The sequence below is a fragment of the Oncorhynchus keta genome, chromosome 36, assembly GCF_023373465.1.
Source record: "Oncorhynchus keta strain PuntledgeMale-10-30-2019 chromosome 36, Oket_V2, whole genome shotgun sequence".
Classification (NCBI taxonomy): domain Eukaryota; kingdom Metazoa; phylum Chordata; class Actinopteri; order Salmoniformes; family Salmonidae; genus Oncorhynchus; species Oncorhynchus keta.
The window spans coordinates 28,946,537-29,090,715 of record NC_068456.1 but is presented as its reverse complement, the minus strand read 5'-3'; the positions used below and the strand labels follow the sequence as shown (position 1 = coordinate 29,090,715).

Below are 144,179 nucleotides of genomic sequence, written 5' to 3'. Positions count from 1 at the left end.
TTAGAAAAAAGTGCTATATAAAACCCATGTATTGTTACTACTACTCTAACTTTATTCATGCTACTTCTCCTGTCTTTGAAGATACAGTGTCCTCTGAAAGTATTCATACTCCCTCCATACTTATTCCACATTTAGTTGTGTTACAACCTGAACTCAAAATTGATTAAATATATGTTTTTCTCTCACCGATCTACACAGAATTCCCCATAATGACAAAGTGAAAACATGTTTTTAGATTTTTTTTGCTAATTTATTAAAAATGAAATACATAAATATCTCATTTACATGAGCATTCACACCCCTGAGTCAATACATGTTAGAATCAACTTTGGCAGCGATTACAGCTGATTAGTATTTCTGGGTAAGTCTCTAAGAGCTTTGCTCACCTGTATTGTATAATATTTGCACAAGCTCAAGTTGTTTGTCCCTCAACTCTTGACATGGATTTTCAAGCCGATATAATTAAGTCAAAACTGTAACTCTGCCATGAACAGTGGTGTGTTGTGTTGGATTTCCCCCAAACATGACACTTTATAATCAGGACATAAAGTTTATTACTTTGACCAATTTGTTTGCAGTTTTACTTTAGCACCTTATTGCAAAAAGGATGCATGTACAGGCTTCCTTATTTTCCCAATATGTTAGTATTGTGGAGAAACTACAATGTTGTGGATCCATCCTCAGTTTTCTCCTATCACGGCCATTAAACTCTGTAACTGTTTTAAAATCACCATTGGCCTCATGGTGAAATCCCTGAGCGGTTTCCTTCCTCTCCGGCAACTGAGTTAGGAAGGACACCTGTGTCTTTGTGGTGACTGGGTGTATTGATACACCACCCAAAGTGTAATTTATAACTTCACCAGGCTCAAAGGGGTATTCAACGTCTGCTGTTTTTAATGTTTACCCATCTACCAATAGGTGCTCTTCTTTGGCGAAGCATTGGAAAACCTCCCTGGTCTTTGTGGTTAAATCCGTGTTTCAAATTCACTGCTCGATGGACCTTACAGATGATTGTATTGTGGGGTACAGAGATGAGGTAGTCATTCAATAATCATATTAAACACTAAGACATTTCAGCTTTTCATTTAAAAAAAACAGAATTCCAGTTTGACATTATGGTGTATTGAGTGCAGGCCAGTAACACAAAATCTCTATTGAATTCATTTTAAATTGAGTCCGTAACACAACAAAATGTGGAAAAAGTCAAGGAGTGTGAATACTTTCTGAAGGTACTATATTTAGGGTGCACATATCCCTCTTTCTCTAATATGATTGTACAGATGTTAATTAGCTAGCAAGTGAATATTATGAACACTTGTATGAACACACATATTGAGCAGGTGGGTTAGAAAACAGAACTACTGTTCACTACACCTCTGACTCTGTAATGGTATGTGTTTAAATGTGTTTAACGGTTCTCCTTCCCAGAACCCCAGTCTGCCTGTATAATCAGTGTGTTACAGGCTCTACCCCTCGTTTACCGAGAGAGAGAGAGAGAGAGAGAGAGAGAGAGAGAGAGAGAGAGAGAGAGAGAGAGAGAGAGAGAGAGAGAGAGAGAGAGAGAGAGAGAGAGACAGAGAGAGAGAGAGAGAGAGAGAGGGGAGAGAGAGAGAGAGAGAGAGAGAGAGAGAGAGAGAGAGCGAGAGACAGAGAGAGAGAGAGAGAGAGAGAGAGAGGAGAGAGAGAGACAGAGAGAGGGAGAGAGAGACAGAGAGAGAGAGAGAGAGAGAGAGAGAGAGAGAGAGAGAGAGAGAGAGAGAGAGGGAGAGAGAGAGAGAGAGAGAGAGAGAGAGAGAGAGAGAGAGAGAGAGAGAGAGAGAGAGAGAGAGAGAGAGAGAGAGAGAGAGAGGGGAGAGAGAGAGAGAGAGAGAGAGAGAGAGAGAGAGAGAGAGAGAGAGAGAGAGAGAGAGAGAGAGAGAGAGAGGCTAATTAGAGGGACCCACCCCTGTTGCTAAACGACAACAACCTTCCTGCTGTTTCTTTTTTTCATCACCGTCACACTCCCTTGCTTTCCTTACCACTTTAGCACTTTCTCTCCCCCTTCACCTCTCCCTCTCCCTCTCCAGCATCTTCCTCCCTTACCCTGCAGTGCCAGAAGAAGTACCCCATGCAATGTTTGAACCCCGGATATGAATAGCAACTACTTTCAACACCAAATGTCTTTGTCAGGATAGTGATTGCTGGGAACCATCGATCTTAGATCCACAGTTTTGAGTTGTCCAGATGAAGTTGCATAGTCTGTGTCCTCCTATCATGGATGATCCTCTTTCTATGGGCTCAGAGATGATAGCCTGTGAGCTCCTCCTTGGCTATGGACGATCTCTTATGCAAGTACAGTACATGCAATAAAACACGTCAGTCAAAACACAACTGAATGAATTACAGCTTGGGCTGACAACCACAGTTAAACGCCAAAACCACATAAAGCACAGCCGCCCGCCATACATAGGCCTACATTTATTTTACCTTTATTTAACTAGGCAAGTCAGTTAAGAACAAATTCTTATTTTCAATGACAGCCTAGGAACAGTGGGTAAACTGCCTGTTCAGGGGCAGAACGACAGATTTGTACCTTGTCAACCTTCCGGTTACTAGTCCAACGCTCTAACCACTAGGCTACCCTGCCGCCCCATAAATCAAAAGAAGCTATATAAATTAGAGACAAGCTCACATTAGATCCCTCAGGTTTCTCAGATCTGAGACACCAACCGAGACCGAATCGGTTACAAAAAATGTCACTCTAAGGAAAATGATACACCCCCATCTGGGCTGAAGCGCAATTAATCAATTGTAGGACCTCTAATCTCCACGGTGACAGAGAGAGACAGACAGTTGCTGACACAGTGGGGCCACAGCTGGGCCCAAGCTATAATTGGAGACAGTAGAAAACCCTGGGTAGTCTGAGTGGCTCAGTTCCACACACACACACACACACACACACACACACACACACACACACACACACACACACACACACACACACACACACACACACACACACACACACACACACACACACACACACACACACACACACACACACACACACACACACACACACACACACACACACACACACACACACACACACACGATGCATGCATACACACACACGCACTTACAGCCATTAACAGACAGACACACATACACACACACACACACAGCTATAATTGGGGTGTTTTTTTCTCTGGCGGCAAGCAGGGCAGAAACCTGAAGAGCCTCAGTACTAGCCAACCTACAATTACAACATCTCCAGGGTCTCATCCAGACCAGTAGACACGGACAAGAGCCAGGAGGGGACAGGAGCCATATGCTCTGGTCTCGTTTGAGCTTTCTAAGAATGGACCAGAGACTGTCTGAACAAGCTACTGTAGGTCAATTCATGCCAGGTCATGCCAGTCCTAATTGGGTTCTACTGGGTTAGGACTACAGTAACTTTCATTTTCTGTGAAATAAATGATATTTTCATTTTGGGTTCTTGGACGAATGTGATAATTATCAAAGTTACAGACTGCACCTTTAAGCCATGTTAAAATCAATCAATCATCAGTAAGTCAATCACTCATTCTATTTTAGAATGTGGAATATTGGGATACACATAAAAACTGTAGTGTCTTAAATTATCAACCAACCAGGACTAAAATACTAATAAAATCCATGAGAACAAAACTATAAAATAGCAAAACTGGCCTTAATAAACTATACAGACTTTAAACATGTCTGTCTAATCTGAGGTATAAAAAAACAATCTTGCCTTTCTGGGTCATATCAGAGTGATGTGGTGCCAGGGATAAAGCTTTCACTAGCTGGACCAGCAGGCACACAAACACTGGGGTACAGTTCAGTAGGCACGCAATCAAAGAAAACGCTTTGAAACAGATGGAATTTAGCCAATGAGAAAGTCCCTTTTTGTTGTGCGTTTCCAGATGTGTTCTCTCGTTTGTCCCTTCGGAACACAACACCAGGTCAACCCTAGGACACAGAGACCCAACTGAATGAAAATAGATAGCAACCACTGCCGTCCCAAATGCCTTGTTATTTACTCAACTGAGAATAAAACATACTGACAGAAAAACAAACTGGCGGTTTGAACTCTGAAAAGATAATGGCCAAATATCTGTACTTGCGTTCTAAAAAGTAGGCATTTTGGGTTTTCAAAAATATAATGTTTTATAGTATTTGATATTTAGAAAATGTTGTATGATTTAAGTGTCTTGATGTCATACTTATTTAGGCTTTTCATGTAGTAGAATTATCTGAACACTATTGAGGAAGAGTCGTCTCAGATCCATGTGGGATCCAGCCTATAATTAGCTGAGGTGACAAGCTGTACCCAAATGAACGAGCAGTAAAGAAGGGGTGAAAGGTCGCAAGGCACTTAAGCCTAATTGCTCCTGATAGTCTCTCTGAATAAGAGCGTCAACTAAATGACTATAATGTAAATGTCCCGTACAATAATAAGTACACAGTATGCAGTTTTAGTAAGTAGCCTATAGGTAAGACAGATTTCGGACACGGCCATTGGACCACATGCACTTGTCAAAACAAACAGACAAATACTCCTGAATATATCCACTCTCAGTCTATTGATTTATTCCCTACTTTATTTTTCTTCTTCTTCTGTTGACATCTTTTTTCCTTTCTTTCATTCCTCCTTCTTTGAACATTGTTTCTGTGACCTCACAGGTTTAAAAACAAGAGGCCAACAGAATTCAACTGCCTATGAATTCTTCTGAAGTCCTTCAGACTACACCAACCTTGTCCTGTTTCTCTCTCGTCTCCCTTACAATTCCAGTATACTGGCTATGAGCCTAGGTAGGGCCTCTGTCTTCCACGGTGCCATTATGGAGCTAAATATCTCATTGGAATTAATCACCTCTGAAAATGTACCAATCCAGTCTTGAAACTCCCCTCACTTGAATGTAACATGACAGGGAAATGTCTAGTGAGGAAATGAACCGGCTAAAACAGTAGCTCTCTCTTTAAACCGATACAGGAATCAGAACAGATGTTATGGTCAGTTCAGTCACACGCACGCACGCATGCACGCACGCACGCACACACACACAGTAGCTACAGTAGCTGCAGCCTATATTTTTTTATTTTTTTTATTTTTTTTTTAACCTTTATTTAACCAGGCAAGTCAGTTAAGAACATATTCTTATTTTCAATGACGGCCTGGGAACAGTGGGTTAACTGCCTGTTCAGGGGCAGAACGACAGATTTGTACCTTGTCAGCTCGGGGGTTTGAACTCGCAACCTTCTGGTTACTTATATGGAGAATGAATGTCTCCACTTTGAGTCACACAGGACAAAACCATTAGGAAATAATTACAGTAGGATGTCCATGACAGTCTGGACAGAGGACTCATTCATGATGGGACAGAAATAGTCGTGCTAATGCTTGGTTCTCCCTCGGTTCTAAGCTAAACCGTCCTAATACCACTGATTTCCACAGGGTCAGAGGAAGTACAGTTAGGTCTGTGAGTGAGTGAGTCAGTGAGTGAGTGAGTGAGTGAGTGAGTGAGTGAGTGAGTGAGTGAGTGAGTGAGTGAGTGAGTGAGTGTGTCAGTGTGTCAGTATGTCAGTGTGTCAGTGAGTCAGTGTGTCAGTGAGTCAGTGTGTCAGTGAGTCAGTGAGTGAGTGTGTGAGTGAGTGAGTGAGTGAGTGAGTGAGTGAGTGAGTGAGTGAGTGAGTGAGTGAGTGAGTGAGTGAGTGAGTGTGTCAGTATGTCAGTGTATCAGTGAGTCAGTGTCCTAATACCACCGATTTCCACAGGGTCAGAGGAAGTACAGTTAGGTCCGTGAGTGAGTGAGTCAGTGAGTGAGTGAGTGAGTCAGTGTGTTATTGAGTGAGTGAGTGAGTGAGTGAGTGAGTGAGTGAGTGAGTGAGTGAGTGAGTGAGTGAGTGAGTGAGTGAGTGTGTCAGTGAGTCAGTGAGTGAGTGTGTTAGTGTGTCAGTGAGTCAGTGTGTCAGTGAGTCAGTGAGTCAGTGTGTTAGTGTGTCAGTGTGTTAGTGTGTCAGTGTGTCAGTGAGTCAGTGTGTCAATGTGTCAGTGTGTCAGTGTGTTAGTGTGTCAGTGAGTGAGTGTGTTAGTGTGTCAGTGAGTCAGTGAGTCAGTGTGTTAGTGTGTCAGTGTGTCAGTGAGTCGGTGAGTCAGTGTGTCAATGTGTCAATGTGTCAATGAGTAAGTAAGTGAGTCTGACAACTGAGGACGTTTTGTCTGAGAACTGAGAGACTTCCTAATATGAATACCATAAACATGAGGACATGTACATCCAGACAAAACCTCAGCCCTGTCCGAAAACCACCCCCTACACCTTCCAACTATTTGCTATGGTCATTCTCCCCACTCCCTCAACAGTCTTTACTCTGCTTCCACCCCAATGGACATTTATTTATTCATCACTGCTACAGTTGTTATGATGTATATAGTGCTATTTCTATTTATATTGGGGGGGTTTATTACCATTTCCATTATTTTGGGGTGGCAGGGAGCCTAGTGGTTAGAACAGGGAGCCTAGTGGTTAGAGCGGGGAGCCTAGTGGTTAGAGCAGGGAGCCTAGTGGTTAGAGTGGGGAGCCTAGTGGTTTGAGTAGGGAGCCTAGTGGTTAGAGCAGGGAGCCTAGTGGTTAGAGCAGGGAGCCTAGTGGTTAGAGCTGGGAGCCTAGTGGTTAGAGCAGGGAGCCTAGTGGTTAGAGCAGGGAGCCTAGTGGTTAGAGCAGGGAGCCTAGTGGTTAGAGCAGGGAGCCTAGTGGTTAGAGCGGGGAGCCTAGTGGTTAGAGCGGGAGCCTAGTGGTTAGAGCGGGGAGCCTAGTGGTTAGAGCAGGGAGCCTAGTGGCTAGAGCAGGGAGCCTAGTGGTTAGAGCAGGGAGCCTAGTGGTTAGAGCAGGGAGCCTCGTGGTTAGAGCAGGGAGCCTAGTGGATAGAGCAGGGAGCCTAGTGGTTAGAGCAGGGAGCCTAGCGGTTAGAGCAGGGAGCCTAGCGGTTAGAGCAGGGAGCCTAGCGGTTAGAGCAGGGAGCCTAGTGGTTAGAGCAGGGAGTCTAGTGGTTAGAGAGTTGGGCCAGTAACTGAAAGGTTGCTAGATCGAATCCCCGAGCTGACAAGGTAAAAATCTGTCGTTCTGCCCCTGAACAGGCAGTTAACCCACTGTTCCTATGCTGTTATTGTAAATAAGAATGTGTTCTTAACTGACTTACCTAGTTTAAATAAAGGTTTTAAAAAATACATATATATATGTATGTATATATATATACATACATACATTTCCCTTAATCCTAGATATTGTAGCTGAATGGAGTGGGTTATTTACTTGTATGTTCTTTCGTTGTGTAGTTCTGCCTCAGGGAACCCCAGCATTCCACACACCACTCTGCTGCTGTTGAGGTTCCAGCCCAGGTCACACACCTGCCTCCATCTCCCAGCATGCTTCACTTCCACCACGCCCTCAGTGATCAGGGCCCGCTTCTTAGTGTGCATCAGGATGGGCCGCAGACGCACCTCCTGGATACGCACCTTGCTGGAATACTGAGGGGGAGGGGATTTCTTAAAACTTTGCTGTAAAAAAGTTTGATCAAGGACACTTTCAAATTCAAATGACTTAAGTGAATAATTTCCAACTGGGACAGTAAATATATAGATTGATTGGTTAATTGATTGGCAGTATCGGTGGTTGATCAGCAAATAACAGACATTAGCAAGTACCAGAGTTATAGAGTTGGTGGTGCCCACTGTAGCTGTTTACTAGGTTGTATAGATGTTGTCTCAGGTTATGTCTACTTTACTACTAGCAGTAGCAGGGATAGAGAGTATAAGGTGCAATGCTACCTACCGGGTTGTAGTGGTGCTGTCTCTGGCTGGGCCTCTCTGGAGGGTGTCCGTTCCCATGATGGGCCTGTCGGGAGTTACTGCGGCTGGCCAGGATGCTTTGCCACTGGGGCGAGACGCTGACATCCGGATGCAGGGCCACTGACTGACCATTACGTGACCCCGTGACCTGGTCCAGTCGTCGCTCCGGACTGCAGACCACGCCAAGGTCCTCAGAGTGCTTGCAATCATTGACACCCCAGCCGTTATGTTTACAGTCTTTCACAGTCTTCTCTGTGCCGTCACAACGCACGTTGTCCATCCAGATAGGACCTGGGGACGGTGGAAACAGGGTTATTATCGGATATGGACATCAACTTGTCATTGATGTCTGGTTGGACGGATTCAAGTATCTACTGATTGATTGACTGGTTGAATCATCCATCCCTTTATGAATTCCTTCATTCCTTCACTGATATAATAATTGATAGCCACATTTGATAAAAATGTGCCGTAAATATGCCATATACAGTAATAAGATGCAACTGTGGGACTGTGAGCCTGTCTCCCCAGCTTCTGTAGGCCTCCAACACCCAACTGTGGGACTGGGAGCCTGTCTCCCCAGCTTCTGTAGGCCTCCAACACCCAACTGTGGGACTGGGAGCCTGTCTCCCCAGCTTCTGTTGTCCTCCAACACCCAACTGTGGGACTGTGAGTCTGTCTCCCCAGCTTCTGTAGGCCTCCAACACCCAACTGTGGGACTGGGAGCCTGTCTCCCCAGCTTCTGTAGGCCTCCAACACCCAACTGTGGGACTGGGAGCCTGTCTCCCCAGCTTCTGTAGGCCTCCAACACCCAACTGTGGGACTGGGAGCCTGTCTCCCCAGCTTCTGTAGGCCTCCAACACCCAACTGTGGGACTGGGAGCCTGTCTCCCCAGCTTCTGTAGGCCTCCAACACCCAACTGTGGGACTGGGAGCCTGTCTCCCCAGCTTCTGTAGGCCTCCAACACCCAACTGTGGGACTGTGAGCCTGTCTCCCCAGCTTCTGTAGGCCTCCAACACCCAACTGTGGGACTGGGAGCCTGTCTCCCCAGCTTCTGTAGGCCTCCAACACCCAACTGTGGGACTGGGAGCCTGTCTCCCAGCTTCTGTTGTCCTCCAACACCCAACTGTGGGACTGTGAGTCTGTCTCCCCAGCTTCTGTAGGCCTCCAACACCCAACTGTGGGACTGGGAGCCTGTCTCCCCAGCTTCTGTTGTCCTCCAACACCCAACTGTGGGACTGGGAGCCTGTCTCCCCAGCTTCTGTAGGCCTCCAACACCCAACTGTGGGACTGGGAGCCTGTCTCCCCAGCTTCTGTTGTCCTCCAACACCCAACTGTGGGACTGGGAGCCTGTCTCCCAGCTTCTGTAGGCCTCCAACACCCAACTGTGGGACTGTGAGCCTGTCTCCCCAGCTTCTGTTGGCCTCCAACACCCAACTGTGGGACTGGGAGCCTGTCTCCCCAGCTTCTGTAGGCCTCCAACACCCAACTGTGGGACTGGGAGCCTGTCTCCCCAGCTTCTGTAGGCCTCCAACACCCAACTGTGGGACTGTGAGCCTGTCTCCCCAGCTTCTGTTGTCCTCCAACACCCAACTGTGGGACTGGGAGCCTGTCTCCCCAGCTTCTGTAGGCCTCCAACACCCAACTGTGGGACTGGGAGCCTGTCTCCCCAGCTTCTGTAGGCCTCCAACACCCAACTGTGGGACTGGGAGCCTGTCTCCCCAGCTTCTGTAGGCCTCCAACACCCAACTGTGGGACTGTGAGCCTGTCTCCCCAGCTTCTGTAGGCCTCCAACACCCAACTGTGGGACTGGGAGCCTGTCTCCCCAGCTTCTGTTGTCCTCCAACACCCAACTGTGGGACTGGGAGCCTGTCTCCCCAGCTTCTGTAGGCCTCCAACAACCAAGTTTACATCACCAATTACATCACCAAAATAACCCTGCAGTGAATGAGCTGAGCCTGCCACCATCATAAAGACACAAAGAAAACTTATGGGACTTCACTGCACTCCTTATTACAGTCACTGCCTGGCAGGCTGGCGTGGCAATATACGGCCTTGAGAGGAACATTTGTTTTAGAGTAATGACAGCCTTGCCCTGCCAGCGATGTGCTACACATGCCTTGTTTTATAGACATGCTTTATTTCCAACTTTAAATTACAATTAAAGGGAAGGGTGAGTGAACCGACAAGGCAGTAGCGAGGCTAGCTGTCTAGCACTGCAATCCTATCCTGGGATAGGCTACTGCTGTTGTGAAATATCTAGAGTGCCTTGCGAAAGTATTTGGCCCCCTTGAACTTTGCGACCTTTTGCCACATTTCAGGCTTCAAACATAAAGATATAAAACTGTATTTTTTTTGTGAAGAATCAACAACAAGTGGGACACAATCATGAAGTGGAACGACATTTATTGGATATTTCAAACTTTTTTAACAAATCAGAAACAGAATAATTGGGCGTGCAAAATTATTCAGCCCCCTTAAGTTAATACTTTGTAGCGCCACCTTTTGCTGCGATTACAGCAGTAAGTCGCTTGGGGTATGTCTCTATCAGTTTTGCACATCGAGAGACTGAAATTTTTTCCCATTCCTCCTTGCAAAACAGCTCGAGCTCAGTGAGGTTGGATGGAGAGCATTTGTGAACAGCAGTTTTCAGTTCTTTCCACAGATTCTCGATTGGATTCAGGTCTGGACTTTGACTTGGCCATTCTAACACCTGGATATGTTTATTTTTGAACCATTCCATTGTAGATTTTGCTTTATGTTTTGGATCATTGTCTTGTTGGAAGACAAATCTCCGTCCCAGTCTCAGGTCTTTTGCAGACTCCATCAGGTTTTCTTCCAGAATGGTCCTGTATTTGGCTCCATCCATCTTCCCATCAATTTTAACCATCTTCCCTGTCCCTGCTGAAGAAAAGCAGGCCCAAACCATGATGCTGCCACCACCATGTTTGACAGTGGGGATGGTATGTTCAGGGTGATGAGCTGTGTTGCTTTTACGCCAAACATAACGTTTTGCATTGTTGCCAAAAAGTTCAATTTTGGTTTCATCTGACCAGAGCACCTTCTTCCACATGTTTGGTGTGTCTCCCAGGTGGCTTGTGGCAAACTTTAAACAACACTTTTTATGGATATCTTTAAGAAATGGCTTTCTTCTTGCCACTCTTCCACAAAGGCTAGATTTGTGCAATATACGACTGATTGTTGTCCTATGGACAGAGTCTCCCACCTCAGCTGTAGATCTCTGCAGTTCATCCAGAGTGATCATGGGCCTCTTGGCTGCATCTCTGATCAGTCTTCTCCTTGTATGAGCTGAAAGTTTAGAAGGACGGCCAGTTCTTGGTAGATTTGCAGTGGTCTGATACTCCTTCCATTTCAATATTATCGCTTGCACAGTGCTCCTTGGGATGTTTAAAGCTTGGGAAATCTTTTTGCATCCAAATCCGGCTTTAAACTTCTTCACAACAGTATCTCAGACCTGCCTGGTGTGTTCCTTGTTCTTCATGATGCTCTCTGCGCTTTTAACGGACCTCTGAGACTATCACAGTGCAGGTGCATTTATACGGAGACTTGATTACACACAGGTGGATTGTATTTATCGTCATTAGTCATTTAGGTCAACATTGGATCATTCAGAGATCCTCACTGAACTTCTTTTGAGAGTTTGCTGCACTGAAAGTAAAGGGGCTGAATAATTTTGCACGCCCAATTTTTCAGTTTTTGATTTGTTAAAAAAGTTTGAAATTTCCAATAAATGTCGTTCCACTTCATGATTGTGTCCCACTTGTTTTTGATTCTTCACAAAAAATACAGTTTTATATCTTTATGTTTGAAGGCTGAAATGTGGCAAAAGGTCGCAAAGTTCAAGGGGGCCGAATACTTTCACAAGGCACTGTATTTACTAATCATGCCTGCCAGTAAAAGTCAAGTGCTTTAGAAACTGAAAGGTTTAGGAACTGAATTTTAGTTAGAATGCAGGCGCCCTCTTCACAGAATTGGAAAGATGGGCCTATGGATTAAAGTTCACCCAAATTACTCAATTATATATTGGCTTCCTTACCATGTAAGCAGTCTATGGATGAGGAATGACAGCAATCCATGCTTTGGTTTAGTTTAGTTTCCCTGTTTCCACATAACGTTTTAGAATTTGTGGCACAAATCCCACAGATTGATATGAGCTTTTTCTGCACATCATGTTCATATTATCTATAACTGACTTTGTTAAGCTTCACAATAAATGTTTGATACTTTCAGATGATTCGGACACGATGTGTGAAAAATGCTAATATCGGTCCAATGACTTGAATGGGATTAGTGCAACAAATGCTAAAACGTTAGCACGTGGAAACAGTGACAGGGAAATTAAAGCATGTATTCCTGTCATATATTGTTCATAGACTGCTTACAGGATAATTTTGTAATTTGTGTAATTTTGGTGAACTATCCCTTTAACATGTGACAGCCATATAAAATAATGGAAGCTGACTGTCTTCTTTTAATGTACCTTTCGATTTTAAAGAGTATATTATCTGTATTACATTACAGAAATAAAGATGCGTTTTGATCATTGCGAAAATGCAGCAACTGCTCTGGAACCCTTACCATCACCCTCTCCATATTTGGCACTGTGCGCCCACGTGATGCCGGTCTGAAAGCCCAGCTCGCGGCAGACGACTTTGGCTAGTTTGATATCCACTTCGTCGTCACACACCGTCCCCCACGTGCTGTTGTGAAGCACTTCCACGCGACCCTCGTTCAGTCCCTGGGCGAAGTTTCCCGCCAGGCGCACCTTGGAAACCGGAGCGCGCGCGGTCCTGCTGCGTGGTGAGGATGACGACCATCGGCGGGGTTCCGAACGCGCGGAGGAGGAGAGGAAGAGGAGGAGGAGCAGAGAACTCAAGCAGATGAGGAAGATGCGATGCATCATGTCTGTGTATGGAGTGTCGTCTAGGAGATAGAGAGAAAGGGATTGGGTTAGTAGAGTCATCAACATAATTGACTGAAGGTAATCAGTTGTTTATTAATTGAGTAGATTTGATAATGTGATCAATAGTATTTTATTGAGAGATGATTCATCCCAATTCAATAGTTTGCTACCATAAAAGAAGAGGCATTATTTTAGCTCATAACCAGCAGTGGAATTGTAAGGGAGTAAGAGAGTGAGAGAGAGATGGCTATCTTCAAACAGGCCAATACTGACATCATCTGGACAGAGTTGGTCTATTCTGTCCTATTCAGAGCTGGAAGACAGGTAGGCTACAGGTAAGTGGACAGGTTAGTCTCTCTCTCGCTCTGAAAATACATTTGAACAACATAAAAATAAGCTTAATCCAAAGTTTACAGATACAACGAAGAGGACCTGATAGAAACCAGTCTGATATGAGCAGGATATGTTGAAACTTTTTGTCGATCCAGACATTAAAATCTGAAGTTCAACCACAGAACCATGGTTGCATTTCACATAGACATATAATTAGTCTAGAAATATTTCAGTTCTTAAGTTCTTTCAGCCCCAGATATGTACAAGTATCACCCTGGAGCTATTGAAACGTATTTCACCCCTTCACAGACACAGCGAGACAGGCAGACAGGCAGGCAGGCAGACAGACAGACAGACAGACAGACAGACAGACAGACACAGACAGACAGACAGACAGACAGACAGACAGACAGACGGACGGGCGGACGGGCGGACGGACGGACGGACGGACGGACGGGCGGACGGGCGGGCGGGCGGGCGGGCGGACGGGCGGGCGGGCGGGCGGGCGGACGGACGGACGGACGGACGGACGGACGGACGGACGGACAGACAGACAGGCAGGCAGACAGGCAGACAGACAGGCAGGCAGACAGACAGATGGACGGACAGCATTGCATAATATTATAAATCGACTAAATAACTCCACAAATGTTTGAGACATTCACTGTATCCTCAGAAACACATGAGAATACACTAGATCACATTGAGTTGCACAGAAGCCATAACTTGCTTTGTGTAATTACATATCAGAATACAGAATAGAGCTATTATCATAAATGATGATAATTACATTTGGAACAGAATTCCGCATTTGAATGAAACGTAATCTTAAAATATGGATGAGCTTGATGTTCATCAAATCATGTTTATTCTTTAATCAACTAATCCAGAAAGAAGCAACCACTCATGTTTAACTACCTGATCATCCCTGTATGAGAAGACACAACCAGATAACAGCCAACATGTCAACTTAACATAAATTACCCAGACTAATATATTTCTCTGAAAATGTATTTGTATTTCTCTGAAAGTGTATTTGAATTATACATCAAAAGCATTGCAAGGTCAATAAAAAGGGAATAAAATGAGAATAAAAGAGCAGGATAAGGTACAAATCTGTCGTTCTGCCCCTGAACAGGCAGTTAACCCACTGTTCCCAGGCCGTCATTGAAAATAAGAATTTGTTCTTAACTGACTTGCCTGGTTAAATAAAGGTTAAATAAATAAAAAAAAATAGAAAGCTACAGACACAGCTGTCCTACACGTCCCAGACCGGGAGAGGAGAGAGTGACTGAGTAAGGAGGATGGACTCACCTGATAGAAAGCTACAGACACAGCTGTCCTACACGTCCCAGACCGGGAGAGGAGAGAGTGACTGAGTAAGGAGGATGGACTCACCTGATAGAAAGCTACAGACACAGCTGTCCTACACGTCCCAGACCGGGAGAGGAGAGAGTGACTGAGTAAGGAGGATGGACTCACCTGATAGAAAGCTACAGACACAGCTGTCCTACACGTCCCAGACCGGGAGAGGAGAGAGTGACTGAGTAAGGAGGATGGACTCACCTGATAGAAAGCTACAGACACAGCTGTCCTACACGTCCCAGACCGGGAGAGGAGAGAGTGACTGAGTAAGGAAGTGTGCCTGCTAGATGAGGTCTCTGGTCAATCTTTCTCTTTCTTCTCCTGCCTCCCTCATTCCCTCCCACATTTCTTCTCTCTCTCTTTTTAAGAATTTTCCTGCTCACTCAGAAATGCTGACACACACACACACACAATTGTTTAATTGCATTTTGATTTAACTATAAACATAGTTTGGGGTGTGTGTGCGTTTTAAATGGTGCTGTTGGGAAATAAAGATCTGTTTTCAGATACTGTCTGTGTATAATTTCACTGTTGTACATAATCCCACACATCTCTTGTACCAATAGAGATCAAATGTAGTCACATGTAAGGAATAAAGTCTCTTCTCACAGTCCACTGCATCTCCTATAAACTCACAGGTAGACAAATGTCACTTGATAGACGGTAAAGTGATGAAACAGTTCAGTTTGTATCCTTGATTTTTCACGATCACATGAATAACAATCTGCAGTACGGGAGGAGAGTCAACAGTGGATCTGAGTCATCTTTCAAACAAAAACATCCAGGTTGAATGACTGTAAATCATGTCTTACGCCTTCTTAATGGGTTCAACTAATGCAAAAGTATTCCATCCTCCATGTTCTGTATTGACAGCATGGTGCTGTTGTCTCTACGGGGAGGAGAGATAGGATTCTATCTTAATAATGGCAGAAACAATCCAAACGTTTTAGCACAGAAACATAATGAAATACTGGGGTAATACCTTTGACATGAAAGAAGAATCCGTGTCTGTCCTTTGAATTTATTAATCAATTTAATCATTCAAATAATTAAACATGAGAGTGTATATGTCCTGTACATTCAAGACTGATTATGTGTCATGAATGAATGAATTAATAAATGAGTGAATGAACCTAATCATCAAATCATTCACATTTAGAGTCACATGTTTCTGCTAGTGACACCATCAAATTCTCTTCTCTGATAGGCTGACGGTTGCCTTTACACAACCTCGGTCCAGAATGTTTTACACAACAAGTCTTCGAGGAGGCCAACATGATGTAAGTGTGTGTGTGTGTTGTGTAAATGCTACCAACAGGAAGTTGCTATGTCAGGAATAGTTCCAAAATGTCAAGTTCCAAGTATCCCAAAGAAGCTGCGTAAACCACAGGGTATATATTTCCTTGTTGAGCCCAACCGCAAACCAGCGTTTTAAAATAGGCCCAGCCTCCTTGTCTCTCCCTCTCTGCTAGTGTAAGGGTGGTAGTCAGAGATGGGACTATTGATGAGGGTATAGAACCAGTGAGGAACGTGTGATACGTGAGAGGTGGATTTCTAAGGTCACTTGCCCTCACTTCACTGTTTACCTAAGTGTGGCCGCAATTTCCTGATAAAGCAGGAAGAATAAAAAGCTGTTGTTTGACTCTTTGACTTCATATTGCAAGGTTTTGATAGACAATTGGAATCACAGCTGTTGTCTTTTATACAGTGTAGTAGGCTTATATCTTCTGTATCTAAGACTATGCATGTCGTTTCCAAGGGAGACATCTCCAGGGGATTGTTCAGTCAATCATCATGTGTCTTTATACGTTAGGGATTATTCTGTTCTTCCCCCATGAATGATACATTTTCTAGAACTAATTTGTATATTAGCTTTCACCCTTACACTGTATGACATACAGCATGTCTTTATGGCTTCTATATGTAATACAGCAAGTTAGTCTGTTCTGGGATCAGTTCAGTGTTCAGTAGATCACGGTTGTGTTCATTAGGCCATGCAATGGAAAATGTTTAAAACGTTTTTCAATGGAAACAAACGTTTTTTGTGTTTCCTATTGGGCATTTCCGATAAGAAGTCCCACAGCCCCTACCTGTTTCAGTAAATGTTCTTCTATTTGGTCCCTACTCCAGGTGTCCAGGTTTGTTTGTCTGCTTGTTGGAAAGGTGTTTATTTGATTTCTTACAGAATTAGCCACCTGGAATATTCTGCCCCTGACTGCTGTGTTGATAAATGTATTTCAGTGCAAGCACAAACCTCAGAGCTCCATTTTGAGAAGGACAGGGTGTATTCATAGGATTCATATTCTCATCGGCGATGACCGTAAATTCACAGGTAGACACAGATGGCAAGGCTCTACAGATTTCTACAATTTTTATAAAACAGATATGTTTTCATATAAATTTCACACAAAAAACATGTTTCCATTGTAAAACATTTTCCATTGCATGCCCTAATGAACACAACCGTGATCTACTGAACACTGAACAAAATATAAATGCAAAATGTAAATTGATGGTACCATGTTTCATGAGCTGAAATAAAAGATCCCAGAAGGTTTCTGTATGCCAAAAAGATTATTTCTCTCAAATTTTGTGCACAAATGTTTACATCCCTATTAGCATTTCTCCCTTGCCAAGATAACCCATCCACCTGACAGGTGTGGAATATAAAGAAGCTGATTAAACAGCATGATCATTACACAGGTACACCTTGTGCTGGGGCAATAAAAGGCCACTAAAATGTGCAGTTTTGTCACACAATGCCACAGATGTCTCATGTTTTGAGAGAGTGTGCAATTGGCATGCTGACTGCAGGAATGTCCACCAGAGCTGTTGCCAGAGAATTTAATATGAATTTCTCTACCATATGCCACCTCCAATGTAATTCTAGAGAATTTGGCAGTACGTCCAACCGGCCTCACAACCACATGTATGACTTTGTGTGAGTGAGCAGTTTGCTGATGTCAACATTGTGAACAGAGTGCCCCATGGTGGCTGTAGGGTTATGGTATGGGCTACGGACAATGAACACAATTGCATTTTATAGATGGCAATTTCATTGCACAAAAATACTGTGACAAGATCCTGAGGCCCATTTTTTTTTAAAGGTATCTGTGACCAACAGATGCATATCTGTATTCTAGTCATTTGAAATCCATATGTTAGGGCCTAATGAATGTATTTCAACTGACTGATTTCCTCATATGAACTGTAACTCAGTAAAAATCGATGAAATTGTTGCATGTTGAGTTTATATATTTTTTCAGTATATTTTTGATTCCATTTTAGTTGATGTGTCTGTGTGTCAAAGATAAAAAGTCAGTGGTTAGGATGTGTGGTGAAGGATGGATGCAGCAGGGAGAATGTGTAACCACTAACCAGGGGGAGAAAGATAAACGTAGATTACAGTAATATTGAATGCGTGGGAAAAAAATCAACTGCAAGACCACATGCCGCCTAGGGTAGGGTGTGTGTGTGCACGTGCCTGCCTGCATGCATGTCCCTGTGACTGTGTGAATCTAGAACCAGCAATCTAGTTGTTTGTGCCAGCCAGGCAGGCCGGGACAGGGTGTGTGAGACTGGATGCTTGAGTGGCGGTCCCTCCCTGCATGGCCGGTAAACCAACACCGGAATAACCTAACGTAGCAGCAGTGGTGGAAAAAGTACTACATTGTCATACTTGAGTAAAAGTAAAGATATCTTAATAGAATAAGACTCAAGTAAAAGTCACTCAGTAAAATACTACTTGAGTAAATGTCTAAAAGTATTTGATTTAAAAATACTTAGGTATCAAAAGTCAATGGGATTGCTAAAATGTACTTAATTAAAACTTCAGTTTTCACCTGAAATGACATACCCAAATCTAACTGCCTCTCGCTCAGGATCTGGAGCAAGGATCTGCATATTATTGATACCATTTGAAAGGAAACACTTTCAACTTTGTGTAAATGTGAAATGAATGTAGGAGAATATAACACATTAGATCTGGTAAAGATAATACACAGAAAAAAACATGTGTTTTTTTTATATATCAGAGATCACACTGGAGGAACAAGCCCTTATCAGAGAGATCACACTGGAAGAACAGGCCCCTATCAGAGAGATCACACTGGAAGAACAGGCCCTTATCAGAGAGATCACACTGGAAGAACAGGCCCTTATCAGAGAGATCACACTGGAAGAACAGGCCCCTATCAGAGAGATCACATGGATGAACAGGCCCCTATCAGAGAGATCACATGGAAGAACAGGCCCCTATCAGAGAGATCACACTGGAGGAACAGGCCCCTATCAGAGAGATAGGAAAATAGGGATAGGGAAAGCAGCCAAATATACATGTCCGGGACACCCAACGCAAGGCTACGAGAGATCACACTGGACGACACAGAGCAACGGGGACTCAGGGCAGTTCGTATTATTCTGTATGTTAATCTGCTACACTCCCTTTCGTATTATATATTACGTTACGTTAGGTTACATTATGAATGGAAAAGCGGTCGTAAAATGTCATACGATTTATAGGATGTATAGTTTCATACGTCTTACCTAGTCAATAGCTTACAAATTGGATTAATAACTCATGATACATTTTGAAGGACGTATAGTATTATACATCTTTCTCTGATACCAGGTTGCTTGTTGTGCTATGAAAACAAAGGAAAATGACAGGAAGAATTTATGTTAGCAGTTAAGGGAACCAACAACAATGGTAATGATAATTTACAGTTAAGGTTAGAACTACAATGACAAAGGTTAGGTCATTTAGGTAGCAAGTTAGGTGAATTGGGTTAAGTTTGGAATAAGGGTTGGGGAAAGGTTAGCTAAAATGCTACTGTTGTCACCGACATGCAATCTTTGATTGCTAGACGGTCACAGATTACGCCCACTCATCTTCCCCAACCAACCTCCCTACTTTCGTCTCTGTCTAAAGTAACTAGACCATTAGTAGGTATCATACATATTGGAGGTGCTCAGAAATACGTAGAGAGAGAGATAAAGAGAGAGAAACATCTGTGAAGACAAAGAGGAACTGACTGTGTGAGCAGTGTATGGGTAGCTAATGTGCCTGACCTAAAGATTGGAAGAGGAGGTTGCAGAGTGTGTGTGTGTGTGTGAGAGAGAGTGAGAAAGAGAGAGTGAGAGACACACACAGTCTTTAAGAGTATAGTTGCTGTGACTGAGCTCTCTCGCCATCTCCACCTCTCTAATTACGCAGCCCGGCCCTGCTCTGCCCTTAGCCACAATCAGCCAAGGCAGGCCAGAAATACATGCTCTCTCTCGCTCTTTCAGATACACAAAAGCATGCACACGCACACCTTTGTTTAAAAAAAATGGAATTAGGGTATGCAGTTGATTTCCCCCATGCTTTTAACAATACTGTAATCTGTATGTCTATCCTTCTCCACCTGGTTAGTGGTTACATACTCTCTACTGCATCCACCTCACATACTAACCACAATAAACTTGTATCTGTGACAAACACACACACACACACACACACACACACACACACAATCCATCCTCCATCACGCATACTAACCACCATACGCTTTTATCTTGCTGACATACACATTCCTCCATTGTTTCCACTCAGCTTCCTTCTGTGTGTGATGATATGGTCACCATATAGCACATCTGATCATCAGCAGCTCTGAATTCGAATAGTGAGTGTCACAGGAGTGACTTAAACCAAAATGTCAATGTCTTTTCTGGAAAACTAAATATACAAGGTATATATAAACGCTCACTCTCCCTTCAGTTTGTGTGGAGTTTAGTATTAGATTATACTACGCCCCCTGGTGTTAAGCAAGCTAAACCACACTCTGCGAACATAAAATAAACTCAGCAAAAAAAGAAAGGTCCTAGCACTGTCAACTGCATTTATTTTCAGCAAACTTAAAGTGTAAATATTTGTATGAACATAACAAGATTCAATAACTGAGACATAAACTGAACAAGTTCCACAGATATGGGACTAACATAAATGGAATAATGTGTCCCTGAACAAAGGGGGGGGGGGTCAAAATCAGAAGTAACAGTCAGTATCTGGTGTGGCCACCAGCTGCTTGAAGTACTGCAGTGCATCTCCTCCTCATGGACTGCTCCAGATTTTCCAGTTCTTGCTGTGAGATGTTACCCCACTCTTCCACCAAGGCACCTCCATGTTCCCGGACATTTCTTGGGGGAATGGCCCAAGCCCTCACCCTCCGATCCAACAAGTCCCAACTGTGCTCAATGGGATTAAGATCCGGGCTCTTCGCTGGCCATAGCAGAACACTGACATTCCTGTTGTGCAGGAAATCATGCACAGAATGAGCAATATGGCTGGTGGCAGTCATGCTGGAGGGTCATGTCAGGATGAGCCTGCAGGAAGGGTACCACATGAGGGAGGAGTCATCCCTGTAACGCACAGTGTTGAGATTGCCTGCAATGACAACAAGCTTAGTCCGATGATGCTGTGACATACCGCCCCTGACCATGACGGACCCTCCACCTCCAAATCGATCCTGCTCCAGAGTACAGGCCTCGGTATAACGCTCATTCCTCCAACCATCACCCTGGTGAGAGAAAAACCGCAACTTGGCAGTGAAGAGCACTTTTTGCCAGTCCTGTCTGGTCCAGCGACAGCTAACGTTGTTAGCGGTGATGTCTGGTGAGGACCTGCCTTACCACAGGCCTAAAAGCCCTCAGTCCAGCCACTCTTGCGGACAGTCTGAGCACTGATGGAGGGATTGTGCGTTCCTGGTGTAACTCGGGCAGTTGTTGTTGCCATCCTGTACCTGTCTCGCAGGTGTGATGTTCGGATGTACCGATCCTGTACATGTGTTGTTACATGTGGTCTGCCACTGTGGGGACGATCAGCTGTCCGTCCCGTCTCCCTGTAGTGCTGTCTTAGGAGTAAACACAGGATGGACATTACAATTTATTGCCCTGGCCACATCTGCAGCACATCTGCATCATGTCTCTGTCGTGTCTTTGGCTATGCCGGATTAAGTGAGAGGACATGCTATTCTATAAAATGATTTTTTCTGTAATTAATATTACCTGATTGAGCTAATCATGTAAATGTAATTAACTAGAGAGTAGTGGCACCACAAAAAATAATATTTATAGAGCTGTTATCTTCCGAATAAACTCTTAAAGACCTAGTAATATTTTACATCAATAGCAGTCAATATTAATCCTCACCTTAATTCAGTCTCATCTGAAAGTTGTAAATTCTTGGTTATCTGCATGAACCCTGTCTAACAAGTTGAATCAGCAATACCAAATTAGGTTTAATGATTTATTTACTAAATACCTAACTAATCACACAGAATTACACATACACATAATTAAGTCATAACTTGATTACAAATTACGTCATAAAGGAAACGTCCCTAGCGGGCGGAACGGATATGACAGCTGGTTACGCAAAAGAAAAGGGCTGGGTTTGAGTGAAAGAGCGGGAAGACTGAGGAACAAAAGGCGAAGCTGTGCTATCGTAAATACAGAATCTTATGAATTCTAAATTATCGCTCATTTGGAAAAGGAAAATGCAACAAATATTTACTCTGAGCTGCGCTTCGGTAGGTTGGTGGTAGATGGAAGCCGTGTTGCCCAACCAAGTCCTTTGAAGAATGTCTCTGCTGGTAAATTAGATACATTGTAGTAACATTGTTGTGTGGTAAACGGGATACTCTGTCTGTTCCTTCCTAACCTGCGTTTGCAGCTGCTGTTGCTAACTCAACGGCTAGGAGGTATCACTTCTGTCGTGAATAAGAGTTCAAAGTTCATACCATTCGCAACCAAAGCTCACGCTGATGTTGGCTTCGTTCTGTAGTTATTATCTGAACCATTCTGAAATCGGACCGTCGTCTTCACATCCTTGGAACAGAAGGTTATATTGTCGTCAAGGCTTTATATAGGAAGGGAGAGAAGGGCGTGTTTGAAAAGTTGTATAGCCCATGCCACTTCACAGGGACGGGCCACTGATTGAGCAGATAACCCAAATCTCACATTTTAGAAGCTAAAATCACATTTCATCCCATCACAAATAATTTCATATTCAAACATTTAATTTGAACAACAATTCCATGTGAATCCGATAACTCTGATGTGTAGACTTTCCACTGTAGAGTTTGTCATCTTATCAATTGATGAGAATGTCTCAGATGACAACTGAACTGACATCATATTCATAAAGTACCACTGCATATGTTCAATTGGTCGGATTACCAGAATATAGTTAATTTCCCCCCACCTTCTGATGTTCCCAGAATCTATGTTAACCAAGGGTTTGGCAAATGTAACATCAGTAGGGTAGAGAGAGGAAAAAGGGGGGAAGAGGTATTTATGACTGTCATAAACCTACCCCCAGGCCAACGTCATGACACCTCCTTGCAGCATGCCTTAGGCATGTTCACACAGATGAGCAGGCACCCTGGGCATCTTTCTTTTTGTGTTTTTCAGTCAGTAGAAAGGGCTCTTTAGTGTCCTAAGTTTTCATAACTGTGACCTTAATTGCCCACCGTCTGTAAGCTGTTAGTATCTTAACGACCGCTCCACAAGTGCATGTTCATTAATTGTTTACGGTTCATTGAACAAGCATGGGAAATAGTGTTTAAACCCTTTACAATGAAGATCTGTGAAGCTATTTTTTTGTGTGTGTGTTTTGTTGAATTTTTTATCCCTTTTTCGTGGTATCCAATTGTTTTTAGTAGCTACTATCTTGTCTCATCGCTACAACTCCCTTACGGGCTCGAGAGAGACGAAGGTTGAAAGTCATGCGTCCTCCGATATACAACCCAACCAAGCCGCACTGCTTCTTAACAGAGCTCCATTCAACCCGGAAGCCAGCCGCACCAATGTGTCGCGCCACAGGAGTCGCTGGTGCACGATGAGACAAGGATTTCCCTACCGGCCAAACCCTCGCCCCACGGACTTCCCGGTCGCGGCCGGTTATGACAGAGCCTGGGCGCGAAACCTAGAGTCTCTGGTGGCACAGCTGGCTCTGTGTTATTTGGATTTTTACAAATTATCTTTGAAAGACAAGGTCCTGAAAAAGAAACATTTCTTTTTTTGCTGATTTTACTTCCTTACCCACTATCATCAGTCATCTGTGTGTTTACCATAAACTGTAAGACTTTGCAGTTGAAGATATCGTTGACAGCCTCCTCACAGTCTTTGTCCAGCTTCAGCACCTGTGCATGGCTTTCTCCGCCTCACTGTACCTCTCCACACAAACAAGCACACTTACCTTCAGTGGTCTGCATAACCATATTTTATAGTTGATAAATAACCACAAGTGCAGAATATGTACCAGCATAGTTGTGTGGTGCCATGAATACAGTGAATAGAATAGGGTGTGTACTTGAGGAGGATGACTCCACTGGTTAACATACAGTGCATCTGGATAGTGTTCAGACCGCTAGAATATTCCCATTTTTTGTTACGTTACAGCCTTATTCTAAAATTGATTTTTTTTTAAATCCCCCTCATCAATCTACACACAATACCCCATAATGACAAAGCAAAAACTGGTTTAGACATTTTTGCTCATTTATTTTTGAAAAATACAAAACTGAAATATCACCTTTACATAAATATTGAGACCTTTTACTCAGTACTTTGTTGAAGCACCTTTGTCAGCGATTACAGCCTCGAGTCCTCTTGGGTATGACGCTACAAGCTTGGCACACCTGTGTTTGAGGAGTTTCTCCCAATCTTCTCTGCAGATCCTTCAAGCTCGGTCAGGTTTGATGGGGAGCAACGCTGCACAAGTCCGGACTCTGGCTGGGCCACTCAAGGACATTCAGAGACTTGTCCTGGGATGTCTGTACTTTGCTCCGTTCATCTTTTCCTGGATCTGGACTAGTCTCCCAGTCCCTGCCGCTGAAAAACATCCCCACAGCATGATTCTGACACCACCATGATTCACCATAGGGATGGTGCCAGGTTTCCTCCAGACGTGACGCTTGGCATTCAGGCCAAATAATTCAATCTTGGTCTCATCAGACCTGAGAATCTTGTTAATCAAGGTTTGAGAGTCCTTTAGGAGACTTTTGGCAAACTCCAAGCGGGCTGTCATGTGCCTTTTACTGAGGAGTGGCTTCCGTCTGGCCACTCCCCCATAAAGGCCTGATTGGTGGAGTGCTGCAGAGTTGGTTGTCCTTCTGGAAGTTTCTCACATCTCCACAGAGGAACTCTGGAGCTCTGTCAGAGTGACCATCACGTTTTTGGTCACCTCCCTGATCAAGGCCTTTCTCCCCCAATTGCTCAGTTTGGTCAGGCAGCCAAATGTAGGAAATCTTCTTCCATTTATTAATGGAGGCCACTGTGTTCTTGGGGACCTTCAATGCTGAAGAAATGTTTTGGTACCTTTCCCCAGATTTGTGCCTCGATGGACAATTCCTTCAACCTCATGGCTTGGTTTTTGCTCTGACATGCACTGTCAACTGTGGGATTTGTATATAGACATGTGTGTGCCTTTCCAAATCCTGTTCAATCAACTGAATTTACCACAGGTGGACTCCAATCAAGTTGTAGAAACATCAAGGATGATCAATGAAAACAGGATGCCCCTGAGCTCAATTTAGTCTCATAGCAAATACTTATGTAAATAAGGTATGTCTTTTTTTGTGTTATAAATCAGCTAAACATTCTAAAAACCTGTTTTTGCTTCATCATTGTAGGGTATTGTGTGTAGATTTATGAATATTTTCTTTAAAAAAAAAAATTTTTTTAGAATAAGGCTGTAACGTAACAAAACTAAGAAATATTCAAGGGTTCTTAATGCACTGTATACCATAACGGCAGGAAGAAAACAGAAAAATTGACTGAGAGGCTGAAATTATTTGAATGAATATATTATGTACAAAAGGACTCTTTGGCAGACTTTCACACGTATAAAATATTTTGTCAATTTGGAATGAACAGAGATTACATTGCTTGAGTTAAAAGTTTTGGGGAGTACATAGTCATTAAAAAACACTTTCTCCTGAAATTGGGACTAGAGAGAAATGGACTCATACTAAAACTGGGCTTCGCACATAAATACTTTATTATTAATTTCTATCAAACTCATAAAACATGCATTTGCCCAAATTAGTGAATACTGTGTACTTGGGATCACTGAACTAAGAAAACACACTGTGAGTCTTTTAAAGATAATTGCATAGTGCTTTCTCATGTGACTTTATCCTAATATGAAGTTCTGATTTCTTTGACCAATCTCTACGAGGCCGAAAACCAAGCAACCACAAAAAAAGCAGAAACTCCCACCACATTTAATAACAATTCTTTCTCTCAACAGTTACTAAACAGATCGGCTGATTTCCCAGACTAAGCTTAGTCCTGGACTAAAAATCACTTCAATGGAGAATATCCATTGTACTACTACAAAACGTCCCGGAAAGTTCTAGCGTCATCATTTGAATCATATACCAACCAACCACTATGGTCTCACAGGTAAAGCAAATATACATATAAATACGCAAATAAATAGCCTGCACTCATCTGTACACACAGTTTGAGATATAGAGTAGTGTGGACTAAGAAAAATAACTTTTCCATTTCTAGTGGCAGCTACAGCTCCTCACCACGAGAGGCTTGTTTTGATTCACTGGGTCTCGGAGAAGTTATCCATTTGCATTTGAAGGCTTGAGTGACAGAATAAAGAAACAGCGTACACGTATTGCCAGTGCAGACAGCCTTTGGTTGTCTACAAGCATTCTTTGGTTCAGACTAAATACTGAATGGAAGCCTTGGGTCTCCAGAATGGTGAAAATCTGAAGAGGAACACAAAAATGGGAAAGTAGGTGTAGTTCCGTGTCCAAAGCCTCTCCCCTACTGAGTTGAGTGTCACCCTCACTCGGACAGCTCTTGACAGCTTAAAAATGACACAGGGACAGAATGACAGCCTAACGCTGCAGGGACAAACGATAGTGTGAGAAGAGCTTTACTGCAAAGTGGTGAACCCATTCCTGAAAAGCAACCTCCTACTGTACCATTAGTAAAATCAGACAGCTATAAACCAAAGACGCAGCTAGCTTGGTCTTACATAGCTTCCGCTAGCAACTTTAGACTGCTGAGATGTACCCTCAAGCTTCGGTCTTGCCTACCGACATTCAGTGACACTTTCCTTTAATGGGACACATTGAGAAGGTGCAAGGTCTAGAGAGGGTAGATTGAAACAGAGAGCAAAAAACATATTTGGTTCATTTTACAAACAAGATGCTTATTTTCCAGATATTTTAAGGGCTGGCGAACTAAACTTTAAACAAACCCTAACATAGAAAAAAGTTGGTGTCAGTTCTCAGTGTCAAAATCACCCAACAGATTTAGAGGGTGCGTTTAAGCTGTTTGCCATCAGGTACAGTGGTAAAATGAAACATGGGTTAATACATTGAAAAACAAGGTTCTCTGTTAAATTGGTTGTACATCTATCTCTCTGCTCCACTCACACATTGCAATGGCCCATTTAGCTAAAGCCAATAGCACAGAGCCCATAGCCCACTGTATTGCAAGCCCTGGGCCATGTTCATTAGGGCATGACAAGGAAAACGTTTGAAAATGTGTGGAAAAGGAAAATTTGTGTTTCATATTGGAGAAATACATGTCGTCGCTCTCTGTTTCAGTCCATTTCCATTTGGTGCCTAACTAACATGCCCATTTTAGGAGGCATGTTACTTAGCCCCAAGGCAGAGTGGAAGGGAGGAACCTCTTTCTTAGGGATGAACTGAAACATCAGGTTGAATCTGCTGCAGGCTGGATGGCTGCTGGTTCTTTGGTGTGGTGGTCTGGGTGGTTATTGGTTGTCCTTTGGTGTGGAGAGCATGGCCGGGCCTGGTCCATTCTGGTCTGGTGGTATTGGCATGGGAAGAGAGAGACATGGATGGGAGATGAGGATGAGGTGGAGAGCCCAGTTCTCTATGCCACAAACCCCAGACAGCAATAGTACTGATGTTAGCCATAGGGATAACTGATGCCAGCCGTAGGGCTAGCTGTAGGGCGAGCTGTAAGGCGAGCTGTAAGGCTAGCTGTAAGGCTAGCAAGGTTTTAAGGCTTCAAGGTGTTGAGGTTCGTTGCCATGCAAAACCTAAAGGACCAGCTGTGGTCAAGGGGGACTGCTGATGTCTTCTGGTCCATTATTACAGCCCTAAGGCTCTCCTATTATAGCACTCCTTATGCTGTCCTCCATTTTTATTAGTCTGAACATTCTACTCCATCACAACAACAGTCCTACACTGTCCATTTAATATTGAGTCCATCGTCATAACGGGGTCCCAATTTTATAGAAGGTCAGAATTGAGGAGAAAACATTTCAGGGTAAAGTCTACACCAGTTGTATTGGGTTCATGTGACAAATAAAAATGTATTCGATTTGAAACGGTGCTCAGGGCTGCCAGGGCTTCCTGTCTTTGCCACTCTGTTCGGCAATGTGTTTGTAGCGACACTTGTCCCCAAAATGGCAGCCGGTGGTCCTCCAGAAGTAACACTCGTCTCCGTTCACTGGGCCACAACGTCTGGGACTGGAGAAGGGGCAAGAAGGTTACGAAAATTTGATTTTGGGATGAAATTATACCAAATGTTAAAGTGGGCGACTTGGCTCATTGTCAACAGATTTCCTCTTGCTTTATTTTAAAAGGGATACTTCATGATTTTGGCAATGAAGCCATTTCTCTACTTCCCCAGAGTCAGATGAAGCCCTTTATCTACTTCCCGAGAGTCAGATGAGGGCTTTTCATATGGATTTTTTAACAAGATGATGCTGTTGAGTATGGCTGTTTGGGAGGCCCAAAGGGGGGCAGTGCCGAGATTGTGTTTTTGAACACCTGTAATCTAGGGCAAAAAAATATTTTTAACATAGTGGCGCAGACAGTCAGCAAGGTGGCACTAGAGGGCACTCTTACATTCTTTGGGTTGAACCCTAAGATTAATTTGTGGAATATATTTTCATGTCTCTGTGTGCAATTGCTAACTAGCATTAGCACAATGACTGGAAGTCTATAGTAACTGCTAGCATACTAGTAGATACCATAGACTTCCAGTCATTGCACTAAGGCTGGTTAGCATTGGCTCGCAAAACTACCTCCAACTTTTTTCATACTGGATCCAGACATAAAAAGGGTATCAATGAGTTCATCTGACTCTGGAGAAGTAAGGGATAACTATTCCACCTTTTGAAGTTTTAGGTCAAGCGCCTGTGTGCGTGTGTGTGGGGAGGAGGCGGAGCGCCATTTCACCTTTCACTGATCTCAGCTTTAAAGGGGTGTTTTCTTACCCAGCAGCTGTCTGTTGCAATGCAAGGGGGCTGGTCTTGAGGGGGATGGGCAGAAGCCTCTGGCTGCGATGGTCTGGGTAGCGAACCACCAACCTTGTGTTTTCTATACTGTAGCCCTGTGGGAGAAACACATACTAATACATTAAGGTCAATAGAATATAAAGAGTTTTAAAACATATAGACATACAAAATAAAAAAACAAAAATGCCACAGCATCTTATGAAGGTCACTGACGTTGAGTTTCTCCATGGCCCGCGATGCCATGTTGGCATTCTTGAAGTTGACGAAGGCACAGAACCGCTCGTGGAGAACTCGTATGCTGTCTATCTCCCCGTAAGTTTTAAAGAGGTCCAACAGGTGTTTCTCAGTCAGCTCAGCGGTCACGTTCCCCACCCAGAGAGACACACACGGGGCCCTGGAGGAGGAAGAGAGGCAGAACAGGGAAGAGACATCACTTATGTCCACAGGCATCAAGTTACACATACTTGTCCACACCAAATAAGGAAATCAAAAATGTATGTTTTTCTACTTGGGGCCATGACCCCTGACCCTTATTGGGTCAACAAGATTGGCTAATATCCACCTACCCTGGCAAGCCCAATGAGGAATCCTGGCTCACCACTGAGGAAAGAGTGAAGACAACTGAATTAGACACACAAAAAATGTATGTATGACCTTCTACATTTCAGCAATAGCTCAGAAATGTGTTCCCTTTCCTTCGCATGTCATTTAAATTAAACTACTTCCTGACATTACTGCCCTCTAGGCTTAAGAAGAGACATTGCATGTTTTTCCATACCACTGGCACAGCCTGAACAGTGGTGTGTGTCCTCACCCCTAGAAGCCTCAGGTGAGGTCAGCACAGCCTGTAGAGTGGTGAATCGCTCCAGCAGAGACATGCTCTGCCCCTCCTCAAAACCCAGATCCTAAAGATGGAGACGAGAGTGAGAGAGTGAGAGGGAGCACTTCAACCTAAAAGGAAGCAATTCCCAAACCTTCCATAACAAAGCCATCACCAAAAGAGAGATTAACCTGGAGAAGAGTCCCTTTAGCAAGCTGGTCCTGGGGCTCTGTTCACAAACACAAACAGACGCCACAGGACAGCAACACAATTAGACCCAACCAAAGCATCTCGCCCGCCCGCGCATGCTCTCTCTCTCTCTCTCGCCCGCCCGCGCATGCTCTCTCTCGCCCGCTGTGTCGTGCTCGCTCTCTCTCGCCCGCTGTGTCGAGCGCGCTCGCTCTCACTCTCCCGCTGTGTCGCTCTCTCTCTCTCTCTCGCCCGCTGTGTCGCCCGCTCTCTCTCTCTCTCGCTGTGTCGCGCGCCCGCGCTCTCTCTCTCGCCCGCTGTGTCGCGCGCGCTCTCGCTCTCTCTCGCCCGCTGTGTCACTCGCCCGCTGTGTCACACTCTCTCTCTCTCTCTCTCTCTCTCTCTCTCTCTCTCTCTCTCTCTCTCTCTCTCTCTCTCTCTCTCTCTCTCTCTCTCTCTCTCTCTCTCTCTCTCTCTCTCTCTCTCTCTCTCTCTCTCTCTCTCTCTCTCTCTCTCTCTCTCTCTCTCTCTCTCTCTCGCCCGCTCTCTCTCTCGCTCTCTCTCTCTCTCGCCCGCTGTGTCGCGCACCCGCGCTCTCTCGCCCGCTGTGTCGCGCGCCCGCTCTCTCTCTCTCTCTCTCTCTCTCTCTCTCTCGCCCGCTGTGTCGCGCGCCCGCTCTCTCTCTCTCTGTCTCTCTCTCTCGCCCGCTGTGTCGCGCGCCCGCTCTCTCTCTCTCGCCCGCTGTGTCGCGCGCCCGCTCTCTCTCTCGCCCGCTGTGTCGCGCGCCCGCGCTCTCTCTCGCCCGCTGTGTCGCGCGCCCGCGCTCTCTCTCGCCCGCTGTGTCGCGCGCCCGCGCTCTCTCTCTCGCCCGCTGTGTCGCGCGCGCGCATCGTGAGCACATTGGTAGCACATAGCCACGTCTGTGTGCAGGCTTGAACATGTGCATGTGTATTCAAAAATGTGTGTGTTCACCATAAGCTGTAAGACTTTGCAGTTGAAGAGATCATTGACAGCCTCCTCACAGTCTTTATCCAGCTTCAGCACCTGTTCCATGGCTTTCTCCGCCTCACAGTACCGCTACACACACACACAGGAGGTCAAGACACATCAAGCCTGCATAAGCATATATTATATCATTTGTGAATAATCACTATACGGAGAATGTGCTTCCTTTAGAATACAATAGAACAGGAGAGGACAGTTATGCAGTCTGTGGTCCACCTTCATCCCAATGAGTGCACTGCCCTTGCGGAAGTGTCCTTTAGGCCAGTCAGGTGCCAGCTGGATGGACCTCTCAGCATCAGACAGGGCCTGGGGGTACTGCTCCAAACAGCTATAACAGTACGACCGGTTCCCAAAGAACCTGGATGGACGGACAGACAGATAAACACACACACAGAGAGACACACACAGAGACAGACACACACAGAGAGACACACACGGAGACAGACACACATGGAGACAGACACACATGGAGACACACACACACGGAGACAGACACACACGGAGACAGACACACATGGAGACAGACACACATGGAGACAGACACACATGGAGACAGACACACATGGAGACAGACACACATGGAGACAGACACACATGGAGACAGACACACATGGAGACAGACACACATGGAGACAGACACACATGGAGACAGACACACATGGAGACAGACACACACGGAGACAGACACACATGGAGACAGACACACACGGAGACAGACACACATGGAGACAGACACACATGGAGACAGACACACATGGAGACAGACACACATGGAGACAGACACACATGGAGACAGACACACATGGAGACAGACACACATGGAGACAGACACACATGGAGACAGACACACATGGAGACAGACACACATGGAGACAGACACACATGGAGACAGACACACACGGAGACAGACACACATGGAGACAGACACACACGGAGACACACAGAGGGTAAATTGTGGTTTATTGTCTATGCCGTACTGTACCAATGTATTGATGTCGGCTAGATACAGTCAGCCTCCAGTATTTATGCTGCAGTAGTTTTTGTGTCGGGTGCTAGGGTCAGTCTGTTATATGTGGTGTAATTCTCCTGTCTTATCTGGTGTCCTGTGTGAATTTAAGTATGGTCCCTCTAATTCTCTCTCTCTCCCCCTCCCGGAGGACCTGCGGTCTCCAACTCTCAATGCTCGGCTATGAAAAGCCAACTGACCTGTTACACCCTCGACAACCACTGTGATTGTTATTATTTGACCCTGCTGGTCATCTATGAACGTTTGAACATATTGGCCATGTACTGTTATAATCTCCACCCGGAACAGCCAGAAGAGGACTGGCCACCCCTCAGAGCCTGGTTCCTCTCTAGGTTTCTTCCTAGGTTCTGGCCTTTCTAGGGAGTTTTTCCTAGCCACCATGCTTCTACATCTGCATTGCTTTCTGTTTGGGGTTTTAGGATGGGTTTCTGTATAGCACTTTGACATCTACTGATGTAAAATGGGCTTTATATCTATATTTGATTGATTGGACAGCGACACATGCTTTGTTGTTTAGGCTTTGAAATTATACAGTAGGAGGTTAAATTGTAGACTGTCAGTCATATCGGGTGAACCGTTCAGAAATATAAAGTTGAGTATTTGGTTCCATATTCCTAAAACACAATGACTACCTCAAGCTTGTGACTCTGCAAACTTGTTGGATGCATTTGCTGTTTGTTTTGGTTGTGTTTCAGATTATTTTGTGCCCAATAGAAATGAATGGTAATTAATGCAGTGTCATCTTGGAGTCACTTTTATTGTAAATAATAATAGAATGTTTCTCAACACTTCTACATGAATGTGGATGCTACCATGGTTACAGATAATCCTTAATGAATCGTGAATAAGTGAGTGAGAAAGTTAGAGGCATAAATATAATACCCCCCAAAAACGCTAAACTCCCCTGTCACAACAAAAAAGGTGTCACTGTCCCAATACTTTTGGAGCTCACTGTAACTAGTGTATTGAGGTCAGAGGTCATGTGGTAGTAAGTGATATAATGCAGACATATAATGGTGTGACATTACCTGTAATCCTTTGGGTCGTATTTGATGGCTTCTGTAAACATAACGACGGCCTGAGAATACTGGCCCTCCTGCACCAGCATGATCCCTTTTTCTACAGGGCACATACACAGCCAGAGGCTCAAATGTACAAACAACATCTGAGCATGTTTGCACAGCAAGGTGTGTGTGTGTGCACCCGTATGTGTTTGAGGGTGTGTACAGAAAGTAGTATAAATGCACACACTCACCTGTCAACGAGGCGCTTCTCTTAGTCACAGCATCTGTTCCATTCACCTGAAGAAACCAGAACATGTTCCCAAAAAAGTAAGGCAAATACATTCATTTGTTCACATATTAGCTCCCTAGAGTTTGTCCTACCTAGGAAGATGTTTACTGTCACTGTAACCTGCAGCTCTAGGCCTGGGTTGTTGTTATAACATGCTAATTAGCACTTTGTGGAAAAGTGTTTGATAAAAAGCACGTAGGCCTAGGATATATATATATATATATAGAATTTCCTAGAAAGTCAGTCACATCTTACTGATGTATCCTAGACCTATGTATATATACATACATACACATAAATAAAACTGTTGGTAACCTCTGACCCAGTGACACGACTGACCGTGCTCTAGCCTGTGCACTGAGGCAGTGTATGTGTATCTATGTATGTGTGTGTGAGACTATGCGAGGTCAAACACAAACGTTCCAATAACTGTTTACCATTCCAGATGCAGAGTTCACCTCATCTTAGGGAGGGCATTGAACCTGCCACGGCCTACAGATATCAACACGATGGGAGACCAGATAAAAGCCTTTTGCTTATTCATGAAAAGATTGTTGGAGTTAGATTAATAATATTTTTTATACAAACATACAGTACCAGTCAAAAGTTTACACTTACTCATTACAGGGGTTCTTTATTTTACTATTTTCTACATCGTAGAATAATATTGAAGACATCAAAACTATTGAATAACACATATAGTAAGATGGTGCCGAAGAGGATGGCTGACGTTTTAATGCTCCTAACCAATTGTGCTATTTTGTTCGTTTTCTAGCTTATTTGTTCACTTATTTTGTACATAATGTTGCTGGTACCGTCTCTTATGACCAAAAATAACTTCTGGACATCAGAACTGGGATTACTCATCACGAACTGGAAGAAGCTTTTTCCTTTAATGAGTCTGACGAGAAAGATATACTGCTCTCCCGGGAACAGGCCCAGATCCACGTCATTTGCGTGAAGAAAACACGGAGGAAAAGAGGATGCAGATCACGCTGCCTTCTGAGAATCCGTAGGCGATCAGAGTAAACTCCCACTGCCATCAATTCTACTTGCTAACATGTAATAAATAAAATTGATCATCTTCCTACCAACAGGACATTAAGAACTGTAATATCTTATGTTGTTTCACTGAGTCGTTGCTGAACGACGACACGGATAATATAGAGCTGGAGGGATTTTCAATGCACAAGCAGAACAGAGAAGCTACGTCTGGTAAGACGAGGGGTGGGGGTGTGTTGTCTTTTTGTCAATAACAGCTGGTGCGCAATGTCTAGTATTAAAGAAGTCTCAAGGTATTGCTCTCCTGAGGTAGAGTACCTTATGATAAGATGTAGACCACACTACCTACCGAGAGAGTTCTCAACTAAACTATTTGTAGCTGTCTATTTACCACCACAGACCGATGCTGGCACTAAGACTGCGCTCAACCAACTCTTAAGGCCACAATCAAACAAGAAAATGCTTACCCAGAAGCAGCGCTCCTAGTGGCCAGGGACTTTAATGCAGGCAAACAAATCAGTTTTACCAAATTTTTACCAGCATGTCACACATGCAACCAGAGGGGGAGAAAAAAAACAAAGAAAACCTACAGACCACCTTTACTCCACACACAGAGATGCATACAAAGCACTCTCCCACCCTCCATTTGGCAAATCTGACCATAATTCTATTTTCCTGATTCCTGCTTACAAGCAAAAACTAAAGCAGGAAGTACCAGTGACTCGCTCAACACGGAAGTAGTCAGATGACGCGGATGCTACGCTACAGGACTGTTTTGCTAGCACAGACTGGATGAATCCCGGGAACACATTCCAATGGCTTTATCAATAAGTGCATTGACGACGTCATCCCCACAGAGACAGTACCTACTAGAGGTCGACCAATTATGATTTTTCAACGCAGATACCGATTATTGGAGGACCAAATAAAGCCGATACCAATTAATCTGACAAAAAATGTTTTTTTGTAATAAATGACAATTACAACACTGAATGAACACTTATTTTAACTTAATATAATACATCAATAAAATCAATTTAGTCTCAAATAAATAATGAAACATGTTCAATTTGGTTTAAATAATACAAAAACAAAGTGTTGGGAGAAGAAAGAAAGAAAAGTGCAATATGTGCCATGTAAAAAAGCTAACGTTTAAGTTCCTTGCTCAGAACATGAGAACATATGAAAGCTGGTGGTTCCTTTTAACATGATACTTCAATATTCATTGTAGTTAATATAGTATTTATAGGACTATTTATCTCTATACCATTTGTATTTCATATACCTTTGACTATTGGATGTTCTTTTGGACACTTTAGTATTGCCAGTGTAACAGTATAGCTTCCGTCCCTCTCCTCGCCGCTACCTGGGTTCGAACCAGGAACACATCGACAACAGCCACCCTCGAAGCACCGTTACCCATCGCTCCACAAAAGCTGCGACCCTTGCAGAGCAAAGGCAACAACTACTCCAAGTCTCAGAGCGAGTGACGTCACCGATTGAACCGTTATTAGCGCGCACCCTGCTAACTAGCTAGCCATTTCACATAGGTTAAACCAACCTAATCTCGGGAGTTGATAGGCTTGAAGTCATAAACAGCGCAATGCTTGAAGCACAGGGAAGTGCTGCTGGTAAACGCAGTAAAGTGCTGTTTGAATGAATGCTTACGAGCCTGCTGCTGCCTACCATCACTGAGTCAGAATGCTCTATCAAATCATAGACTTAATTGTAACATAATGACACACAGAAATATGAGCCTTTGGTCATTAATATGGTCGAATCCGGAAACTATAATTTCAAAAACAAAACTTTTATTCTTTCAGTGAAATACTGAAACCGAAACTCCTTCAGACTGTTGGAAAAGCATTCCAGGTAAAGCTTGTGGAGAGAATGCCAAGTGTGCAAAGCTGTCATCAAGGCAAAGGGTGGCTACTTTGAAAAATCTCAAATATGAAATATTTTTTTGGTTACTTCATGATTCCATGTGTGTTATTTTATAGTTTTGATGTCTTCACTATTATTCTACAATGTAGAAAATGGTAAAAATAAACTAAAAGCCTTGAATGAGTAGGTGTGTCCAAACTTTTGACTGGTACTGTATGTCTCAGCTACCATTACACAACAACTGCGTTTCTTGGACATACCAGTCGTTTACAATTCAACCGAGAGTGGCGGAAGTGAAATGTTACAATTGAACATAACAGGCTGCAGGGCAGTGTTAATTTTGTCAACAATAACTATGAAGAAAAATATTAGTCAACTACCTGTTTTTCCCTGATGAAAACTAATGACAAAAACTAAATTGTTGCGTTTATATTTTTGTTCAGCATATTTTCGTCAACTATACCAACCAAAATACCTTTTCTTACTGGAAAATGATACATCATCAGACACATGGAATGTTCCACAGGACAATCCAAAAAAGAGAAGTGGCAATTTAGAATGATAGTAAAAGGTGCAAACACAGATTTTCTTTCAATCATCACATCAATTAGTTCCTATTTTAACCATTTTGAGATGTAAAAAATGCTCCTGAGCACAATTTAACACAGCACTCTAGACTAAGGTGTCCAATTTACCCCTGGTCTCCCCTATTACAGTAGACAGTTAGCCATCAACACTCCTACTACTGACAGCAACCTATTGCCAACACTCCTACCACAGTAAATAGTTACTGTACCTCACTATCCTTAGCCCCCACACTCCTACCACAGTAAATAGTTACTGTACCTCACTATCCTTAGCCCCCACACTCCTACCACAGTAAATAGTTACTGTACCTCGCTATCTTTAGCCCCCACACTCCTACCACAGTAAACAGTTACTGTACCTAGCTATCCTTAGCCCCCACACTCCTACCACAGTAAATAGTTACTGTACCTCACTATCCTTAGCCCCCACACTCCTACCACAGTAAATAGTTACTGTACCTCACTATCCTTAGCCCCCACACTCCTACCACAGTAAATAGTTACTGTACCTCACTATCCTTAGCCCCCACACTCCTACCACAGTAAATAGTTACTGTACCTCGCTATCTTTAGCCCCCATACTCCTACCACAGTAAACAGTTACTGTATCTAGCTATCCTTAGCCCCCCACACTCCTACCACAGTAAATAGCTACCACAGTAAACAGCTACTGTACAGCTACTGTACCTAGCTATCCTTAGCCCCCACACTCCTACCACAGTAAATAGTTACTGTACCTCGCTATCTTTAGCCCCCACACTCCTACCACAGTAAACAGTTACTGTATCAAGCTATCCTTAGCCCCTTCACTCCTACCACAGTAAACAGCTACTGTACCTAGCTATCCTTAGCCCCCACACTCCTACCACAGTAAATAGTTACTGTACCTCGCTATCTTTAGCCCCCATACTCCTACCACAGTAAACAGTTACTGTATCTAGCTATCCTTAGCCCCCACACTCCTACCACAGTAAACAGCTACTGTACCTAGCTATCCTTAGCCCCCACACTCCTACCACAGTAAATAGTTACTGTACCTCGCTATTCTTAGCCCCCACACTCCTACCACAGTAAATAGTTACTGTACCTCGCTATCCTTAGCCCCAACACTCCTACCACAGTTAATAGTTACTGTACCACACTATCCTTAGCCCTGACACTACCACCAGAGCAGACAGTTAGCCATCAACACTCTTAGTGCAGATAGCAAGTAATCACCAACACTGCTATAACAGCTATCAAACAGCAAGCTTTCACCAACTAGCTAGCTACCTAGCTATCCTTAGCCCCAACAACACTTCTATAACAAAGTGACATCTAGATGGCAAGATATCCTAAGTCTCACAGCAGACAGCTAGCTAGCTATCATCAACACTCCTACCACAGAAACATCTTTAACCCCAACAACTTCTAAGTAGCTAGCTAGCTATCGTTGCCACAACAACTCTTACAGACAGACATCAACAAAACACCCATCTAGCTAGATATCCTGGCTAGCACCACTCTTACCATAGCAACTAGCCAGCAAGGTAGATATCCCAAAGCTCACGGTCCACTTACCTCTCTGGTTCTGCCCTCATTCTCCTTGGACTTGCGCCCAGGTTTGGTCCAGCCTTTTGGCCTGATGTGGCTAGCAGCGTTGGCAAAGAATGCACTGCTCACATCCCACTCCGGTTCCTACAGTAGAGAGACAAAAATAAAGACATATGTGTGAGAGAGAGAGTAGTTTACTAAAAGGTACCCATCAGTGTGTATTAAGACTCCTCAAGTAGAGACGGCTCCCCTAAACTAGCCTGGGTAGCTTCCCAGACTGTTTCTTGACTCAACAACACTACATAATTGGCCTGGTTCCACCTTAGTTCTTTACAATTCCTATAGTCATTGTCACAGACAGCATAAACAGACCTGGGACCAGGCTCTTAAGCCATTGCCAAGACGGAGTCAATCTATCCCTACCTCTTCAGAGTGTCGTGCAGTGGTCTTCTGGGGTCCTTTAGTCCCCGAGGGGGCTGGGGATGGGGCGGGAGGCTCCTTGGAGCAAGGAATGGCTGCTCTATCCTCTTTTTCTTCTTCTTGCTCCTCCTCCTCAAGCTCAGAATCGCTCTCCTCTGCTTCCTCCTCCTCAGATTCACCACCATCATCATACTCATCTTCAGCGTCCTGGTAAACACACACAGTTAGAGAGAGCATATTATAACCTAGCTGGAATGCCAACTGTCCATTCCTTTTTATAACAACCATTCATTTCTATACCAACCATTCCTTTTTTCGATTACTGCAAATTAGGGTGCTAATCGTCATATGATTCAGATTAATTTAGAAGACATGTAATATTGGTTTGTAGTTTACCTGCTCGGTGCTCTCAGGCATCTTCACCTGCTCCAGCTTCTTGCGCTCCCGTTGACGCTGAGAGAAACATAGAAACAGCATCACGCATCAGGAATACACATGACTATGTTGTTCACTATGGCTCAGGAGGAGTAGGTGTGTGTGTGCGCGTGTTGCTCACCTTCCTCTTGGCTCTGCGTCGCTCCACTCTGCGTTTGGCCTTCTCCTCCTCACTCAGACTGTCCTCCCCACTGATGTCCTGTTCCTTAAAGACATTATTTGGTACTACTGTATACTTTCTACTGAAAGTAGTGCTCACGAACCGTAAGGGGTCCTCGAAAATTGCCTACTATGTCACATTTGTGCAGATATGTGTACCACATCATTGCTCTCCCTCTACTGTGTGTGCGCAACACTTGTTGGCTGTCACTCAAATGCTGAGGGACTGAAGCTCATTGGCTTAGAAGTCAAATTGCTAGGAGGCTGGTAGCCGTGGGGGAAAATGTAGGGGAAAATGGTGCAGCACAGCTCCCAGAAAAAGCGTTGCTTTGAAACTAGGGAATTCGTGGCTAATTGAGGTAAGACAGTAATTCCTCTCATAGATTATGCATGTATGAACTACACATTGGCACATCCAGCACAAAGCGGAAGGTTAAAGTCACCGCCTAAGTTCCAGAGCATGCCATTTAACTTTAAGACCACAATGCTCCGAACACTGTCAAACATACATTGTCCTTCAGTGTAACATGTCCTTACCTCTGATTGATAGTGTCACATTTTCAGGAAAATCATTCGTATGGAGATTCCTGCCAAAAATATGATTTGAAGATGATTACCTTACCTGAGAAAGTGTGACGTCATCGGTGGGGTCAGGGGTCACTGCGCCACACTCCATCTCCTCCTGGCCCTGGGCACTGGGGGCTTCTGGGCAAAAAACAAAAACATACGAGTGTACAAAACATTAGGAACAACCTAATATTGAGTTGAACCCCCATTTGCCCTCAGAACAGCCTCAATTAATCAGGGCATGGACTACAAAGAGTTGAAAGCATTCTACAGGGATGCTGGCACATGTTGACTCCAATGCTTCCTTTCCTCAGTTGTTTCAAGTTGGCTGGATGTCCTTTGGGTGGTGGACCATTGTTGATACACACGGGAAACTGTTCAGCGTGAAAAACTCAGCAGCGTTGCAGTTGTTGACACACTCAAACCTGTGCGCCTAGCACCTGCTACCATAGCCCATTCAAATGCACATCAATATTTTGTCTTGCCCATTCCCTCTGAATGGAACACATAGATAATCCATGTCTCAATTGTCTCAAGGCTTAAAAGTCCTTCTTTAACCCGTCTCCTCCCCTTTATCTACACTGATTGAAGTGGATTTAACAAGTGACAAAGGATCATAGCTTTCACCTGGATTCAGGTGGTCAGTCTATGTCACAGAAAGAGTAGGTGTTCCTAATGTGTACATCAGGGTTCTATTCATACGTTGCATACTCAAAGAGGTAAGCCAATCAATGTCTGTAATAGAGAATTGGTTGAAACCTAGCTAACATTAACAGAACTGTGTGGTCCGATACAGGCTTGAACCAGGTCACGGCTTCGCTGACATCGGATTCAAGTCAGTCTGTCACGCACATAAGTCTAACGACTGAACAGAATATATTTTTTTTAAATATTGTTTATGGTCAAAGCCTTAAAACAGGGGTGTCAATTTCATTCCATGGAGGGCCTAGTGTCTGCTGGTTTTTGTTTTTTATCCTGTCAATTAAGACCGAGACAATTAGATGAGGGAAGTTCCTTACTAACCAGTGACCATAATTATCAATCAAGTCCAAGGGAGGAGCGAATAAACTCTGCCCTCTGTGGAATGAGTTTGACATGTGTCTTACACTGACAGGATTCAATCTTCTGTGTTTTACATTTCAAGCTCTGAATTCTGATGGACCAAAACGAGGATTTTTTTTAAAATAAAGAAGTGAAACAGCTGTCAAGAGGTGTACATGTGACTTCTCTAGAAATACAGCACATTCGGAAAGTATTCAGACCGTGACTTTTTCCACAGCCTTTTTCTAAAAATGATTCAATTGTTTTTTCCCCCATCAATCTACACACAATACTCCATCATTTGGCAAATGTATAAAAAAAATACTAAACTGAAATATACATAAATATTCAGACCCTTTACTCAGTACTTTGTTAAAGGACCTTTGGAAGCGATTACAGCCTCAAGTCTTCTTGGGTATGCCGCTACAAGCTTGACACTCCTGTATTTGGGGAATTTCTAACATTCTTCTCTGCATATCCCTTTCAAGCTCTGTCAAGTTGGATGGGGAGCGTCGCAGCACAGCTATTTTCAGGTATCTCCTGAAAATAGGATGTTCGATCGGGTTCAATTCCGGGGGTCTTGCTCGGCCACTCAAGGACATTCAGAAACTTGTTCCGAAGCCACTCATGCGTCGTCTCTGCTGTGTGCTTAGGGTCATTGTCCTGTTTGACGGTGAACATTCACCCCCAGTCTGAGGTCCTGAGCACACTAGAGCAGGTTTTCATCCAGGAACTCTCTGTACTTTGCTCTGTTCATCCTGACACCCAGTCCCTGCCGCTGAAAACAAATCCCCACAGCATGATGCTGCCACCACCATGATGCACTGTAGGGATGGAGCCAGGTTCACTCCAGACGTGACGCTTGGCATTCAGGCCAAATAATTCAATCTTTCATCAGAACAGAGAATCTTGTTTCTCATAGTCAGAGTCCTTTTGGTTAGGGCTAACCAATCACATTCAGAATCACACACCAAGTTTATTGGCCTCGACCTGTGTTAAATTGTATTGATTCACGTGATTTCAGGATTCATTCAGCAGTTCCTGTAGGTTCTGTTACAAGGTGGGTGGATTGCTATTACAAGGTGGGTGGACGCTTACAGTAAGCAACCAAGCTATTCCATTTATTGATTTTCAAAAGAATACATAAAAAAATGTCACTTGTGCGGTAGGATGTGTAGATCAAAGGGTGTTAAGTACACTGCTCAAAAAAATAAAGGGAACACTAAAATAACACATCCTAGATCTGAATGAAATGTTCTTATTAAATACTTTTTTCTTTACATAGTTGAATGTGCTGACAACAAAATCACACAAAAATTAATCAATGGAAATCAAATGTATCAACCCATGGAGGTCTGGATTTGGAGTCACACTCAAAATTAAAGTGGAAAACCACACAACAGGCTGATCCAACTTTGATGTAATGTCCTTAAAACAAGTCAAAATGAGGCTCGGTAGTGTGTGTGGCCTCCATGTGCCTGTATGACCTCCCTACAACGCCTGGGCATGCTCCTAATGAGGTGGCGGATGGTCTCGTGATGGATCTCCTCCCAGAACTGGACTAAAGCATCCGCCAACTCCTGGACAGTCTGTGGTGCAACGTGGCGTTGGTGGATGGAGCGAGACATGATGTCCCAGATGTGCTCAATTGGATTCAGCTCTGGGGAACGGGCGGGCCAGTCCATAGCATCAATGCCTTCCTCTTGCAGGAACTGCTGACACACTCCAGCCACATGAGGTCTAGCATTGTCTTGCATTAGGAGGAACCCAGGGCCAACCGCACCAGCATATGGTCTCACAAGGTGTCTGAGGATCTCATCTCGGTACCTAATGGCAGTCAGGCTACCTCTGGCGAGCACATGGAGGGCTGTGCGGCCCCCAAAGAAATGCCACCCCACACCATGACTGACCCACCGCCAAACCGGTCATGCTGGAGGATGTTGCAGGCAGCATAACGTTCTCCATGGCGTCTCCAGACTCTGTCACGTCTTTCACGTGCTCAGTGTGAACCTGCTTTCATCTGTGAAGAGCACAGGGCACCAGTGGCGAATTTGCCAATCTTGGTGTTCTCTGGCAAATACCAAAACGTCCTGCACGGTGTTGGGCTGTAAGCACAACCCCCGCCTGTGGACGTCGGGCCCTCATACCACCCTCATGGAGTCTGTTTCTGACCGTTTGAGCAGACACATGCACATTTGTGGCCTGCTGGAGGTCATCTGGCAGTGCTCCTCCTGCTCCTCCTTGCACAAAGGCAGAGGTAGCGGTCCTGCTGCTGGGTTGTTGCCCTCCTACGGCCTCCTCCACATCTCCTGATGTACTGGCCTGTCTCCTGGTAGCGCCTCCATGCTCTGGACACTACGCTGACAGACACAGCAAACCTTCTGGCCACAGATCGCATTGATGTTCCATCCTGGATGAGCTGCACTACCTGAGCCACTTGTGTGGGTTGTAGACTCCGTCTCATGCTACCACTAGAGTGAAAGCACCTCCAGCATTCAAAAGTGACCAAAACATCAGCCAGGAAGCATAGGAACTGAGAAGTGGTCTGTGATCACCCCCTGCAGAACCACTCCTTTATTGGGGGTGTCTTGCTAATTGCCTATAATTTCCACCTGTTTTCTATTCCATTTGCACAACAGCATGTGAAATGTATTGTCAATCAGTGTTGCTTCCTAAGTGGACAGTTTGATTTCACAGAAGTGTGATTGACTTGGAGTTACATTGTGTTGTTTAAGTGTTCCCTTTATTTTTTGGAGCAGTGTATTTTGTATTTTAATTCCAGGCTATAAGGCAACAAAAGGTGAACATTTTGAAAGGGAGTGTAGACTTTCTATAGGAACTGTATTTTTAGCTTTGGATCATTTTATTCTGCCTTGTGTAAGTTTTAGATACATTGGCTTGTGCCTTGAAATTCCGTTACAAAAATCCCACTCATCTTTAAGATATGTTCTAATTTCTCTCCCTCATGAGGGACAATAATGAAAGTTAACAGAAGTAACAAGTAAAGGTAGACCTATCAATTAGTTAGTGTTTTTACTGATATACATTTTCGTTATAAATTATTAAGTCAAATAAAATGTATTTGTCACATGCTTCATAAACAACAGGTGCTGTGAAATAGTTATGGGTCCTTCATCAACAATGCAGAGTTATGATAGTGATTTAAAAAAAGTTACTTTTAAAATCACCAAAATCAGTAACGGAATTCTGCAATTGAATTGGCTACATTGGGAAATCATAGAAGTCAAACCACAGTTGGGTTCACAAGTTTGGACAGCACAGTAGAACAGAGTATTAGTTCAGCACAGTACAGTTCAGCACAGTACACAGTAGGGCACACAAGTTGAGAACACTATAATGTACTGTACTATACTTTACTGTGCTGAAGTGTACTGTACTGTGCTCAACTGTACTGATCTCTACTGTGCTGTACTTTGATGTTCAAACTTGTGAAACATTGACATCTATGATTGTTTCAGATTTGGTCAGGAACAACAACATGTGGTCTAGTTTGAGAGCAGAGCTCATTAAAATAATAGCCAGTGTGTAGAATAATACCCAGATATGCAAAGGAAGATATTTCATATGTATACTTTAGTGTACCTATTTAGGATACATCACCATGAAGAGAATGACATTCATATCCATAATTATGCATTTCTATGTTGTGCAGATCAGGGAGCCATGATGAAATTCCGTTACCGGGTGTAAATCCACTTCACTTACTCAATAAAGCAAATAGATTTTTTCAATGTCAAGGTGTGGTGTCATAGATGACACCCCATTGTTTTGGCTGACATCGTTGCATCTTAATTCAGAGCAGATATTTAACAGAGTTTTTAAATTTTTTGAGGGATTTTACAGAAATTCTGTTACCAAAGTTTGCATCTGCACAGTTCTTCCAGTAAGTGTGTTTCTGTAAAAATGTCTATGTACATTGTTAAAAGGAGTCATTGTGCATAGAGTTGTATGGTTTGTTTGGAACCCTAGTCCCCTTCTGGTTAACAAAGACCATAATTAATTTGCCAGAATTTGACATAATTATGACATAACATTGAAGGTTGTGCAATGTAACAGCAATATTTAGACGGTTCCGTTTTTCATTGAAAGAATAAATGTTTTGTTTTCAAAATGAGTTTCCGGATTTGACCATATTAATGACCTCTGTGTGATTCTTTTTTTGATAATTAAGTCTATGATTTGATATTTGATTGAGCAGTCTAAGCGGTGGTAGGCAGCAGCAGGCTCGTAAGCATTCATTCAAACCGCACTTTCTTCCGATTGCCAGCAGCTTTTTGCATTGCTTGAAGCACAGCGCTGTTTAGGACTTCAAGCCTATCAACTCCCGAGATTAGGCTGCCAATACTATAGTGCCTATAAGAACATCCAATAGTCAAAGTATATGAAAGACAAATGATATAGAGAGAAATAGTACTATAATAACTACAACCTAAAACTTCTTACCTGGGAATATTGAAGACTCATGTTAAAAGGAACCACCAGCTTTCAAATGTTCTCATGATCTGAGCAAGGAACTGAAACATTAGCTTTTTTACATGGCACATATTGCACTTTTAATTTCTTCTCCAACACAGTGTTTTTGCATTATTTAAACCAAATTGAAAATGCTTCATTATTTATTTGAGACTACATTTATTTTATTTATGTATTATATGAAGTTAAAATAAAAAAGTATTCATTTTTCATTCAGTATTGTTGTAATTGTCATGATTACGTATATACAGTGGGGCAAAAAAGTATTTAGTCAGCCACCAATTGTGCAAGTTCTCCCACTTAAAAAGATGAGGCCTGTAATTTTCATCATAGCTACACTTCAACTATGACAGACAAAATGAGAAAAAAAATCCAGAAAATCACATTGTAGGATTTTTTATGAATTTATTTGCAAATTATGGTGGAAAATAAGTATTTGGTCACCTACAAACAAGCAAGATTTCTGGCTCTCACAGACCTGTAACTTCTTCTTTAAGAGGCTCCTCTGTCCTCCACTCATTACCTGTATTAATGGCACCTGTTTGAACTTGTTATCAGTATAAAAGACACCTGTCCACAACCTCAAACAGTCACACTCCAAACTCCACTATGGCCAAGACCAAAGAGCTGTCAAAGGACACCAGAAACAAAATTGTAGACCTGCACCAGGCTGGGAAGACTGAATCTGCAATAGGTAAGCAGCTTGATTTGAAGAAATCAACTGTGGGAGCAATTATTAGAAAATGGAAGACATACAAGACCACTGATAATCTCCCTCGATCTGGGGCTCCACGCAAGATCTCACCCTGTGGGGTTAAAATGATCACAAGAACGGTGAGCAAAAATCCCAGAACCACACGGGGGGACCTAGTGAATGATCTGCAGAGAGCTGGGACCAAAGTAACAAAGCCTACCATCAGTAACACACTACGCCACCAGGGACTCAAATCCTGCAGTGCCAGACGTGTCCCCCTGCTTAAGCCAGTACATGTCCAGGCCCATCTGAAGTTTGGTAGAGAGCATTTGGATGATCCAGAAGAAGATTGGGAGAATATCATATGGTCAGATGAAACCAAAATATAACTTTTTGGTAAAAACTCAACTCGTCGTGTTTGGAGGACAAAGAATGCTGAGTTGCATCCAAAGAACACCATACCTACTGTGAAGCATGGGGGTGGAAACATCATGCTCTGTGGCTGTTTTTCTGCAAAGGGACCAGGACGACTGATCCGTGTAAAGGAAAGAATGAATGGGGCCATGTATCGTGAGATGTTGAGTGAAAACCTCCTTCCATCAGCAAGGGCACTGAAGATGAAACGTGACTGGGTCTTTCAGCATGACAATGATCCCAAACACACCGCCAGGGCAACGAAGGAGTGGCTTCATAAGAAGCATTTTAATGTCCTGGAGTGACCTAGCCAGTCTCCAGATCTCAACCACAGAGAAAATCTTTGGAGGGAGTTGAAAGTCCATGTTGCACAGTAACAGCCCCAAAACATCACTGCTCTAGAAGAGATCTGCATGGAGGAATGGGCCAAAATAGCAGCAACAGTGTGAGAAAACCTTTGACCTCTGTCATTGCCAACAATGGGTATATAATTGAGATAAACCTTTGTTATTGACCAAATACTTATTTTCCACCATTATTTGCAAATAAATTAATTATAAATCCTACAATGTGATTTTCTGGATTTATTTTCCTAATTTTGTCTGTCATAGTTGAAGTGTACCTATGATGAAAATTACAGGCCTCTCTCATCTTTTTAAGTGGGAGAACTTGCACAATTGGTGGCTGACTAAATACCTTTTTGCCCCACTGTGTGTGTGTGTGTGTGTGTGTGTGTGTATATATATATATACACACAAATAAATAAATAATATAATATATACATTAAAAAAATAACCGTTTTCTAGATCTGTGTCTAAGGGTAGCCTCTAAGTGAAACATGTGTAAGCACAGGTGTGGGAGTTCTGTAGAAACAAATCAATAAATACAAGCCATTTTTACATCAGCAGATGTCACAAAGTGCTTATTCAGAAACCCAGCCTAAACCCCCAACAGAGTTTGTGTGAGCCTAGTAAATGGTGGGACAGGGTGAATGTGAGTTTAATGATGATGCAGATCCTGAGATCTCAGTGTAAACACAGAGATGAGAAGAAGGCGGGTGGGGACGGTTGGTATCCATATATAGAACATCTGCTAAGATCAAACCAACACACATCAAAGTTGTATGTATTGGTCTCTGTACTAGAGGCATAAATTAGTGCTGGCGTTTTGCTTGGCTGGAAATTTAATTGAGGAAATCTGTTAGAATGTATTCCCACGCATAAGAGATATTTGACTGTATACAAATGTCAGCAAGTTTGAAATTATTATGTTTTAGTCAAATGCTATATCTGTTTGTGCTTCTTGCCGTAATTTGCATTTTACAAATGATTTGTAATTACTGTATGTTCCGGCCCCCTGACCATCAGCTCAAGAAAAAGAGAAAAAAAACACATTGAGCGATCTGAATCTAGTTGATGATCCCTGCTCTGGGCTACGGCCTTATCAAAACACTGCCATCTTTTCTAAATGACTTCAAATGGCTGAACAGGGACAAAGTCATCCAACAATATGTTCTGGGAGGGCAGGGAAGGTCTGGGGAGCTGGCTGACCTGTGATGTCACAGCCTCATGACTAGGGCCCGCAGAGTCCCTTCCCTGAGCCGAGTTCAAACTTCTTAGGGGAGAAGGGAAGACATTTAAAGGGATAGTTATATGATACATGTATATCGTTATGGTCTTCTAACCTCAAAAGGAGCTCAGTGAAAAGTAGTCAAAGGTATATATCTTTTCTTTCTTTTTCTTCTTCAGAAAGCTGTTCCTGTAATCTAAATGGCCATGATGTCAGTGGGGTACAAGTCCATTGATGAATATAATACTACAGTGGCTGATGTCATAAGTTCCCCTCACATGACAGTATGCTGATTTCCTATTGGGCTGCTAGGGGTCAAGTCAGGGCCACTGTGTCAGTTCATTCACCCTGGAAGACACCAGGACAAATATACAGGTAATGGGATACAGATACAGATACAGTGGGCATGTTCAATAGGGCACAATGTAGCAAAATGTTTCCAAAATGGAAAGTGAAGAGGGGGGAGGGATGTTTAGATAAAACACTGGATTGACATCTATACATAGACCTGTACACTGTTGAAATTTCCATCTCCTCAGTGTGGAAGATCTGTAGCATTTCTTGCAGTAGTTCCCACGCGCACACATACAAACACCAACGGTGACTAACTATCCATCTGTGACTCACCACCAGACCATATAGGGATGGAGTAAATCTCAGCATCTGGTCCCATCCAGAAACCCTGAGATCTGAGAGGACAGGATAGACATAGACTAAACACTAGGAAATATGGTAAAAACTCCACCCAGTCCTAATTTTATGTCAGTGTCCGGCCTGCTACTTAAATGGCAGGATACGCATGTTCTTACTGCACCGTCTGAGTACCCATTACCTGCTAAATCATACTGTTCCTTCAATCCCTATCATAAAGGAATGTTCTCTGTCCAACAAATTATCCAGATCTGATGCCAATAGCAACAAAAGATCCAGTGTTTACCTCTTGTTGGAAATTAGTGGTGCTGAAAGGGGATTTTGCTGACACAAGAATGTAAAATATACAGTATATCATCCCAAACTATGGGAGGCTAGCTACACCATCTAGCTAAATACGATACTCAGCCTCCCTCGTCATCGCTATTCACTCACTACCCAAATCGGAGCTCTCCGACTCTGCCCTGTCCTGGAGAGCTATGCCTACTGTATGCAGGCTTTCGTTCCAGCCTAGCACTAACAACCCCAGCACTCATTTTGGACTCATCATACTCTATAATGGTACCTGCTAGACATTTGCATGACTGAAATCATCTAACATCTCAGATCACAGGTGTGTGAGAAAGCGCAAAATTCTACCATGAGAGATTGTTGGGTCGTTCCTCCACAAAAAAGCACCAGAAAGAGGATTGACTGCCACCATCTCAAGATTGTTCGGGAATCATGTCTGTAGTTAGAAAAAGATTAGATTAGCATTCCTACAACATTTTGTTGAAATATAATTTGATCTCTGAGAAATTAAGCTAATTGATTTCTCCCAAATTGGCCATTTTAAATGATTGGATTCATATAAAATAAATAGGGTAAATAACATCCAATTTGGACCAAAAATAAATAAATCTAACAATGAGCAAGACATGAGGATTCCAAAGAAAAATGGTGAAAAGCCACCCATGGATCCCCACCCCAACAACCAATATTATCAGTTCTCTATGTTTGACAAGTAGTATTGAGCTGCAGCTTAGAGTCGTATTACTTTATCCTATGTAAATTGTAAAGTCTTGTCTCTGTCTTTTCCGTTTTGCGTCGGACCTCAGAAAAACTAGCTGTTGCTATTGAAGTCGGCTAATGGGGATCCTAATAAAATAAAATAAACAATGTACTGTACCTACCTACGTAATAACCACGTCATCAAGTTACAAAGAAAAAAATACAAATACCAAAAAAGGGGAACAGGGCTGCAAGCTACACTTTCTGCAACTGGAATCAGGCCTAGACAAAGAGATCAGAAACCAGGGGATTCAAAGAGCTACTTTGTAATCACAGCTTTGACATTGAACCTTTATTGAACTAGGCAAGTCAGTTAAGAACAAATTCTTATTTACAATGACGGCCTACCCCAGCCAAACCCTAACCCAGACGACACTGGGCCAATTGTGCGCCGCCCTATAGGACTCCCAATCATGGCCAGTTGTGATACAACTTGGAACCGAACCAGGGTCTGTTGTGACGCCTCCAGCACTGAGATGCAGTGCCTTAGAGCACTGTGCCACACGGGCTACCCAACAAGTTGTTGCGAATTTAGAGCGAGAGTAAAGTTAGTGATCAAAAAGAAGAGAGGGACAGCATGTCAGTATTTAGCACAAATGAGAAGGGGAAAATTATTTTGTCTCTGTCAATGGAGGCTGCTGAGGGGAGGACGGCTCATAATAATGGCTAGAACAGAGCGAATGAAATGGCATCAAACGCATGGAAACCATGTGTTTGATACCATTCCACCTGGTCCACACCAGCCATAACTGGGGAAGAGGGGCTCCTGGTAAAGGTGCCACCAACCTCCTGTGCTCTCTGTGTATCATGTTATGTAACTCATCTCTGAAATCTACAAGAGAAAGAAAATTGTCAACAAAAAATGTTGAGGGAAACTTTGTAGAAAGTTTAAACATTTCGAAAATGTTATGTGGTTCCCGCAATTTGGTTGTTTGGTTGGTTGGGGCAGTTGTGGGTTTGATTCCCACATGGGCCACAAACAAAATACTGTAAAACTTAAAATAATAGCCCAGGTGTTTGCTTAAATCCCTGAACACAACGGGGCCCTTTTTGAGCCAGGCATCTAGCATCTATTTCTTTAATTCACACAACCCTTTGCATAGTTAAATTGTTTATTTCCAACATTTTAATCCATTTATTTCTTTTCTGCACTAATGCATTACCATTTACACACTGCAACTAGGTTTCCATCCAATGGGTGACAGATTTTCCTTGACACCCAAAAGTACTATTTTGAATGCTTAGCAAGACAGGAAAATAGTCAAATTCATCCATACTGCCTCTGATCTGGCAGACTCACTTGTAAATGATGTATGAATGTTGGAGCGTGCCCCTGGCTATCCCTAATAAAAATGTGGCTGGTTTGCTAAATATAAGGAATTTTTAATTATTTATACTTTTACTTTTGATACTTAAGTATATTTTAAACCAAATCATTTTACTCAAGTAGAATTTTACTGGGTGACTGACTTTTACTTGAGTCATTTTCTGTTAAGGTATCTTTACTTTTACTCAAGTATGACAGTTGGGTACTTTTTCTACCACTGCCCATGTGTAAATGTAACTGGGAGGAAGTGTAGTTTGTTGGCTGGAGGCACACAGTCATAAGGATCTGTGCAAACCTGCTACAGTAATGGCGTTTTCACACGTAGTTTGACTATTGGTTACATTGTATTCTTTCCATTTGGTCCGGTTGGAACTAAAATTCCTAAATAAAACTGTGTCCAAGCAAGTCATTTGTTTATCGTCCAAAAATGCTCACCTTTTGGTCCTAGACTTGGCCCCAGTAATGTACTGGGCGTACAGCCCAGTACATCACGGGGGCCAAGCTTCCTGACATCCAGGACCTATATACTAGGCAGCGTCAGAGGAAGGCCCAAAAATGTGTCAGTGACTCCAGTCACTCAAGTCACAGACTGTTCTCTCTGCTACTGCATGGTAAGCAAAACAGGAGCACCAAGTCTAGGACCAAAAGCATCCTGAACAGCTTCTACCCCCAAGACTGCTGAACAACTGATCAAATGGCCACCCGGACTATTAACATTGACCCCCCCCATTTGTTTTTACACTGCTGCTACTGGCTGTTTATTATCTATGCAGTCACTTTACAAATTACCTTGACTAACCTGTACCCCCACACATTGTCTCGGTACCGGTACCCCCTGTATAAAGCCTCGTTATTGTTATGTACATTTCTTGTGTTACTTTTTATTTTTTATTATTATTTTTTATTTTTTAAACTTTCAATTATTTAGTAAATATTTTCTTGACTCCATTTCTTGAACTGCATCGTTTAAGGGTTTTTAAGTAAGCATTTCATGGTAAGGTCGGCGCATGTGACAAATAAAAGTTGATTTGATTTGAAAATGTGCCAACAAGAAACAGTGTGTATTTCCTAGGACAAAAAATGATGACAGATCACCAGATAAGGAGACGGTAATGAGACACCAGTCCGTTTTAGAGTAATGGAGGACATAACCATTAGGGCTGGGACAATACCAGTATCAGGATATTATTTAGTATTGTGACAAGGAAATAAAACACAAGGTGGTTTAAACTTCTTTAGGAAAACAGCCCTAATGTTGCAAACAAACATCATTATGCTATCATCCAGAGTCACATTGATATATTTTCCAAGCTATTAGCACACAATCTTTTACATAGAGTAGGTTTTTAAAGGACCAAAGAGTTCTCCGCTTCATGTTTTCATTTTGTTATCATAACACTGTTTAGAATATCTACATAAGTTCAGCTATTGCATTTTTGTCATATTACACTGTAGGTTACTCAGTATGAGAAGAGTGTCATCCTCCTGCATCTCACATCTGTCTGTAGTTATTGAACTCTGCCTGCTGGACCCATGAGACAAACTCTGTCATATCCAGGATGGAGTGTCATACACTCCACCCCTCCTGCCCCCTGACTGCACCTGTCCATAACCTGTAATACATTACACTGATGGAAGGGATGTATCACTCAATGGCGACTTGAAGACAGAACCTCACCCAGAGAGGTGTGCATGTCAGTATGTTAGATAGTCAAATAATCCTTAGATTTGGGCAAATAGACCATAGAAATGCCATTCTAGTTCTGGTTAGAGAGCTGAAGTTATGCTCTAAACACAACTGATTTTATTTGTTAGGTAAAGTGTAGACATACAGTCTATATAAGCACAACAATATGATATTTACAGCAGAAAATGTTTCGTCTTTGTAACACAAACACATCCTTAGATTTTTTTGTTGATGCATCTACACTCAAGTTGGGTGATGTTCAATGTCAACATGTAGCCTGCACCAGTAGGGAGATTAGTTCTAGGATTTGTTTCCCGGGAAAGATCTAACAGTGGACATAAGGAGAGACAAAACTTGCCAGTTATAGAATATTGTGTAGGTGAGCTGACTGAAGACCATGGGCATTCAACTGGCAGTAGTTTATTTTGTTTCCACGATAACATGTATTTACTTACATGATGTTATGAAATGTTGAAACTAAGTTGCAAGCTACTTTTGTAGCAAGTGTGTCTTATTTACCACATTACAGACACTAATTCTTGCCATAACTGATTTGACAGAGAAATATAGCTGCAGCTAGCTACCATTTCACCAAGCTATGCTAGCTAGCTGCTGTCAGGTTGGCTAAATACAAGGTCTTTAGCCTACATGTTGAACCTAATTAGCTGAAAATCTTGAGATGGTGAGTCAGTCAGGAGGGGAGAAGTCCTCAAATTCAAAACTGAATTCTCTCCAGACGGGTTGGTTGTTTAGCAACAACCGAAGTGTGTGCACTATGGGACAAAACAGACAGGGTTGGCTTAGATTGTTGACAACATGTAAACTAGATTGTCTCCAAATGTTTATTGAATGCATAAATACATTTGCACAATGAGCACTTGTTGTCTCTCAAATACATTGTTAGAGTTTAAAATGTAACCATATTACAGTTGACATGAAATCAGTCAGACACACCAAAGGAACACGCACATTAAACCACAGCCCAAAGACAACTCGTTTGAGCATTTTTTTGCGAGCATTGATGAAAATAATTTGGTTATGGAAATTCAGGTGTTTCAGACGTTTGAGGCTGCTGTACAAACACTGAAAATAAAAGATGCAACATTGAAACTTAAGAACGGAAAGCATAGCAATACATAGTGACTATGCATAGATGTTATCATCTACGCATAGTCGCTTTCATAACTCTACCTACATGTACATATTAGAGGTCGACCGATTAATCGGAATGGCCGATAATCTGTATTTTTGGACACCGATCATGGCCGATGGAGCCACGGTAAGGTGCTAGCTAGCATTAAACTTATCTTATAAAAAACAATCAATCTTAACATAATCACTAGTTAACTACACATGGTTGAGGATATTACTAGTTTATCTAGCTTGTCCTGCGGTGCCTGTTTATTCATCATTGAATCACAGCCTACTTCGCCAAATGGATGATTTAACAAGCGGATTCGCGAAAAAAGCACCGTCGTTGCACCAATGTGTACCCAACCATAAACATCAACGCCTTTCTTAAAATCAATACACAAGTAGATATTTTTAAACCTGCATATTTAGTTAATATTGCCTGCTAACATACATTTATTTTAACTAGGGAAATTGAGTCACTGCTCTTACATTCTGTGCAACAGAGGCAGGGTATATGCAGCAGTTTGGGCCGCCTGGCTCGTTGCGAACTGTGTGAAGACTATTTCTTCCTAACAAAGACAGCCAACTTCGCCAAACAGGGGATGATTTAACAAAAGCGCATTTGTGAAAATTGCACAATCATTCCACGACTGTACCTAAACATAAACATCCGGAAACTATCATTTAGATAGCCTTTCTTAAAATCAATACACAGAAGTATATTTTTTAAAACCTGCATATTTAGTTAAGAAATGAATGTTAGTAGGCAATATTAAACTAGGGAAATTGTGTCACTTCTCTTGCGTTCATTGCACGCAGAGTCAGGGTATATGCAACAGTTTGGACCACCTGGTGCGTTGCAAACTAGTTTGCCAGAATTTTACATAATTATACATTATACATTGAAGTTTGTGTAATGTAACAGCAATATTTAAACTTAGGGATGCCACCCGTTAGATAAAATACGGAACGGTTCCGTATTTCACTGAAAGAATAAACGTTTTGTTTTCTAAATGATAGTTTCGGATTTGACCATATTAATGACCAAAGGCTCGTATTTCTGTGTGTTATTATATTATAATTAAGTCTATGATTTGATAGAGCAGTCTGAGTGAGTGGTGGTAGGCTGTTTAGGACTTCAAGCCTATCAACTCCCGAGATTAGGCTGTCAATACTGAAGTACCTATAAGAACATCCAATAGTCAAAGGTATATGAAATACAAATGGTATAGAGGAAAAATAGTACTATAATAACTACAACCTAAAACTTCTTACCTGGGAATATTGAAGACTCATGTTAAAAGGAACCACCAGCTTTCATACTGTATGTTCTCATGTTCTGAGCAAGGAACTTAAACGGTAGCTTTTTTACATGGCACATATTGCACTTTTACTTTCTTCTCCAACACTGTGTTTTTGCATTTTTTAAACCAAATTGAACATGTTTCATTATTTATTTGAGACTAAATTGATTTTATTGATGTATTATATTTAGTTCAAATAAAAAGTGTTCATTGTTCATTCAGTATTGTTGTAATTGTCATTATTACAAATATATACATGTAAAAAAAAAAAAATTGGCCGATTAATCGGTATCGGTTTTTTGGGGGTCCTACAATGATCGGTATCTGCATTGAAAAATCATAATCAGTCGACCTCTAGTACATATTACCTCAACTAACTGGTGCCCCTGCACATTGACTCTGTACCAGTACCCCCCTGTATATAGTCTCGCCATTGTTATTTTACTGCTGTTCTTTAATAACTTGTTACTTTATTTATTATTCTACATATTTTTGTTTACTTCATTGTTGGTTAGGGGCTCGTAAGTAAGCATTTCACTGTAAGGCCTTTTTCGGCGCATGTGACTATTACAATTTGATTTGACAAAGAACAGTTCTACCGCTTCTTAGACTTGCTTTCAATGAGAATGACATGTCTATAACACTTCTATGTGAATTTTGTCTGGTTGCTACACATTGCAGCTTTAATGCATTGGGTTCTGGAGAGCAAGGCTATGCCATGTTATCGATTGAGCAATTCTTATCAGTTGTGCTTCATTAAAGTGTTTTTGGACGAGGCGATGAGAGGAAGTGTTACTCTAATAGCCAAGCCGTCATAGGTATGCATTCAGATTCCTTCATTCAGTAAGATATGCAAATGTGCAAAATCCCTGTGCTGTTCTCAGTTAAGACCGAAATACTTTAATGAAATATAGTTGACACGTTACAACTATTTTTGTGGGCCATTAAACAATCCACACCATGAACACTCAGACGTAAATTCGTGTAGCAATCGTTACATTTTATAATGTACCAATGTAGCGTCGAAAAAGCTAGCGGGAGAGTGGCAAGCGTAGCCACTTGTTTGAATGTATTTTAACTTCTAATCATAAACAAGCAACAAAAGCGCCGAAGTATGTTATTGCAGATTCGTTATTATATCAGTGTAACTCCAAACAATCCCTTGAAATGTTTTGTAATCCTAGTTCAAAGGACAAATCAACTTTTCTTTTGCCGACTAACTGTTAAAGAGTTGAGAGGAAAGTTCGAAAAGAGTTGTAAAAAAGTGGAGATTTCTTACCGCTCCCAAGCCCCAACAGCCTGTAAATATCCCATGTGAACCGCATGACACCGACCATTCAGCATTATCGACTCAAATACCCGTTAACAAAACCACACACATTGTTACAAAGTAAAAAACGCTTATAACATGGGGGACCTTAGCTGTCTCAGATCTGCGGGAATTTGGGAGGTTTGGTCAGGGCTTCCTGGGCGTCATGAGTCGGCATATTTGGTTCGTTGGAGGTACCACCCAATGCCCACGTCTTAAAGAGGCAGTTCACGACTAAATCCAAAATTTATATTCGTTTTCACATATAAATATAATCTAGAAGTGTACGTATGTTCCCTTCAATCTGTGCTGTAATGTTTTGCGTTAACTCTACTGACATTACAACAAATAGGCCTATACATTCCATTCCATGAGCCACATCAGTTCGCATAATTTGAATGAACGTTCTACATGACAATTCAGCATCAATTGATATAACATCCCAAATTTCCATGGAAATGATTTCGCTTTCAATAGATACTATAGAATGTTATTTTTTTAAATAAAAGGGTGGTGGCCACTATTTAGTGTACGATACTCTCAACCCCTGATAGTTACAACCTAATTTACATGGACCAGTGGGATTCCCAAACCTCACCTAATGTTTTCACAGTAGCCTTTCAGTTTAAGATGTTTTAATTTGGACCAAAATATTAATATTGACATCTTCACAGAAAAACCGACAGACAAGACTGTCATTTCAGCTGCATTTTTACAATTTAGACATTTGGTTCAAAGTTCATAAAATATATTTTTTACAACATTTGTGAACAATAGAGGTGGAGTTTTATTCACATTACAAAGGATTGTTCAAAGTATATTCATTCACAATTTTATTTATTTAACTCAGTTAAGAACAAACTATTATTTACAATGACAGCCTACACCAGCCAAACCCAGACAACACTGGGCCAATAGTGCGCTGCCATATGGGAATCCCAATCACAGCCGGTTGTGATACAGCCTGGATTTGAACCAGGGTGTCTGTAGTGACACCTCTAGCACTGAAATGCAGTGCTTTAGACCACATGTTTAAATGTCAATGTTTAACATTTGCAGCAGATTAATCGTGTGTGTGTGTTACAGCTGGGACGATAAATCAAAAATGATCGACACCGACCATACTGATCACTTATCACAGACATTTTGCTGATATCGTTCATTACGATAAATAGCCTGTGCTAGCGAAATGTGAAATTTGAAATGAAAAAGTTAGCTAATATGGGTGATTGTTACTGGGGACAATTGATGGCTACAACCATCAAACTAGTAGCAGTAGTTTAAAGGATGATTAAAAAAAAACTGTGGTGCACATTAATGTTATAAACATATCATTCTATTTATCATTATCACATCAATTCAGACAAAATATTGCGATATGAATTTCTGTCCATACCACACAGCTTTAGCATGTGTGTGTGTGTGTGTGTGTGTGTGTGTGTGTGTGTGTGTGTGTGGGTGGGTGGGTGTGTGTGTGTGCATATGCGTGTCACTCAGAGAGTGCAGTCTTTTCTACCATTATAATTAGGCTGAGAGCTTTTGAGTTTGAGCTTTTGTTCAGTCATTTTTGTTCTATTCCAGAATTCAACTCCTCATAGTGTTCTATTCCAGATTTCAACTCCTTATAGTGTTCTATTCCAGAATTCAACTCCTTATAATGTTCTATTCCAGAATTCGACTCCTTATAGTGTTCTATTCCAGAATTCAACCCCGTCGTCACACCCTGATCTGTTTCACCTGTCTTTGTGCTTGTCTCCACCCCCATTCAGGTGTCGCCCATCTTCCCCATTATCCCCAGTGTATTTAAACCTGTGTTCTCTGTTTATTGCCAGATTGTTTTGTTCGTCAAGCCTACCAGCGGTTTTCCCCTTGCTCCTGTCTGTTTCTATTTCCTGTTTTCTAGTTTCCCCAGTTTTGACCATTCTGCCTGCCCTGAGCCTGCCTGCTATTCTGTACCTTGTCACATCACACTGGATTATTGACCTCTGCCTGCCCCTGACCTGTTGTTTTGCCTGCACCCTGTTCTAGTAATACACTTTTGTTACTTCAACACTGTCTGCATCTGGGTCTTTCCTAAAATGTCATACCCTTATAATGTTCTATTCTACAAATCTAGTTTGCTAAGAATTGAATTAGCAGCCCTTTGGAATGTCATCAGTCGGAATGAGTTGAATGTTCAATAAAATGCATGTCATGGTGTCCCCGTACCATGCAAATGGATGGAGATCTATGTGGATGTGAGATCATTCCTCTAGAAAGAGACATCAGTGAGAGTGTTTGTTTTAGCTCAGCATGGTTACCGGGTGGGCATATTTTGTACATCATTAGTTATTATCCTTATCCTAAAGCGCAAACTCCGCCCAAACGGTGAAGCGAGCTATAAAGCACCTACAGCTGGGAATTTAGTGTTGAGGCATTGGCATGGACCACCTCCCTATTTCTCCATCACTCCCTCCAATCAGAGTGGGTTGGTAAGGTTTCAGCCACGTTTCAGGTCAGTTATGGCAGCCAGAGCAGCATTCCACCCCAGAGAACCCATCACTCCACCACCTGAGGAGGAACACACACACACGCCTTTCCAAACGCCTGAAGGTACCACGTTCATCTGTACAAACAACAGTATGCAAGTATAAACACCATGGGACCACGCAGCCGTCATACCACTCAGGAAGGAGACACGTTCTGTCTCCTAGAGATGAATGTACTTTGGTGCGAAAAGTGCAAATAAATCCCAGAACAACAGCAAAGGAGCTTGTGAAGATGCTGGAGGAAACAGGTACAAAAGTATCTATATCCCCAGTAAAACATGTCCTATATCGACATAACCTATAAGCATATACTCTACATCTACATACTGTGCATTCATTCACCTACTTGAGAATGGAACACACACATCTGAGAACACACACTCACTCAAGCCTTTTCTCCTGTCACAGAGTACACAGAACTGTGTCCATTCTAGTAATTCTATATATGTGTGTTGCATATGAGAGCAGCTGCACTAACAGCAATTACATCTCCCCATTAATCCAATCTCTTATCTTAAAGGTGCCGTATATTGGAATCGCTCCACCATTTCCTGGATGCTAAATTTCTAATAGTTTGCCTAATTTCTATTTATGTGACAAAGCAAGCAATCTTTGTACCATCTAAAACGCTGTGAAATATATTTTCAATAACCAAAAATATTATATTTTCAGCTGTTTGTGTACAAAACCGAAAGTAAAAGACACAAAACAAAACTTAAGTATGGGAAGCATAGAAATAGCACACATAGAACATATATACCACTCCTTAGACTTTCTTTCAATGAGAATGACAGATCTATAACTTACATTTCTATGTGAATGTAGATGGGTTGCCCAAAAAGGTACATATTGTAGCTTTAAAGAATTGTCTCTTACAATGTCCAAAGCTCCAAAAGTGATATTACTGTACACGTCCAACAATATGGTGCCAAGTGTAGAACACACACACACACACACACACACACACACACACACACACACACACACACACACACACACACACACACACACACACACACACAAGGATGACTTGGAGCTGGCACCGGATAAAACGCCAATAAACCATTTACGACCAATTACAAACCTGGATGGTAGCCGCTGCCACACAGGTAAAGTCCTTTGGTGGACGGTAGTCTGAAAGGGAGGGCAAAGGTCGAGCGAGGTAGAGCTGATCCAATGACATCGCGCCGTGGAAGATATTCTGTAAAGGATAAAATAACATACTACATAAACCCAAGTCCAATTTCACCCTTCTCCCTAAAGTTCCCTCTTGTTCAAACCCCCTCAACGATCAAAGCATTCTATTGGCGTGAGCATGTGCTAGGGAGAGTTCCCACCATATTTCTTACACCACTCCATCCTTTTGAAACTTTTAGCCATGCAAGTAGAATAGGGAGTTTCTGATTGTGTGGATAGGCTCTATGCCTAGATACATGGTGAGTATACGAGTGCACACTTCAGGAGGAAGGATAAAAGATAGAAATTTAGGGAACGGAGGAAACAATAAGGGTTTAGAGCATAACTTTGCTAACCACACTTCTCATTTAGGCATGACTAAGAATACAGGGGCTTTGTTTCACTCATCCTCGTCTCTGAGGGATTCCCCTGATGGGGAACTGAGAGAGTGAAAAGAACAGAACTGAGTGAAAAAAGCAGAAATTGAATTGAGTCTCCGAATGATTAGAGGAGATTGAAAAAGGGAACGTTAGTTCTGTTGATAACATCTTGATTTATACAGTCAAGATAGTAATAGACTTGGACTTACAGTACTAACTGCACTTAAGTCCTTAACTCTTAGCATGGAAATCCCATTAACTTCTTGGTGACAGGGGGGCAGTATTGAGTAGCTTGGATGAATAAGGTGCCCAGAGTAAACTGCCTGCTACTCTGTCCCAGATGCTAATATATGCATATTATTAGTAGTGTTGGATAGAAAACACTCTGAAGTTTCTACAACTGTTTGAATTATGTCTTTTAGTATAACATAACTCATATGGCAGTTTGAAAACCTGAGACAAATCCAACCAGGAAGTGGGAAATCTGAGGTTTGTAGTTTCATTTACAGTGGGGCAGAAAAGTATTTAGTCAGCCACCAATTGTGCAAGTTCTCCGACTTAAAAAGATTAGAGAGGCCTGTAATTATCATCATAGGTACACTTCAACTATGACAGACAAAATGAGAAAAATAAACCAGAAAATCACATTGTAGGATTTTTTTATGAATTTATTTGCAAATTATGGTGGAAAATAAGTAAATAATTACAGGCCTCTCTCATCTTTTTAAGTGGGAGAACTTGCGCAATTGGTGGCTGACTAAATACTTTTTTTGTGATTGCCTATCCACTCTGCTATGGCTGTGGGGCCAGATTGCACTTCCCAAGGCTTCCAGCAGATGTCAACAGTCTTCAGAAAGTTGTTTGAGGCTTCTATTGTGGAAGGGTGTCGAATGAGAGCTGTTTCAACAAGTGGACTAGGCTGAGGCCAATCAGTTGTTTACTGCGCAGTCACGCGGGTGCGCAGTTCCTTCTTATTCCTCTGTAATGAAGACGCTATTGTCCTGTTGGAATATTATTGAAGATTCATTATAAAACATCATTTGACATGTTTCTACAAACTGTAATGGAACTCTTTTGACGTTTCGTCTGGATTTTGCGCTCGCGCATTGTGCCTTTGGAATAGTGAACTAAACGCACAAACAAAATAGGGGTATTTGGACATAAATATGGATGTAATTGAACAAAACAAACATTTCTTCTGGAAGTGGGAGTCCTGGGAGTGCATTCCGATGAAGATCAGCAAAGGTAAGTGAAGATTTATAATGCTATTTATGACTTTTGTTGACTCCACAATTTGGCGAGTAACTGTATGGCTTGCTTTTGTGGCTGAACGCTGTTCTCAGATGATTGCATATTGTACTTTTGCAGATTTCTGTTGTTTTGAATTTGGCACCCTACAATTTCACTGGCTGTTGGCGAGGTGGGACGCTAGCGTCCCGAACAATCCCAGAGAGGTTAACGGGATCAAATTTGACAACATCTGGTGAAATCGGAGCGCACCAAATTCAAAATACAAAATTGTAATATTAAACATTCATGAAAATACATAGTTTAAAAGATTAACTTGTTGTTAATCCAGCCACTTTGTCAGATTTCAAAAAGGCTTTACGGCGAAAGCATACCATGCGATTATCCGAGGACAGCCCCCCGCATACAAAAGCATTACAAACATTTTCCAAACAAGCAGAGGTGTCACTTACCTTTTAAGCCATCCCAAGGATCCTAGCTACACATCAAATGGTCGTTTTGTTCGATAAAGTCCTTCTTTATATCCCCAAAAAGTATGTTTAGTTGGCGAGCTTGATTCAGTAATCTACCTGTTTCCCTCGTTCAAAATGCATACAAATGAATCCCAAAAGTTACCAATAAACTTCGTTCAACAAATCAAACAACATTTCTTTAACAATCCTCAGGTACCCTAATATGTAAATAAACAATCAAATTTAAGACGGAGAATAGTATGTTCATTACCGGAGATAAATATTGAAGTGTGCGCCCTCATCCACACGCGACACAACACTACAGTCAAAATGGGAGACACCTGGAAAAACTACAAATTCTAGCTCATTTTTCATAAGACAAGCTTGAAACTCTTTATAAAGACTGTTGAAATCTACTGGTAGGCATAGGAACTGCAATATGGGAGGAATTCCTTTGATTTTCTCATAAAAAAGGATTTGGATGGGCAGACACCTCAAAAAAAATATTCTGGATGGATTCTCCTTGGGTTTTCACCTGCCATGTCAGTTATGTTATACTCACAGAAATTATTAACAGTTTTAGAAACTTCAGAGTCTATCAAATACTACCAATTATATGCAAGTCATAGCTTCTGGGCCTGAGTAACAGGCAGTTTACTCTGGGCACGTCAGTCATCCGAAATACTGAATACTGCCACCGGCCCACCTAAGTTATATGCACTTTCAGAGTCCATTCATCGGCTTTGTGAAAGCAGAACTGTAAACTCATCAGTAGTTTAAGCATGTGTCACGGTTTTCATGTGGTGAAGGAGAGTCGGACCAAACTGCAGCGTGTATATTGTGATCCATGTTTAATCACACAACGTAACACGAATCCAAAACACAAACTCTACAAAACAATAAACGTAGTGAAAACCGAAACAGCCTTAACTGGTGCAAACTAACACAGACAAAGGACATCAAGACACTCAGGACAATCACCCACAATACAACCAAAGAATAAGGCTGCCTAAATATGGTTCCCAATCAAAGACAACGATAAACACCTGCCTCTGATTGAGAACCACTTCAGACAGCCATAGACTAACCTAGAACACCCCACTAAGCTACAATCCCACTATCTACACACCACATACAAAAAACCCATGTCACACCCTGGCCTGACCAAATACATGAAGAAAAACACAAAATACTACGACCAGGGCGTGACAGCATGCAAATACTGACATACTACAATATCAACCTCCAACATATGATCAACACTTACACAAATACTGCAGACAGAAGTGCTTGAACTACTTTGAATATCAGATATGAACTTTGATTCTGAAGGACAGTATAATGGTAACTGTTGGCCTAAGCATTAACTGTTCAATGCCATTAGTTTCTCTCTCTCTCTCTCTCTCTCTCTCCTCCTCTCTCACTCTCTCTCTCTCTCTCCTCCTCTCTCTCTCTCTCTCTCTCTCTCTCTAAAGGAAAGCAGAAGGAGGAAGGGAGCCGCTGCTATACAAATCACTTTCTGGTCCAGAGCCAGTGGTTTAGCGGTATGCAAATCCATTCCAGTGGAACACTATCTACTCTATATTTCTGTACACACAGAAATATTCACTCACACACCCCTCCAGTTAGGCCAGATATCCTCTCCAGGTCAGGATGTCTTGCCAACAATGGATGATTTGAACCCAGGGGCGTACTGCTCAATCCAACTAAATGCTACAACGATACACAGGCACACGCAGACATTTGATCACGTTCTGTGACAATGTATGTGTTGCTGTCTATTCCCCTAAGTTATATAGCTTTAGTGAACACTGCTCTAAGAGTGTGTGTGTGCGTGTCCAAGTGTGTGTGTGTGTGTGTGTGTGTGTGTGCACGTTGTAACATGAGTCTGGGAAGGCCTCTCTGTCCTGGTCTGTCCACACTCTCCTTCCATCCAAACATTATGGAGAAAACTGGGTGAACAGTGACACTAAGTGACAGCCAGGGGGAGCCAGAGTAGGGTCAAACACTGACGGAATGGTCATCTAACCTGGGTCTGTAGGGGAGAGAAGAGGGAGAACGTGTGTGTGTGTGTGTGTGTGTATGTGTATGAGTGTGTGTGTGTATGAGTGTGTTCCTTTGTGCAAAGGAATGAAGCAAAAGTCTCCTCCTTCGTGAACGGAAACTCTCGAGCAAACCCCTCCCTTCCGTAGATTTCACTCATGTTTATCATGGCCAAAAGCACATTTTTGTTTCATTCATTTTGACAATACAGCCAATTTTGGCATTGTGGCTGTGGAATCTAGTGGAAATGATTTATCATCTGCATACAGGCTTGAAAATTACTGCATCAGTTCAAGCTCCGCCTTTGCCCAATCCTGATCCCTCCAAATAATCAACGACGAAAACCAAATACCAAACCAGAGCTACTGGTTACTGCTGCTCCTAATCACATATTTCTACATGAGCCTTTACAGATTCTCTCATCTGCCAGAGATATATATTGTTATTATATTAGGATTATAGTAAGAGGACACACACAGTATATTACACTTCTGAGCACAATATGTATATTATATAATATCATATTTTTAGTACTACTTTTGTCTTCCTGATTGTTATGTACACAGGCTATATTGTGTTTTCTGATTCCGGAATTAATAAGATTTCTGCATTTGTGCTATGGAATTTTTAGCTTGTTCTCCAAGGTCATAGTCTCGCATTGCCAGACTCTGGAGTCTCACACTCACTCTGACTGGAGATCAAAAGTTCCTTCACCTTCTTAAACAACCCTGGAGGCAAATAATCAAGTTGTATTGGATGAAATGTAATGTCACCATTGATGAGGTGTGTCATGCTATGTTACCTGTAAGATACTGCATTACCTGAGGGTTTTAAAAGTGATGTAGGGGGTAGGGATGGACAGCAGCACTCTGCTGTGGATCACTGTGCCATCCTTCAGACATTACCGTCTTTTCGACAAGTAGTCTCACCAACAGCACAAAAGGTGAACCAGGTTTGATGTTGATGAATACACCTGTGTGCCAAATACACCAGATATTGTTGTTGTTTGGGGAGGCGCTCATTTTGAAAGTGGGCTGCTCATTGGACGCCTACATGGAGCAGGCTTTTGCAGAGAACCTGCTTAAATACCAGCCCCTAGAGGCACGCTGGGACAGCCTGGGGTGGAGCTGCAAGCTGGTGGTTCTGATATTTGGCAGTCTCAGCCACGTACACAGGCTTGCAGTGTGTGACCTCCAGACTGCAGGACTGACAAAAACTAGGGCAAAGCAATTTGCTAGGTACTGCTCTGTTTCAGCGGTCATGGGCAGCCTAGTTATTTGGAGAATGAGGTGCTTTCTGTCCTCTTGAGTGCCATGCATACATGGACCTTTGACATTTTGGTGGATTCAAATAAAATATTTAAAATGTGTGTGTGTGTCTCACCCACTGCCTGTGCTGTTAGGGCTGGTCATAGTTCATATCACAGTATCTGTAGCCAGTGTGACTATAAGCGGCTCAGGATCTGAGAGTTAGGAAGACATACATGTAGTATAGATATTCAGCAAGGCACAGAAGATTCTGTAAAGATTTACATCATGGAGACAATTAGAATGACATAAGGAAGGGTTAGACAGCAACGTCAAAATTCTTATTCAATATTTTAGCTATATAGCCAGCTCTAATTCAAACCATCGGATCGGGATCTGAGAAACATTGCAGAACACAGGGGTTTACACTGCAGAAATTCAGTCTCAATGGAGCCCAGATCTAACTGAGAGACGGAATCTAAAACAAATATCCAGAAAATCACATTGTATGATTTTTAAGTAATTAATTAGCATTTTATTGCATGACATAAGTATTTGATCACCTACCAACCAAGTAAGAATTCCGGCTCTCACAGACCTGTTAGTTTTTCTTTAAGAATCCCTCCTGTTCTCCACTCATTACCTGTATTAACTGCACCTGTTTGAACTCGTTACCTGTATAAAAGACACCTGTCCACACACTCAATCAAACAGACTCCAACCTCTCCACAATGGCCAAGACCAGAGAGCTGGGTAAGGACATCAGGGATAAAATTGTAGACCTGCACAAGGTTGGGATGGGCTACAGGACAATAGGCAAGCAGCTTGGTGAGAAGGCAACAACTATTGGCGCAATTATTAGACAATTGTCAAGTAATTATTTAATCAGTGTTCATAAATTCCAATTATATTTATCTGTCTGATACCCAGAGTTTGTAAAGTTCTGGTCTTAAATAAAACAGACAGAATTCCCAGCTCACAATTGATCAGATGCCAATTTATTTGCGAGAGCTCTCAAGTTTTGACTGACATTTCTTCTTATACCATCCTCAACTACGCACATACATACACACCAACAAGGATTTTCTCATGAGTCTAACCACAGTTTATATCCCCTCAGCTGACAGTTCCAGGCTCCCCCAGACACTATAACCCTGGAGGAGCTCTCCCTGTCCTCTCCTATCTCCACATACATTCCTTTCTTCCTAGGTACATGTCATATAACCCCTTCCTAATGAACAAACATTATTTAATACTACAAGAAAGACAGGGTAGAATTATTGCCTGTTATAGTGCAGTATACCTCATCTAGTATTGATTAAAAAATCCCATAACAATCCACCCTTTGACTAAATATTATACTCACTAGCACACATCTATTCTTATTAGATAACACTCCACACTTTGACTAAATAGTAAGGATTATTGTTCTCCAAAATCAACCTAGCAAATATCAATATATGAATTTACATTGACTGCTCTGGGCCTACAGTGTACATCAATCATAACTCTTCTTATCAGAATTTTCATTACAATCTTCATCAAAGAAACAGTCTACACATTGAAACAAGTAACCATCTAAATTTCCTAAATATCAAATATGGTCTCCTCGTGAGTGAAAGATACGGATTAATCTACTAGGTCCGGAGCCATGTATTCATCATTCCACTGGTCAGAGCTTAGGATTGTTCCGTATATCACCATCTGTTGTCATCGAATACTCCAGAGAACTAGAAATTAGTACCTTTCTCACAACATCCACACAAAACTAACACATTCACACAGGTGAAGGTTGCCCAAAACACAGTGATCATGAAATGTTTCCATTTTCCAAACATACTGTCAACCCAATTAGTCAGAGAAGTATCCACCCTTGAGTTCACTGCCAACTTGTGAGATAGGGTGGTTAAACCAGCCAAGGCCTTGGTCACTGATCCATCTGGAGCTGTGTCATCGGGCTTTAAATTACCCCCATACACCCCCCACCCTTTTAAGCCAGTAATATGACTCTTATTTTGAAACCCCTGTGTTCCTATGCATCCCTATTGCCCATTGAAAGGGATATCAACCAGATTCCTTTTTATATGGCTTCCCTAAGTTGTCAACAGCCTTTAGACATAGTTTCAGGCTTTTATTTTGAAGAGTGATTTGTGCGCAAAATAGAGAGGTGGCCATTGTTACTCCCGGTCCTAGTGAAAAGCCAACTGTCCTGGTTGATATATTATCGAATAGATCTAATCAATCACCTTGAGGATTGATTATAAAATTATCTTTATGGAACAAAAATAACATTTGTTGTCTAACTGGGAGTCTCGTGAGTGAAAACATCCGAAGATCATCAAAGGTAAACGATTAATTTGATTGATTTTCTGATTTTCGTGACCAAGTTACCTGATGCTAGGTGTACTTATTGTTTTGTTTTGCTATCGATAAACTTTCACAAACGCTTGTATTGCTTTCGCTGCAAAGCATAATTTAAAAATCTGAGACAACAGGGTGATTAACAAAAGGCTAAGCTGTGTTTTGCTGTATTTCACTTGTGATTTCATGAATTGGAATATTTTCTAGTAATATTATTTTACTGTTGCGCTATGCTATTCAGCGTTGCTGATGACAAATATACCGGATCCGGGATGGGTGGTTCTAAGAGGTTGTTTAACAAACAGTTTCTCATTTGTTCTATATGTTTATATCTTTGACTTCTATGCCTACTCGTTAGCTATTTATTTATTTATTATTAGTTTCTTATCCAATAGGCCACATCCTATCCTAGACCACAACTTACCTATCCCCCCCTTTTGATACCTGGCTCTGCCCAGCTAACAACCTTGCCTACTCTAAACAATGACTTAGGTCAGATTGATAAATTATCCTTATGTCTGACATTATCATGTAGGAGCGCCCCTTTCATTCTCCACATGTCCAATTCTCCCTTGGGCGTCCATTCATATCTATCCTTTACCAATTCTCGGACAAGTCTCTTATCTACTTTAAGAGGTATCTGTGCTGCTTATATGTTCTTAAATATATTTATCGATTTAAACAGTAACCCTTTTTTCTCCTATCTTAACTAAGCGTCACATTGTTTGGCTTTATCTAAAATCATTGATTTTAGAAAAAACATGTCTATGGCGTCAATCTCTAAAGTCCTTACATAACCCTACATAACCTTAATCAACCTATCAATAATCCTAAATCATCACAGATGTCATATATCCCTGTTAACTTGAATACTATTTAAATAAAAAACTTCTAATGGTCAAATAAAGCCAAAACAAATGCTAACCATATCAAATCCTTCCTGTATTTTATCTAACAATAACATGGGTTAACCTTAAAACCAGTCTCATCAATAATTTAATATATGTTGCATAGTGTGGGATACCTTATCTACAGTAATTTACCACCCCTAAGAACCGAAACTTATTTATTTTCATTAATAACTGTAATGCTTATAAAATCATTATTTTTCTATGTATTTTCCTGCCCTATTGGCTTAAAATATCTCCTGTCCAAACGTACCATATCTTCCCCCATTTATTATCGATGACAAATAGGATTTTATTCTGTTGTAATACCAAATCAATAATAGCCAATTCAAAACCTTCACAGCCAATGTTTAAAAACAGAATCCTGAACGTCTTCCTCTTCCTCACTAGAGTTTATTCCCCCGCTCCCCATAATTTGTCCTACCTCAATTCCACTTTTTCCTCTGTGGTTCAAACTATAATTATGTCCAAGAGCTATAAACTCCATTGTAATTAATTTTCCTTTAAACCAGTATCCCAAATGACCACAAATTCATTATCCAAATGGCCCTCCCATGAGGCTGATCAGACCACAAGAGAAAGCCATGATAAAGGTCAAAGGTTATACCACCCTTTATAGTCATGTTCCATACCATATTAGACATATTAAAGAACCCTTTATCTAAACAAAAATTAACTTGTGTAATTAAAACTCAGAAAATAAAACACCTAATATTCCATGTGAGTGTACCCCTTTAAGATTTCCTCAATGTTTCATGTAACTCATTCAGTCTTTCTCCAAATACTTTTTAGGAATACACTGCCATTAGACCCACACAACTGTGATAAACGTGCACTGTCCCTTTAAAATAAAACAAACTCATCCAGCAATAAACTTTGCGGACCTGTCATTGTTCCCCGTAATGAAAACAGATAACATTTAGAATACATTAACCTCTTGTTCAAATTCACTGGTGTTACCTAAACAATCAAACCAAAAATCAGTAACCGGGAACTATCACAAACATTTACGATTCAACTATTCAAACCTCCCTCTCTTTTAACCAAATATAGCCCAGTGAACGCCACCAATCAGTGATGGCCACCTAGCAATTTTGTTGCTAGTTGTAGCATCTTTTCAGACTACCCTGACGATATTCAGCTACTTTTAAAAATGTATTTGGAACTTTTATCAACTTCTGAAAGGTGACTCAGAGCTATAATGCATGCATTTTCCTTCTAATTGACACAAACAATTTTCTCTGTCACCCTCAGTCACAACATCATTGCCGTGGCGGCAAAAGTGTATTGTGAGGGATGTCAGTAACAGGCGCTCAGCCCGTGCCCAATTCGCAGCGACTTTCAACGAATTGCAAATCATTGTTGGCTGTCTGCAGCAGTAGTAGTACGGGTTCGATAAACCAAACCCAATTTATCACAAATAGAACCTTGAATAGAACTTACAACATCAATCAACATCTCTCAATCAAAATTGTACTGCCAGAAGTACATCAAAAGAGTGTACCTGAACAACGGTCAAAGCAATTTGAGTAACGTTATTGTGTATCCAACGTAATGACGCAGTTCTACGTTATTCCATACCAAATCAACCTGCCACTAGCAATTTAGCCTGAAAACTAGTAGCCAACACAGCACCTAACTCTCTTATTCCTGACTCTAGGCAAAAATATATCCCCTATTTGGATTAATTTAGCTATAATTCTATCGTCGAAGTAAATCAAACCTGCCCTACTCCAAAATTGAAACATCCCATGTACTTCGCTAAATATATAAGAACATTTCGATGGGCACAAATCTATCGTAATTGTTTCTTCATTAGTATTTAGAATTCATTAGCTTTAGGTAACTGTCTCTTCTTTGATTCAGCATTCTAATTACGACTCCATTCCCAATACATTATTCAAACAGATCATTTAGGCAACAGACACCGTCTTGCATCGAAATTCGTTTCGCTATTATTAAAAAAAAAAAAAAAAAATTGTCACTCAATTTAACCTAAACAATCTATTAAAAAGTTACATTTATATCTTATACAAACACAAGCGGCCTTTCCAGGCAAAACATACAAGTAGTTGAATTACAATCAAAAACTCTGATTTTAGTCAAGCATTTACCGGGAACCGAACCCGGGCCTCTCGCGTTGCAGGCGAGAATTCTACCACTGAACGACCAAAGCTATTTGGATAACCAAGACTCTCCGCAAATAAACCCACTTTACATTTGTCTGTGTTTGTAACGCCGGCACGAGACAACAAAAATAGCCCTAAATTAAAAACCCAAGCTTTTTCTCAGCGAGGATTCTCATTAATCTCGCTCTCTTCTATCAACATTTAGGAATAGTTACTATTGTGACTCTTGATAAGTTATTAGGTCTCACACGTGAGCGAATGATCGTTTCTTATGACTCTTGACTTGTTAATGAACCTCTCACACGCACATCATTTTTCCTTGCTGATATCCTTCTTTAAACTTACTCTCACCCTTTCTCTACTCAGTAATGTCGGTGGTTGTCTCCTACTCGGTCATCGCAATTAAACCGTTTTCTATCGTCTGATCCTGTCCATTTAAAAATGTTTCTCTTAATTATCTTCCTCGCTTCGGTTAACCACATACGAGCGGTTTCGAGCCCTTCTATCTGTTGCTTCTCTACCTTGTCCCCACAAACCCTATTTATTTGTTTTTCATTGATCAGTTTTTCTACATTTAACAGTCAGTCAAATTCGTACTTTACTCCTCCATTTCGGGCCAAAATAGGTGTTCGTTCCTCTTATCTCTTCCCTGCATTACTCATCTCCCGTTAATTCCGGGACCTCCTTTGAGGATTTATTGCCCATTGCTAGTTAACACTTCAACTATGACAGACAAAATGAAAAAAAACGAATCCAGAAAATCACATTGTAGGATTTTTAATGAATTTATTTTCAAATTCATAGTTGAAGTGTACCTATGATGAAAATTACAGGCCTACCTCATCTTTTTAAGTGGGAGAACTTGCACAATTGGTGGCTGACTAAATACCTTTTTTGCTCCACTGTATATATACACTACCATTGAAACGTTTGAGGTCACTTATAAATGTCCTTGTTTTTGAAATCAAAAACAGAAAACATAGAATGCCCACCCAAATCACACGCTGTCCTAACCAAATTGAGAAATAAAAAGGCTCTCTAAGTTCAGGGCGTGACATGACCCCCCCAAAGATGCGGACTCCGGCCGCAAAACCTAACTCTATAGGGGAGATTCCGGGTGGGCATCTATCCTCGGTGGCGGCTCCAGTTTGGGACATAGCCCCCGCTCCGCATGCTGATCCCTCCGCTTCCGTGGAACCGGACCGTGGACCATCGCCGGAGACTCCGGACTGGGGACCGTCGCTGGAGGCTCCGGACTGGGGACCGTCGCTGGAGGCTCCGGACTGGGGACCGTCGCTGGAGGCTCCGGACTGGGGACCGTCGCTGGAGGCTCCGGACTGGGGACCGTCGCTGGGGGCTCCGGACTGGGGACCGTCGCTGGAGGCTCCGGACTGGGACCGTCGCCGGAGGCTCCGGACTTGGGACCGTCGCCCGGAGGCTCCGGACCGGGACCGCTGGAGGCTCCGGACTGGGGACCGTCGCTGGAGGCTCCGGACTGGGGACCGCTGGAGGCTCCGGACTGGGGACCGTCGCTGGAGGCTCCGGACTGGGGACCGCGCTGGAGGCTCCGGACCGTCGCTGGAGGCTCCCGGACTGGGGACCGTCGCTGGAGGCTCCGGACCGTCGCTGGAGGCTCCGGACCGGGGACCGTCGCTGGAGGCTCCGGACCGTCGCTGGAGGCTCCGGACTGGGGACCGTCGCTGGAGGCTCCGGACTGGGGACCGTCGCTGGAGGCTCCGGACTGGGGACCGTCGCTGGAGGCTCCGGACCGTCGCTGGAGGCTCCGGACTGGGGACCGTCGCTGGAGGCTCCGGACCGTCGCTGGAGGCTCCGGACTGGGGACCGTCGCTGGAGGCTCCGGACCGTCGCTGGAGGCTCCGGACTGGGGACCGTCGCTGGAGGCTCCGGACCGTCGCTGGAGGCTCCGGACTGGGGACTGTCGCTGGAGGCTCCGGACCGTCGCTGGAGGCTCCGGACCGTTGCTGGAGGCTCCTGACTGGGGACCGTTGCTGGAGGCTCTGGACCGTCGCTGGAGGCTCCGGACCAGTACTCATTGTGTTTCACAATCCCCTGCATCTTTTCCCAGAGTCTGAACTGTAGGTTTCCCAGGTGATTGGCTTCGTCTATCAGGGCTCCTGAGACCAGCTGTGGATCTGGTAGTGTGTTCTGGGCTCTGGAAGAACATTCAGGAGTCAGTGCTGCTGTTGGGTTGGGCTCAGAACAGAAAGGAGAGAGACAAAAGGCAGATATTTGACATTTTCTTCATGGCCTTGAAGTTTTGAAGAGGAACAGAATAGTAGATTAGTCATCAAATCAAATCAAATGTATTTATATAGCTGAAATATCAAAGTGCTGTACAGAAACCCAGCCTAAAACCCCAAACAGCAAGCAATGCAGGTGTAGAAGCACTACAATGCAGGTGTAGTCATCATACCATAAATTATATAATAGTCTGTATTTTAATGATTTTAGAATCTACCTGTACATTGGAGAGAGTGAGAAGTTCTTACCTGGAGGAACAAGATGTCCTCTTCTATGGCTCTGATTGTGTCTGAAAGGGATGATATCTCTCTGCTCATCTCTCCATCATCAACTGACTCTTCTGCTCCTCTTTCTCCTTCAGTGGTGCTATCTTGGCCTCCTCTTCCTCCTTCAGTGCAGCTATCTTGGCCTCCTCTTCCTCTCGTATAAACTGGTGAAGCTTCTCAAACTCCTCGTTAATCTGCTTGTCTGTGTGCTGGGCTTGGCTCTGGAGGCATTGGGAGGAAGAGGTCTAATATCTCATAGTATTCATACAGGGTTATTATTGTACCAGAAAACTGTTAGTGAATATGCATGCAGATCCTGACACGTGACACCACATCTTTCCTAAAGTAACAGGATCTAATACCGAACAGAACAAGAACATATGTAATTGAACAATGAACCCTGAACAATGTATGCAGTACTGACCTTAATGTGCTCTGCCGTTTTTATTAAAGACCTTCACCTTCTCCTGTAAGATCTCCAAAGATCTCTGGAGTTCCTCCTGGAATGAAACAGAACTTCATTGAGGACACCATATCTAGACTTGAGAGAACATCTGAACACCACAAGTCTATCACTGCAGCCTAATTTTCAGTCAATCAGAAGTTCAAATCTCATTGTTTATACCATTGCTCTATCATAGATTTCCAAATGGTTGTATTTCTCTTACCTTATGATCCTGTACAGCCTCATCTATGGGGACACAGTCATGAGATGTAAGTTTATTTGATGCCTGACACACCAAGCAGACAGGCTGTTTATCCTCCAGACAGAAGAGCTAGAGTTTCTCACAACGTACACTGCAGAGCACCTTAGACCCTGCTGAAGCGCTCTGACTTCTCTCCTGTAATTACTATTTTTTTTTGTAAATTTAACAAGGCAAGTCAGTTAAGAACAAATTCTTAGTTACAATGACGGCCTACACCGGCCAAACCAGGACGACACTGGGCCACCCAAGGGACTCCCAAACACGGCCGGTTGTGATACAGCCTGGAATCAAACCAGGGTGTCTGTAGTGATGCCTCTAGCACTGAGATGCAGTGCCTCAGACCGCTACGCCTCTCAGGAGCCCCAAAAGGCCTCACACACAGGTTCATTTGAGCCAAGTTACATGGAGGTTCAGACATCGGACATCTCCTACAAACTGGACTTCATGGGATATTTTCTCAGAACAGCATTCCCGTACAGGCCTTACTGAAGCTGTGGCTACACGACAGTAGGGCAGGATTCTTGCCTCAGCATACAGGACAGGAGAGATCCTCCTCTGGTTAACACGATCTGTAAGCCATTTTTACTCCCTGTCCTTGAATAACTTTTTTTCTTAAATGGGCACTTCCCCCAAAAGTTAAGCCACACTTGGAGAACCTTTTTGTTTTAAATTTTTGATGGTATATTAATATCTCTAACCAAAGATATCTCAAGATATTTCAATACCTCGAACCAAATCCCAGAGTTGTGTTGTTGATCCAACAGAGCTGAACTCTAGAAAACTGAATGTTACAGCATTGAGCTACACATTACCCTCAACAGGCGACTCAGAAGTGCAGGTTTACAGAAAACTAGGAGTCTGGTTAGACAGGTAAGTTGTGTGTGTGTGTGTGTCTGTGTAGTTTTGCTGTGTGTGCAGACTAATAGCTCATTTACACAAAATTGTTATTTATGGACCCACCCATTGATTATTTCAATGAAGATGGAAGCACATTGTTCATACAATCAAATAATCAATTCACACTTGGCATTTTAAGAATATAGATTTTTATTGACATAGCAGCAGCTTCAAGATAGCAAAATCTACATTTAAACAGACTGATCAAACTGAACGGACTGAAGACTGATCAAACTGAACGGACTGAACAGACTGAACAGACTGAACAGACTGAACAGACTGAACAAAACTATGTGTTTCTATTTCTATGACATTTGTTTTGTGTGTTTCTCTTTTTCATGCACAGTCCCAGAGCTAATAAATGTTTCATACATGTTGATAAAGGGTTAATAACACAATACAAATGGCTTATTACATGTGAACTACTGCAAGATCAGATGAATAGGTTAAGGCTTAAGTAAGACTGGGAATAAGTATTCTAGCAGATAACTCTACTATACACAGCTTTCTGGAACGACTGCCTCTGGTCTGCTAAGGTCTATAACTGGTCTGCTGAGGCCTATAACTGGTCTGCTGAGGCCTATAACTGGTCTGCTGAGGCCTATAACTGGTCTGCTGAGGCCTATAACTGGTCTGCTGAGGCCTATAACTGGTCTGCTGAGGCCTATAACTGTTCTGCTGAGGCCTACAACTGTTCTGCTGAGGCCTACAACTGTTCTGCTGAGGCCTACAACTGTTCTGCTGAGGCCTACAACTGTTCTGCTGAGGCCTACAACTGTTCTGCTGAGGCCTACAACTGTTCTGCTGAGGCCTACAACTGTTCTGCTGAGGCCTATACCTGGTCTGCTGAGGCCTATAACTGGTCTGCTGAGGCCTATACCTGGTCTGCTGAGGCCTATACCTGGTCTGCTGAGGCCTATAACTGGTCTGCTGAGGCCTATAACTGTTCTGCTGAGGCCTACAACTGTTCTGCTGAGGCCTACAACTGTTCTGCTGAGGCCTATACCTGGTCTGCTGAGGCCTACAACTGAGGCCTACAACTGTTCTGGTCTGCTGTTCTGCTGAGGCCTACAACTGTTCTGCTGAGGCCTACAACTGTTCTGCTGAGGCCTACAACTGTTCTGCTGAGGCCTATACCTGGTCTGCTGAGGCCTATAACTGGTCTGCTGAGGCCTATAACTGGTCTGCTGAGGCCTATAACTGGTCTGCTGAGGCCTATAACTGGTCTGCTGAGGCCTATAACTGGTCTGCTGAGGCCTATAACTGGTCTGCTGAGGCCTATAACTGGTCTGCTGAGGCCTATAACTGGTCTGCTGAGGCCTATACCTGGTCTGCTGAGGCCTATAACTGGTCTGCTGAGGCCTATACCTGGTCTGCTGAGGCCTATACCTGGTCTGCTGAGGCCTATACCTGGTCTGCTGAGGCCTATACCTGGTCTGCTGAGGCCTATAACTGGTCTGCTGAGGCCTATAACTGGTCTGCTGAGGCCTACAACTGGTCTGCTGAGGCCTACAACTGGTCTGCTGAGGCCTACAACTGGTCTGCTGAGGCCTACAACTGGTCTGCTGAGGCCTGGTCTGCTGAGGCCTGGTCTGCTGAGGCCTGGTCTGCTGAGGCCTGGTCTGCTGAGGCCTGGTCTGCTGAGGCCTGGTCTGCTGAGGCCTGGTCTGCTGAGGCCTGGTCTGCTGAGGCCTGGTCTGCTGAGGCCTGGTCTGTAAAGGCCGATAACTGGTCTGTTAAGGCCGATAACTGGTCTGTTAAGGCCTGGGATTTTAAGTCCTGGTCTGTTAAGGCCGATAACTGGTCTGTTAAAGCCTGGGATTTTAAGTCCTGGTCTGTTAAGGCCTATAACTGGTCTGTTAAGGCCTGGTCTGATAAGGCCTATAACTGGTCTGTTAAGGACTATAACTGGTCTGTTAAGGCCGATAACTGGTCTGTTAAGGCCGATAACTGGTCTGTTAAGGCCGATAACTGGTCTGTTAAGGCCGATAACTGGTCTGTTAAGGCCGATAACTGGTCTGTTAAGGCCGATAACTGGTCTGTTAAGGCCGATAACTGGTCTGTTAAGGCCTGGTCTGTTTAGGCCGATAACTGGTCTGTTAAGGCCTGGTCTGTTTAGGCCTATAACTGGTCTGTTAAGGCCTGGTCTGTTTAGGCCTATAACTGGTCTGTTAAGACCTATAACTGGTCTGTTAAGGCCTGGTCTGTTTAGGCCTGGTCTGTTAAGGCCTATAACTCCATACATGTTCATTTCCCAGACAAATCTGTTCCCTTGATCATGATATACAGCACTTCAAAATCTATAAATTCAATAAATGTGCAAACTTCTCAATTATTAGTTATGATCATCTATACGACATGTTATTTTTTTGTATCACTTCTTTTCACGTGTGTGTTTGTGCACACATGTTAAGACATAATACTTTTATGAGCAGTTCTATTATTGTTGGGGATTAATTGAGGATATGGTCACTCGTCCATCCAATTGAGGATTATTGCCAAGATCTGTGGCCGGGCAGTTCATGACCCCTGTTGTGTCAGTAATATACTGAAGCAGGGCCTTGTATTTCTCAATGTGCTCCATCTTTCAAGTAAATAGACTACTGTGCTCCTACATTCAAGTACATGAAGTGCAATGACAGGACTTAGAGTGAAGTAAAGCTCTGGCTCCATATCCATAAAGAGTCCTAGAGTAGGAGTGTCACATCTAGCTAGCTTGACTTAAATGTAAATAACAGCTGATCTAGGATCAGGTCCCCCCTGTCAAGGTAATCTTATTCATCATGATCTAAATTGATGGTAGATCAGCATTTTAAGATGCTTTATGAATACAGGCCTGGGATTTTAGGGACTATACTGACCGAATGGCCACACTACACCCTTCCTCTCAAAAATCCCATTGGCCATTTTGCAAATGAGAGAATAGTAAACGTTCAGGTTTGTATGGGAGGGTATTTGTTGTCTCTGAATGAATTGTGTTTCCTATATTCTCAGCAGCACAAAGAGAAGCAGAGAGAGATGTGGTGGTGTGCGTATTAATATATTGCTCTCAAAGACCATTCAAAGGCACAGGCTACAAAAAGCACAGTGGACCTATATAGATGAATCAGATGAAAAATCAGATAGATTAATCAGATATATGAAATATATGAATCAGATTTGAAACCATTGATGTGGATCTCTAACAGTTACAGTACTGTGGGTTTAGGACATGGATGGACAACTATGGTAATCAGGGGTGCAGTGCTGTTCTCTCTTCTCCCTGTGGCACTTAATCACTCATTGCAGAGAGAAGACACGCCTGGGCCCATGTTAAAAAAGTGTCTCAAGGAAGGAATGCTGATCTAGGATTAGGTCCCCCCCTGTCCATGTAATCCTATTAATTATGATCTACTGATCCTAGATCAGCACTCCAAGACTCTTTGTGAACATGGGCCCAGGTTTCCCAGGTAGCAGTCCAGTCACTGATTTGCAGGAAGAAAATAAACCAGAATACACAGGGCCCTCCTGAGGACGGGAGTCTCCCTGGTTTAAGGTTATTTTTATCCTCTACACAGGTTCCTCTGTAGAGAAGTACAGTACATTATGACATCAGTTTTAAAGAGGATCTGTAGAGAATCGTAATTTACTTTGTAAGGAATGCAGAGACATATAAAACGACCATGCAAGCAGCATTCAGCATCTTTGAGAAGCACTGTGCAACATTCACGTGATGCCAAAGTCCTTCCCCCTGTCTGTCTGTTTATCTATGCACTTTTGGTTTACAGTACGATTCAAAATGGACGTCAAGATAAACAGCTTAGTCATCATGTCCACTGTTATAAGCACCATACTCACTGTCACTCCTCTCCCTGTTCTTCCATTATAGTGTATAACTACGACTAGCTAGCAGCACACAGTGTCCTCCTTTAGGCACGATGGTATATACTATAGTACATAATGCAATAGATACACTGGAATTATGTACACTTCCTCCCTTACACACACAATCTTAAACAAACATGCCAGACGTTAATGTTCTGAGACACTCATCAGCTATACTGTAACAGCTAGAGGCACAGCAGATGCTCTCTGTCTGTCTGCCTGCCTGCCTATCCTACCTTCTCTCCATGTTAGAAAGTGCAAAGTGAAGCAAGAAGGGGCGGGATAGTGACTCTGGTGGGGAGAAGAGGTTAGTGGCTAGGGTCTGATGACCCTCCTTCTCCCTTAGTCTCTCTGGTGCTCTGTCCCCGGGCAGGGTTCTTCAAGATTCTCTCCACAAACGCTTTGCCTCGTCCTGCTACACGTGGCCCTGCACACATGCACGCGCACAAACACCCACAAACACACATCCATACAATTAACATACTTACATTAAAATACAGTCACACTTACAGGGTCTCATGGCAGTCCAAACAGACTATATACTCACTACTCACCAGCTGATTCCTTCAGAATGTCTTCCAGTCTCTCTCTCAGACATCCTTTCTCTGTGTCTTCCTCTCTGCTCTCCACTCTCTGGCGGATCAGCTCCTTTATCTGCAGCACTGCCCACAACAGGCCATCTGAAGGAATTACACCACCAGAGACATGAAGGATTGACTAAATCAGCTAAAATGGCTGCATACTGGCTAAATTCCCTTGGAAAGTATCAGTATAAATGAAATCATAAAAATGTATATTTAAAGCACATAGGCTATGTTAAGTGTGAAAAGGGATTGTATGAAACAGATAATTATCTATAACAGTGTGTTAGGGCCAGTGGCGGTTGTTGCTGTTTAATAACACATTGCACACTCTTGCCTGCATCTAGCTGATCTGGGGTGGAATCATTAGTCCAAACGGAACGTTTTGCAACTAAAACAAGAGTTTGTATTGGACAAATTCAGGTAGGTCCTTCCCGTTCTGTTTGCTTCTGTTTAAGACAGAATCGGCAGAATGAATACACCCTTGATAATCCGCACACACAGTTCACTTTCATAGCAGACAAATACAGAATCATTGCTAATGCCCGCTGTATAATTCCTTTTTGCATTTACGCGCTCTGCTCTCACATTTTTCCTTCGCTTGTGGACTTCAGTGCACAACACAACAGCTGTCTATTACCAAGCGCAAAACCCTCTCTAAGCCAAACCTTCATACCATAACACTAACCACTAAGCCTACATTGTTGTCACCATATTCATATTATAGTCAACAAACTATAACTAACGTGTAAGTAAACCCAGAATCCAATCCATGTGTACAATCATGCAGTACAGTGTACAGCAAGCAGTTTAGCAGTTACACCAGCGGGCCCTGGTGGCAATAAATTAATAAAACAGAAAGCTTAACATTGACTTGAAGAGTTGCAGTGTTGGATAGCCTTAGTCTGCTAGCTAACTTAAATAGCATTCCTCTCTCTTTGAATCAGGATGTTGAGTAGGCTAAATTAGCTGCATTAGATAAGTGAAAAGTAAACTAAGAAGAAGGAAAAAAGACAATGAAATATAGCTATCACTCTCTCTGCTGCTACTACTTAATTTGTTAACTGCTTAACTATTGTCTTTCACTCTCTTGGAGTCAACTACTCACCACTGCACTGCAGTGTTTAGCTAGCTGTAGCTTATGCTTTCAGTACTAGATTCATTCTTTGTTCCTTTGATTGGATGGACAACATGTCAGTTCATACTGCAAGAGCTCTGATAGGTTGGAGCACGTCCTCCGGAAGTTGTCATAATTACTGTGTAAGTCTATGGAAGGAGCTGAGAACCATGAGCCTCCTAGGTTTTATATTGAAGTAAATGTACCCAGAGGAGGATGGAAGATAGCTGTCCTCCAGCTACAGCATGGTGCTACCCTACAGAGTGCTGTTGAGGCTACTGTAGACTTTCATCGTAACACAGTTTGTTTTAATCAGTTATTTGGTGACGTGAATATATTTAGTATAGTTTTATCTAAAAAGGATAGCTTTTTTAATGTTGAACCATTTGAACTTTTCAGAAATTAATTTAGTAGCATTGCCCTCCCCTTCCTACTCTGAGGAGCCTCCAGTGGTCAGGACCCTGTGGCTTCCGGTTGATTAGGTCACATTTTGAGAATAGCGTGGTCCCATATCCGATTGCTCTGTATTACCAAATCCTAAGACTGCACATACAGATCAAGGACCAGCTAGATTGAGAAAGGATCCTGGCTAGAAACAAAATCTTTCTCTACTTGGTGGATCACCAACAGAACCCATAACAGTTTTAGGTGGGTCACCGATTATAAATCGGAAGAAATAACTCACCATACTCCTGGTTCAGACTCCACAGTTTGATTTTGTTGGCCTCATGCTGGGCTTTCTTCTTCAGCCGACATGCTCTGTGGAGAGGGAGGGCGAGAGAGAGAGAGTGATAGAGAGATGGGAGTGTTGATAAACTCCCATATCTATTGGGTGAAATACTACAGTGTGCCATTACAGCAGCAAGATGTGTGACCTGTTGCCAAAAGAAAAGGGCAACCAGTGAAGAACAAACACCATTGTAAATACAACCTATTTATGTTTATTTATTTTAACTTTTGTACTTTAACTATTCACACATCATTACAACACTGTATATATACATAATATGACATTTGAAATGTATTTATTATTTTGTAACTTTTGTAAGTGTATTTGTAACTTTTGTAAGTATAATGTTTACAGTCAATGTTTTATTGTTTATTATCCATTTCATTTGCTTTGGCAATGTAAACATTTTTCCCATGCCAATAAAGCCCTTAAATTGAAATTGAATTGAGAGACAGAGAGAGAGTGAGAGACAGCGAGCGAGACAGAGAGAGAGAGACAGTTTACCAACATATAGCCAGAGCTTATGCTGCGCTACACTCGACCTCACTAGCACTTAGCTAGACGCAGGTTGAATTTAACACAGCACAGTTCTGTTGAGTGGTACTTCCATCCGGGACACCCTGCTGTACAAATCAAATGTACTTCTGAAAGTGCAGTGTGGAAAAGCCACTAGCGAATTATGCCTCTACAGTTAGACAGGTAAGTCAGGTAAGTGGTGTGTATGTGTCCATGTCCTAGTGTCTACGTGTACCTGGAGGCCAGTTTGTTCCTCTCCTTTCGTGTTGGGGTCCTGGCAGTAACAGGCAGGTCACTGACAGGAGTCAGGCCCTCCAGAGCAGAGCTGAGTGTATGGAGCTGCTCTCCCAAGCTCTGTAGCTTCCCAGGGCTGGGGGTCAGGTCACTGGCATCTGTACGACGGGCTTTTCTCTGGCCTCGCTTACCTGGGGAACACACAGGAGTTTGTGGTTGATTTTACATAAGTAAGTCTGTAAGTCGCTCTGGATAAGAACATCTGCTAAATGACTAAATGTAATTATACTGTATGTTTCCAAGCATGCAGCACTCGAGACGCAACTGACAGTGCAGCTAATGCAGCTATACTTTAGACTCCACTAACAAAGTATTTGTGTTTGGCAATAGAAATGAGAGATGGCGAGGTTGAAGCAGCAAATTTTACTTCTGAATTTGATTTTGGCAATGAAGCCTTTTATCTACTTCCCCAGAGTCAGATGAAGTCGTGGATATCAGATTTATGCTAGTCGATACTCAGACTTCCAGTCAGTGCTCTAATTCTAGTTACGAACTACCTCTAATTTCTTTCATATCGGACACAGAGACATAAAAATTGTATCATCTGTGTTCATCTGACTCTGGGGAAGTAGATAAAGGGCCTCATTGCCAAAATCTCGATGTATTCCTTTAAAATTAACACTTTCCTAGTATGTATGTGACCCACCGAATGAGTATTGATACATTTATAAAAATTAAGAACATATAAAATGTAAAAATGTTTTACATCTTCCTTTCCTTATTCTATTGTACATGAATGGGTCTTATGGCTTGGGGTTGAGGTCTCACCATTGGTGGAGGTCCCCTCTTTCAGGCACATGGTGGTGGGTAGGGTGCTAGGGCCACAGATTATATCCCCTTCATATTTATCTTCATCTCTTTCTTCATTTCTCTCTTCGGTTCTCTGTCTATCTTTCTCTCCATCTCTCCATTTGGCTCTCAATCTCTCTTTCTCTCCATCTCTCCCCAGGTCTGCCTCACTGAAGAGGCTACATTCCCAGTAACGCCGGCGTTTCTTTTGTCTCTTATGGGACTGAAGCTCCTCCTCTTCCTTCCCTTTCTCTTCCTCCATGGCTTCTGTCCCCTTCTCCTCTTCCTCTTTCCCATCTTCCTCCTTCTCCTCCTCTTCCTCTTCAATATCGCTGTCTGTTCCTTGACTAGACTCAGTGTCTGGCTCACTCTGTAGAGAGTAGTTGTGCACCATCTCTTCCTGCCCCACCTGCTGCAGCCCTTCCCTAGCTTCACTCTCCCGCCCTCCAGCCTCTTGGCTCCAGGACCCCGGATATCTACCAGCCAGGAGGAGGTGTCCAGCCCCCAACCCTACACAGGGTGTGAGGTCTGTGGGGTTCCTCGGCTGCCTGTCATCTGGTCTTAGGGATAACCATGGTTTTTCTCTGCCTCCCTGCGGAGAGAAAAACAGAGTAGGTAGAAGTTTGCTCTAAACCATGGTCAGAGTTCCTAAGGACTGCCCATGGACCCACATCAGACTCGACTAATCAATAGTTTCCTCAGTTGTGTTAGTGCTTGGCTGGAACAAACAGCTGCACACCCTGTAGATCTCCAGAACCAGAAGGGACTTCCCAGGATCTAATGGTGAAGGTTAGTGATGTTAATCCTGATAATCTGTGGTTAAGAGTAACTCATACCTCAGGTGAGACGAAGGAGCACTCGCAGCTCGGTGGTGGCCCCTCTGGGCTGCCTTTGGCGTAGTGTGTGATGTCATCCAGGGCCGAGATGTCCCAGCGACGCTCAGAGGTGTGTGTGTCGTCAGTGATCACATCCTCCAAGAGATCACTGAGTAGCTCACATCCAGGCTGCTGGCCTCGACACAGGGACAGGGCTGGGGCCCCCAACATCACCACCACACCCTTAGGACACTAAAACACAGAGACCAAACACATTCTCTGTCTATAAAACTGAGTTACATACACACACACACCTCGTTTTTTACTTCTGTGGTATTCAATTCCAGATCCAGAGGTCAATAGAATTGATGGTTTTCATTCTTCCATCCCCTCTAATCAGGGACTGAGTCAGACCACAGGAGGCTGGTGTCACCTTAATTGGGGAGTTGGGGCTTGTGGTAATTGCTGGAGCGGAATTAGTGGAATGGTATCAAGCACATCAAACACATGGTTTCCATGTGTTTGATGCCATTCCATTGACTCCATTCCAGCCATTATTATGGCCTGGCCTCCCCTCAGCAGCCTCCACTGATTCAGACATGGGACATACACAAGTGACAAATGTTTTCCACTGTACCTACGTTGTCTGACTCTGCACTGCCCCCTGTAGGAGAGATGGTGAATGGCTCTAAGGTCACAGATAACCCGTTGGTCCCATAGGCCTCACCAAAGACAGGCTCCATCCCACTGCTACCTGGCTGGAGAGAGAGAAGGGGAAGGGGTCAGAGTTGGATGGGGGAGATAGAAAGATAAAGGGGAGGAAGACAGAGAAAGCCAGATATGACTCTGTTGTCATATTGTACAATAGCCAGCATTAAGTTTGTAAACTAGCAACTCCTCATGATAAAGTATCTATATATTATGAAGTATAATGAAGAAAATATTGTAGTATAACAAGGCTGTGTACCTGAGGCATGGTGGTGCTTGGACCTGTTCAGAGGCAGTTGGATGGGTCAAAAGTTTAGTACGGTTAGCTTCGTCATCATCAGTACACCAACCGCCAGAGGTCAGAGTTCACATCATCTGATAACAGAGACAGACAGTTAGCCTTAATATTAACATTTTTAAAATCGAGCAGCTGATTTAGTTCAGGTTTCAGAGATTAGTTACAGTGGCTTGCGAAAGTATTCACCCCTTTGTAATTTTTCCTATTTTGTTGCCTTACAACCTGGAATTAAAATGGATTTTTGGGGGATTTGTATCATTTGATACACAACATACCTACCACTTTGAAGATGCAAAATATTTTTTTTTTGTAAAACAAACAAGACAAAAAAAACAGACAACTTGAGCATGCATAACTATTCACCCCGCCAAAGTCAATACTTTGTATAGCCACCTTTTGCAGCAATTACAGCTGCAAGTCTCATGGGGTATGTCTCTATAAGCTTGACACATCCAGCCACTGGGATTTTTGCCCATTCTTCAAGGCAAAACTGCTACAGCTCCGTCAAGTTGGATGGGTTCCGCTGGTGTACCGCAATTTTTAAGTCATACCACAGATTCTCAATTGAATTGAGGTCCGGGCTTTGACTCGGCCAATCCAAGACATTTAAATGTTTGCCCTTAAACCACTCAAGTGTTGCTTTAGGAGTATGCTCAGTCTCAAAGCTCTGGAAGACTGAAACAGGTTTCCCTCAAGAATTTCCCTGTATTTAGCGCCATCTGTCATTCCTTCAATTCTGACCAGTTTTCCAGTTCCTGCCAATGAAAAACATCCTCACAGCATGTTGCTGGCACCACCATGCTTCACTGGGATGGTGTTCTCGGGGTGATGAAAGGTGTTAGCTCAATGTTAGTGTCATCTGACCAGAGTACCTTCTTCCATATGTTTGGGGAGTCTCCCACATTCCTTTTGGCGAACACCAAACGTGTTTGCTTATTTTTTTCTTTAAGCAATGGCTTTTTTCTGGCCACTCTTCCGTAAAGCCCAGCTCTGTGGAGTGTACGGCTTAAAGTGGTCCGATGGACAGATAGTCCAATCTCTGCTATGGAGTTTTGCAGCTCCTTCAGGGTTATCTTTGGTCTCTTTGTTGCCTCTCTAATTAATGCCCTCCTTGCCTGATCCAGGTTTGTTGTGGTGCCATATTCTTTCAATTTTATTATAATGGATTTAATGGTGCTCTGTGGGATTTTCAAAGTTTCTGATATTTTTTTATAACACCACCCTGATCTGTACTTCTCCACAACTTTGTCCCTGACCTATTTGGAGAGCTCCTTGGCCTTCATAGTGCCGCTTACTTGGTGGTGCCCCTTGCTTAGTGGTGTTGCAGACTCTGGGGCCTTTCAGAACAGGTGTATATATATACTGAGATCATGTGACAGATCATGTGACACTTAAATAAAGTCCACAGGTGTGCAATCTAACTAATTATGTGACTTCTGAAGGTAATTGGTTGCACCAGATCTTATTTAGGGGCTTCATAGCAAAGGGGGTGAAGACATGCACAAACCACTTTTCCGTTTTTTATTTTTTTTTATTATTTGAAACAAGTTATTTTTTAATTTCACCTCACCAATTTGGAGTAATTTGTGTATGTTCATTACATGACATCCAAATAAAAATCGATTTAAATTACAGGTTGTAATGCATCAAAATAGGAAAAATGCCAAGGGGGATTAATACTTTTGCAAGGCACTGTACAGGTCTCCCATGACAGATTGAGTAGCTTGTCAGGCTTTTAAGACTTGGTTTCGGGCTCTGAGATTACTTAGTAGTACCCCCCCTATTTTTCAGACGTTGAAGCTAGGTTCAATTTAGGTTCTTAATGAAAGTGGAAAATATTTATTTTCCATGTTTAAAATTCAAATTTTCCAGGAACGTTGAAAAGGCATCTTTTCTGAAAATTGAAAAATATATATTTTTCTGGATATTTAAATCAGGTTCATCATCAAATCTGAAACAATCATAGACATCTATGATTTTGTTACGTTACAGCCTTATTCTAAAATGGATCAAATATTTTTTCCCCTCATCAATCTACACGCAATACCCCACAATGACAAACCGAAAACAGGTTTTTTGACATTTTTGCAAATGTATTAAAAATAGATAACAGAAATACTTTAAGTATTCAGACCCTTTGCTATGAGACTCGAAATTGGGCTCAGGTGCATCCTGTTTGCATTGATAATCCTTGAGATGTTTCCACAACTTGATAGGAGTCCACCTGTGGTAAATTCAATTGATTGGACAGGAGTTGGAAAGGCACACACCTGTCTATATACGGTCCAACAGTTGAATATATATATATATATATATATATATATATATATATATATATATATATGCCATTTAGTTGAAGTACTTGTCTGTAGAGCGCAGAGACAGGATTGTGTCGAGGCACAGATCTGGGGAAGGGTACCAACACATTTCTGCAGGACTGAAGGTCCCCAAGAACACAGTGGCCTCAAACATTCTTAAATGGAAGATGTTTGGAACCACCAAGATTCTTCCTAGAGCTGGCCTTCTGAGCAATCTGGGGAGAAGGGCCTTGTTAAGGGATGTGAAAAAGAACCCGATGGTCACTCTGACAGAGCTCCAGAGTTCCTCTGTGGAGATGGGAGAACCTTCCAGTAGGACAACCATCTCTGCAGCACTCCACCAATAAGGCCTTTATGGTAGAGTTGCCAGACGGAAGCCACTCCTAAGTGAAAGGCACATGACAGCCCGCTTGGAGTTTGCCAAAAGGCACCTAAAGGACTCTCAGACCATGAGAAACAGGATTCTCTCGTCTGATGAAACCAACATTGAACTCTTTGGCCTGAATGCCAAGCGTCACATCTGGAGGAAACCTGGCACCATCCTTATGGTGAGGCATGGTGCTAGAGGCGTCACTACAGACCCTGGTTCGATTCCAGGCTATATCACAACCGGCTGTGATTCCCATAGGACAGCGCACAATTGGCCCAGCAACGACCGGGTTAGGGTTGGCCGGGGTAGGCAGTCATTGTAAATAAGAATATGTTCTTAACTGGACTTGCTTAGTTAAATAAAGGTTAAATAAATAAAAAATAAAATAAATGATGGTGAGAGGATCATGCTGTGGGATGTTTTTCAGCGGCAGGGACCGGGAGACTAGTCAGGATCGAGATAAAGAGGAACAGAGCAAAGTACAGTGAAGTCCTTGATGAAAACCTGCTCCAGAGTGCTCAGGACCTCGGACTGGATGAAGGTTCACCTTCCAACAGGACAATGACCCTAAGCACACAGCCAAGACAACACAGGTGTGGCTTCGGGACAAGTCTGAATGTCCTTTAGTGGCCCAGTCAGAGCCTGGATTTGAACATCTCTGGAGAGACCTGAAAATAGATGTGCAGCAACACTCCCCATCCAACCTGACAGAACTTGAAAATCTACAGAGAGGAATGGGACAAACTCCCCAAATACAGGTGTGCCAAGCTTGTAGCGTCATCCCCAAGAAGACTTGAGGCTGTAATCACTGCCAAAAGTATTTCAACAAAGTACTGAGTAAAGGGTCTGAATACTTATGTAAATGCAATATATCCATTTATTTTTAATACAATTGCAAAAAATAAAAAAAATTAACTGAGTTTTTGCTTTGTCATTATGGGGTATTGTGTGTAGATTGATGAGGGGAAAAAACTATTAAATCTATTTTAGAATAAGGCTGTAACGTAACAGAATGTGTAAAAATCCTAGGGATCTGAATACTGAATTATGTGAGATTTTATGTGTTGTTGTTGGAGGTGTGTCTTGGTCAGTTTAGCTCAGAAAATGCCGCCCTCGTCAATCTGCCACCATAGGCAGCCGCCTAATCCTGCCTAATGGATTCATCACTGCAGTGACATCTAGGTTAATCTAGCAGCTCATCACATGAGCACTGTGTTCATATAGACCTCAACAAGACCTTATAGCTTCTAGCTGCTATAGACAAGGGATAATCTTCTGCAGTTTATGTTGGGTTGCCAGGTTACACTTTATTTGACAGACCACATTTAATTTTACTCTTTGGGAGTCATTCAATCGAGCATTTAAAACATGCTTTCTGAACAACTAACAGCAATGTAAAACAACTTCCAGGACTGTAAAATTGTGTTGCTGTATTCCATCATACGAGCACAGAGAGACAGAAAGATAGAGGAAAGACTAATACTCACAGCCAACATCCTGTGCCCCAGATCCCTAAAATAGTCCTAATCAGTCATTTCCCTGTGTCTCTCACACACACACACACACACACACACACACACACACACACACACACACCATAACTCTACAGAGGGATAGTCTGAAGAAACAGCCGTTCTTCCACATGAGACAGAGAGGGGAGTGCCTACTCCTTTCCAAGAAATAAGAGGAATAGCAACGCTCTGTACCTGACAGCTGTGGGGGGGATTTATTTTCACTATAAACCGACTGTTATTCTCATTCAGTCTAATGCCATCATTGAGGACATTAAAGTTTTCTGAGCATACATTTAGCTGAACGTGGTGCAAGCCTTTTAAAACAACATGTGGCAACAATATCACCTTGACACTGTCGCTGGCACTCAAGTTACGAAAAGGCAGTACTTTGAACGAACAGCTAGCTGTCTTACCTCCTGCATGGACGGTGTGTCACATTTTCCGATGTTGAAGCGCGCCCCCGTCATCTCAACGCGCAGCCCCGCGGTTCTGACAGCGAGCGCTCTGGAAGCCAGCAGCCTGAAGTCCGATAGGAAATAGGCTAAACATTTGACCACTAAATAGTACTCGTTGCAATACCAGCAACGATAAGCCTATGCAGCATAGAATATTATATTTCTATTAGGCCTACACAGCTATAACCTAGGAGGCCATTGTATATAATACAGGAAGAGCACATCAGCATTGACTGGCATCAGAGTCGCAACAAAATAACCAACCCAAAACAGTAGGCTATACAGGGTTATTGCTCGATTCATGGCTACCATGCTGTAGAAGGCTAGGCTACTTACCGTCCACTGTTCCAGCAGTTACAATCAGGGGAACAAAGTGACATCCACATAAACCAATGTTCTTCTCCACAAGACCGCACAAATTACAAGAATTAATGATATGTTATGGTCCTCTGGTATATCGACGCAAAATATATTTGGGCTAGTCCTGAACAGCTGGCTTTGGAATGGTCTAGACATGGCGAAACAAGGAAACATTTTTCTTTATTTCCCATTAATACACACATTGGTTGTTATTTTAAATTACATATATTACATTAATGTCATCAAATTAACATAGTACTCTTCAAGACTTCATTAGGCTAGGATATATTTCCTCTAAATACAATAATGTGGAACTTGTTGATAAATAAATCCCCTCAGAACCCAAATGGTTCAGTCCGGGATCAGCTGTGAAAATGCAAGATTTGTTCCAAAGGAACCATAGAGAAAGTAAGGAATGAAATTAAAGGAGAACATCAGTCATTTAATTTGTGTAGGCAGATATGTCTGATTGTGTTATAATTACTGAGAACTACCTGCTACACACTGCATGGATTTCACTACACTTAAAATCAGCTTTTCTTGTGAGGCCAGCCCCCCTTTGGAGGAAGGAGAGGTCGACAGGATGGTGCTGAGAGGTAGCCTACGGTGAGACACGTTTTAGTGTCTAGAGACAATAATGCTTTATTTTAAATTGGTCGACTCACTGTGCGGTGCTGGTGACCTCATGATAATAATTCACTCATCTTTAAATAATGTGCATGTTTTGGTAGGCAGAGACGGTATAGAACGTATAGAATTCCTTCAATATCTCTGGTACTAGGTATACTAGTAGCCTAAATAGCCTATTGACTTGGACTATCCTGCTTAAGGCTATACACATTTGATTATATGTTTAACACATTTAATTTCTTGAAAAGTGAGGTGAGCAAGCCAAGAAAAAAATGTTGTTAATTTACAATTACAAATGCAACCTTAGTTCAACACCTATAGTACGTAATCAATACATGTTAGCCTCTTGAAGACGTTACAAGTGGCATAGTTCTATAATTTTCTATAATTAATAAAAAATGAATTTTGAAAAATTCCTTAAAGGGGAATGAAAACGTTTAACATGCTCAAATAAAACAATCTATACAAACCCAACATGTATGACCTGGGTGTTTGTCATATACACATTTCCACCTTAAAAGAAAATACTAATTGGGTGCTGCATTAAAATTGCCATGGTAACGAGATGCTAGCTGCAACATCTGCTGGATAGAACAACTTGGATTGTTGATTTGGGATGGATTTTACTGTGGGGAGGGAATGCTCTCTCCTTCAAATATTGAACAAAATTACTTTGTTAAAATTCAAAGTAAACAAAAACCAGTAGTCACTTTTATTATTGCACTACAGTTTATAGTAGCCTAGCTAGCTACTAAGATCGTAATACACTTTTGATGTGATTAATTACAGGTGTTTTCTGAGAAAAAACATCTAAATATATTTTATTTTTTATTCTATTATAATTGTTGGACATAAAAGCAAATCAGCTCCAAGTGATTTTCATCTGTTCCAAAGAATTCCCACGCATAATAGAGAGCTATATGTGATTGTATACAAATGTAAGCAAGGTTTGAAATGATTATATTTTTGTCAAATATTATATCTGTTTGGCTTCTTACGGTCAATTTGCAGTCTACAAATGATTTGTTATGATGTTCCGGCCCCCTGACCAGCCGCACAAGAAAAAATTGTCCCGTGCTGAATCAAGCTAATGATCGCTGCCCTGTAAAAACAGAGCGATGAAGCATCCGTCTGTTCCAATCATTTGAGCCAAACTTTGAGCCACACAAAACTACAGTATATACAATTAGTGGAACTGTAGACAATGGTTCTACTAGTTCTACTAGTATAACCTTAATGTAACAGATATGTGGTGATAATGAAAACAAACACAGCAGACTGTCTTCAGTAGTTTATTACACTAAAGGATAGAGGGGTCTTTCTGCAGATACATGTTGTGACACAGGAGAGGGGAGTGTGGGCTGTCCTTCCAACATAAAGACTCGACCAAGGTTTTCTCAGTCAGTAACTGCTTTGCTGCTGCTGCCCTCTGCTGGAGAGGAAGAGAAACATTATGTCAAAAGTTCCGTGGTGATGTTTCCCCTATGTACTGATCTAGGATCCTCTTCCCCTCCCCCAACGCATAACCTTAACCAATAGTAGGAAACATTACAAAACTGACCCGAGATCAGCGTCGAGAGGCAACTTCATCCTAAACCCAGTCACACTCAACACTGTAATGCTATCGATACACTGATAACAATGAGGTTAGCTGGTCACAATGTGATGAAAAAGTTTTTACAATTAAAAAGACAAAAAAAATGTGTGTTTAAAGGCTGACTTTGGGTACGAGAAACTGTCCATCGCTGCCTATTTTTTATTTGATTCATTCTAAATTTTCAAACAGAAATGGGCTGTGCCTTTGGTGGTTCATGGATGTGTCAACGCGCACCTCGACCAATGTAGCTTGCTAAGATAGGCAATTTAGCTACCCAGTAACTCTTGCAGTGTGTAAAAACTAAAAGAAATCTTCCAGTATGTGTTGACGTCATTTCACAGGATTTGTTTTTGGACGGATGCGGTAGAGATCGGTTAGAAATTGCACTTCTGTTGCCAAATTCAACAATTATGTTTTGTTTTTAAGCATTAAATGACCTGGTATGATGGTGCATTGATCAGTTATACAGTTGAAATCCGTTATTTGTTAGTTTTTGCCCAAAGTCGACCTTTAAAGAGTGATGTTTAGTACACATAGTAATGTGGTGTTGTCTGTATCTTTGTTGAGAGATCAGCATCATCTGGTACAACAGACAGAGGAGACACCAACACTGACCTGTGTGGTCACCTGTAGAGCTAGTGAGCTGTAGACCACATTATCATCTGGTTCTGCTGACTACAGAGGAGGAACAGGTAGAGAGGTGAACAGGGACAGTTCTGTCATGATGGAGATACACTATAAAACACAGTTCTGTCATGATATAATGACATTTATAATGGTGATACTGAGAACATGTTTAATAAACAATCAACCAATCCATGCTTTTATTAATGTACCTCAATATGAAGCTGTGACTAGAATATATCGAGATGAACAACAGCAGCCTTCCTGTGTGTGAGCTGTCTGAATAAGACAACCACAGTGGGAATAATAATAATACTGATAATAACCACGATGGGAATAATAATAATAAAAATAGTAATAATAATAATAGTAATAATAATAATAATAACCACAGTGGGAATCATAATAATAGTAATAATAATAACGTTAAAAACATTTAAATTAGGGTCAAACGTGAATTTAAATACTGTCACGCCCTGGTCGTAGTATTTTGTGTTTATCTTCATGTATTTGGTCAGGCCAGGGTGTGACATGGGTTTTTGTATGTGGTGTGTAGATAGTGGGATTGTAGCTTAGTGGGGTGTTCTAGGTTAGTCTATGGCTGTCTGAAGTGGTTCTCAATCAGAGGCAGGTGTTTATCGTTGTCTCTGATTGGGAACCATATTTAGGCAGCCATATTCTTTGGTTGTGTTGTGGGTGATTGTCCTGAGTGTCTTGATGTCCTTGTTCGATGTTAGTTGACACAAGTATAGGCTGTTTTCGGTTCGTTTATTTGTTTTGTAGTATTTGTGTTTAGTCGTGTTTACGTTTGTTTTCAATAAACATGGATTGCAATCGACACGCTGCAGTTTGGTCCGACTCTCCTTCACCATATGAAAACCGTGACAAATACATTGACTTAACTTGACTAACAGGTTGTTACATCAATCTATTTTCAACATAATCATCAGAACTATATTTCTTGGAATTGTGTAGAAAATATTTGACTGGGTGGTTGAAATGATGTTGAATTTTAGATTTGTGTTACGAATAACTATGAGTGGTGGATGGAATCAGGCGCAGTGAATCATATTGATCATAAAGTATGTGATTGATCTACTAACTTGAGGTCATCTTAGAGGTTCTCTGTGTTGCAGTTTGTTGACTGACAGTGATGTGAACAGGCATCCAGTGCCACCTCCACACACCAGCCCTCCGGTGGCAGCTCCCCGCACCAGGCTTCCTGTGCGTGTCCTCGGCCCAGTACCTCCAGTGCCAGCACCACGCACCAGGCCTACAGTGCGCTTCGCCTGCCCAGAGCTGCCAGAGTCTCCCGCCTGCCCAGAGCTGCCAGAGTCTCCCGCCTGCCCAGAGCTGCCAGAGTCTCCCGCCTGCCCAGAGCTGCCAGAGTCTCCCGCCTGCCCAGAGCTGCCAGAGTCTCCCGCCTGCCCAGAGCTGCCAGAGTCTCCCGCCTGCCCAGAGCTGCCAGAGTCTCCCGCCTGCCCAGAGCTGCCAGAGTCTCCCGCCTGCCCAGAGCTGCCAGAGTCTCCCGCCTGCCCAGAGCTGCCAGAGTCTCCCGCCTGCCCAGAGCTGCCAGAGTCTCCCGCCTGCCCAGAGCTGCCAGAGTCTCCCGCCTGCCCAGAGCTGCCAGAGTCTCCCGCCTGCCCAGAGCTGCCAGAGTCTCCCGCCTGCCCAGAGCTGCCAGAGTCTCCCGCCTGCCCAGAGCCGCCGGTCAGCCAGGATCTTGCAGAGCCGCCGGTCAGCCAGGATCTTGCAGAGCCGCCAGGATCCGCCAGAGACGCCATTCAGCCAGGATCCGCCAGAGCCGTCAACCTGCCTGAGCTATCTCTTAGTCCTGAGCTACCTCTCAGGCCTGAGCTACCCCTCGGTCCTGAGCTTCCTCAGTAATGAGGCACCCCTCGGTCCAGGTGGGCCCTTTGTTGGGTTTACTAGGCCAAGGTCGGCGGCGAGGGTCGCCACTCAAGGGACGCGGAGAAAGCGGACTAAGACTATGTTGGAGTGGGGTCCACGTCTCGCGCCAGAGCCGCCACCGTGGACAGACGCCACCCAGACCCTCCCCTATGGGTTTAGGTGTGCGACCGGTAGTCCGCACCTTTGGGGGGGGTACTGTCACGCCCTGGCCTTAGTAATCTGTGTTTTCTTTATTATGTTGGTTAGGCCAGGGTGTGACATGGGTGATTTATGTGTCTTGTTTTGTCTAGAGGTTTTGTAGTCTATGGGGTTGTGTTCAGTTGAGTGTTCTAGGTAAGTCTATCGTTGCCTGGAGTGGTTCTCAATCAGAGGCAGGTGTTTATCATTGTCTCTGATTGGGAACCATATTTAGGCAGCCATATTCTTTAGGTATCTTGTGGGGGATTGTTCCTGTCTCTGTGTTTTGCACCAGTTAGGACTGTTTCAGTTTTTCCACGTTTTCTTAGTTTGTATAGTGTTCACGTTTTCATCTTTCATTAAAGATGTTTATAAATAACCACGCTGCATTTTGGTCCTCCTCTCCTTCCCAGGAAAAAAAAAACGTTACAGATGGAGCCTCCTGTCTGCACAGACAGTCCTCACTGTGGACACATCAACACAAATCACATTTCAATTCGAGTTAGCATTTAACACAATCTGTACAGAGGAAAAATAACAAAAATCGCATTGATCCAACACTTTTAAACAGATTCTTCATAATTGAGATTGATTATACAGTGTTTAAAGTGAATTGACTCAGGGGACTTCACCCTTAATTCATAGAAATGTTACCCTTACCTGCTGAGACTCTGCAGAAGATGAGGAGGAGTTGGAGGAGGGAGAGATGAATAGCCATGAGAGAGTTAGAGTCTGCCTGTTATGTTAAATTGAACTTGACCACAAACGTGTGTCAAGGATCAAGGCACCAGTGTTAATTACTTGTTCACAGACCTCACTTTAACTCTCTTCCTGTTTGTGTTTGTGTGGACATGCCCCCCTCAGTGGAAGATAGGAACTATTGCATCATATAGACTACTTTAACCCTAAATTCAGTCACTACACTATATTTCAGCTTCTAGCTTTCTCCAAGGGCTCTTTGGGATCAAGAGTCACTGTTACCCTCTGCTGGAAAATAGGTCACTAATGATTACACAAAGAAATGTATAGAATTAAGAGCACATGAGCTACAGAGATGGAGTGATGACATCCTTCCACTTAGAGATCAACCCTGGTCATAGACGCAGCTCAAAACCACAGATGTCCTCCAACCTAAACTGTTAGGTATCTCAGGAAGCTGCTGTACCACAAGGCTGCAGGTTTCTGGTAAACTAAGTCATATTATGACATCTTGTTAAACACTTGTTGTCTCCAACAGAGCAAATAACTTCGATACATCAGAATTTCAGATTTTCATTCACGGAATTTCACAGAATTTGGTGACAGATGATCTTGATATCAGTAAAACATGTTTATTAGCAAGTAAATTAAATATTAAATTAAAGCTGGAGAATGTGAAGAAGGTAAAGACATATCCCGCAATGAAAAATGTGCAAATGCTAAATAAATCTAGTTTCTACTCATCCTGTTTCACCTCAGAGTCGGGTTACTCTGAACTTCACCACAGCAATGACGTTGCACAGGATGAAGAGCACTGCATTAACAGTTTTCTGAAGGTAGAAGAGTGTTCTCTCCCATCTGTACAAGAATAACACTGCTTTGAGGACATGATACTCTGCAAATGTGAGGCATTCAGGGGACATATCTCTTTTGTATGTGATTTTAAAACAACACAATTCATTAATCCAATAACTGACATTTAAATAAATGACCTTTTTGCTTGTTGAGTACCGGTTGAAGAGGTGGTAGTGCACACTTACCCCTGGGCTACATGGTGTGTGTTGTTGACTGGGGGCTGAGAGGTGGAAGAGGAGACAGCAGGATCTACAGTTGTGGGTGAGGTCAGAGAGATGTCTTGAGTGGTCTGTTTGTCTGTCAAGGTGCAACAGTTTCCGTATGTAATGTATTAGTGTTGAAGTGACACAATTTCGGCGTGATATGGTAATGTATTAAATTATCAAAATGAAGCACCTGTCTACCATATTGGTACTCCTTAGAAGGAGTGGTCTTCAACAGGAATGAATGGAATTCCACAGTATTTCAACTTAATGTCTCAAAGATAATTAATGCATGTATTTAAAGACACACTCCAGCTATTAATGAACATTTCCTGTTGAGTAATAAAATCCCAAATACATTTAAGGGTCAAAAAATAGGTTTTGAGCAAAATAGTGTTTTTAGTTTCAAGGTTTTGGTCTAATGGGAATCTGTGATGTCATCGGCCTCACCCTTGTGGGAACAATAGAGGAACGATGGACAACAAAAGAGGAAAGGTCCATCCCCCACTTTTGCCATGTCATGAGGATACCTAGACCACCTATTGAGATGTGATAAATGAGGTGAAAAGGTGACTGGAGCGAGACTGTATGTATTTCTCTGTTGTAGTGAGGACAGAAATATTAGTACTCTCAAGAAATTTGATTGAAAATGTTTTTAAATGTTTTTTACTCCAACGTTTGTAAACATGCTTAAAACTATAATTGTGTTCGCTTGGATGGTCACTCCTTGCATCCATAGCTCTGTCTATGATTTTTAGTGGTTACATTTCTCCAGGCTCATCCCTCATTACCTGTTCTTGGTAGATAACTTTGGAACTCTCTTTCTTATTGGTCTTAAAGTAAAAAGTCACAAGGGGGTGTGGTATACGGCCAATATTCCACGGCTAAGGGATGTTCTTTCGCACGACGCAACGCAGAGTGCCTGGATACCGCCCTTAGCTATAGTATATTGGCCATATACCACAAACTCTTCGGGCGCCTTATTGCTATTTAAAACTGGTTGCCAATGTAATTAGAGCAGTAAAAATACATGTTTTGTCATACCTGTGGTATACGGTCTGATATACCATGGCTGTCAGCCAATCAGCATTCAGGGTGGGAACTTCCAAGTTATGTTAACGAATTCACAGCATGGTGATTGCACCATGGATTGTCACAACTCCATCCCACCCAAAAAAAAATAAAAAATAAAAAATAAACCCTGGTCGTAGACACATCTCAAAACCACATTGTCCTGTAAGGTAGCTCATCAGCAGTAGCTCAGGAAGCTGATGTACCACAAGACTACAGGTTTCAGGTTAACTCATTACATTACATGTTGATAAAACAGCTTAACTCTACTGTAGGGTTGGTTGACCCTGCACTACTAGAGTGGAGGCAGCGGGTGGTGTGGAGTTACTATTGGTTTATTTGACAAAAAGTTAGTTTTAGACGATGCCCATGTCTTGGGCCCTAAACGCTACATTCTTCTGCATTTACGGGTCACTAGTTCCTAGTTCTAGAATTACAACGGAAACTGAGAAAAAGTTGCTGCCCGAGTTGCCGAGTGTGTTACGTTTCACCACTGACCTTTGAACCTTTTCAACCAAAAGATGACAACAAATCCGTTGTTGACCAATACAGCCTCATCAGTATATATAATGTAGCTAGTTCAACCATATCGTCAATGTTAAGTAAGCTAGACTCTTATTGGTTGAAGAATTGTTCCAAACAAATCAGCAAAAAGCACAAGAATGAAACAAAGTCATCTTTCCGACACCAGAATTTTGTTCAGATTAGATATGGAGAGTCTATATACCAGTATTCCCTGTACGGGGGCTGGCAGCCATAGCTCACTACTTGAGAGACAGAGATACTAACGAATACACACCAACAAACTTTATTCTAGAGCTGAATATGTTTTGATGTATAATTATTTCAGGTTTGATGATGAATACCACCTACAAACGAATGGAACATCGATGGGCTTCACATTCGCTCCGAGACATGCTAACCTTTATGTGGGTCTTTTTGAAGAACGTTTTGTTAATAATGAAAACAAAAATCCATTTTTTAATAAAGTCCTGAAGTGGTGTCGATATATTGACAGCATGTTTTTGCATATGAGGAGGAACGGAAAAAGAGCTGCCAGACTTTACGGCATTACTCAATGATATTGACCCCAATCTCAAATTCACTATTGAATGTGACACTAAACGTGTTCATTACCTCGATATGTGGATTGAGAAATGAAATGGAACCCTGTTTTACCACCCTGTATAGATCAGAAACTGACAGAAATAATATATTACAGGGGGACAGTTTCCAACCTGAGCCATTAAAAAGAGGACTTCCAAGAAGCCAGTTTTTCAGACTGTGCAGTAAATGCCTCTAAAGAGGATTATCTAGAAAAATCAGCGGAGATGCGTGATAGGTTTCTAAGAGGCTACTCTCCACAATGTGTGGATGAAGCTCTTCATTTGGCATTGGGGAAAACACGAGATGAACTGCTACAAAAAGACCCACTGGAGCTAAATAACATTCTGGAATGTTCACCACCACATACACTTTGAACTCGTAAAAAATGGTTGATGCTGTCAATAAATGTTTTATCATCGGACCCAGCTTTTCCAGCTGTATTTAAGAATCCACCACTTATTGTATATTGGAGAGGTCGCAATTTATGAGATAAATTGGTCCAACTACCAGCCACAAAAGAAAATCAGCCAGGCTCTTTACCGCCCTCTTCCGAATGGTTGCTATAAATGCAGAGGTTGCGCACAGTGCAACAATATGTTGAAGTGTGAATATTTCTGCCACCCACACACAGGAAAATGGTTCCAAATAAATGACATTATTACTCCACCACCCATGTTATTTACATGATTAAATATCCACGTGGGCTCCCTATGTCGGTAAAACCTCTCGTTCTTTCTAACAGAGAATCTGTGAACTTAAAAATTAAATCAGGAGAAACGACAGGGATTATCCAGTTGCAGTACATTTGAATGACCTAAAACATGACATTTCTACCTTTATATTTTGTGGCAGAGAGAAAGTTAAGATATCAGACAGGGAAGGTGATATAAATAATACTCTGAGCAAACATTATTTCCTAAAGGTCTTATTGATGAAATACCTATGTATGTTATGTTGTTAATGTGACCATGAATTATGTCCCTATTTCAGATTACTCTGACCTTTTTCTTGCGCTGTACCCAATGATTTATGAAAATTATATTTTTTGTAGGTGCATGGTAACAGTTGAATCAACTTGAAAAAACAAGAAACCAGCACACTGCCCTTATATTTTTCCTATTTTTCACATTTATTCAACTGTTACCATGCACCTGCAAAAAAGACAACTCAGATGTGCGAGTGCCTTTTGAATTTTCAAGTTAGGAAATAGGAAGTTCTGACAGGAACGTAATTGTAGCATTTGATAGTTGTCACTAGCTTCCATAGCCACAAGCCATAAAGCCCGCCCATTTCTACAATTAATCTTCTTAAAATTGTGTTTTAAACCTATCTTTAACCCTAACCTAACCACACTGTTAACCTTATCTCTAACCTTAAATAACATGCTGACTTTGTGGCTGTGGAATCTGACTTTATGGCTGTGGAATCTGACTTTATGGCTATGGAAGCTAATGGAATCTGCTTATCATGGTAAGCCCACGTCTCCGGTTCTGGGACGAGCTCAACCCCAGCCTTTAAATTGCTTTAGCCTCTCCTACAGAAACAATGCATTTCAATCAAAAAAACAATACATTCAAAATTACAAATAATATTCAAAATAACATAATAAAAGGTGCAATACATTAATCAAAGTAAATGTTGGATACCAACTTAGGGAACTTAAACAGTAACCTATGATAAACGCCCCACTGTTAATAACCCCCCTCCCTCACACTTTAACAGATTTGGTTTGAACCCCGGGAAGAGAGGGGAGGGGTAGAGGGGAGTAGAGGAGAGGGGAGGGGAAGATGGGAGGGGAAGATGGGAGGGGTTGATGGGAGGGGTAGCGGGGAGGGGTAGAGGGGAGGGGTTGAGGGGAGGGGTAGAGGGGAGGGGTAAAGGGGAGGGATAGAGGGGAGGGGTTGAGCGGAGGGATATAGGGGAGGGGTAGAGGGGGAGGGGTTGAGGGGAGGGATAGAGGGGAGGGGTTGAGGGGAGGGGTTGAGGGGAGGGGTAGAGGGGAGGGGTTGAGGGGAGGGGTAGAGGGGAGGGGTTGAGGGGAGGGATAGAGGGGAGGGATAGAGGGGAGGGATAGAGGGGAGGGATAGAGGGGAGGGGTAGAGGGGAGGGGTAGAGGGGAGCTGAAGGACTAAAAACAAACAAAATACAACTAATGTCAAATATACTGTGTCAGTAAAATGTATATAGTATGTAAAAGCTGGATATAGAAGCCTAAGTGTTGTTGTCCATTTGTAAATATATATATATATAAATTATTCCCAAAGTAAAATGATTCCCAATAAATATATAATGATTTGCAAAAAGAAAATGTTTGTGTAATCCTACAAATAGTTGCTATAAATAGATGTAAAAATTGCATTAAAGAATCAATTTCCATTGTTTAATATATATAGTACATTTTATTATTGCAGTACAGTAGTTATTATACATAGTAGCTGTCTATACTAAGATCTCAATATGTTTGATCATGATTAGTTACAGGCATATGACATTAAACTAGATCAATAAGATCATGATGTAAGAAATAAGAGACAAGGGGAAAGGTGGTGGAACATAACTAATAACAGAAATGTGATGATAATCAGAACAAACACAGCAGACTGCCTTCAGTAGTTTATTACACTATAGAATAGAGGTGTCTTTCTGGGATGGGTTAAGAGGTGACAGAATCATATTGGAGGCAGATTGATGTTGTGACACAGGAGAGAGGAGTGTTCTGTCCTTACAGTAAAAGGAAGGTCTTCTCTGTCAGTCACTATTGTGCTGCTGCTGCCCTCTGCTGGAGAGGAAGTGAAACAGATCAAGATTTAAAATCAAGATCAAGATTTTTTTTTAAATCTGACCCAAGATCATCATCTCGGGGCAACGTCACCCTAAACCCAGGCACAGTCCACACTGTAATGTTATAGTTACACACTGATAACAGTTAGGTTAGCTGGTCAAAATGTGATAATAACATTTTACATGCAGCAAAACAAAAACACTAATAAAGGTGTGTGTGGTTAAAGAGTGATGTTTAGTACACATAGTAATGTGGTGTTGTCTGTATCTTTGTTGAGAGATCAGCATCATCTGGTACAACAGACAGAGGAGACACCAACACTGACCTGTGTGGTCACCTGTAGAGCTAGTGAGCTGTAGACCACATTATCATCTGGTTCTGCTGACTACAGAGGAGGAACAGGTAGAGAGGTGAACAGGGACAGTTCTGTCATGATGGAGATACACTATAAAACACACTTCTCTGTGAAATTAAAAGTGTAGACAGTTATAATTGTGATATGTAACATAAAGGTGATATATTAGGCCTACAGCTATAATGGTGATGTAACCATGACTATATTAACACTGAGGAAACAATCACCTACTGTTGTTTCTGATAACATAATACTAGCTGTGGAGAATCAGTAGAACAGCTTTACCTTGGTCTGTCCTTTTAGTTGGGCCTTGTGCTGGGGGATGACAGTGCTGTATGTGACATCATCATCAGCTTCAGGAAATGGATCCTGTTGGTAGAGAGACGCCCAAGTAACAAAAACGTGTTGTTATACTGTTATAGTGTACATTTACCTATTGCTTGTTCCAAGACAGAACATTAGACTGGAAATACAATTGTTTTCTAAACAGATGCACATTTGCCAAGGCAGTGACGTTTTATGAGTAACAGCAATAATGTTGTCTACGAGTCGAGATGATTGTAGCCATATGTGTAACGGCGTTCTTCGTTTGTAGAAAGAGAGTCGGACCGAAATGTTACTCATGATCTTTAATGAAGGATCGCGATACATGAACATAACTTATACAAATACAAAAACAACAAAACGGAACGTGAAACCTAATTACAGCCTCTCTGGTGAAACTACACAGAGACAGGTACAATCACCCACGAAATACAAAGCGAAACCCAGGCTACCTAAATACGGTTCCCAATCAGAGACAACGAGAATAACCTGACTCTGAATGAGAACCGCCTCAGGCAGCCAAGCCCATACAACACCCCTACTCAGCCGCAATCCCAATAACCACAAAACCCCAATACGAAAATACAATAACCCCATGTCACACCCTGGCCTGAACAAATAATTAAAGAAAACACAAAATACTAAGACCAAGGCGTGACAATATGTTGACATTCTCTTCTGTCCTGAACTGATCAGGCATCACAGTGCTGTACATCACGTCATGGCGTCTCTCTGGGCTTGGCCTCTGAGAAATGGACAGGACAGAAGATAAACACATGGCTACATGCATTGGAAGAGACCTGGAACTTCAGATGCTCAGCTCACTTCGCTCACCCTAGAGGAGGAGATCAACCATTTCCAGGCCCAGGGACATGGACTCGTCTGTAGCAACCTAAATGCCAGAACTAGACAAGAAGCCCTCAGCACGCAGGTGGAGAAAACACCTACCTGGAGGTGACAGCATTCCCTCCCCCATATGTCCCCCTAGACACAACTACGACAACATAACCAACAAAAATGGGTCACATTTCTTGCAGGTCTGTCGGACAATGGGAATGTACATAGTCAATGGTAGGTTTCGAGGGGACTCCTACGGTATTTACACCTATAGCTCATCTCTTGGCAGTAGTGCCTATCAGATCACAGCAAAATCACACTCTACTCGAACAGGGCTGAGCTCAATCATGAGGCATCAAAGCCAAAGGACCTGAATAATATTAAGAAATGCTATAGATGGAAGGAAAGTATTGTGGAAATCTACCATAAAACAATTAGGCAAAACAAATTCAATTCCTTCTCAACAATTTCCTGGACAAAAATACACTACAGAACAAGAATGTACCGAGCAAATGTCAAATTGGCTTTTTACCAAATTACGGTATGACAGACAACGTATTTACCCTGTACACCCTAATCGACAAACAAACAAACCAAAAAAAAGGCAAATTCTTCTTCAAATTCTTGTTGGTTTCAAAAAAGCTCTTAATCAATTTGGCATGAGGGCCTGCTGTACAAATTGAAGGAAAGTGGTGTTGCGTGAAAAAAATTAAGAAAAACCCATGTACAAAAAAACCACACATTTTTTCCTACTGGGCCGGGGGGTGAGACAGGGATGCAGCTTAAGCCCCACCCTCTTCAACATATATATCAACGAATTGGCAAGGGCACGAGAACAGTCTGCAGCATCCGGACTCACTCTACTTGAATCTGAAGTCAAATGTCTACTGTTTGCTCATTATCTGGTGCTTCTGTCCTCAACCACAGAGGGCCTACAGCAGCACTTAGATTTTCTGCACAGATTCGGTCAGACGTGGGCCCTGATAATAAATCTCAGTAAGACGACAAATAATGGAGTTCCAAAAAAAGTCCAGTTGACAGGACAACAAATACAAATTCCATCTTGACACCGTTGCCCTAGAGCACACAAACTATACATACCTTGGCCTAAACATCAGCACCACAGTAACTTCCAGAAAGCTGTTAACGATCTTAGAGACAAGGCAAGAAGGGCCTTCTATGCCATCAAAAGGAACATAAAATTAGACATACCAATTAGGATCTAGCTAAAAGTACTTGAATCAGTTATAGAGCCTTTCGTGGTTTTGGTTGCTCACCAACCAAAAATTCACACAATGGGACAGACATCAGATTGAGACTGCATGCAGAATATTGCAAGAATATCTTCTGTGTACAATGCAAAACACCAAATAATGCATGCTGAGCAGAATTAGGCCGATACCGCTAATTATAAAAATCCAGAAAAAAGACGATAAATTCTACAACTACCTAAAAGGAAGCGATTCCCAAGCCTTCCATAACAAAGCCATCACCTAAAGAAATATTTGACTATGTACAGACTCAGTGAGCAAATCCTTGCGTTCAGTTAGAATATGGGACCTTTTATGTCAACTCATTGATGGTCAACTGAAGAAGTAACGCTGGAGTCAAATGGTAGATGATCCCAGATCAAGAACAGAAAAGCAGATGGTTGAAAATAATACAATTAAATAAGTGTATCCTACCACTGAGTTGTTAGTTGTCTGGTCCTTGGCCTTATTGTCCTCTGGAATAAAGAAAGGGAGATGTCAGTAACTTCTGAGTTTGTTATAGTACAATAATACCTCTGAATGGGTTTCTAAAAGACAATTCCTCCAAATATTTTCTGTCATTCAAGATGAATCACAGGCAAGAAATATACTGTTGGTCACAATATCAATACATTTAGTATTTTCTAAACTATTCTCCATTTTATATTGACATAAAATGACTACTTACTATGCCTTCTCCACATCTTCCATGTTACCAGGATACCAGCTGTCACCACCACCAACATGCCCAGAGAGATGAGTAGGACTTTCACAGACCTGATGACAACTTGAATTAATAATACCATTCAAATAGATCATTATAAATTGATCATTTGTTGTATGCACTTGTTGTGATACATGGAACAATTATTTATCTGTTCACATGTGTGGATTTGACCATGTATGATTATTATTGAGATTATGACTATTTATTAAGCGTGCAACTTGTTCTTGCACATGAGTGAGTATAACACCAACATTGCTGCAACCACAGAGATGTTCTACCCAGGAGGAAGTGATAACAGTCTCTATATGCATTTAGGGAGGGTGTTTGGTTTGCATTAACTGTTGTAGTGTATGATGGAATTGTAATGTTTCTCTGAGTTCATATTATCTAACAACATGTGGGATAAAACATCTGAAGGAGTGATAATAACCTCTGGTGGACTTCCTCCATGTTCCCCTCAGCTCCTTGACTTGTGTTGTCAGTCTGAACAGGCTCAGCAGTTGGAGAGGCAGAGGGTTGTTGAGAGGTTGGATCTTGGGTTGCTGTGAGGTCAAACAACAATATCATCAATGAAGTTAATGGTAAACCAGATAGTCAGGTTGTATAGCAACATCACATTCATACTTCATATTACAATTAGTTCCAGATGATACCAGTGGATAAAACAAAGGGAATCATATTAATCATAAAGTATGTGATTGATCTACTAACTTGAGGTCATCTTAGAGGTTCTCTGTGTTGCAGTTTGTTGACTGACAGTGATGTGAACAGGCATCTCTAGTTCTCCAACTCTACACCAATACCAGTCAGTGTTCTCCATCTTCAGTCCACTCATAGTCACTGTTAAGACTGTTCTGTTGTTGGCATCACTAGTCCGCGTTAATGTCACTGATGTTCCATTTAAAGTCCCAGAAAACCCACTCACACAATCACCACCCATCCTGCACCACTTCATATCTCCAGAGTTACTATAGTAACAACAGACAGTGACACTCCCTCCTTCTACTCCAGTCACTTCCTGTTGGTCCACATAGAGTTCTGGAGTACCTGAACACAGAGGTACAGACACCATAGAAAGACCTCAGCAGCAGACCTTTATTTCTAGTACGTGTATGACCTTTACACATAGTGTTACTAGGTGATATGGTGCTGCTTGTGGTAGACAATGTTGAAAGATACAATGCCGACAGCAGACTTGAAACAAAGTTTACATCAACATCTACATATAGAAAACATAAAATAGACATATACAGTGGGGCAAAAAAATTATTTAGTCAGCCACTAATTGTGCAAGTTCTCCCACTTAAAAAGATGAGAGAGGCCTGTCATTTTCATCATAGGCACACATCAACTATGACAGACAAAATCAGAAAAAAAAATCCAGAAAATCACATTGTAGGATTTAATGAATTTATTTGCAAATTATGGTAGAAAATAAGTATTTGGTCAATAACAAAAGTTTATCTCAATACTTTGTTATATACCCTTTGTTGGCAATCGCAGAGGTCAAACGTTTTCTGTAAGTCTTCACAAGGTTTTCACACACTGTTGCTGGTATTTTGGCCCATTCCTCCATGCAGATCTCCTCTAGAACATTGATGTTTTGGGGCTGTTGTTGGGCAACACATACTTTTCAAATCCCTCCAAAGATTTTCTATGGGGTTGAGATCTGGAGACTGGCTAGGCCACTCCAGGACCTTGAAATGCTTCTTACGAAGCCACTCCTTCGTTGCCCGGGCGGTGTGTTTGGGATCATCGTCATGCTGAAAGACCCAGCCACATTTCATCTTCAATGCCCTTGCTGATGGAAGGAGGTTTTCACTCAAAATCTCACGATACATGGCCCCATTCATTCTTTCCTTTACACGGATCAGTCGTCCTGGTCCCTTTGCAGAAAAACAGCCCCAAAGCATGATGTTTCCACCCCCATGCTTCACAGTAGGTATGGTGTTCTTTGGATGCAACTCAGCATTCCTCCAAACACGACGAGTTGAGTTTTTACCAGAAAGTTATATTTTGGTTTAATCTGACCATATGACATTCTCCCAATCTTCTTCTGGATCATCCAAATGCTCTCTAGCAAACTTCAGACGGGCCTGGACATGTACTGGCTTAAGCAGGGGGACATGTCTGTCACTGCAGGATTTGAGTCTCTGGCGGCGTAGTGTGTTACTGATGGTAGGCTTTGTTACTTTGGTCCCAGCTCTCTGCAGGTCATTCACTAGGTCCCCCCGTGTGGTTCTGGTATTTTTGCTCACCGTTCTTGTGATCATTTTGACCCCACGGGGTGAGATCTTGCGTGGAGCCCAGATCGAGGGAGATTATCAGTGGTCTTGTATGTCTTCCATTTCCTAATAATTGCTCCCACAGTTGATTTATTCAAACAAAGCTGCTTACCTATTGCAGATTCAGTCTTCCCAGCCTGGTGCAGGTCTACAATTTTGTTTCTGGTGTCCTTTGACAGCTCTTTGGTCTTGGCCATAGTGGAGTTTGGAGTGTGACTGTTTCAGGTTGTGGACAGGTGTATTTTATACCGATAACAAGTTCAAACAGGTGCCATTAATACAGCTAACGAGTGGAGGACAGAGGAGCCTCTTAAAGAAGAGGTCTGTGAGAGCCAAAAATCTTGCTTGTTTGTAGGTGACCTAATACTTATTTTCCACCATAATTTGCAAATAAATTCATAAAAAATCCTACAATGTGATTTTCTGGATTTTTTTTCTCATTTTGTCTGTCATAGTTGAAGTGTGCCTATGATGAAAATTACAGGCCTCTCTCATCTTTTTAAGTGGGAGAACTTGCACAATTGGTGGCTGACTAAATACTTTTTTGCCCCACTCTACCTACATTCCTCAGGTCAACTTGAACAATAATGGTAATTCCAGATACCAGACACGGAACTTGTTACAAGGAAATGAAACGAGAACACCAGTCATGTAGTTTGTGAAAGCTGGTATTTTCAGAGAGTCGGATCCTTACTGAGAACTACCTCTTCTACTTTACTGAATTGTAGAGTTGCAGGGATCTTACCTGGAGTGACAGATAGGTAGAGCAGTTGTATCATGCTATCTGTTCCTCCATTGATCTCCACAACACACCTGTAAGTATTAGAGTCGTCTGGCTCCAGATCAGTCATGATCACAGTGAAGACTTTCTGGGTGATGTCATCAGAGATTGACGCCCTATCAGTACTCTTAGGATGGTCAGTGCGTACTACAGAGGAGCAATGAGTCCAACCATACCCTTTACACCAGTACTTCACGTGGTTTATGTAATACTGATCATAGCTACATGGGATGGTGATGGAGCCTCCTGTCTGCACAGACACATGCCTCCCTGTGGACATATCAACACAAAACACATTTAGGTTTGAATACAATACAATCTGCACTGCAGAAAACAAAATCCCATTGCTTGTAAACTATAAAACAGCTTGTTAATGATTGAGTTTCATTACACAGTGTTTACGGTGAATTGACCCACTGGACTTCAGCCCTTCATATAAACATGTTTCACATACCTGCTGAGACTCTGTAGAAGATGATGAAGAGGAGGAGGGGGAAGGAGAGATGGTTAGCCATGTGAGGGTTTCAGTCTGCATGTAATATTAAATGGTACCTGAGCACAAATATGTGTCAAGGACCAAGGCACCAGCCAGAATGACTCTACTTCCTAATGTTAGTACACTGTCTGTAACTCTCTTCCTGCTTCTGTTTGTGTGTATATTCCCCCCTCAGTGGCAGCCAGCAACTATTGCATCATATGGACTAATTTAACCTAAAACTAAACCTAAAATATATTTCAGCTTTCTCTAAGGGTTTTGGGACCAATAATCACTACTATCCTCATACTACTCTCTACTGGGACATAGGTCACTAATGATTACAAAGATTTGATAATTGGGCAACATGCAACATATTTCCATTGGCAAAATTCTATATTTCACTATATATTTCACTATATGATAAATATCCGACATATGCTAACAAATGTACTGATGGGTACTAGACCAAGACCTCCATAGACTCTCACTTTAAATCAGGTTCATGGTTCAGGGTCCTCTGGACCACAACCCAGTATGATGTGGTTTTACGTTCCACAAGAACAGACTCTTTCTCTCTCCCCCTCTATACAGGAAATGAACCCTGGTCATGTACAGCTCATAACTACAGATGTCCTCCAAGTGAAGGTGGTAAAGTTAGCTCAGGAAGCTGCATTACCAGAATGCTGCAAGTTTCAGCTAAACTCATTCCATGATGTCACGTTAAATGCTGAGCTGTACGTTCTGTTATTGGCTCCAACACAGCAAACTACTTCAGATACATTAGAATTGAACTCTCAAACCTACAGACCACAGTGCTCACATTATGTTATGACAAATTATCTTGAGAATAATCAAATGTCTTTGAAAATGTTAATTACAGTTTTTTAAATTGCTTTGGTACTATTTTCACACTTGTGGAAACATTTCACAACGTTTAGTACAAAACAGATCCTCAAAAATGACACTCAAAAAGAATCACTCAGTAACTTTTTCCACCAAACCTAATCAGTATTTAATCTATAAACACCTTCCATATAAAGTAATTGCCCCTCACAATGCAATGCTCACAATACTTTTCATATGATTCTCTTGTCACTTGTTGAAATACATTTGACCATGAGGTAATCCAACGGTGCTTAATGGTTAATCACTTAACCGTTTGGTAAACATAACGTTTTTAAACTGGTTTGTCTACTATATATGGATTTTGAGAAATACATAAATAAAATGTGTTTGTATAGTATAAACATCTAAATGCCATGTATAATACATAAAGCCAAGAGAGTGCAAAGCTGTCCTCAAGTTAAAGGGTGGCTACATTGAAGAATCTCAAATATAAAATATAGTTTGATTTGTTTAACACTTTTTTGTTTACTAAATGATTCCATGTGAGTTATTTCATAGTTTTGATGTCTACTATTATTATACAATGTAGAAAATAGTACAAATAAAGAACAACTCTTGAATGAGTAGGGGTTGTAAAACCTTTGACCGGTAGTGTATGGAAATAAGGTGAACCTGTTTTTTGTTTTGTCGTAATGGGGTAGTGTGTGTAGATTGATTAGGTTTGTTTCTATTTCATCCATTGTAGAATAAGGCTGTGACATAACAAAATGTGGAAAAAGGGAAGGGGTGTGAATACTTTCTGAATCCACTGTACATTCTATTGTTGGCTCCATCACAGCAAACTATTTATGATAAATCAATTTCACAATCAAACTCACTAAGCACAACATCTAGTGGCAAATTATCTTGAGAACAATAAAATGTCTTTAAAATGTTTTATTAGCAAAGCCTTTATATATTCCATTAAAGCTGGAGAAGGTAAAGACAGAATAATTCTCCATGGCTCTGATTCAACAAGGAGACGATTTGTTACAGAAAACCAGACAACCAAATATCAACTTTGAAAGAACTCAAGAACTCAGGATTCATAAATGAACCAAAAACATTTAAATGTAACCTTGTCTTGTGTGTGTGTGTGTGTGTGTGTGTGTGTGTGTGTGTGTGTGTGTGTGTGTGTGTGTGTGTGTGTGTGTGTGTGTGTGTGTGTGTGTGTGTGTGTGTGTGTGTGTGTGTGTGTGTGTGTGTGTGTGCGGTTTGGTTTTAACTATCCTTGTGGGTAAAACGAGAACCATTTAGACAAGTCAAAATTCAAAAGCAAATCAAATCATTGTATTGGTCACATACACATGTTGAGCAGATGTTATTGCAGGTGTAGAGAAATGCTTGTGCTTCTAGCTCCGACAGTGCAGTAATATCTCAGAAGTAATATTGAACAGTTTCACAACATACACACAAAATACACATTAATGTAAGTAAGGAATGGATTAAGAATGTATATACATGTATGTTAGAGCGACATTGGACTAAGATACAGTGCCATAGTATAGAATACAGTATATACATGTGAGATGGGTGATGCACCATTTGGAGAAGTTGGGACATTTCGCCGGTCCCCACAAGTAAACATTATATTTAGCCTGAGGGGTTAGGTTTAGGGTTATGGTTACAATTAGGGTTAAGGTTAGAATCATAATTAGGGTTAGGGGAAATAGGATTTTGAATTGGCATACATTTTTTGGTCCCCACAAAGATTGTAAAACATACGTGTGTTTTATCCTGAAGAAAGCTAAACATGTTTGTGTACCTGCCCCCTCAGTGGAAGATAGCAACTATTGCATTTCAGCTTCCAGCTTTCTCCAAGGGCTCTTTGGGATCAAGAGTCACTGTTATCCTGTTACCCTCTGCTGGAAAATAGGTCACTAATGATTACACAAAGAAATGTATAGAATTAAGAGCACATGAGCTACAGAGATGGAGTGATGACATCCTTCCATTTAGAGATCAACCCTGGTCATAGACGCAGCTCAAAACCACAGATGTCCTCCAACCTAAACTGTTAGGTATCTCAGGAAGCTGCTGTACCACAAGGCTGCAGGTTTCTGGTAAACTAAGTCATTCTATGACATCTTGTTAAACACTTGTTGTCTCCAACAGAGCAAATAACTTCGATACATCAGAATTTCAGATTTTCATTCACGGAATTTCACAGAATTTGGTGACAGATGATCTTGATAACAGTAAAACATGTTTATTAGCAAGTACATTAAATATTCAATTAAATGTAGAGAAGGTGAAGAAAGTAAAGACATATCCCGCAATAAAAAATATGCAAATGCTAAATAAATCTAGTTTCTACTCATCCTGTTTCACCTCAGAGTCGGGTTGCTCTGAACTTCACCACAGCAATGACGTTGCACAGGATGAAGAGCACTGCATTAACAGTTTTTGGAAGGTAGAAGAGTGTTCTCTCCCATCTGTACAAGAATAACACTGCTTTGAGGACATGATACTCTGCAAATGTCAATCAGACATATGAGGCATACCTGGGCCATTTTTTAAAATGATTTTAAAACAACACAATTCATTAATCCAATAATTGACATTTAAATAAATGACCTTTTTGCTTGTTGAGTACCGGTTGAAGAGGTGGTAATGTACACTTACCCCTGGGCTACATGGTGTGTGTTGTTGACTGGGGCCTGAGAGGTGGAAGAGGAGACAGCAGGATCTACAGTTGTGGGTGAGGTCAGAGAGATGTCTTGAGTGGTCTGTTTGTCTGTCAAGGTGCAACAGTTTCCGTATGTAATGTATTAGTGTTGAAGTGACACAATTTCAGCGTGAGATGGCAATGTATTAAATTATCAAAATGACTTCAGATGGATTCTGTGAACTTGAAAGACTCATTCCACTATTGTTGGTTATAACTGGTCTCTCATTACTTACTAATGATGGTGTCAGTCTGTGTTGTGGTCAGTTGATTAACAGTGGAGATGATGATGGTGGTAGAGGGGGTAGGGGTGGTGGTGGAGGCAGGTGTGGTACTCTGTGTTGTGGTCAGTTGATTAACAGTGGAGATGATGATGGTGGAAGAGGGGGTAGGGGTGGTGGTGGAGGCAGGTGTGGTACTCTGTGTTGTGGTCAGTTGATTGACAGTGATGTGAACAGGCATCTGTAGGTCTCCTCTGGAACACCAGTACCAGCCAGTATCTCCCATATTCAATCCATTCAGAGTCACTGTTAAAATGTGTCTGTTGTTGTGATCAATGTTCTGCTGTGATGTCACTGATGTTCCATCTAAAATCCCTGAATATCTCCCCACCAAGGGGACATAGTAGATACCCATCTTACACCACAACCACTTCTTAACCACAGTGTTACTATAGTAACAATGGACAGTGACACTCCCTCCTTCTACTCCAGTAACTTCCTGTTGGTCCACATAGAGTTCTGGTGTACCTGAACACAGAGGTACAGACACAAATTCACCAAGGGAGAAGCAACACATGTCATATCATAGGCAATGATGTACACTGATGGACAAAACATGAAGAACACCTGCTCTTTCCATTACATAGACTGACCAGGTGAATCCAGGTGAAAGATACAATCCTTTATTGATGTCACTTGTTAAATCCACTTCAATCAGTGTAGATGAAGAAGAGGAGACAGGTTAAAGGATTTTTAAGTCTTGACACAATTTAGACATGGATTTGTATGGGCAAGACAAAAGCTTTAAGTGCTTTTGAAAATGGTATGGTAGTAGGTGTCAGGTGCACCGGTTTGAGTGTGTCAAGAACTGCAACGCTGCTGGGATTTTCACGCTCAACAGTTTCCCGTGCATATCAAGAATGGTTCACCACCCAAAGGTTATTCACCCAACTTGACAGAACTGTGGAAAGCATATGAGTCAACATGGGCCAGCATCTCTCTGGAACGCTTTCGACCCCTTGTATTGTCTATTCCCTGACGAATTGAGGCTGATCTGAGGTCAAACGGGGGAGCAACTCAATATTAGGAAGGTGTCCCTAATGTGTTGTGCACTCAGTGTATACAAACACTAGATTGATGATGCTATGTATTGGCCAATGAGAGGCTTTGAAGCACCTGTCTGCCATATTGGTACTCTTCAGAAGGAGTGGTCTTCAACAGGAATGACGGGCATTGGACCGTATTTCAACTTAATGTCTCAAAGATAATTAATGCATGTATTTAAGAGAAACTCAAACTCTACATTTCCTGTTGAGTAAAAAAATCCCATGTACACTTAAGGGTAAGAAAAAACTTTTCGAGCAAAATAGTGTTTTTAGTGTCAACGAGTTGGTCTGATGGGAATCCGTGATGTCATCGGCCTCACCCTTGTGGGAACAATAGAGGAACGATGGACAACAAAAGAGGAAAGGTCCATCCCCCACTTGTGCCATGTCAGGAGGATACCTAGACCACCTATTGAGAGGTGATAAAGGAGGTGAAAACGTGACAACTTCAATCAATGACCCCATCAGAACCCAAAATATACAGTTGAAGTTGGAAGTTTACATACACCTTAGCCAAATACATTTATACTCAGTTTTTCACAATTCCTGACATTTAATCCTAGTAAAAATTCCCTGTTAGGTCAGTTAGGATCACCACTTTATTTTAAGAATGTGAAATGTCCGAATAATAGTGGAGAGAATTATTTATTTGAGCTTTTATTCCTTTTGTCACATTCCTAGTGGGTCAGAAGTTTACATACACTCAATTAGTATTTGGTAGCATTGCCTTTAAATTGTTTAACTTGGGTCAAATGTTTCGAGTAGCCTTCCACAAGATTCCCACAATAAGTTGGGTGAATTTTTGCCCATTCCTCCTGACAGAGCTGGTGTAACTGAGTCAGGTTTGTAGGCCTCCTTGCTTGCACACACTTTTTCAGTTCTCCCCACAAATGTTCTATAGGATTAATGGGATTTGTGATGGCCACTCCAATACCTCGACTTTGTTGTCCTTAAGCCATTTTGCCACAACTATGGAAGTATGCTTGGGGTCATCGTCCATTTGGAAGACCCATTTGTGTCCAAGATTTAACTTCATGACTGATGTCTTGAGATGTTGCTTCAATATAACCACATAATTTTCATACCTCATGATGCCATCTATTTTGTGAGGTGCACCAGTCCCTTCTGCAGCAAAGCACCCACACAACATGATGCTTCCACCACCGTGCTTCACGGTTGGGATGGTGTTCTTCAGCTTGCAAGCCTCCCCCTTTTTCCACCAAACATAACGATGGTCGTTATGGCCAAACAGTTCTATTTTTGTTTCATAAGACCAGAGGACATTTCTCCAAAAAGTATGATCTTTGTCCCCCTGTGCAGTTGCTAACCATAGTTATGGCAATTAAGGAGCAGAGGCTTCTACCTTGCTGAGTGGCCTTTCAGGTTATGTCCATATAGGACTTGTTTTACTGTGGAAATAGATACTTTTGTACCTGTTTCCTCCATCTTCACAAGGTCCTTTGCTGTTGTTCTGGGATAGATTTTTACTTTTTGCACCAAAGTACGTTCATCTCTAGGAGACAGAACGCGTCTCCTTCCTGAGCGGTATGACGGATGTGTGGTCCCATGGTTTTTATACTTGCGTACTATTGTTTGTACAGATGAATGTGGTACCTTCAGGCATTTAGAAATTGCTCCTAAGGAAGAATCAGACTTGTGGAAGTCTTGGCTGACTTCTTTTGATTTTCCCATGATGTCAAGCAAAGAGGCACTGAGTTTGAAGGTAGGCCTTGAAATACATCTACTGGTACACCTCCAATTGACTCAGATGATGTCAATTAGCCTGAAGTTTCTAAAGCCATGACAAAATGTTCTGGAATTTTCCAAGCTGTTTAAAGGCACAGTCAACTTAGTGTATGTAAACTTCTGACCCACTGGAATTGTGATACAGTGAGTAATAAGTGAAATAATCTGTCTGTAAACAATTGTTGGAAAAATGACTTGCGTCATGCACAAAGTTGATGTCCTAACCGACTTGCCAAAACTATAGTTTGTTAACAAGAAATTTGTTGAGTGGTCGAAAACGAGTTTTAATTACTTAAGTGTATGTAAACTTCCAACTTCAACTTCTAAGCTTGTTTTTCTCCAATGTTTGTAAACATTGTAAATGTAAACTAACACTGTATAGCCTCAAAACATGCTTAAAACTATAATTTTAATATCTTGGATGGTCACTCCATAGCTCTGAGTGGTTACATTTATCCAGGCTCATCCCTCATTAGCTGTTCTTGGTAGAGAGCTTTGGAGACCTCTTTCTTATTGGTCTTTAAGCAAAAATGCACGAGGGGGTGTGGTATATGGCCAATATACCACGGCTGAGGGATGTTCTTATGCAATGCCTGGATACAGGGGCTTGTGGTATATTAGCCATATACCAAACCCCTGAGGTGCCTTTTTACTATTAAAAATTGTTTACCAATGTAATTAGTGCAGTACAAATAAATGTTTTTTCATACCCGTGGTAAATGGTATGATATACCACAACTGTCAGCCAATCAGCATTCAGGGCTCGAACCAACCAGTTGATAATAACTAATTTACTGCATGATGATGTCACCATGGAATGCCACAACTTCATCCCACCAAAACAGGCTGACATTTCAGGCGGTCTTTTCAAACAGCTCAACACTGAAAGGGAATAATCATAATTTTTCACATTTTCACAGTATTTTTCCAACCTCATGTTGTGGAAATACAGTATATATAAAATGCTGACCTTCTGTTCTGTCCTGAACTGATCAGGCATCACAGTGCTGTATGTCACATCATGGTGGATCTCTGGGTTTGGGAACTCTTTTTTTGTTGCGTTAGGCATATGAACGTGACAATACTGTGACTTAACAAAAATATGAACATTAGGTTGTGATTTTGAATCCATTATGCATGGCTTATGAATGTGTTATGATGTCCTTATGTAGGCACCCTTCATAATAAAGTGTTTCTGTTCTCCACAGTGTAACAATGTATACCTACAATATAAACCCATTCCATATTTACATTGTGTCTGCCTGTATGTATAACCATGTAAATACATTGTATTTAGAGCCTTAAAACAGTCTTCCCCAAATCAATAGCTACATAGCTGTGTCATACTGAACAAATAAACCAAAGGATGATGGCATGTGACCTGCAATTATTACTATAGTGTATAAAAGACAAGACCAAGTTGTACTCTCTAAGTCAGCTCTCTATGATGATCAAACACAGTGTGATTGAGGAGAGGTATGGAGGACTAACCTGTGGTGACTGACAGGTGCAAGTATGTACTTTGATCTCGTCCTGCAGTCTCCACAGCACACCAGTAATACCCAGAGTCCTCTGGCTGCAGATCAGTCATGTTAACAGAGAAGATTCTTCGGTTGACATCATCAGAGATGGACACTGTCCCAGATATCTTTGGTTGGTCCGTGCGTACAAGAGCAGAACAAGAATTCCAGTAATCTCCTTGACACCAGTATTTGACATATTGTATGTATCTCTGATCATAGTGACATGGGATGGTGATGTCGTTTCCTGTCTTCACAGACACCTTACTCACAGTTGACACACCGTACGCTCCTGCCTGAGTACCTGCAGACACAGCAACAGAAAACACTTTGAGACTCCTTTCGGTCGACTGATAAGGTTATCTACCAATTACCCATTCAGGACACCAGTAGGAGTGAGAAGTGCACAACATGGCTGGTATGGCCGGGATGAGTGTGGGCTCAGTATATAAGCTCGCTAATATTTTGTCTTCAGGGTTTCAGCATAGCCAGTACCTGACTTCAAACAGAAGTGCACAGAAACATGAGACTTTATCAATTCATAAAAACATTTTACCAGTACCTGAGAGTCTGGAGAAGATGACTAGGAGGAGGGGGAGATGAGGAGCCATGTGTGGTATGTCTTTCTGTGTGGTACAAACTGTACACAAATGTATGTGTCAAGGGAAGAGGCACCAACGACAATGTCTCCTATACACATCACTGTCTGTACCCCTCTTTCTGCTTCTGTTGAAGTGAACATGCCCCTGATTGGCTGGTAACAATACATTCTGTGGATCAGTCAATAAGACTGATATGATTTGATTTATTCAAATTAATTAATTTAAATTTAATTTATTTATGTACTTACTTGATGTATTTTTCCCCCAATAAAGTTAGACCAATATCTCCACAGACCAGACCTAAAATCAGCTTCAAAGTAAACCAATGATTAGATCTACCACGATACAGTCTGTGATTTTAAGGTGGTTACACAGAATTCAGATACGAAGCCTCTCTGTCTTAAAAGACTAAAAAGGAATAGAAAAAGAAACAATAAACATTGTCTGTGTCGAGGAAATAAACCCTGGTCATAGATGCATCTCAAAACCACATTGTCCTGTAAGGTAGCTCATCAGCAGTAGCTCAGGAAGCTGATGTACCACAAGACTACAGGTTTCAGGTTAACTCATTACATTACATGTTGATAAAACAGCTTAACTCTACTGTAGGGTTGGTTGCCCCTGAACTACTAGAGTGGAGGCAGCGGGTGGTGTGGAGTTACTATTGGTTTATTTTACAAGAAGTTTGTGGACGCTCATTTTTCTTGGTCGCTAATTAATGAGCCCCCCCTAAATAAATCAATATATCAAACAATATATTTTCTGTGTGATTTCTTCTTTTTTTCATCCACATTTCCATTGCCACTTAAAATCCAATTTAGTAGGTGCTAGGGCCTGGGGGAGGCTGCTGGCGCTCTAGTGACTGTTATTCTTCAGGAAAGGCTGACAAAAATTGATTTGCACTTTTTGCACCAAAGTATGTTCATCTCTAGGAGACAGAACGCGTCTCCTTCCTGAGCGGTATGACGGCTGCGTGGTCCCATGGTGTTTATAATAATGATATGCATATATTAGTACCTGAGACAGAGTAGGAGGCAGTTCACTCTGGGCACTCTATTCATCCAAAAGTGAAAATGCTGCCCCCTATCCCAATTAACTGTGTACCCATTTAATAACCAGATCTTCATACAAACCTGCTATGCTGAATTCTTGACGCACAATCGAACGTGCTGCCATATGCTTCCAGCACGCCCACAAGTGACTCACAAGGGGCGGCCTAAGCGGCACGCAGCAATTTAGCGCTATGTAGTGTACATGCACCGTTAGGCCTACTTGTAGCTAACATTTAAGTTAACCTTAGCTACTTCTGTGGCTTGAGACTGCTAGCTAACAATAAACGGAATGGAGGGAATATGCCAGACCCCCCTAAAAGAGACTTAGCCCCACTGTTAATAATAACCCCCCTCCCTCATACTTTAACAGATTTGGTTTGAACCCCGGGAACTCCTTTACATGTGTCCTTCAACTCTCCACTTGGGTTCATCATTTATTTTGGGCAGACAGAGACCAGGACACGTGAGTTTTCAATGGCGTCCACAAACAGTTCTGATTTTGTATATAGGTTTATAACTTTTATGAAACAGCACAGTTGGAAAATATATGGCAAATATAAATCAACACTGAGATAGATGGGAGGGGAAGATGGGAGGGGTTGATGGGAGGGGAAGAGGGGAGGGGTAGAGGTGAGGGGAAAATATAGGGAGAGGGGAGGGGTAGAGGGAGGAGTTGAGGGGAGGGGTAGAGGGGAGGGGGTAGGGGAGGAGTTGAGGGGAGGGGTTGAGGGGAGGAGTACAGGGGAGGGGTAGAGGGGAGGGTTGAGGGGAGGGGGGTAGAGGGGAGGGGGTTGAGGGGAGGGATAGGGGGAGGGGGGGTAGAGGGGAGGGGTTGAGGGGAGGAGTACAGGGGAGGGGTTGAGGGAGGGGGGTAGGGGGAGGGGATGGGAGGGGTTGAGGAGAGGGGTTGATGGGAGGGATAGAGGGGAGGGGTTGAGCTGAGGGATAGAGGGGAGGGGTTGAGGGGAGGGGTAGAGGGGAGGGGGTTGAGGGGAGGGGTAGAGGGGAGGGGTAGAGGGGAGGGGAAGATGGGAGCTGAAGGACTAAAAACAAACAAAATACAACTAATGTCAAATATACTGTGTCAGTAAAATGTATATAGTATGTAAAAGCTGGATATAGAAGCCTAAGTGTTGTTGTCTGTGTGTGTGTATATATATATATCTATATATACAGCACTGTATATATTTACAAAATAATATATGGGGGATTGGAAATGATGCAGACAATTACTCCATACCTAAAAATAAATAAGTAAAGTGATCCCCAATAAATATAACATGATTTACAAAAAGAAAATGCTTCTGTGTAATTCCTACAAACAGTTGCTATAAATAGATGTAACAATTTCATTGAACCCTCAATGTTCATTGTTTAATATATATACACTGCTCAAAAAAATAAAGGGAACACTTAAACAACACAATGTAACTCCAAGTCAATCACACTTCTGTGAAATCAAACTGTCCACTTAGGAAGCAACACTGATTGACAATACCTTTCACATGCTGTTGTGCAAATGGAATAGACAACAGGTGGATATTATAGGCAATTAGCAAGACACCCCCAATAAAGGAGTGTTTCTGTAGGTGGGGACCACAGACCACTTCTCAGTTCCTATGCTTCCTGGCTGATGTTTTGGTCACTTTTGAATGCTGGTGGTGCTTTCACTCTAGTGGTAGCATGAGACGGAGCTGCACTACGGCTCAGGTAGTGCAGCTCATCCAGGATGGAACATCAATGCGAGCAGTGGCAAGAAGGTTTACTGTGTCTGTCAGCGTAGTGTCCAGAGCATGGAGGGGCTACCAGGACACAGGCCAGTACATCAGGAGACGTGGAGGAGGCCGTATGAGGGCAACAACCCAGCAGCAGGACCGCTACCTCCTCCTTTGTGCAAGGAGCAGCAGGAGGAGCACTGCCAGAAGCCTGCAAAATGACCTCCAGCAGGCCACAAATGTGTATGTGTCTGCTCAAACGGTCAGAGCGGTCAGACTCCATGAGGGTGGTATGAGGGCCCGACGTCCACAGGTTCATTTGCCAGAGAACACCAAGATTGGCAAATTCGCCACTGGCGCCCTGTGCTCTTCACAGATGAAAGCAGGTTCACACTGAGCACATGTGACAGACGTGACAGTCTGGAGACGCCGTGGAGAACGTTCTGCTTCCTGCAACATCCTCCAGCATGACCGGTTTGGCGGTGGGTCAGTCATGGTGTGGGGTGGCATTTCTTTGGGGGGCCGCACAGCCCTCCATGTGCTCGCCAGAGGTAGCCTGACTGCCATTAGGTACCGAGATGAGATCCTCAGACCCCTTGTGAGACCATATGCTGGTGCTTCCTCCTAATACAAGACAATGCTAGACCTCATGTGGCTGGAGTGGCCAGCAGTTCCTGCAAGAGGAAGGTTCCTTCCCAACCTGAAGCCAATTGACAACACCAGGACAGCTCAATCACCACCTTCATGTGAAACCCCACCTCTTTAAGGAATACCTAGGATAGGATAAGTTCCTTCTCAAAAAGATTTAGATGCACTATTGTAAAGTGGCTGTTCCACTGGATGTCATAAGCCCACCAATTTGTTCTCTGGATAAGACCTGAAATCTTAAATGAAATGCAAATCTGGGACATCATGTCTCGCTCCATCCACCAACACCACGTTGCACCACAGACTGTCCAGGAGTTGGCGGATGCTTTAGTCCAGGTCTGGGAGGAGATCCCTCAGGAGACCATCCGCCACCTCATCAGGAGCATGCCCAGGCGTTGTAGGGTGGTCATACAGGCACATGGAGGCCACACACACTACTGAGCCTCATTTTGACTTGTTTTAAGGACATGACATCAAAGTTGGATCAGCCTGTTGTGTGGTTTTCCACTTTAATTTTGAGTGTGACTCCAAATCCTGACCTCCATGGGTTGATAAATTTGATTTCCATTGATACTTTTTGTGTGATTTTGTTGTCAGCACATTCAACTATGTAAAGAAAAAAGTATTTAATAAGAACATTTCATTCAGATCTAGGATGTGTTATTTTAGTGTTCCCTTTATTTTTTTCAGCAGTATATATAATACATTTTATTATTGCAGTACAGTAGTTATTATACATAGTAGCTGTCTATACTAAGATCTCAATATGTTTGATCATGATTAGTTACAGGCATATGACATTAAACTAGATCAATAAGATCATGATGTAAGAAATAAGAGACAAGGGGAAAGGTGGTGGAACATAACTAATAACAGAAATGTGATGATAATCAGAACAAACACAGCAGACTGCCTTCAGTAGTTTATTACACTATAGAATAGAGGTGTCTTTCTGGGATGGGTTAAGAGGTATGACAGAATCATATTGGAGGCAGATAGATGTTGTCACAGATAGTGTTATGTCCTTCCAGTCACTACTGTGCTTCTGCTGCCCTCTGCTGGAGAGGAAGTGAAACATTCAGTCACAGTCTCCATTGTGACGTTTCCACTAGATACAGATCCTCCTATCCTAACCTTAACCTTTGGTGGGGATTTAAAAAAAATCTGACCCAAGATCATCATCTAGGGGCAACGTCACCCTAAACCCAGGCGCAGTCCACACTGTAATGTTATGGATACACACTGATAACAATAGTTGAGCTGGTCACAATGTGATAATAACATTTTACATGCAGCAAAGCAAAACGACTAAGAAAGATTTGTGTGGTTAAAGAGTGATGTTTAGTACACATAGTGATGTGGTGTTGTCTGTATCTTTGTTGGGAGATCAGCATCATCTGGTACAACAGACAGAGGAGACACCAACACTGACCTGTGTGGTCACCTGTAGAGCTAGTGAGCTGTAGACCACATTATCATCTGGTTCTGCTGACTACAGAGGAGGAACAGGTAGAGAGGTGAACAGGGACAGTTCTGTCATGATGGAGATACACTATAAAACACACTTCTCTGTGAAATTAAAAGTGTAGACAGTTATAATTGTGATATGTAACATATAATGGTGATATATATTAGGCCCTTCGTACCTACAGCTATAATGGTGATGTAAAAAACCATGACTATATTAACACTGAGTTCATAAATGAAACAATCACCTACTGTTGTTTCTGATAACATAATACTAGCTGTGGAGAATCAGTAGAACAGCTTTACCTTGGTCTGTCCTTTTAGTTGGGCCTTGTGCTGGGGGATGACAGTGCTGTATGTGACATCATCATCAGCTTCAGGAAATGGATCCTGTAGGTAGAGAGACACCCAAGTAACAAAAACGTGTTGTTATACTGTTATAGTGTACATTTACCTATTGCTTGTTCCAAGACAGAAAGTGATACTGGAAATACAATTGTTTTCTAAAACAGATGCACATTTGCCAAGGCAGTGACGTTTTATGAGTAACAGCAATAATGTTGTCTAAGAGCTGAGATGCTTGTAGCCATATGTTGACCTTCTCTTCTGTCCTGAACTGATCAGGCATCACAGTGCTGTGCATCACGTCATGGTGGCTCCCTGGGTTTGGGCTCTGAGAAATTGACAACACAGAAGGTACATTAACATCAGAAACTCAGCTCACACTGCAGAGATGGAGGAGAAAGAGAGAGAGAAAGGTAGAGAGAGAGAGAGAACCCCAGCTCACACTGTAGAGATGGAGGAGAAAGAGAGAGAGAGAACCCCAGCTCACACTACAGCAATAGAGGATAAAGAGAGAGAGAGAACCCCAGCTCACACTGCAGAGATGGAGGATAAAGAGAGAGAGAGAACCCCAGCTCACACTGCAGAGATGGAGGAGAAAGAGAGAGAGAGAGAGAACCCCAGCTCACACTGCAGAGATGGAGGATAAAGAGAGAGAAAGAACCCCAGCTCACACTGCAGAGATAGAGGATAAAGAGAGAGAGAGAACCCCAGCTCACACTGCAGAGATAGAGGATAAAGAGAGAGAGAGAACCCCAGCTCACACTGCAGAGATAGAGGATAAAGAGAGAGAGAGAACCCCAGCTCACACTACAGCAATAGAGGATAAAGAGAGAGAACCCCAGCTCACACTGCAGCAATAGAGGATAAAGAGAGAGAGAGAACCCCAGCTCACACTACAGCGATAGAGGATAAAGAGAGAGAGAGAACCCCAGCTCACACTACAGCAATAGAGGATAAAGAGAGAGAGATAACCCCAGCTCACACTACAGCAATAGAGGATAAAGATAGAGAAAGAACCCCAGCTCACACTGCAGAGATGGAGGAGAAAGAGAGAGAGAGAGACACAGAACCCCAGCTCACACTGCAGAGATGGAGGAGAAAGAGAGAGAGAGAACCCCAGCTCACACTAAGGCAATAGAGAATAAAGAGAGAGAGAGAACCCCAGCTCACACTGCAGAGATGGAGGAGAAAGAGAGAGAGAGAGAGAGAGAGAGAGAGAGAGAGAGAGAGAGAGAGAACCCCAGCTCACACTGCAGAGATGGAGGAGAAAGAGAGAGAGAGAGAGAGAGAGAAGCCCAGCTCACACTGCAAAGATGGAAGAGAGAGAGAGAGAACCTCAGCTCACACTGTAGAGATGGAGGAGAGCGAGAGAGCGAGAGAGCGAGAGAGAGAGAGAGAGATCCCCAGCCCACACTGCAGAGATGCCAAAAATACATTTACCCTGCCACCAAACATCAGTTGATTGTAAGCATTTTGCGAGACAATGGCTCAAAGCTAATGTCTACCTGACCGACTATTCCAACCTGGACTTGAACAGTGTTTATGACCAGGTCCATCTCTACAAAGCAGCAATCCCAACTTTCTCCAGGACCCTGAAGGACGTCACCATGAACCGTACCCCCAGCAACTCACACAGGAGGAGCAGAGCAACGGACTCCCCACCCAGATTAGCGAGACACCCTCCCAGACCTATAAGACCCCCTCCTGAAAGACCTGCACTTAGAAAGGCCATGCCAAGATGACCTACACCCAGACCACAGCATCACCAGCCACATCCCAACCAGCTAAGACTACCCCAAGCAAAACCTGGCCACACCCTTTATAGGTAACCCCCATTTCAGACCTATGCCCCTTCTGCCCACCCCATGCCCCCCACCCCTGTGGCAAGGACCTCAACATGACAGCAGAACATAAGCCCAGGCCATGAGCAGAGCAACAGCCCCAACCACCACTATAACACCCTCCCAAGCCCCATCCTGCAATCTAAGAGGTACAGTTGAAGTTGGAAGTTTACATACACTTAGCTTGGAGTCATTAAAAATACTTTTTCTACCTCTCCACAAATTTCTTGTTAACAAACTATAGTTTTGGCAAGTCGGTTAGGACATCTACTTTGTGCATGACACGTAATTTTTCCAACAATTGTTTACAGAGAGATTATTTCACTTTTAATTCACTCTATTACAATTCCAATGTGTCAGAAGGATACATACACTAAGTTGACTGTGCCTTTAAACAGCTTGGAAAATTCCAGAAAATGATGTCATGAATTGAGAAGCTTCTGATAGGCGAATTGACATAATTTGAGTCAATTGGAGGTGTCTCTGTGGATGTATTTCAAGGCCTACCTTCAAACTCAGTGCCTCTTTACTTGACATTGTGGGAAAAATCAAAAGAAATCAGCCAAGACCTCAGAAAAAATTGTGGACCTCCACAAGTCTGGTTCATCCTTGGGAGCAATTTCCAAACGCCTGTTCATCTGTACAAACAATAGTACGCAAGTATAAACACCATGGGACCACGCATACCGTTCAGGAAGGAGACGTGTTCCGTCTCCTAGAGATGAACATTCTTGGTGCGAAAAGTACAAATCAATCCCAGAACAACAGCAAAGGACCTTGTGAATATGCTGGAGGAAACAGGTACAATAGTATCTATATCCACAGTAAAACGAGTCCTATATCGACATAACATGAAAGGCCACTCAGCAAGGTAGAAGCCACTGCTCCAAAACCGCCATAAAAAAACAGACTAGGGTGTGGAACTGCACATGGGGACAAAGATCGTACTTTTTAGAGAAATGTCCTCTGGTCTGATGAAACAAAAATAGAACTGTTTGGCCATAATGACCATCGTTATGTTTGGAGGAAAAAGGGGGAGGCTTGCAAGCCGAAGAACACCATCTCAACCATGAAGCACGGGGGTGGCAGCATCATGTTGTGGGGGTGATTTGCTGCAGGAGGGACTGGTGCACTTCACAAAATAGATGGCATCATGAGAAAGGAACATTATGTGGATATATTGAAGCAACATCTCAAGATCAGTCAGGAAGTTAAAGCTTGGTCGCAAATGGGTCTTCCAAATGGACAATGACACCAAGCATACTTTCAAAGTTGTGGCAAAATGGCTTAAGGACAACAAAGTCAAGGTATTGGAGTGGCCATCAAAAAGCCCTGACCTCAATCCTATAGACAATTTGTGGGCAGATCTGAAAAAGCGTGTGCGAGCAAGTAGGCCTACAAACCTGACTCGGTTACACCAGCTCTGTCAGGAGGAATGGGCCAAAATTCACCCAACTTATTGTGGGAAGCTTGTGGAAGGCTCCCCGAAACGCTTGACCTAAGTTAAACAATTTAAAGGCAATGCTACCAAATACTAAGTGAGTGCATGTAAACTTCTGACCAACTGGGAATGTGATGAAAGACATAAAAGCTGAAATAAATCATTCTCTACTATTATCATGTAATTTCACTTTCTTAAAATAAATTGGTGTATAACCTAAATTGTGATATAACCTAAAACAGGGAATTCTTACTAGGATTAATTGTCAGGAATTGTGAAAAACTGAGTTTAAATGAATTTGGCTAAGATGCACGTAAACCTCCTACTTCAACTGTACGTATCAGATGCTCAACATGATCTGCTCACACCTACTGTGATGGTCCGGGCCTTAACCACTCAAAAACAACCCTAGACACTATGGAACACAAATCTTTAACTATCTCATCCTGGAATATACAAGGTCTGAGGTCATCTGGCTTTGGCCTAAAGAGCAGGAACCCAGACTTCATCAAAGAAATTGGAAATATAGACATTGTCACCCTACAAGAAACATGGTATAAAGTAGACGGACCCACTGGTTGCCCTCTAAGCTACAGAGAGCTGGTAGTCACATCCACCAAACTACCAGGTGTCAAACAGGGAAGAGACTCAGGGTTAAGCTAATTTCGTATAGAGCAGACCTAACCCACTCCATTTGTCAAAACAGGAACATTTGACATCTGGCAAGAAACTAATAATGAAATGATCTCAACAGAGAAGAATATCCTCATGTGTGCGACCTATATCCCCCCAAAAGAATCCCTGTGCTTTAATGATGACAGCTTCTCCATCCTAGAGGGGGAGATCAACAATTTCCAGTCTCATGTGTGCTAGTCTGTGGCGGCCTAAATGTCAGAACTTGACAAGAACCTGACACCCTCAGAACACAGGGGGACAAAAACCTACCTGGAGGTGACCATATTCCCTCCCCCATATGCCCCCCTGAGGCATCAAAGCCAAAGGAATGGAATAATATTAAGAAATGCTATAGAAAGAAGGAACGTTGCGTGAAATCTAGCAAAAAACAATTAGTCAACAACAAATTCAATCCCTTCCTGAAAATTTCCTGGACAAAATGTTTCACTGCAATACTGAAGGTGTAAACTTGGCAGTAGAAAACCTAAACAGTATATTTGACCTTTCAGCATCCAAAATCAAATATAAAAATGTCCAGCAGACAACCTAAGAAAATTAACAACAATGACAAATGGTTTGATGAAGAATGCAAAAACCTAAGAAAGAAATTGAGAAACCTGTCCAACCAAAAACATAGAGACCCAGAAAACCTGAGCCTACGCCTTCGCTACGGTGAATCACTAAAACAGTACAGACATACTCTATGGAAAAATAAGGAACAGCATGTCAGACATCAGCTCAATGTAATTAAAGAATCCTTAGAATCTAATCAATTCTGGAAACTCTGAAAAAACAACAACACGAAGAGTTATCTATCCAAATCGGAGATGTTAGGATAAACCACTTCTCCAATCTATTTGGCTCTGTAACAATGAACAAAAAGCAAAAACAAATACATGATCAAATACAAATCTTAGAATCCACTATTAAAGACTTCCAGAACCCACTGGATTCTCCAATTCCATTGAAGGAACTACAGGACAAATAGAAACCCTCCAACCCAAAAAGGCCTGTGTGACTGATGGTATCCTAAATGAAATGATCAAATATACAGACCACACAATTCCAATTGGCTGTACTTAAACTCTATAACATAATCCACAGCTCTGGCACATTCTCCAATATTTGGAAACAAGGACCAGTGGTGTAAAGTACTCAAGTAAAAATACTTTAAAGTACTACTTAATAATTATTTTGGGGTATCTGTACTTTTCAACATATATATCATTCAATTGGCGAGGGCACTGGAACAGTCTGCAGCACCCGGCCTCACCCTACTAGAACCTGAAGTCAAATGTCTACTGTTTCCTCTTGATCTGGTGCTTCTGTCCCCAACCAAGGAGGGCCTACAGCAGCACCTAGATCTTCGGCACAGATTCTGTCAGACCTGGGCCCTGACAGTAAATCTCAGTAAGACAAAAATAATGGTCTTCAAAAAAGGTCCAGTTGCCAGGACCACAAATACAAATTCCATCTAGACACAGTTAAACTGGAGCACACAAAAAACTATACATACCTCGGCCTAAACATCAACGCCACAGGTAACTTCCAGAAAGCTGTGAACGATCTGAGAGACACGGCAAGAAGATAAGGAACATCAAATGTGACATCCCAATTAGGATCTGGCTAAATATACTTGAAACAGTTATAGAACCCATTGCCCTTTATGGTTGTGAGGTCTGGGGTCCGCTCACCAACAAGAATTCACAAAATGGGACAACACCAAATAGAGACTCTGCATGCAGAATTCTGCAAAAATATCCTCAGTGTGCAATGTAAAACACCAAATAATGCATGCAGAGCAGAATTAGGCCGATACCCGCTAATGATCAAAATAAAGAAAAGAGACGTTAATTCTACAACCACACAAAAGGAAGCGAATCCCACACCTTCCATAACAAAGCCATCACCTACAAATAAATTATCTTCAAGAAGAGTCCCCTCAGCAAACTGGTCCTGGGACTCTGTTCACAAACACATACATACCCCACAGAGCCCAAGGACAGCAACACAATTAGACCCAACCAATTATTGAGAAAGCAAAACAATTATTACTGTCACACCCTGACCTTATATATCTCTGTTTTCTATAAATAATGGTTTGGTCAGGGTGTGACTAGGGTGGGTCCTCTAGTGTTTTATGTCTAGGGTTGTTGTATGTCTAGGGTTGTTGTAGGTCTATGGGTTTTTGTATTTCTATGTTGGCCTGATATGGATCCCAATCAGAGACAGCTGTTTATCGTTGTCTCTGATTATGGATCATATTTAGGCAGCCCTGTTACCCACTTTCTGGTGTGGGATCTTAACTGTGTGTAGTTGCCTGTCAGAATGATATTGTATAGCGTCACGGTTCGGGTTGTTAGTTTGTTCGGTGTTCAGTCTTTTAATAAAGAGAATGTACGCATACCATGCTGCGCCTTGGTCTCCTTCATACGATGATTGTGACAATTACTTGACACATTGTTAAGAATTTACAAAATACTGAGCAAACTAGAATGCTATTTGGCTCTAAACAGAGAGTACACTGTGTCAGAATACCTGACCACTGTGACAGTCTGAAAATTATGGAAATCTTTCACTATGTATAGCCTTGCTTTTGAGAAAGGCTGCCTGAAGCAGACATGGCTCTCAAGAGAAGACAGGCTATGTGCACACTGCCCACAAAATGAGGTGTAAACTGAGCTGCACTTCCTAACTTCCTGCCAAATGTATGACCATATTAGAGACACATATTTCCCTCAGATTACACAGACCAACAAAGAATTCGAAAACAAATCAAATTTTGATAAACTCCCAAATGTAGTGGTTAAAATACCACAGTGTGTAATCACAGCAGCAAGATTTGTGAACTGTTGCCACAAGAAAAACCTTTACAACCTATATTTATGTGTATTTATTTTCCCTTTTGTACTTGAACTCTTTGCACATCATTACAACACTATAGGTGAAAGGGTAGACTAGTGGTTAGAGCATTGGACTAGTAACTGAAAGGTCGCAAGTTCAAATCCCCGGCTGACAAGATACAAATTTGTCGTGCTGCTCCTGAACAGGCAGTTAACCCACTGTACCTATTCCGTCATTGAAAATAAGCATTTGTTTTTAACTGACTGGCCTTAGGTAAATAATTCAAACAAATTCTAGACATAATATGACATTGGAAATGTATTTTGGAACTTAAGTAAGTGTGATGTTTACTGTAAATGTTGTTTTGTTATTTCACTTTGTTTACTATCTATTTCCCTTGCTTTGGCAATGTAAACATTGTAAACATGCCAATTTTTAAATATTTTTTTTATTGAGTTAGGAGAGAGAGACTGTTAGGAATTTTATGAATAATGACTAAACGATATCTACGTTTAAATAGAACTATAGCTAATTAAACACTACCCTGTTTTATTATATCTGATTAATAATGTTAATTCACGAGGAAGGGATTGTGCAGCATGAAACAGGGGGTAATTAAACATAAATAAATACCAGCTGGGTTGGGGAGGAATGGATTGTGGGTTTTTAAGTAAGCGAAGAGGGTCGTTAACCTGTGGTTGAACCGAATCAACTTAGCTCTGGGAGGTTTAGATAAGGCAGCGAGTGTCTCCCTTGGTTTTCCATTATCTGGAACTGTCTGCTGAATATTGATAGACGAAAGTGAGATTTCAGAAGTTAATCTTGATATGGTTTGTGTCTGGAGTGAGTGAGCTAGGGGGTTGGAATAAACTTTTGAACCTGTTTTGCCTTGGTCGATAGGAGGAAGGATATTTTATATCCTATGACGTCAAATTTTGTATATAAACTGTTGTTCGTGGTTCCATGGCAGCGAGCTCCGAGAATAAATACTATTATCTAATTTTGATAAGACTGGTCTCTATCTATTTTATGCAAATAGGAATCTTACAAATTCTTATAAAATAGACTGAGTGAATTCAATTAATGAACACATATAGGAATTATGAAATTCTGATGAGAGAGAGAGAGAGAGAGAGAGAGAGAGAGAGAGAGAGAGAGAGAGAGAGAGAGAGAGAGAGAGAACACCAGCTCAAACTGCAGAAATCGAGGACAGAGAGATAGAGAGACAGAGATTGAGAGAGAGATAGAGAACACCAGCTCGCACTGCAGAAATCGAGGACAGAGGGAGAGAGAGAGGGGAGAGAGAGAGAGAGAGAGAGAGAGAGAGAGAGAGAGAGAGAGAGAGAGAGAGAGAGAGAACACCAGCTCAAACTGCAGAAATCGAGGACAGAGAGATAGAGAGAGAGAGATTGAGAGAGAGAGAGAAACACCAGCTCAAACTGCAGAAATCGAGGACAGAGAGATAGAGAGACAGAGATTGAGAGAGAGATAGAGAACACCAGCTCGCACTGCAGAAATCGAGGACAGAGGGAGAGAGAGAAGGGGAGAGAGAGAGAGAGAGAGAGAGAGAGAGAGAGAGAGAGAGAGAGAGAGAGAGAGAGAGAGAGAGAGAGAGAGAGAGAGAGAGAGAGAGAGAACCCCAGCTCACTGCAGAGATGGAGTGATTGGTTCTCGTCCAAGATCTCCACAGAAATAAGACCAGCTTTATTCAGTTTGTACCTGCTGTGCTATTTTTCTGGTGTGGGTCACTGTGCTGTATGTAATGTCCTGCTCAGAAATAAGTAGCAAAGAGAAACAGGACTTGTCTATTTACCACCTAAACCACAGTTTGTTTCAGATGTATGTTTAGTGAACTGACAATGTCCTGTTATCTGTCTTTTTAACAGTATTTTTCAACATATTGAGCACTATAAGAGATTGGGTTCCGTTAGAATATGGGACCTTTTATGTCAACTCATTGATGGTCAACTGAAGAGGTAACGCTGGAGTCAAATGGCAGATTTGCAGATGGTTGAAAATTATCAAATAAGTGTATCCTACCACTGAGTTGTTAGTTGTCTGGTCCTTGGCCTTATTGTCCTCTGGAATAAAGAAAGGGAGATGTCAGTAACTTCTGAGTTTGTTATAGTACAATAATACCTCTGAATGGATCCTGTTAGGGCTAGGCAGAATACTGCCCCCTTTGGATAAATTGCGTGCCCATAGTAAACTGAAAAAAAAGTCTGTCCAAAATTGCTAATATATGCATATAATAATGATTATTGGATAGAAAACACTCTAAAGCTTCTAAAACCGTTTGAATTATGTCTGTAAGTATAGCAGAACTCACAGGGCAGGCAATCTCCCAAACTAGTTTTGGAATCATGAAAGTTGGGGCAACTTTGACGTCATCACCCCCACCCTTCCCAACCAGCTATGGATCTGGAGACACTTTCTATGTCTAGATGTCCCCATTCAGTAGAGCGTTTAATTGTGCAAATCCCGCGAGTTTTGACCCTTTGGGAGGCAAAAGAGTGAGTGTTGCGAGAAAATACCTGCGCGTTAGGGCGCGAATTGGACAAAGCCCTTCCTCTGTTCCAAATCAAATCAAATCAAATGTATTTATATAGCCCTTCGTACATCAGCTGATATCTCAAAGTGCTGTACAGAAACCCAGCCTAAAACCCCAAACAGCAAGCAATGCAGGTGTAGAAGCACGGTGGCTAGGAAAAACTCCCTAGAAAGGCCAAAACCGAGGAAGAAATCGAGAGAGGAACCAGGCTATGTGGGGTTGCCAGTCCTCTTCTGGCTGTGCCGGGTGGAGATTATAACAGAACATGGCCAAGATGTTCAAATTTTCATAAATGACCAGCATGGTCGAATAATAATAAGGCAGAAAAGTTGAAACTGGAGCAGCAGCACAGTTAGGTGGACTGGGGACAGCAAGGAGTCATCATGTCAGGTCGTCCTGGGGCACGGTCCATGGGCTCAGGTCCTCCGAGAGAGAGAAAGAAAGAGAGAATTAGAGGGCATATGTGGGGTGGCCAGTCCTCTTCTGGCTGTGCCGGGTGGAGATTATAACAGAACATGGCCAAGATGTTAAAATGTTCATAAATGACCAGCATGGTCAAATAATAGTAAGGCAGAACAGTTGAAACTGGAGCAGCAGCATGGCCAGGTGGACTGGGGACAGCAAGGAGTCATCATGTCAGGTAGTCCTGGGGCATGGTCCTAGGGCTCAGGTCCTCCGAGAGAGAGAAAGAAAGAAGGAGAGAATTAGAGAACGCACACTTAGATTCACACAGGACACCGAATAGGACAGGAGAAGTACTCCAGATATAACAAACTGACCCTAGCCCCCCGACACAAACTACTGCAGCATAAATACTGGAGGCTGAGACAGGAGGGGTCAGGTGACACTGTGGCTCCATGTGGTTCCAGCTTGCCTCAGAAGAAGTATGATTGTCCGGTTGAATTGAGAATTGTTTTGTACGTTTATAACATCCTAAAGCTTGATTCTGCACTTAGTTTGACCAGTTTAGTCGACATATAATATGTAATTTTGAAGTTTTGATGCGCAACTGTTCGGGACCAGAAGTCATTTTGGGTGCATTTCAGCTGAAAGTGCTAGCAGATGCTACTATAAGGACACACGGACTGAAACAAAACGATATATTAGGTAAGTATGACAACTCCCACTACATTCTGATCGAAGACCATCAAAGGTAAGGGAATATTTATGTTGTAATTTTGTATTTCTGTTGACTCCAACATAGCGGAGAAATATTGCTTACGTCTGAGCGCCGCCTCAGATTATTGCATAGTGAACTAATTCTGTAACGTTAAAAATAAATGTAACACAGCGGTTGCATTAAGAAGCAGTGTATCTTTCTAACTATATGTAGAACATGTATATTTAGTCAAAGTTTATGATGTGTATTAATGTTATCTGGCGGGGCTATCTATAATTTCTCCGGAAATTTTTGAGTATTTTCTGAACAGGGCGTCAATGTAAATGGAGATTTATGGATATAAATGGCATATTATTGAAAAAAACATAAATGTACTGTGTAACATGTCCTATTACTGTCATCCGATGAAGATTTTCAAAAGGTTAGTGAATTATTTTTCTTTTAATCCTGCGTTTGTGATTGCATCTTTTGTTCGACAAAATGGCTGTATATCGTCTGTGTCTTTGTGGTTTGACATAAATATGTGCTATGTTTTCGCCGTAAAACATTTTAGAAATCTGACACGCTGGGTAGATGAACAAGGTGTTTCTCTGTCATTTGAGCTATTGGACTTGTTAATGTGTGGAGGTTAAATATTTCTAAGAATATTTTTGCATTCTGTGCGCCACTGTTTCAGTTGAGCGGGGGGGGGTGCCCCTTGGGGAACATGTACCGTTAACAAGTTTTAAAGTCAATTCCTCCAAATATTTTCTGTCATTCAAGATGAATCACAGGCAAGAAATATACTGTTGGTCACAATATCAATACATTTAGTATTTTTCTAAACTATTCTCCATTTTATATTGACATAAAATGACTACTTACTATGCCTTCTCCACATCTTCCATGTTACCAGGATACCAGCTGTCACCACCACCAACATGCCCAGAGAGATGAGTAGGACTTTCACAGACCTGATGGATTACATATACGAACTTGAATTAAAATACAATTAAAATATATCATTATAAATTGTTAATTTGTTGTATGCACTTGTTGTGATACATGGAACAATTATTTATCTGTTCACATGTGTGGATGTTGACCATGTATGATTATTATTGAGATTATGACTATTTATTAAGCGTGCAACTTGTTCTTTCACATGAGTGAGTATAACACCACCATTGCTGCTACTTTTCTCAAGGCAACCACAGAGATGTTCTACCCAGGAGGAAGTGATAACAGTCTCTATATGCATTTAGGGAGGGTGTTTGGTTTGCATTAACTGTTGTAGTGTATGATGGAATTGTAATGTTTCTCTGAGTTCATATTATCTAACAACATGTGGGATAAAACATCTGAAGGAGTGATAATAACCTCTGGTGGACTTCCTCCATGTTCCCCTCAGCTCCTTGACTTGTGTTGTCAGTCTGAACAGGCTCAGCAGTTGGAGAGGCAGAGGGTTGTTGAGAGGTTGGATCTTGGGTTGCTGTGAGGTCAAACAACAATATCATTAATGAAGTTAATGGTAAACCAGATAGTCAGGTTGTATAGCAACATCACATTCATACTTCATATTACAATTAGTTCCAGATGATACCAGTGGATAAAACAAAGGGAATCATATTGATCATAAAGTATGTGATTGATCTACTAACTTGAGGTCATCTTAGAGGTTCTCTGTGTTGCAGTTTGTTGACTGACAGTGATGTGAACAGGCATCTCTAGTTCTCCAACTCTACACCAATACCAGTCAGTGTTCTCCATCTTCAGTCCACTCATAGTCACTGTTAAGACTGTTCTGTTGTTGGCATCACTAGTCCGCGTTAATGTCACTGATGTTCCATTTAAAGTCCCAGAAAACCCACTCACACAATCACCACCCATCCTGCACCACTTCATGTCTCCAGAGTTACTATAGTAACAACAGACAGTGACACTCCCTCCTTCTACTCCAGTCACTTCCTGTTGTTCCACATAGAGTTCTGGAGTACCTGAACACAGGTAAAAAACAAGAATTCAGAGGAGAAAAAGTGCTTTTACAACAGCCTCTTTACAAATTCCTTCAAGCTGCATTCTGGGTTTGATACATCTATTTTTAGTCTTTTAAATTCATAATAATGATATATAGCCATTGATTCTAGAAGAATGTAACTTTCCTCACAAGCTTAGTTGTGTTTATCCATCATGACCCCAAATATACTCAGTGAATAAAGAAACGTCCCCCCACTGTTGTTAGGTTCTTATTTTTCAGAGAAAATAACTCAATGACACTAAAGAAGCTTTAACCAAGTTGAATTCTTCCCAAATTGTTCTGTACAGCTGTAATTCAGACAACTCAACATTTCTTTCAGCCAGATATATATATCCCACTTAAGACACTCCTCCTTCTCCCCAATCCTTACATCTTATAGTTTAACAGGAAAAGAGTAACAAGATACGAAATCCTTATTACTCCCTTCAGGGAATTTGTCCTCACCTTCTGACCTCAACTGTCTTTCCTGTATCAACACGGTGCTCTCCTCTTGTCACCCAACACATTCCACAGCTATCTGTCTTTCTACAGAGACCCAGTCTATTTCACTCTTTAATATTCTATGCTTCTTCTCTATCATTTATTTAATATCTCAATGTTCAAAATGTCGAATCCAACACTGTCAACTGCGTTTATTTTCAGCAAACTTGCCGGTGATGTCTGGTGAGGACCTGTCTTACAACAGGCCTACAAGCCCTCAGACCAGCCTCTCTCAGCCTATTGCAGACAGTCTAAGCACTGATGGAGGGATTGTGAGCTCCTGGTGTAACTCTGGCAGTTGTTGTTGCCATCCTGCACCTGTCCTTGCAGGTGTGATGTTTGGATATACCAATCCCTTTACATTGAAGATCTGTGAAGTTATTTGAATTTGAACTAATTATCTTTGAAAGACGGGGTACTGAAAAAGGGATGTTTCTTTTTTTGCTGAGTTTATAATCTTGTTTTACCTACATGTACAGTATAGCTCTGTCTATGATTTTCAGAGTGGTTACACAATTCTCATTTCATTTGATTGAATAGGTTATTTATAATTGGGTCATTATTTAGTATTTGACATTGCAGGATTACAGGACACTCCATAGGACATTGCTGAGCACTATTCATTCCACTTTACTAGATACAAGCAGTGAAGGGATCTTACCTGGAGTGACAGACAGGTAAGAACCATTGTATCATGATATCTGTTCCTCCATTGATCTCCACAACACACCTGTAATTCCCATAGTCCCATGACGTCAGGTCAGTCATGGTCACAGTGAAGATTCTCTTGTTGATGTCATCAGAGATTGAGGTCTTACCACTGCTCTTAGGTTGGTCAGTACGTACTACATACGAAAATACATCCCAACCTAATCCTTGACACCAGTATTTCACATGGTTGATGTGATTCAGATCATAGTGACATGGGAAGGTGATGGAGCCTCCTGTCTGCACAGACACAGTCCTCGCTGTGGACACATCAACACAAAACACATTTAGGTTGGAATGCAATCACTTTATTTCTGCACTATAAAACAACTTGTGTATGATTAAGATTGATAACACTGTTTAAAGCCCTTTATTGAAACATCCCACATGAAACAATTATACAGTCTAAATACTGTAGTACAGTATATTTATATACTATGGTATTCGCTACACTGCTTTTGTGGAATTTACTGTAGTATTCGCTATAGTGTTTTGCGGATTGATGACTGTAGTATATTGTAGTGACATCTGCCGACTATGCAAGTTACTGTTTAATGAGGAGAACACCTCAACCACAACATAAAGACACACAGGTTTGTGACAGGCCACCTATTGAGTTAGGTCAACAGAGGATTAGGGTTTTTTTGTTTGATACAGATAATACATATTAACAAGAGTACACCAAATGTACTTATTAGCTTTATGAAATACAACAGTGCTTTCACAGAGATTCAGCTGACCAAGTAAACAAGATGACCAAAAATTGTGACAAACAATACTGTACTTCTGATGGTAGAAAATAATAAACAGGTAACCACAGTATTTACAGGGGTGTAAAGTACTTCAGTAAAAATACTTTAAAGTACTAGTTAAGTATTTTGGGGGGTTATCTGTACTTTACTATTCATGTTTTGGACAACTTTTAATATTACTTCACAACATTTCTAAAGAAAATAATGTACTTTCTGCTCTATACATTTTCCCTGACACCAAAAAGTACTTGTTACATTTTGAATGCTTAGCAGGAAAATAGTCAAATTCATGCACTTGATCATCCCTACGGCCTCTGACCAGGTAGACTCACTAAACACACATGCTTCGTTCGTAAATGATGTCAGAGTGTTGGAGTGTGCCCCTGGCTATCTGTACATTTAAAAAAACAAGAACATGGTGCTGTCTGGTTTGCTTAATCTAAGGAATTTGAAATTATTTATACTTTTACTTTTGATACTTAAAATGGAATATCACTCAAAAACAAACATTGGTATTTTTTTCATTCGTTTACTGTTGATACAGTCCCAAAATGTTTTGCAAGTCAGCAGGGGTAGACTGAAACGATAATTCAGGCTAGGAATTTGACTCCATTCCAGGCCACCCTGTTCACGCAAACCACCAGACAGCTAATTTTGTAGGGTAACCCTATTTGTTGTTGTAACGGGTACCAAACTAGTTATATATTTGGCCACTATGTTCATCTGGGAAGAAATGTATCCACATTACAAAATACAAACATTTGGGACTGACTACCAAGTAGCCTATCTGAACACTGAGTTTTCAAGGTATGCTGTGGCTGTGGGTGCACCTTCAAGAACTCACTAGGAATACACCAATCATAGCACATACAAATGTACAAGGCTAGACACACAAAACAATTAGCCTACACTTTTTAAAACAAGAATTAGATACACAGAGTTAGCTCAAATGTTCAAGTGATTATCTTTATATTCAAGCATCAAGCATATTAAAATGATCAAAAAACTTCACACACATTCACTGAACGTGAACATAAGCTACAACAATGTATGTAAGTATAATACAAAAGTCGAAAAAACACTCCTCTACAAAAAAAAAAATTACAATATTCACTCACTGATGTCCATAAAGCAAACAGGACAAAATAAACACATCTACACACTGAGTCAATGAAATTGAACATTGGCTACATAACTGCAAGTATAATACGAATGTCCAAAAAACATGCCTCTGTACAAAAGCTTTAACTCACAGCAAATGTTGTTTCACCCTTGTCAGCCTGTTAAGGAAGAGTCATGGCATAGCTACTTCAGAGTAACCAGGAAGTAATTACCACTAGTAAACCAGTAGGCGGCGCAGTAACTCCCTGCTCTCTGCCATCTTGTCAATGATGTCATCTTTGTCAAGTTCCAAAAGAATCTCCTTCTCTGTTGCATTCAAAAGGAATGCTTCAAGGTTCTCTTGAGTGAGGGAGGTTCTTTGGCGGTTCTTCACAAATTCCAGGGTGGAGAAGGTCCTCTCACAAGCCACTTGAGTGACGGATAGGGTGAGGCGGAACTTGTAGCCCAGACCCCATGATGTGATACGCATCCGTGAGCAGATTGTACTGAGACAGGAGTAGCATATCGGGCAGTTTTTACATGTGGAATAACTTCTGCTTACCAACTCCACACTTTCATCAGGATCCTCAAAGCCTTCCCGTGAGTCATCACTGGTGGCGGTGGCCCTGGTGTTGTACACCGCCAATGCTGACTGTTTCAGTCTTTTCCACTGTTGTGCAAGGCTGATCAGTTCAACCTGCAATGCCTCAACAGTGGCATGTTCATCAAATTCCAGTAAGCATTTGCTGAGCTCCTTCATGGCTGTCTTTGGAAGGCCCTTGACCCACTCAACGAAGTCGTCTGCTGCCCTCTTCACACCCTCAAAGTCTCAAGGCACACCGTCAACGAGTGCTGTGCTGTTACGATATCCATGCCACTTGTTTGCAAGTATTTAGAGAGAGGGGACGTCTTCTCAAAAATGCTGAGAAAAATCTCAGTTGTAGGTATGGTTTCATACTTTAGGAGAGCATCCTTGTACCCTTGGGCCTTGCTTCGGGTGGCAGGTTTTATGGTCACATCCTTTTCAATTCTTTCCATAGTGTTGACCACATGCGTGTAAATTGCACCATCAGGCTTTGCAAAGCTTCCAAATACTTCCCTCAAGGCCTCGTCTTTGGCCCACCAGCGTGTTTCACCAATTACATCAAGCCGTCTGTGTCTCCTGTCCTCACTGGTTTCCTCTCATAGCTTCATGTGCTTGTAGGAATCTCAAACGAACACTGCAATGTCATTCAGTAGTGAGAAAAGGGATTCACTTGCCACAACAACCCCAGTGGTGTCAGTTAGCACAAGGTTGAGGACATGTGAGTAACACCATATGTGCACTTGGTTAGGAGACTCTCCTGTGAGCAATGCAGAGAAGCCCCTGTATTGTCCCTGCATATTACCTGCGCCGTCTTTTGCATTACCAACACATTACCAACACAACACGTTTGATATCTATGTCCATCTTTTCAAGGGTCTGTTTCACAAGGTCCACAAAGTACTGTCCAGTTGATGACTCACAGGCAATGACCTCAATGAGTCTCTCGTGGACAAGATCAGTGACATCACAGAACTACTGCACACTGGTCTTTGGATGTTAAATCCTGTGTTGTGTCCATTTGTATTGAGAACATCCCTGCCTTTCTCACTTCAACAACAATTGTCTGCTGAATCAACATTCTGATGACTTCAATTACTTTATTTTCTATTGTTTTGGACATCATAGTTACCAAGGACCCTTTACTTCCCATCTGTTTCCTGCTCTTCTCAATGCAATCCCTAACATGCTCTTGTAGGAAGACATCATATTTGCTAACAACTAACGCTAGCCGGAGTGAGATGAGCAAAAATCTAATGAGGGAACATCAGATAAACCCTCAAGCTTTTTCAGCTAGTTTGCCGTCAAAAACGCACTGATAAACAATGGGGAATAGTAGCCTGCTACTGCAGCTTGCCTGCCAATGCATGCTTCTCCCAGCCCACATTTTGACAAAGTTGGAACTTGCCTGCCTGTCCGCCTATTTGATCGATGAAAATATATTTGATAGAATATCTTTTAGTTGTCGATCTGTGGATAACAGTTGTTCATGTTCAGCATAGCTAGCTAGTTAGCAAAGTGATTCACATTTCTTGCTAGCTAACCAAATGACACCAGTATGACTAGCTGTAGCCACCAAAAAACGATTAACATTAACCCTTTTCTTCCTCCCTTCCTTCAGGAGGCTGAAGAAATTTGGCTTGTCACCAAAAGCCCTCACAAACTTTTACTGATGCACAATCGAGAGCATCCTGTCGGACTGTATCACCGCCTGGTACGGCAACTGCTACGCCCACAACCGTAAGGCTCTCCAGAGGGTAATGAGGTCTGCACAACGCATCACCGGGGGCAAACTACCTGCCCTCCAAGACACCTACACCACCCGATGTTACAGGAAGGCCATAAAGATCATCAAGGACAACAACCACCCGAGCCACTGCCTGTACACCCCGCTATCATCCAGAAGGCGAGGTCAGTACAGGTGCATCAAAGCTGGGACCGAGAGACTGAAAAACAGCTTCTATCTCAAGGCCATCAGACTGTTAAACAGCCACCACTAACATTGAGTGGCTGCTGCCAACACACTGACTCAACTCCAGCCACTTTAATAATGGGAATTGATGGGAAATGATGTAAAATATATCACTAGCCACTTTAAACAATGATACCTAATATAATGTTTACATACCCTACATTATTAATCTCATATGTATACGTATATACTGTAGGCTATATCATCTACTGCATATTTATGTAATACATGTATCACTAGCCACTTTAACTATGTCACTTTGTTTACATACTCATCTCATATGTATATACTGTACTCGATACCATCTACTGCATCTTGCCTATGACGCTCTGTACCATCACTCATTCATATATCTTTATGTACATATTCTTTATCCCCTTACACTTGTGTGTATAAGACAGTAGTTTTGGAATTGTTAGTTAGATTACTTGTTGGTTATTACTGCATTGTCAGAACTAGAAGCACAAGCATTTCGCTACACTCGCATTAACATCTGCTAACCATGTGTATGTGACAAATCAAATTGGATTTGATTTGATTTTTACAGTAAAGTCTGCAAAAACACAACATTGAATACTATTGTATACTACAGTCATGTCTGCAAAAACACTAGTCCGCAAGACTATAGCATATAACTATAGTAATACTACAGTATTTATACCATAGTATACTTTAGTATTTTTTCATGTGGGTAAGCTGTAAATGTGTAATATATTTGTAGGTTTGAACTAGGATCACAATGGACATAAATGTACAACTTCTTTTGTGTTATTCTCAACACATTTCTAAATATATTGTATCCACATTTGTGGTTGTTTTGTTTTTTAAGTAGTCAGATCCAAATCTATCAGTCAAGGGATACTAAACTGTTGAGTATAGTATTCTACAGTATACTGCAACATTCTACAGTAAGTGCTACATGATCAAGTCGGAACCTCGGTGGAAATCCCGGCATGAGCTCACCAAGGACAGCATGTTCAAATCAAAACAGCAGTAAAACTAGCTAGCAGTCCAATCCATCTAAAAAATTCTAAATTAAGTACTACGTGATTGAGGACAAGAAGAAGACTAGAAGAAGAATAGAATAGAATTCTCCATTATACGACAAAAGTATATTATAAGCACTACACGATCGAAAGGTATACTACAATCTATCATATAGTATACTCCAGTATACTACAATCAATGTATACTATAGTATACTGGGGCGGCAGGGTAGCCTAGTGGTTAGAGCATTGGACTAGTAACTGGAAGGTTGCAAGTTCAAACCCCGAGCTGACAAGGTACTAATTTGTCGTTCTGCCCCTGAACAGGCAGTTAACCCACTGTTCCTAGGCTGTCATTTTGAAATAAGAATTTGTTCTTAACTGACTTGCCTAGTTAAATAAACGTAAAATTAAAAAATACTACAGTGTGGTGTAGAATACTACAGTATTCTATAGTAAGTACTACAATTTTCTATAATAAACTGTAGCATTGTTGTTTGTAGGAGATTACACATACCTGCTGAGAGTCTGGGAAGATGAGGAAGAGGAGGAGGATGAGATGGGCAGCCATGTGAGGGTTTGTGTGTGTGTGTGTGTGTGTGTGCGTGCGTGCGTGCGTGCGTGCGTGCGTGCGTGCGTGCGTGCGTGCGTGCGTGCGTGTGAGACAGGTATCTATGTACTGATGTGTGTGCCAAGAAAAAAGTCAACAGCGAGAATGACTCTATTTCTTTATGTTCACAGACCTCACTGTCTGTAACTCTCTTCCTGCTTCTGTTTGTGTGTACATTCCTCCCTCAGTGTCAGACAGCAACTATTGCATCATATGGACTAATTTAACCCCATAATCATAGTCACTAAAATATATTTCAGCTTTCTCTAAGGTCTTTTTGGGACCAAGATTCACTACTATCCTGTTGTCCTCTGATGGAAAACAGTCCATTAATGATACAAATATTGGATGCAGGGACGTGATGCACCACATTTTCAATGGCCAAATTCAATATTTCTGAAGAAGGCCATTAAAGGCTAAAATGTCAGTCTTTTAAAACTAGTCATGTTTAATAGTGAGCTAGCATTGCACCTTTTTGTTTCCAAATTCAGTATTTCAAAATTAATTCTGTATAAAAAAAAATATCATACATTTGTATCAAAGAAATTGATAGAATTGAGATGTGCTGCAGAGGTGGAGTGATGGGAACTAGACCAAGACCTCCATAGACTCTCACGTTAAACCAGGTTCATAGTTCAGGGTCCTCCAGACCACAACCCAGTCTGATGTGGTTTTCCGTTCAACATGAACGCTCTCTATCTCTCTCCCTCTTCTATACAGGAAATAATGCCTGGTCATACAGTAGACGCAGCTCATAGCCACAGATAATGTATTCATAGCCAAAGTGTCAAAGTTAGCTCAGGAAGTTGCAGTACCACAAGGCTGCAAATCTTGGGTAAACTCATTCCATGACGTCATATTAAATACTGACTATACCTTTTATCTTTGGCTCCATCTCAGTAATCTACTTCTGATACATCAGAATGTAACACTCAAATTCACAAAGCACAGAACAATTTTTGATAGCCCATAGGCACTTCTTCAGTACGACATTTTCTTTTGAATTTCCTCTATTGTATTTTTGTTTTTCAGTCCTACTACCCTTTGTTACTGCCTGTAGGATTGGCCCAGCGGTTTGAGGCTTGAAAGTATTAAAGTGGAGGCAGATGTTGCTGATGCATGCCAGATCTTACAATGCCTGGATAGGTATTTTACATATCAGCAAACCACATAAAGGTTGTGTTCCCCTGCTCAGATGTTGCATGCATCAACCAATGGTTGCCACGTTGTCATCAACTGTGCTGTCGGGCACTAGATTGCTATAATGCGACCATGACTGTTGTTCTCTAGTTCAAGAATATTCCAGATGGACTGCATATTTATTCATTGGATAGTTCTCCCATTGATTGGCTTACCGCCGACTAATATCTGGGCATCTGGATTGACAAAGACTTAATTTTTATTTATTTTTTACATATGGATGAGCTAGTTAAAAAGCTAAGATTTAAAGTGGGCTTTTTAGAAATAGATATTGCCTCTTGCTAAATAGCAGGAAGCAGAATGTACAGGTGACTTTCCTGCCAGTTCTTGATTATGATGACACCATTTACCAGATTGCAGCAGCCACTACTCTTAAACCTTTGGATGGCGTCTACCACAGCGCCGTTCCTTTTATCACCGGTGACCGTTTTAATACTCACCACTGCATCCTGTATCAAAAGGTTGGCTGGTTCTCAAGTAGATCACATTTACATTACATTTAAGTCATTTAGCAGACGCTCTTATCCAGAGCGACTTACAAATTGGTGCATTCACCTTATGACATCCAGTAGAACAGTCACTTTACAATAGTGCATCTATATCTTAAAGGGGGGTGAGAAGGATTACTTATCCTATCCTAGGTATTCCTTAAAGAGATGGGGTTTCAGGTGTCTCCGGAAGGTGCTGATTGACTCCGCTGTCCTGGCGTCGTGAGGGAGTTTGTTCCACCACTGGGCTGAGCGGGAACTGTACTTCCTCAGTGGTAGGGAGGCGAGCAGGCCAGAGGTGGATGAACGCAGTGCCCTTGTTTGGGTGTAGGGCCTGATCAGAGCCTGGAGGTACTGAGGTGCCGTTCCCCTCACAGCTCCGTAGGCAAGCACCATTGTCTTGTAGCGGATGCGAGCTTCAACTGGAAGCCAGTGGAGAGAGCGGAGGAGCGGGGTGAC

General features: G+C 42.1%; 5 protein-coding genes and 1 pseudogene across 63 annotated transcripts in view; all 6 read right to left on the bottom strand.

Annotated features, from left to right (window-relative positions):
* LOC118373043 (lysyl oxidase homolog 4-like) overlaps positions 1-14,893 on the bottom strand; it is a 59,106-nt gene extending 44,213 nt beyond the window's left edge. Inside the window, exons 1-4 of the mRNA XM_052498848.1 lie at positions 14,589-14,893; positions 12,449-12,793; positions 7,833-8,140; positions 7,314-7,528 (exon numbers count right to left, since the gene is read on the bottom strand). Coding sequence (XP_052354808.1) covers positions 7,314-7,528; positions 7,833-8,140; positions 12,449-12,773 — 848 coding nt within the window. The 5' untranslated portion in view covers positions 12,774-12,793; positions 14,589-14,893. The remainder of the gene's footprint in view (positions 1-7,313; positions 7,529-7,832; positions 8,141-12,448; positions 12,794-14,588) is intronic.
* A 10,409-nt stretch (positions 14,894-25,302) lies between these two features.
* On the bottom strand, positions 25,303-60,076 carry LOC118373047 (uncharacterized). Of its 9 annotated transcripts, none has more exons than XM_052498846.1 (15): positions 59,963-60,076; positions 39,732-39,814; positions 39,072-39,155; positions 38,912-38,968; positions 38,519-38,722; positions 38,123-38,239; positions 33,052-33,097; positions 32,825-32,915; positions 30,986-31,127; positions 30,737-30,841; positions 29,534-29,660; positions 29,322-29,355; positions 28,969-29,149; positions 28,735-28,850; positions 25,303-27,982 (listed from the first exon to the last, which is right to left on the bottom strand). In XM_052498846.1, exons 2-15 carry the CDS (start codon positions 39,783-39,785, stop codon positions 27,847-27,849), a joined length of 1,494 nt encoding a protein of 497 aa, XP_052354806.1. In that variant the 5' UTR covers positions 39,786-39,814; positions 59,963-60,076; the 3' UTR covers positions 25,303-27,846. The 9 variants fall into 9 exon arrangements, with proteins under 9 accessions (XP_052354806.1, XP_052354805.1, XP_052354803.1 ...); XM_052498845.1 differs by having other exon boundaries at positions 39,072-39,149; positions 59,963-59,978; XM_052498843.1 differs by lacking the exon at positions 59,963-60,076 and adding an exon at positions 56,321-56,524 and having other exon boundaries at positions 39,072-39,149; positions 39,732-39,811.
* A 15,016-nt stretch (positions 60,077-75,092) lies between these two features.
* On the bottom strand, positions 75,093-89,812 carry LOC118373042 (spermidine/spermine N(1)-acetyltransferase-like protein 1). Of its 50 annotated transcripts, XM_052498796.1 has the most exons (14): positions 89,660-89,812; positions 89,282-89,387; positions 84,628-84,743; positions 84,302-84,418; positions 83,682-83,912; positions 82,825-83,437; positions 81,998-82,187; positions 81,202-81,275; positions 79,373-79,498; positions 76,386-79,245; positions 76,092-76,259; positions 75,856-75,897; positions 75,793-75,813; positions 75,093-75,624 (listed from the first exon to the last, which is right to left on the bottom strand). In XM_052498796.1, the coding sequence occupies exons 3-10, from the start codon at positions 84,634-84,636 to the stop codon at positions 79,127-79,129; spliced, it is 1,479 nt and encodes a 492-aa protein (XP_052354756.1). In that variant the 5' UTR covers positions 84,637-84,743; positions 89,282-89,387; positions 89,660-89,812; the 3' UTR covers positions 75,093-75,624; positions 75,793-75,813; positions 75,856-75,897; positions 76,092-76,259; positions 76,386-79,126. The 50 variants fall into 50 exon arrangements, with proteins under 50 accessions (XP_052354756.1, XP_052354766.1, XP_052354782.1 ...); XM_052498806.1 differs by lacking the exon at positions 76,092-76,259 and having other exon boundaries at positions 75,856-75,960; positions 76,323-79,245; XM_052498822.1 differs by lacking the exon at positions 76,092-76,259 and having other exon boundaries at positions 75,856-75,960; positions 76,344-79,245.
* Positions 89,813-91,613: 1,801 nt separating this feature from the next.
* On the bottom strand, positions 91,614-141,993 carry LOC127906079 (polymeric immunoglobulin receptor-like; annotated as a pseudogene).
* On the bottom strand, positions 104,453-108,493 carry LOC118373050 (polymeric immunoglobulin receptor-like). The gene is made up of 6 exons (XM_052498785.1): positions 108,353-108,493; positions 107,863-108,168; positions 105,544-105,879; positions 105,263-105,374; positions 104,794-104,882; positions 104,453-104,581 (listed from the first exon to the last, which is right to left on the bottom strand). Exons 1-6 carry the CDS (start codon positions 108,411-108,413, stop codon positions 104,463-104,465), a joined length of 1,023 nt encoding a protein of 340 aa, XP_052354745.1. The 5' UTR covers positions 108,414-108,493; the 3' UTR covers positions 104,453-104,462.
* On the bottom strand, positions 110,347-117,599 carry LOC118373044 (polymeric immunoglobulin receptor-like). 2 transcript variants are annotated; one of them, XM_052498783.1, is made up of 6 exons: positions 117,373-117,599; positions 117,085-117,162; positions 116,494-116,826; positions 112,166-112,678; positions 111,887-111,998; positions 110,347-111,696 (listed from the first exon to the last, which is right to left on the bottom strand). In XM_052498783.1, exons 2-6 carry the CDS (start codon positions 117,131-117,133, stop codon positions 111,594-111,596), a joined length of 1,110 nt encoding a protein of 369 aa, XP_052354743.1. In that variant the 5' UTR covers positions 117,134-117,162; positions 117,373-117,599; the 3' UTR covers positions 110,347-111,593. The 2 variants fall into 2 exon arrangements, with proteins under 2 accessions (XP_052354743.1, XP_052354744.1); XM_052498784.1 differs by having other exon boundaries at positions 111,887-111,950.
* Positions 141,994-144,179: the final 2,186 nt, after the last annotated feature.

Bases quoted from the DNA above. Each gene is read 5' to 3' on its own strand.
- LOC118373044 (XM_052498783.1), bottom strand. From the start codon at position 117,133: ATGGCTCCTCATCTCCCCCTCCTCCTAGTCATCTTCTCCAGACTCTCA. The intron at 112,679-116,493 runs GTTAGTCCTCCA...CTCTGTGTTCAG, and splicing joins GCACCTGTCAGTCACCACAG to GTACACCAGAACTCTATGTG. The intron at 111,999-112,165 runs GTAAGTAATGAG...GCACCTTGACAG, and splicing joins ACAGACTGACACCATCATTA to ACAAACAGACCACTCAAGAC.
- LOC118373047 (XM_052498838.1), bottom strand. From the start codon at position 49,242: ATGGTGGCAGTCAATCCTCTTTCTGGTGCTTTTTTGTGGAGGAACGAC. The intron at 38,969-39,071 runs GTGAGCAACACG...TGTTTCTCTCAG, and splicing joins GACGCAGAGCCAAGAGGAAG to CGTCAACGGGAGCGCAAGAA. The intron at 28,851-28,968 runs GTCAGTGACCTT...TTTCTCCCACAG, and splicing joins GGGCCATGGAGAAACTCAAC to GGCTACAGTATAGAAAACAC.
- LOC118373050 (XM_052498785.1), bottom strand. From the start codon at position 108,413: ATGGCTAACCATCTCTCCTTCCCCCTCCTCCTCTTCATCATCTTCTAC. The intron at 108,169-108,352 runs GTATGTGAAACA...ATATGTCCACAG, and splicing joins CTTCTACAGAGTCTCAGCAG to GGAGGCATGTGTCTGTGCAG. The intron at 104,582-104,793 runs GTAAGTAGTCAT...TCTTTATTCCAG, and splicing joins GAAGATGTGGAGAAGGCATA to AGGACAATAAGGCCAAGGAC.
- LOC118373042 (XM_052498816.1), bottom strand. The intron at 82,188-82,824 runs GTGAGACCTCAA...TGTGTTCCCCAG, and splicing joins AGAGGGGACCTCCACCAATG to GTAAGCGAGGCCAGAGAAAA. The intron at 79,499-81,201 runs GTGAGTTATTTC...TAATTCCTTCAG, and splicing joins GAGTCTGAACCAGGAGTATG to ATGGCCTGTTGTGGGCAGTG.